Source organism: Pelophylax lessonae, assembly GCF_965119305.1.
Source record: "Pelophylax lessonae genome assembly, chromosome: 4".
NCBI classification, from domain to species: domain Eukaryota; kingdom Metazoa; phylum Chordata; class Amphibia; order Anura; family Ranidae; genus Pelophylax; species Pelophylax lessonae.
The window spans coordinates 477513404-477657582 of record NC_138771.1 but is presented as its reverse complement, the minus strand read 5'-3'; the positions used below and the strand labels follow the sequence as shown (position 1 = coordinate 477657582).

Here is a 144179-nt window from a genome sequence, read left to right as displayed (position 1 = left end):
TTACCTGCATTTTTTGAAGTTGGTTACAGTATCTCTTTAAAAAAAAAAAAACAGTTTCAGCAGTAATATTAAACAGACAAGAGATACTGCCCTGTTTCTTAAAAAAGACTATAGATGGTGTTGCACAACCCTGTGACTCACTGTGAATCCCATGTCCTCCAGCATGTGGTTTCACTTGTATTTTTCATTAAGTTCTCCAACTTCCCTTTTAGGAGCACCAGTGTTCTATTTGCAGTGAGCTCCATTCACTTTACTGAACAAAAACGTGGTTCTAGATAGCGATTGTGGGTGCTCTAGTTAAAGCTCATTGGAGTACAATACTTCAGCATATTTTCACACCAATTTTACCTTTATGTTGGCCAAAAAACGGTTAAGAGCCACCGGTTTAGGCCATAGGTCTTAGGTCACCCCAGAAAAATAGTTAAAGTAGATGTAAACCCAGTCACTAAATTCATATATCAGTATTAGCATGCTAGCTAAGTTTTCATTATCATACCTGGCCAAGAAAGTCCTTCTTCAAGTATTTCCTGCGCTAAAAGGGTGATGGAAGAAGAAGATAAAGTCATCCATCAAGTCAAGACTTTTTTTATTTTTTTCTGGTGTGGTTTAATTTTTCTTTCTTTAACCTTTTTGTCTGAGTAAAGATCCATGTTTATCCCAAGCATGTTTAACCACTTGCCTACTGGGCACTTAAACCCCCTTCCTGCCCAGGGCAATTCTCAGCTTTCAGCGCTGTTGCACTTTGAATGAGAATTGCACAGTTATGCAACACTGTACCCAAATGAAATTTTTATATTTTTTTTTGTCAAAAAAATAGAGCTTTCTTTTGGTGGTATTTAATCACTACTGGGTTTTTTATTTTTATCTGAACAAACAAAAAAAGACCGAAAATTCGGAAAAAAAAAAAAAAAGAACAGTTGATATAGTTTGTTATAAAATTTTGCAAGCAGGTAATTTTTCTCCTTCATTGATGTGCAATTATGAGGCAGCACTGATGGGCCCAGATAGGCACTGACAGGCTGCACTGATGGGCACTGATAAGGTGGCACTGGTAGGTGGCACTGACCTGCACTGGTAGGTCACGCTGGTGGCACCAATGGGCACTGATGGGCGTCACTGAAGGGCACTGGTAGGTGGTACTGATGGGCACTGATGGGTGGCACTGATGGGCCCTAATAGGTGGCACTGGTAGGTGGCACTGACCTGCACTGGTAGGTTGCGCTGGTGGGCACTGGTAGGTGCCAATGGTGGGCACAGTTGCTTTTCCTCTTCGGGACTGATGTCCCTTTGACAGCAGCTGGCGATCAGCTTTTTTTTCTCTTCACGCTGACAGTATGGGGAGAAAAAAAAAAGCTCATTGCCGACTACTGTTTACATCACGTGATCAGCTATCATTGGCTGACAGCTGATCACGTGGTAAGGGGCCGATCTGTGATAAGCCGTGTCTCATGGACTCACTGATCACGGAGCGAGTCGCACGCACCCCGCAGGGAGCGTGCAGGCAGCTCATGCATTGGAGGACATAAATGGACACCCTCACGGCAATTTAGGTCCGCGCTGCAGCCGTCTTTCGGCTATAGGGCCGGCATGAAGAAGTTAAATCCACTTATTGATGACTGACTCACTACCTTTGCTGGAAGTCTATTCCAAGCATCAATTACGCTTTTGCTAAAATATTGCTTTCTATGTAAATTTTCCTCCTGCTAGTTTGAGGTCATGCCCCCGTTTTCTTGATCTTAGCTTCATATTGAACACATTGTAAGGTGTACTTTGTCTCACAGCTGTGTTTCTGTGTTGTCACATGGCTTCTGCTGGGGACTACAAGTGATGGTTTCAACACACTTTACACAGGAATTGTCCACTGTTGTCACTAACTCACTATCCACATGCCCAAATGCAGAAACAATGCTTTGGTCACATACTACTGGAAAAGAAAAAAAATCTATAAAAATATACTGTAATGTTATTGCTGATTTTTCTGTCAATGGGAAAAGAAGATTGGATGGAAACGATAATTATCTGAGAAATCTTACTTTGTTACAAGAAAAACGATATATTTTCAAAGTCCTGCATGGGTTTCCTCTGAGTACTCCGGTTTCCCCAAACACTCAAAAGACATGCTGGTAGGTTAATTGGCCCCTGTCTAAATTGGCTCTAATATGTGTATGTATAAATGTGAATTAGGGACCTTAGATTGTAAGCCCATTGAGGGCAGGGACTGATGTACATTCCTATCTAATATAAATGCAAAGTGCTGCATAAATTAACAGCGCTGTATAAGTACTAGGGATGAGCCAAAACCCCCCCTGTTCGGTTCACAGCAGAACTCCCGAAGATGAGAAATGTTCTAACCCGAACGGCGAACCCTATTGAAGTCTATGAGAGCCAAACAGGAAAAAACCTTCAACAAGAATTAATTGTAATTTATCTAAATATTGTACAGAGAAAGTTAGCTTCCTCCCTGTTTCCCCCTCTTTCTTTGTTCCTACCATTGGATCTTACCTATTGACAGTATGATCCCATTGGGGTCAATAGGTATTACTGTTCCTATATACATGTTTAAATTGATACAACATCAACCTGTATTTGTTGGAATACTTATTAAGCCTATGTTTCCATATGCGATCTATGTATGTTTAACATTATTGAAGTCATTGGGAATGCAATGCATAATTTATTATACTTTTGATACTTTAATAAAAAAATTTAAAGTGAAAAAAATAAAAATAATCTCTTGGATAAATTGCTGTTACTTTGGCTAGTTCTTTAGTTCTGTAAATGGCTTTAGGGCTATTTTTTGTATGTGTCGTTTGTCTGATAACACACAGAAGACATTAGCAATGTGTAGGTGTGTACAGGGTGACACGATTATATATATTAGTCAGCAGAATGAGAAGCCACGGGGTTGTATGTGGTTTGTGCTATCCAGAGAGTTGAAAGAGATTAAACCATACAATGACTACGTTTTTTTTTTTTCTTTCTTACTTATTAAGTTCTGAATGATCTGAGCGTCTTAAAATGATGTCAGAATGATGCAATTGACACAAGCTCAAAGCCCACTGACACAGGACCTAAATGTAATGGATTTGGAATTTACGTCTATTTTAATGTACCTATAGAGATGAGATGACTGCCTTTTGGTTGTTTTTGGCTTGCTCAGTTAGAAAGACCTAAAACTGTGGGCAGCTGTAGGTGCTGGCAGACAATATTGATTGTTCATATTGTTTCCCCCTTATGGTTTGTGTACATGGGGCATTTGTGGCTTTCCTTATATAGATCAGCATGGATGTAAGGCAGCTTAAAGCATTTAAGAACAAATTCAAAGCAACTCAGAAGCAGCCTAAAGCTACTTATAAGTGTAGCACCCTAGAGGGTAGGTGTTAGGTAAAAGTATAGTGGGCCTTGGCTGCCTAACAGCAGGACCATAATTTAAGCTGGGCTGTCATGTCTCCCAGGTGTGTCTGCTGAGAGGGGAGTCTCCTCACTGGCTCCATGAGAGGATTCTCATTGGGCAGTGGAGGAAATACAATCAGAGACACATTCAGGCCTGTATCTACCCCAGAAGGCAGATTCTGCCGCAGAGGATTTCTGCCAGGTTCAAATTTTTATCTATTTCCTTAAGAGCAAATTAAAATACCATTTTCATGTCCTTGATTGTGTTGAGAGTTTGAGAAAATGTGGAATCAAAGGTTTAATTGTTCTAATAAAATTGCCAGGTGAACGGCCAGTTTTAGACGTGCAATGTGAAAAGGAGCAGTAACGCACAACCATCAAACAGCTTAAAGGAGTTGTAAAGTCAGAAGGTTTTTTATCTTAATGTATTCTATGCATTAAGATAAAAAGTCTTCAGTGTGCAGCAGCCATCCCAGCACCCCCTAATACCTACCTGAGCCCCATCTCTATCCAGTGATGTTCACGAGTCCCTTGGCCTTCCGGGACTCTCCCTCCTGATTGGCTGAGACACAGTAGAGACGCCATTGGCTCCTGCTGCTGTCAATCAAAGTCAGTTAGCCAATCAGAGCGGGGGTGAGGCTGAATGGCAGCTCCGTGTCTGAATGGACACACAGAGCTGCGGATACCCCCATAGCAAGATGCTTGAGGGGAGGGGCTAGGAGCAGCGAAGAGCGAACTGAGAAGAGGAGGATCCAGGCTGCCCTGTGCAAAACCACTGCACAGAGCAGGTAAGTATAATATGTTTGTTATATACAAAATTAAAAAACACAAGACTTTACAATCACTTTATGGATGAAGCAGACTTTTGTATGTACCAAATATGGTTTTCCCTTTTATGTACACAAAAATATATATATATATATATATATATATATATATATATATATATATATATACATACACACATGTGTAGTGAGGTTTCATAGTTTCATATGCATAAGATGACTGTTTGACATTTGGAAGGAACTCGGCTCCATCTAGTGGCCAAAATGACACATTGCAGCTGATCTGGGATTTCCAGTGATGTGATTTCCTGTCAGGAAGTATAAACAGACTACATCATCCATAATTCCATGGGATACCAGGGTGCACTGCCTCACCGCACAGCCTTCTGGGGGAAGCTTTATAAAGGAAGGGAGGAGCCAGGCTCACTCTCTTGGGAAAGACACAGTGAGACAAGCAGGAAGCCAGCGCTTTGGGCTGATGCTGCATGCTAGGCCAAAACTCCTGGGCCTGAAGTGACTAAGCTGCAGTGTTTCATCTCCAGTAGAGGATCCCTCCTGGAGGTCCCATCAATGTTTTGCAGAGACCAGACTCATCCGCCACCAATACCTAGCGTGGCTGGTGACAGAGGCCGGAGACTGAGACCGCAGCGGAGGGTTCCTGGGAGACAGTCCATTTGGTGAGAGGGCACCTGCCCAAAAACTGACTCTATCTACCAAAGAAGTAACTTTATTCAGGATTAGCCTTAGAGTAGTAGAAGGCACCATATCGGGTGCCCAGTACATCTCCCACATGAAGTTTTACTGCCAAACCTGCACAGACACCCCGCGGTGATTACTAACTGTTTGCTGCCATTTTCTCTATTGATCATCCATCCTCAATGTGGATTACAAATCGCGAGTGCACCAACGTTGCTAGCGAAGATATAGAGAAGAAACAGCGGAACCACATGTGGGACTCAGATAGGCCTACCTGTCTGGTACTGTCTGGCATTTATTATACATGAGTGTGGGAGTACTTTTATCTTTCTAAGTTGGTACATGTAATTCCTTAAAGAGCCATATTTCATTGTATCTCACTTGTTTCATTCTGATACATAGTAAATTAAGCTTTAATTTAACGCAATCCTGTGTGTTGTCCCATTGTGTCACCCAGAAGGACTACAGCTGGGGAGAGGTAACAGGTCATTATTATTTATTGAAGTGTTATATTCCAATCTGTGTAGCCATTTGGTATTCCAGTCCTGTTCTGGGTCAGTTGTGCCTAGGGAGGATTCGAGCCAATTCCGTGGGTTGTTAGGCAGGGCGTAGACCCAATAGTCTAATCAGCAGCTCCTACGGGGGTAGTGCTACACATATATATACAGAATGGAAGTTTTTGGCATGTAAACCGCATTTATAACATAATTTAAATCTAACTGATCTTTTATCATTTTACCAATTAATGAAAAGGCTACATTTGCAATTTTATTATCTAATTGTGGCTGAGTGAAAAACAGAATGACATTTTAGGCTTTACCTAGGTGACAAAAAAGACACATTCTCTGTAATATATGTGGAAAGGTTACAGTAATACTCATCACAAAACTCTCTAGGTTCTCTTAAGTTTCAAGTTCTCGCTTTGCTTTTGGGGTTCCTATTTCTTCACCACTGTGATATAGATGAATACATGTGATTCAGTCATGACCTCTTACTTCCTTCCAGAAATCTTAAGCAGCACCAGCTTGTCACAATATAGAGACAGTGAGAAGTTATGGGTTGCTATTTGCTATAGAAATGAAACAGACGTGTGTCGTACTCTACTTTTCTCTGCTGCTTGTCAAGGGTAAGTGAATGGGAAGGCTGGGCAATAACACAGTGGGGTTTCATCACCAAAGGAATAGAGATCATTTACTTACCAAAATGGTAGTTCATTTTGTAAAGTTATTTTGCACTGATCTTTGCAAGTAAGATGAAGCCGCAGAGCCGGGTCACCCACAAGGCAACCTAGGCAGGAACCCAGGGCTATATCCTACGTGCTCCTGATGTAAACCAAGGTAAGAGTAATTGACCTGTCACTTCATAAGGGAGATACACTTGTAGGTAGTTGGTGTCTGATGGGGCCATGCTATTATCTGTTACAGACAATGAAAGTGGGTAACATTTCTATTCTATGCCTATTGTAATTCATATTAATTCCAATCAAAGGAAATGGGGAAAAGGGGAGATAAATCTTCTACCTTACCTTCTGCCCCATTGTGCCTTACTCTATGGGACAGGTTTACTAATACTGGAAGACTTGAAATCTGGTGTAGCTGTGTGTGGTAGCCAATTAGCTTCTAACTTCAGCTTGTTCAATTAAAGTGATTCTAAAGCCTTAAGGTTTTTTTACCTTAATGCATTGTATATATTAAGGTAAAAAAACATCTGTATCACAGACTCCCCCCTTACCCCCTATTATACATACCTGATTGCCATCACGATCCAGTGCTGTGCATGAGAGTTGTGGTTTGTCTCTCCTCCCTGAGTAGATCGATAGTAGTGGGATCCTCCTGTCAATCGACAAGGTAGCTGGGGGAGGGGGGGGTAGTTAGGGCTGAGTTCTGCTGTCTGTGTCAAAAGCAGCGAGTCTCAGGAGTGAGCCCGGCACGAGTGCTCCCATGGGAATTAGTATCCTATTGGGGGCACCAAAAAGAGAGGAAAGGATGAGCCAGGAGTGGCGGTTGGGGACCCGAGAAGAGGAGGATTGGGGCCACTCTGTGCAATTTTATTGCACAGAGCAGGTAACTATAGACATGTGTGTTACTTATTTTTTTTTTAAAAGGAGTATCGGGGTTGGCGTGGAGTCAACCCGGGTGATTGTACGAGTGTGGATCCTTTCCTGGCCGCTTTTGTTACTACTTAGAAGCCTGATTTTTTCCTACAAATGTAAGTGCAATCTATCTTTCAATAAAGCTGAGTTTTACAATACTTCACTATTGGGGTTATTTTGCCTTGCATGTGATCACTATGCTGAGGGACATTTGTGGAAAGGAGGTCTGATTAAGTGTGTGCAGCGGTGACATATCCAGGTCGTTTGTCTACACCCATCATCTGTATCTTGGATATCTGCTCATTTTGCTCTTGTGTGAGAACACCTGAGCCACTTTATCTGGTGAGTTGCCATTTCTGCTGACCCCTTGGTGTGACACTTGGTGGTGGACAAAAAAGGTGATCCAGTAGTAACATCACTCATTCCTGGACGGTCTATGGACTTTAAAGGACTTTTATACCCTTATGAGAGTGTTTTCAGTAACACCCTTTTTATGTATGATTTTATTGTTTTACATTTTAAAAGCCACATCCAGTGACTTGTTGCGCTACTATTCTTTTTATTTTTATTTTTATTTTTATTTTTATTTTTTTTTTAGTTTTCCTTTACAACCACTTTAAGCTTTAAGAATAAAACCTGGAAGATGATTGGTTACTATGCAGAGCTGCACCAGATTTTGCACTCTCCAGTTTTAGTAAATGCCCCCCTATACGTTTAAAGCTGTGTTCACAATAAACCAAACAACAGTGTTGTAAATGAGTGAACAAAAGTTCACCATATTTAGGCTGGGTTCACACTGTGTGATGTGATTTCAGCCATACAAACTGTATGTCTGAAATGGCATCGCATTCGCACCAAAGTGGTGCGGGACCCATTTTTTTGGTCCGATCTGATTTCTGCATCTATTTACAGTGCGCACTGCGATCTACGAACCGATCTGGGGGTGTCATTGCTTTACATTGACACCCCAGCTGTTCACAGATCTCAGTGTGAACCAGTGTGCGATTCAGGTGCGATGCGGGAACCAGCACTGAATTGCAGGGTTTACTGCATCACACCAGTGTGAACCGGCACTTACTCTAATTTGCTATTAGTCTCCTTGCTAAGTGAAGAATGTCTACTCCTTTAGTAAATCAACCCCAATGTACAAAGTGCCATAGCCCAATCAGAATTTGTCTTTAACTGTGAGAGCGCCAAAATCATTTAGGAGTGGGCACTGGTGGGATAAATCCTCCACTGGCTTTTTTTTTACATTTCTGTGATCCCCATTTTGAGATCTACAAAAAGGTCATAATTTTTCTTTAAATGCAATTCAAAAATGTTTTTTAAACTTTTGATGGGAGAAGGGAGCTTGGATCTTAGTACCTGCATTACCAAAAAAAAAAAAAAAACAAACTTGAATACCTTAATACCTTAATACCCCTGCTGAGGGGGCGAGGACGGACTGTGCCGCTTTAAATGCAGAGATGAACGGAGAATATTTGGGAAGGAAAGAGTAAAGAGTGTCCAGTTTCCAGCTCAACAGCCGAGTGGTGGAGATTTTGAAGGATCTTTATTCACCGTTGTCTGGTGAGTTTCGAGTATAGGGGGGGAGCACAAAGTGGTGGTGGAAGTCTGGTGGTGCAGTCAGGACCTCTCACACCCTTACCCTGTCCAAAGGACTGTGTTTAACCGGCCTGCTCTAGGACTGGAATACTCACATTTATGATGAAGGACTTGTGTTAATTCACTGGAGTTCGATATTTAGCGCTGCTAGTGTTTGGATATATTTTATACCAATTGTTTAATATTCTCAGACACCTTTTTTATTGTTTTTTACTGATATAGCAGCTGCTTAGACTTTATGTCAATTGTTTTTATGCAAGTTTGCCATCTTAAGTTGTGCTGAGCGCAGGGTGAGTGTATTTATGAGATCGGTTTTTACCTAAACATATATCACACTCCTAGTTGTTTTATAAACTTGAATACCTGTTATGAAGGGGGGCAACGAATTAGAATTTTGTGAGCTGCAATTCTTGTATTGCATAAATAAATTCAGCCATTAATTATCTTAGTAAAATGGGTCAATTGTTTTTGACTCCCCAGGGTCAAGAGCAAATTAGTTGAGGTAATTTCATTTTATTCAAAATTTTGAAAAATAGGATCACCTGTGGTTTTGGCAAACTTCTAAGAACTCGTGAGACTAGCAACGTAGGAGTTGCTGAATCAGAAGCCACATAGAAGTCAATGGGAATCCAAATCAGGCTCCAAAAAGTGTGTCTTACAGAGCAGCCAATGTGAAATTGTGCAGAATGATTTTGGAAGAACCTGGTGACATTGTGAGACATATTGATGCGGCCACAAAATGTAAAAAGTGGATGCACGCAGGAGTAATTGGAAAAAAAAAAAAAAATCAACAGCTGCCACTTTGATCCACTTGATGTGGAGATGCCCAAAACCTCACAGATTAAGATTATTATTATTATTGCTGTATATAGTACACTGACCTATCTAACCACTACACTGACCTACCTAATCACTACACTACCCACTACAATGACCACTACGCTGACCTATCTAACCACTACACTGACCTATCTAACCATTACACTGACCTACCTAACCACTACACTGACCTACCTAACCATTACACTGACTACTACACTGACCGACCTAGCCACTACACTGACCACTGCACTGTCCTACCTAACCACTACACTGACCTACCTAACCATTACACTGACCACTACACTGACCACTACACTAACCACTACACTAACCTATCTAACCACTACACTCACTACTACACTGGTCACTACACTAAACTACCTAACCACTACACTGGCCATCCTAACCACTACACTGATCCCTACACTGACCACCCTAACCACTACCCTGACCACTTACTAACCACTGCACTGACCACTAACTAACCACTACACTGACCACTACACTGACCTCACATAACACCCCCCCCCCCCCCTCTCTTTCCCAGTAGAATGTACTTCAATGGATCCTCCTACCACTCCATGGCTTCCAGGCTCCATCGTCAGGCTCCTTTCAGCCACCCAGCTTCTACTCGGTATCCCCCACTGGTCCAGGCACAGCCGCTGTACCTGCTCTCCACCATGGCATCGGCACCATGCACAACCCCTACCCTTCCCTTCTGCCTTTCTCTGCACCAGAGGGTTCCCGGGGCAGGGGGAGGACCATTAGGCTGCTGCGGAGGAGCGCACCTCATAGGAGGGGGGGGCAATAGTGCGCCTCAGTACAGCACACTTGGGCCGGTGCGAAGAGGCCGAGTGAGTGGCGTCGCAGCACCGGCCCGAGGAGCAGCCTTGGGCTCCAAAAATACTTGCAGCCCTGGACCGGTCCACCCCTTCCAGCGCCGCCCCATGACTATAGTGCTCTCTAGGCCGGCGCCTACCTCATCTATAGGTAGCGCCGGCCCTGTTTACAGGTACGTCGTTTTGCAGGACAGAGCCAACCTGCCGCTGGTCAGCAAGTGGTTAAATGAGTTATAAAGGCAGAAGGTTGTTTACCTTAATGCATTCAATGCAAGAAGATAAAAAGCCCTCTGTGTGCAGCAGCCCCTCTCAGCCCCCCTGCGTGTACAGTAGGGGCTGCTGGCACTGTCTGGCTGATGCATGCGTAGTTGAGGCTCCTGCTTCTGAAACCTTGTGCTGTGCCTGGAGCAATCCAAGGACAGTGTTGCACATGTGCCACCGGGCACAATCCCAGCTCCCAGAGACAGGAGCCCTACTGCTTTATATCCCCCTAACACAAACATTCCGGCCAGGTACAGCACCAGAGCACTGAAAAGCAGATGTCCCTACCGCACATGCGCGAGCTGGGCACAGCGCCAGCAGCCTCTACTGTATATGTGTTCCACAGGAGTGCAAACACGGGGGTGTAACTAGGGAGAAACCTGAGACTAAGAAGACACACTTTAGGTGTAAACCAGGGATACACAAACTTTTAACCAGTTCCGGACTACCCGCCGCCTTTATACTGAGGCAGGGTGGCACGGATAGGCAAAACAACGTAGGTCTGTCGCTCTCCTGAAGGCCGCTAGGGGGCGCCATCAGCGGGGAAGGTGATGCAGGTGTCAGGCGGCTCCAATTGCAGCCTGACATTCTCGATCTCTCCCCGCTGACAGAGAGGGACGGTCGGCTGTTGTAAACACAGCCGACCGTCCTTCTCCCTGCAATGATCACAGAGCTCATGTGATCGCATGTCTCTGTGATCATTTCACAAGTCCAACCCCCATACAGTTAGAATCACTCCCCTAGGCTCACATTTAACCCCTTGATCACCTATACTGTTAACCCCTTCCCTGCCAGTGTCATTATTACAGTAGCAGTGCATATTTTTAGCACTGATTACTGTAGTAATGTCACTGGTACCCTCCAAAAGTGTCAAAAATGTCAGTTAGGGGTCCGATCTGTCTGCCGCAATGTCACAGTCCCGCAAAAAACGCAGATCCCCGCCATTACTAGTAAAAAAAAACATTAAAAATGACATAAATCTTTCCCGTAGTTAGTAGACGCAATAACTTTTGCGCAAACCAATCAAAATAAGCTTATTGCTATTTTTTTTTTTTACCAAAAATATGTAGCAGAAAACAAATTGGTCTAAAATGTTAACAAATTTTGATTTTTACATTTTTTTTTCTAGAATGTCATATAGCGGAATGTGAAAAATATTGTTTTTTCAAAATTGTTGCTATTTTTGTTTATAGCGCAAAAAATAAAAATCGCACAGGTGATCAAATACCACCAAATGAAAGCTCTATTTGTGGGAAAAAAGGACGTAAATTTCAATTGGGTACAGCATCAAACGACCGCGCAATTGTCCGCTAAAATAGCGTAGTGCCGAATCGCAAAATAGGTCCTGGTCATTAACCACTTACCGCAAAGTGACGTAGGGCTACGTCGGCAAACTTTGCGGTAGTATACCGGGATGATGCCTCTAGCTAGAGACACCATTCCGGTACCATGGTTTACAGCTGACGGTCGGCTTTCTGTCGGTAATGACCGATGCGGCTCGGGAGCCGCTCAAACGTTACCCGGGTGAGCGGGAGGGGATGTCCCCCCCCCCTCCCGCCGCCTTCCGGGACTTTGCTCGGGAATCCCGATCAAAGTCGGAAACGGCTTCGATTGGGTCTCTGATGATGTAACCCGGAGGGGGTGTCCATGACGTCGCTTCCGGGTTACTCTGCTGCAAAAGGTGGCAGATTTAAAAAACGGCTGTATGCAAAAATGTAGTTTTCGGCGTTTTGCATACATGAAAGTGTAGTGGAGGGGTCTAGGGTCTTTTAGACCCTCGATCCCTCCATAAAGAGTACCTGTCACTCAGGGGTGGACTGACAACTCATGGGGCCCCCGGGCAATCAGAGATCATGGGGCCCCCTGTGTCCACACTCAAGCCACACAAAGCCTCACCTACAAATTGCAGCTCAGCCACATAGAGTGGGCATTTAAATATCTACCACAGCATAGCCTGCATGGAAGTTCCTAGCTTCTTTCTGTAGTGTGTAGCCTCTCATGGGCCCCCTACTGACCCTGGGCCCTCGGGCAGTGCCCTAATCCCCGAATGGTCAGTCCGCCCCTGCTGTCACTACATATTGGTGTCACAAGGGATGTTTACATTGCTTGTGATAGCAATAAAAGTGATCAGATTTTTTTTTTTTTTAAAAAACATGTAATAAAGTTAATAAAAATAAATAAATATATAGGAAAAAAAAACAAAATTTTAGCCGCCCCCGTCACCGTTAGCTCGCGCACAAAAAAAAAACGTATACGGAAGTCAAACCGCGAATTAAATCACTGTTCAAACCACACATGTGAGGTATCGCCGCGATCGCTAGAGCGTGAGCAATAATTCAAAAAAAGAGCTACACTCTAACTCTAAAAAATTTAAAGCGTCGCCTATTGAGATCTCTATTGACCGTAGTTTGTCGCCATCCCACGGGGGAGAGGGGGGCGCAATTTTAAACTGTAACATGTTGGGTATCTATTTACTCAGCGTGACATCATCTTTCACAATATACAAAAAAAATGGGCTAACTTTACTGTTCAGTATTTTTTAAATGCAGTGAAATGTGATTTTTCAAAATTTTTCCAAAAAAATTGTGTTTTAAAGACCGCTGCGCAAATACCGCGTGACAAAAAATATTGCAATGACCGACATTTTATTCTCCAGAGTCTTTGCTAAAAAATATATATAATGTTTGGGGGTTCTAAGTAGTTTTCTAGGAAAAAATACTGATTTTAACTTGTAAACAAAAAGTGTCTGAAATAGGGGGCAAATCCTTCCAGTACAGAAGTGGTTAAAGAGCGAGGGCCACCTAAATGATTTATTAACCAGTTGTGGGACTCAATAAAATAAAATAGTTCGGAATTTAGAATTTTTTATTGTGAATAGTATAATGAACATTTACCTCCTGCAGACGCTGAATTCCGGCAGGAGGGGGAGGAGGAGAAGCCAGCTTTCAGCAGTTGCAGGAGGAAAATGGAGAGGATCGGTTCTTGTATATGCCACCCCCACCACCCCTCCTGTCCAAGTGCAAAACAGAATGTGACATTGAGGCCACACGAGCCCCCTGGTGCATGGGGCAGGGTCACCATTGTGACCCCTGGCGCTACACCAGTGGTTTGGGTTTGTGTAAAAAAACACATCTGAACTATGGGGTTTTACCTCCCCCAAACCATTAATGTAAATGAGCCCTTACAGTCCTTGGCCCCTTATAAGACTGCTTTCACACTGATGCGCTATGGTTTACCTGCCTTATCGGTACAGTGCAGTGCACCTGTATTTTTTCTGTGGGTTAGCTGTGCCATTGACTTCTAATTTATCTTGCGGGTGTGGTGCACTTTCTGAAAGCGCACTAAAATCCCTCTGTTCAAATGTTTTGGTGCGTTTTCAGAAAGCTCATCAAACCCACAGGATAAAATAGAATTTCGCTTCCTTGGTTTGAGGTCAAGAGCCACATGAAATGCCCCGAGGACCTCAAACCACCCCTGGTATAAACTCAACAAAGGAGACTTTAATAGACTGGTAATGCCATAAAGACTGCACAAAACTGGGAAAAGGAAGCAATGGTGACTTAAGGTATGCAGCTATTCATGTTCTTTTCAAGGAGGGATTAATATGACTTTAAATTTGTTGTTTGGGGGGACCTCCGGGGGAGGGGACTGGGGGCAAGATGGATGGGCCCAGTGTTGGGCTTTGACATAGGTAAAAAAGGATCCTGGAGTGCTACCTCCTTGCTTACAAAATATTTATCTGATCATAACTAATAAATTGTTTTTGTCTTTAACCGCTTACAGTAATATTCATATAAAAAATAGCAGAGTAGTAAATGAGATGTTAAAAACTTGATATCTGCAGCCGGGTTCACATACTGTAACTTGCTGATATCTATGTTTGCAGGTCTTTTCGTATCAGCTAAGGATGTGACTGGATTCATGGGTGGTACAGTAACCTTGCCCTGTACCTACTCCATAAAGTATTGGACAACCACCATGTGCTGGGGAAGAGGCAGATGTCCAAGCTCTAAATGTACTAATCCAACCATCTGGACGGATGGCAGCAAAGTGACCTGGAATAATCTTGGTACCAAATACCAGTTATTAGGTAACATAGCACAGGGGGATGTATCTCTGACTATTACTAATTTAAGTAAGACAGATGAAGACACATATTGCTGCAGAGTGGAGAACCCTGGATGGTTCAATGATGATAAACATGAAATAAGTGTGAAAGTACTTGAAGGTAAGATCCTATGTTTAATTTTTAAGGTTTAGTTGTCAAAAGCAGAAAATACCAACATGCACTCAATAAAACTCACCAAGTCCATAAGTTACTGTAGCCCACCTTGCTATCAGATAGAACCTACCCCATACCTGAATGAATAGAACTGCTTTGTTAAAGAAGGGCTTCATCTCCCCATAGCATTCTCTCTCTTGCCTGTTAGACTGTTTTTTTCATAATACATACTCCGCTGCTCCAATGCCACAGGCCAAGTCCCACTCCATCATCCCTTCCTATGCTTTCAGGAGCTGGCTGTCTCCTTTGGGTTCTTGCAGATGGCCCCCAGTGACACGCCACCAGGACAGCCCTGCAGCTGTTGTGTGTCCCTGCTCCTGCAGCCTCCTGGGAAATTAGGCGGGGATCCCAGAAAGCTGCAGGAGCAGGAACATATTATTATCCCTTTGGCAAAAATGGAAGTAAAAAACAAACTAACAAAAAATTGTTCCTGAATACAATGGAAATTGGTGGCAGAGATGGTGGGAAGGGTGAGTATTTAGGCTCCATGCACACAAGCTTAAAAATACACTCCTAGTACCAGCTTTTATCGTTTTTTTTTTTTCTTTCTGCCTCTAGAAGAAAAGAGTGTAAAGAGTGTTATCCCATGTGTCCATTTGCCAGCAGGGAAGCTGATTCATGGTGCGATTGCCGCTGGGCACCTGCGATCACTCCCCGTGAAGAGAGAACAGGGGTCTGCTGTTGTAAACACAGCAGACCGTTGTTCTCTCTGGAATGAACACAAAGAGAGCCTGTAATCCTCATATTTAGGAACACAGGTCTCTGTGTTGATGTCACGAGCCCACCCCTCACAATTAGAAAACACCACCTAGGCTCACATTTAACCCTTTGATCGCCCCTGGGTTAACCCCAACCCTGCCAGTGTTATTATTACAGTAACAGTGAATCATTTTCAGCACTGATTACTGTAGTAATGTCACTGGTCCCCCCAAAAGTGTCAAAAATGTCAGTTAGGGGTCCGATCTGTCCGCCACAACGTCGCAGTCCCGCTAAAAATCGCTGATCGCTGCCATTACTAGTAAAAAATAAATAAAAATGACATAAAGCTTTCCCCTAGTTTGTAGATGCGATAGCTTTTGCGCATAATAATCAAAATACGCTTATTGAGAATTTCTCTACCAAAAATATGTAGCAGAATACAAATTGGCCTAAAATGATGACAAAAAAATCAGATTTTTACATTTTTTTACGACTGCGCAATTGTCCGTTAAATGGCCTGGTTATTAAGGGGGAAAATCTTCCAGTCAGAAGTGGCTAGAGGTGTTTTTAAGCTTCAGCGTTTAGGAGCAGAAAAAAAAGCATAGTTTGCGTTTTTGGGAGCGATTTGCTGGCAGAAAAAAAAAAGTTGAAAGCTTCTAAGCACTCCTAAACTCTGCTAACAGCTGCTAAGCCCCAATGCTGAGTTATTTGTTTTTTCATAGAAGGAGGCTGCTGGCTTCCTTAACGACTGTAAATATCTGGCTTATTTAATCCAATGCAAAGTGCATGGTATGAAGCAACTACAGGTCTTTAATCAGTGCTAGAACATTGCACCTGCAGTATACTTTAAATGTGTCTCTCCCAGGGCAGACCATGCACTTACCATTGGATTAAACAGATTGACCTGACATTGTTTTAAATCCTTTGATGCTGTGGATTTGCTTGATCCCATACTACCCATCTTTGGACCTCACTTTTTTTGGTCTTGGGTCTATATATTCCGCTCTGCGGTTACCGATATCCTCTTGCTATATCGATGCAGATTTTGTAGCGGGAATTTTCTGTGTCAAGAATGAATGAACTGCCATGTAGTATTCTTTAAAGTCTCCTGAAGAAGCCATAGTTTGGCGAAACATGTAAAGATGAATACTTTGCAGCAGTACTGTATGATCATTTTTTGATGTTTTTATGTGAAAAAAGGACATTTTAATGTTTATAATAGAAATGTTATAATAATTATTTTGTGTGGCACCTTTAAAATCGTATCTTTCATCTCTTTACCAATGTTTACATTTGGGGTATGTGGTGCCTAGGGGGATTTCAGACACCAGATCTTTCTCTATTGTTATTTATAATATAGATTTATTACACACAGAGTGTTATATTTCAAGCATTTCTTTCTTTTAATTTTGATGATTATGGCTTATAGCTGGTGAAAATCCAAAATTCAGTATCTCAGAAAATTTGAATATTGTGAAAAAGTTCAATATTGTAGACTGTGACACTCTAATCAGCTAATTGACTCAAAACACCTGTAAAGGTTTCCTGAGCCTTTAAATGGTCTCTCAGTCTGGTTCAGTAGGTTACACATTCATGGGGAAGACTGCTGATTTAACATCTGTCCAGAAGACAGTCATTGACACCCTCCATAAGGAGGGTACGTCACAAAAGGTCATTGCTAAAGCAGCTGGCTGTTCACAGAGTGCTGTATCCAAGCATATTAATGGAAAGTTGAGTGGAAGGAAAAAGTGTGGTAGAAAAAGGTGCACAAGCAATAGGGATAACCGTAGCCTTGAGGGGATTGTGAAGCAAAGGCCATTTGAGAATTTGGGGGAGATTCACAAGGAGTGAACAATGGCTGGTGTCAGTGCTTCAAGAGCCAGCACACACAGATGTATCCAGGACATTTACTACAACTATTGCATTCCTTGTGTCAAGCCACTCCTGAACCAGAGACAACGTCACAAGCGTCTTACCTGGGCTAAGGAGAAAAAGGACTGGACTGTTGCTCAGTGGTCCAAAGTCCTGTTTTCGGATGAAAGTAAATTTTGCATTTCATTTGGAAATCAAGGTCCCAGAATCTAGAGGAAGAGTAGAGAGGCACATAATCAAGTTGCATGAGGTCCAGTGTGAAGTTTCCAGTTAGTTACAGTCAGTGATGATTTGGGGAGCCATGTCATCTGGTGTTGGTCCACTCTGTTTTATCAAGTCCAAAGTCAGAACAGCCATCTACCAGGAAATTCTAGAGCACTTCATGCTTCCCTGACCAGCTTTATGGAGATGCTGATTTCATTTTCCAGCAGGACTTGGCACCTGCCCACAGTGCCAAACCAGATACTGGTACATACCTGGTTTAATGATCATGGTATTACTGCGCTTGATTGACCAGCAAACACGTCTGACCTAAACCCCATTAAAATCTGTGGGGTATTGTCAAGAGAAAGATGAGAGACACCCGACCCAACAATGCAGACAAGCTGTAGGCTGCTATCAAAGCAACCTGGGGTTCCATAACACCTCAGCAGTGCCACAGGCTGATCGCCTCTATGCCACACAGCATTGATGCAGTAATTAATGCAAAAGGAGCCCCGACCAAGTACTGAGTGCATATTATACGGTACATGGTATACACTTTTGAGTAGGCCAACATTTCTATATTAAAAATCCTTTTCTTTTTTTTTCATTGGACTTAAGTAATATTCTAATTTTCTGAGATACTGAATTTTGGGTTTTTACTAGCTGTAAACCATAATCATCAAAATTAAATGAAATAAATGCTTGAAATATACCACTCTGTTTGTATTAAATCTATATAATATATGAGTTTCACTTTTTAATTGAATTACTGAAATTAACTTTATGATGATAGTCTAATTTTTTCAGATGCACTTGTATAAGTGCTGCATAAATTGTCAGAGGTATGTAAATACAATAAATAAATAAATAACTCCAGGCACAAAAACTTTTATTTAAATGTATTTAAATGTATTCCTCAAAAACCAAAAATCCACTTTTGTGTGTCAACTGCCTTTGCAAACCCAGATATTACCCTGTAAAAGAAGTGATAACATCATCGCTGCTTGTGCAGAGATCAGAGATCCTGCAGAGATCATGCACAAGGACAGAGAGCATTGATTGGTCTTTATTACAGGAAGCTTTTGCACAGAGGCAAAGCTTTACACTGGATTACTGCACAGTTCTAGAAGAAATACACAAAGCACACCAAGATTCAAGTAAGAATACACATCTAGTATTCAGATATTTACTTTAAATAAACTAGTGAGAGAGTCACTTTAAACTGAACGCTGGACAATCATGGCAATTCCCTGATAGGGCGGTATTTTCCTCAATCAGAAAAATACCTTATTATGGCCACTAGATGGAGCTTATATTCATGGGAAATCAATATATTAAGCAAAATACAGTCAGAATTTGTGATGGCTGGGCATTATTAGACAGGGAGGTCAACAATGGCAGCCTTTATACTTATTTGGCACAGTTGTTTTTAAACATGGTACAGTGCATCCGGAAAGTATTCACAGCGCTTCACTTTTTCCACATTTTGTTATGTTACAGCCTTATTCCAAAATGGATTAAATGTATTATTTTCCTCAGAATTCTACAAATAATACCCCCATAATGACAATGTGAAAGAAGTTTGTTTGATATCTTCGCACATTTATTAAAAATAAAAAAGGAACAAATCACATGTACATAAGTATTCACAGCCTTTGCCATGACACTCAAAATTGAGCTCAGGTGCATCCTGTTTCCACTGATCATCCTTGAGATGTTTCTACAACTTGATTGGAGTCCACCTGTGGTAAATTCAGTTGATCGGACATGATTTGGAAAGGCACACACCTGTCTATATCATGGTTAACAGTGCATATCAGAGCACAAACCAAGCCATGAAGTCCAAGGAATTGTCTGTAGACCTCAGAGACAGGATTGTATCGAGGCACAGATCAGGGGAAGGGTACAGAAACATTTCTGCAGCATTGAAGGTCCTAATGAGCACAGTGGACTCCATCATCCGTAAATGGAAGAAGTTTGGAATAACCATGACTCTTCCTAGAGCGGGCCACCTGGCAAAAATAAGAGATCAGGGGAGAAGGGCCTTAGTCAGATAGGTGACCAAGAACCCGATGGTCACTCTGACAGAGCTCCAGCGTTACTCTGTGGAGAACCTTCCAGAAGAACAACCATCTCTGCAGCACTCCACCAATCGGGCCTGTATGGTAGAGTGGCCAGACAGAAGCCACTCCTCAGTAAAAGGCACATGACAGCCCATCTGGAGTTTGCCAAAAGGCACCTGAAGGACTCTCAGACCATGAGAAACAAAATTCTCTGGTCTCATAAAACAGAGATTAAACTCTTTGGCCTGAATGGAAAGTGTCGTGTCAAGGAGGAAACCAGGCACCGCTCATCACCTGGCCAATACCATCCCTACAGTGAAGCATGGTGGTGGCAGCATCATGCTGTGGAGATGTTTTTTTAGCAGCAGGAACTGGGAGACTAGTCGGGATCAAGGGAAGGATAAATGCAGCAATGTACAGAGACATCTTTGAAGAAAACCTGCTCCAGAGCATTCTGGACCTCAGAGTGGGGTGAAGATTTATCTTCCAACAGGACAACGACCCTAAGCACACAGCCAAAATAACAAAGAAGTGGCTACGGGACAACTCTGTGAATAACCATGAGTGGCCCAGCCAGAGCCCACACTTGAACCTGATTGAACATCTCTGGAGAGATCTGAAAATGGCTGCACACCGACGCTCCCCATCCAACCTGATGGAGAGGTCCTGCAATAAAGAATGGGAGAAACTGGCCAAAAATAGGTGTGCCAAGCTTGTAGTATCATCCTCAAAAAGACTTGAGGCTGTAATTGGTGACAAAGGTGCTTCAACAAAGTATCGAGCAAAGGCTGTGTATTGAATACATTTATTGGATTGAAAATACTACACTATATTGGCCCCTTTTTTCGAGATCCGAGGGAGTACCTGAGGGCCCCCAACTTGATCCAGATAAGGCGAAGCACACCACCATCCCCCCCACCATATACAACTTAAAGAAGGAGAGGAGGAGAGATCAGATCTTATATACTGTAGATCTAGAGGCGCATTACCTGAGAGTTTGAGGCGAGCATTTAGCACACCCATAGGTGAGGAGCACCAAAGAGCACCCCATATAAAAATATCACATGGTGTAAAGGTGGAAGAAATTGTATTGAGACACCTGGAAGAGGAAGATCAGCATTATATGTTTCATCTGTCATTTTTGGGACACTTGAGCACCTTTTAATAGACTTGGGCACTTTATTTCATGTTGTGTTATACACATAAAGATATACCCGTTTATATTTGCACTGAACACTTTATTGGCACATTTATGTATTTTTGTGTATTTATAGGTAATTGATATGAACACTATATCACCATAAGCACTTTATTTATATTTGAAGAACATTTTATCTTTACACCTTATTCTATTTTATATTTATTGATTATTTTTGATATACTGTATATCACTATATTTATTTATTTGAGCACTTCAAGATTTATTGGTACATTGAATGTTTTTTCTTATATATTTATTTAGAAGATACTATATAAGTTATTATCTAATATATACCACTTTGCATATTTATTATTTATTGCTAAATAATTTTATTTATTACACAAGTATTTATCAAATATAATTTCATAATTACTACACACCATATAAATTTCCCTTGAAGCGCAGTACTTCCCCCCATTTCTTTCTGTCTTTTAACTGGGTGGCTTACAGTAATTAGTACATGCAGCATTAAGGGTATCTCCACTTACACCTCTTAGGACAGCGCAAGATTCACACCCATACACATACAAAGGCTGTGAATACTTATGTACATATGATTTTTTTCCTTTTTTATTTTTAATAGATTTGCAAAGATTTCAAACAAACATCTTTTACATTGTCTATATGGGGTATTGTTTGCAGAATTGTGAGGAAAATAATGAATTCAATCAATTTTGGAATAAGGCTGTAACATAACAAAATGTGGAAAAAGTGAAGCGCTGTGAATACTTTCCGGATGCACAGTAATCAGTAAATACAATGTAATGCTGGCCATGCACTAGCCAAAAAATCGTTCGAAAATCTGTCATTTGGACCGTTCATTTGTTTTTCGTCTAGACAATGGGCATAAATAGAAAATCGATTTAAGCTTTTCAGAGTCGAAAAATTGAAGGAACAAGTTGGAAAATTCTGCTGAATGAACGATAAATTAAAAGGTTAATGTGTTTCTTGCCAAAACTGTTTGCACTAGTCATATGTGACAAAATGAACAAAAAAATGATTAATTTATGTCCATTGAACAATTTATCAATCAAAATTCAGTCATTATATGATGGCATAATTATATGCTCTCACGTCGAAAACTAATTTTTCGTATAGTGTATGGCCAGCATAATACGTATTTTCAAAAATCCTTATGAAAATAAACCAGATTTTTATGATTATTTATGCTAGTTTCAATCTTTTCTTTAAAATCTATTTTAACTATCTATATTTAACAGCACCAGAGAGCACCAAACCTGCATTCACTACATGGTCCCTTGGACTCACACATGGTATGTCTTTGACCTAGTTTGCTACCAGATTTATCTTCTTACTACCGAACTCAAGGTAAACAGTGAAATTTACAGATAAAAAAATATATATGAGTGCTGTTTTCTGTCAAATTGTTTGTATATCTGTCCAGCTCATCCTCATATAGCTCTGTTGCACAGTGCAATCCTGTCTGGTGAGGCAACAGGCCTGATTTTTTCTCTGCTGCAGTTTGAAAATACTTACAGATCTTGCATTGCCTCCTAACTCCCCACCGGTCAGTGACTAGACAGTGAAAGGAGATGTCACTCTGTTCACTTTTTCCTTCCATATGTCAATTTTTAACACATTTGTGCTGCTTCTCCCTCTGTCAGTCAGCGCTCTGCTGTACAGGGACTGAAACCAAATTAAATTCAGGTGCTTACATTACGTGCATTTAAAAAAAAAAAAATTTAATGATATGCGTCAATTTGTTGTCAAATCAGCTACCCTGTCATGCAACACTGTGCCTAAATTAATTTTGTATCATGTTTTAGAGAGAGAGAGATTTATTTTTGTGTTATTTAACAACCTTATTTTTTTTTTTTTTTACTCTAAAAGGGAAAAAAGGAAAAAAAAAGGGCAGGATATTAGAAATTACACTTTTTGCAAAGTAGACAGCCCAAGGTGATCTCATTTTGTACCACAATTTTTTGGGACTGAAGAAACATGGTGGTATTGATGGGGTTAAACATGAACTTGGTTCACCATGTCTAGATGCCTAAATGCATAAAAAAAAACAAAAAAAACATGGACTTGGTATTGGCGTGCTAGGTACATTAATGTACAGGCCATACATAGAGGAGTGTAGCACTGTCCCCGTAGGACTTGCTGTATGATGACTTGTTGGGCCTCTGATTACCAGCACACAGTCACTTAGGGTACAGTTCACACATTCATCCTTACTCCCAATGGCTTGTTGCTCAATCAACGGTCCAGGAGTATTCGTTTTTAGTGTATGTTTGGGAACTTGGATTGGAGAAGGGAATAGCGGGATACTACAACTGGAACTATGTGCATTGAATAAGAACAACTCTCACTTGGCCTCACCAGGTTGTTTTTGGAAGCAGCTGCACTGCTTGAACCATACTGCCACATGTATGGAAAGGGTTAGGTCTCCTTGCTCTTTCTCCAGCAATAGACTTGGTGATCTACATTCTCTTCAGGACACTCACTAGCATCCCCATTACTGACACCCGTCCACTGACTCTTCTAGCCAGATCTGTACTCACTGTACTGCAGAATCAGATCCTTCCATTGTCTCCCCTTCCAGTCAGCTTCACAGAACCTCTGGGTTCAGTTCCTCTCTAGCTCTCTCCAGGCCCTGAGGTTGACTACCTGAGGCCGCATGGCACCTCTACAGAGGAGGAGGCAGCCGCCCCCTCCCTCCGGAACTCCGCTATCCAGATGTAAGACCCCAAGCACATGTGCTCCTGACATTTATACAGTATCCCAGCATGCACTGAGGCACTTTCCTATGCCAAATCATCAGTGCTGTATCAAACACCCGTGCACTCGTTTGTGAGGTTTCCTTCTACTGTCCAACCTGCCTCCCTATTGGACCAGTGTGAAACACTCTGCAGACAGACTGAGTTTCACCTGAGCACATTGAGCAGACCTCACTAACAGATCCTGCTCTCGGGTAGGCAGAGAACAATATAGATTTACCTGCAATCCCTCTGGTAAGCAGACAAGATTCAAAACTATACTCTCTCTAGCACCTACCTAGGAGGGTGCTACAGAAGGGAGAAAGTAAAGGGGTTAATGCAGAGCTATTGGAGCTGCAGCTCCAGGCCCCTACCTTACTATAGGCCAAGCTGGGGCGCACTGACTGTTCGGGCCCGGGTCCAGTAGGGGGCCCCATGAGAGGTTCCTGATACCTCCTGCAGCAGGAGGAATCTGACAAACGAGGGTGAGTGGTTTCCCTGTATAGCTCTCCATGAAGCAGCTGAAAGCAGTTTTTCCTCTTCTTCCTCTTCTTCCTTCCGCAGCTTACAGCTGCTTCATGGAGAACCATAGAGGGAGATTCATGCTTTTAATTGCCCCCCACCACTACCACACCAATCACCCCAACTGTCCATCAGGTTCCCCCTGCTTTGAGCCCTTCTGTGCACTTCCTCGCCCCCCCCCCCCCTAATTTCCCCGCAGCACTGCCAGCTCCCCTCCCACTAGCTGCTGCTGTGTCTACTATGCTTTAGTTTTTATGAACGAGCAGGAGCCTCTGGGGATGTGTATCAAGTAGACTGTACAGGGCCCTATTAATTCTAATGGCAGCCCTGCGTGCAAATAGTATGTGTAGGAGAGGAGGGGGGACATAAAAGGGTTAAAAAGGTGATCCCTGTGTAACTGAAACAGAATTAATAAATCTGCAGATGTTGATCCATTCAGTTTTTCACCATTAACAATTACATGATCCCTCTCCTTGCTCTATTGACACACTGTAAACAATACCATGTGATCACTGTGATGACCAGTATAGGCGATCACATGGTACACACACACACATGGAAAACCGCTCAGGTGTAAAACGTCCAAACATCCAAGTCGGGTGCACATCAGATCCGCAATCCGGCAGCTATGATTAATAAAAGTAGAGGACTGCACTCCGACTTGAAAAATTGTAGAAATTTATTGAAAAATCCATGATAGACAAAATGATCAGAGACAGGAGACAAGGCATAGTTGACGCGTTTCATGAAATTAAATTTGCTTAATCATAACTATGAGGTGATCACATGGTACCCAGCCCCTTTAACCAGGTCAGTACAGTGTCTCAGTCTACACAATGATTACTGGGTGGATCATATGCCCAGCAGATATTTATGTAGTGCCATTTCAAATCGTCACTGGGTAAATATAGGGTCACTAATCAACCGAATATAGATGTACCCTGGTAGGAAAGGGGTTGAATTAATGATTTGTTCGTTTATTTTGATCTGATTTTGACATTTTCACAATCATATTTCATATCCACGTATAAAGGGTCTTCCTTTAGAGTCTCACTGTATTTCAGATAAGGCGTCCTAACTGCATGAAAATCAGTTACAGTACAGGTCAACCGAAAATATGACACTGTTTTCAGTAAATGCATATTAACAAACCTCTGTCTATAGATTTGAGATAAAATAGAAAGGAGCAAAGACAAACGAAAAAGTAAACATGAGCCAACCTCTTAATATAATGTTAAATAATGACATTTAAATTGAATTATTCCCTTGTTTTATCTTTTAAATATTTTAATTTAGCCCTCGACTCTAAACATCCAGAATATAGGAACGTTACCAGCACATCCTTTACTGCGATGATTCCAGGCACCTCAAACGGACAACAGGTTGGTACATAAGCCAATCAGAAAGCTGCACTACCAGCAAAGGTTTTCATAGTGATTTTGAGGAATGCCCAGTTAAGATAAATGTACTTAAATAAATTATTTCTAACTGCTCCTCTCCTGCCCCCCTTTCTAGCTATACCCCCCTTTATTTTTTTTCAGCCGAGGCAGGAGCTCTTCTGAGCTGCACAAATGCAGCGTTGCACATAGACAGCTGTTTAGCAAAGGCCACAATGAAAAAGCCATCTTCTTTCAAGCCACCATGCTGATTGGTTTTCCATTGGTACCAATAGAAAATAGGCCATGCATGTGCAGTACTATTCAGCCCTTCCAAGTTAGAAGAATATGCATCCAGGACCTTGCATCCAGCTGCAAGTCAAGGGTTCTATGAGATTTAAGAGGAGTTAAACTAGATGTGGGTTGGATGGGTACTGGGACTTCCTCCCTCCATGATGTAGACGTTTCTTCTTTACACGTATTGCACTAGAATTATCTATCAAGGTATTGCAAAGTCTATCCTTTCCTTGCATCAATCTATCTATTGTCCTTGCACACTGTCCTTTGGAGGCTTTGTTCACAACTGGCCTCCATGTGATTCTAGGTAAATGTGGAGCCTAAGAGGTGTTTCTACTTCATACACCAACATGTCTCCTCTACTACAGTGTTAAAAAAAAAGTCTAACCATCTAATTTAGCCTTCGAAATATAACATAGTGGAAAGGCTCACGTATAGTGGTGTTTGAAACATCTTAGACATCAGAGGATTTTTTTTACATGTATACTGGGATCAGGGGTTTTTAAAAGAAAGTAATGGCATGTGCAGGCATATTTGGTATGGGTGGAACCATTTACCAGTGGTACTATTTGCCTCTTAGACACGTGCAATTCATTTAAATTCGCACAAGTTTTTGGTGATTCGGATGCATTTGAATTTCCGAATAACAATAGTAACAAATTTTGTTAAAATTCTTTGTTTATGGATTTTCTAACGAACTCCAAGTTTTTAGGCTGATTAGAAATTCTGTGTGAAAAATAGCTGGTTGTTAAAAGGAGAAGGAAGCTGGTTGCCACGTCCCTAACAGTCGATGACTCATGAGCTGTCAGTGGGCTTCCCCACTGATAGCTGAATCAAAAAAATGCAAGCAATGAATAATAAAAAAAAGAACAGCGTGGGGTCCTCCTTTCCATACCAAGCTCTTAAGGTCTTGCATGGATTTTAAGGGGAACCCCACTCCAAAATATTAACATTGAAAAAAGGTGCCCCCCCCCCCAAAAATCTATACCAGACCCTTATCTGAGCATGCAGCTTGGCGGGTCAGGAAAGGAGGGGGAGTGACTGCCCCCCCTCCTGAACCATTCCAGGCCACATGCCCTCAACATGGGGGGGTGCTTCTGGGGCAGGGGGGTTCTGCCCTCCCCAAAGCACCTTGTTCCCCACAACTCTGGCTGGTGGCTGGGGTCTGCGGGCAGGGGGGCTTAAGGGAATCTAGAAGCCCCGTTTAACAAGGGGGCTCCAAGATCCCGGTCTCCCCATGTGAATGAGTATGGGGTACATTTTACCCCTACTTATTTACCAAAAAAAGTGTTAAAAATAAATAAAAACACAGGGGCAGTTTTTGAAAATTCCTTTATAAAAAAACAAAATAGTAAATCCAGCATCAATCATGATGAACGCCACTGCCGCTGACCCAGAAAAAAAACCCAGCTCTGCACCAGGGAATGTTCCTGCCATCTGACACGTCTTAGTTAACTAAGGAGCGGGGCCACCTGATGGATTCACAAGGTGACCCCGCCCTATTGTGATGTCATCAGCCCAGCATGCCCGGGTCGATAATGTCACAAGGGGGCGGAGTCACCCATTGACATCATCAGGTGGCTCCACCCCTTATCTATTTAAGAATTGTCTGAAGGCGGAGCTGTTAGATGGTGGGAGCCTTGGTCGGGTGCACAGCTGTTTCGTAATTGATGCTGGATTTACTTCTACTTCGGGGGGGGGGGGGGATTTAATAAAGGAATTGTCAAAAACTATCTCTGTGTCTTTATTTATTCTTGACACTTTTTTTGGTGGACCCCATAGCTTTTCATATAGGGGGGCCTGGATCTTGTTAAAGGGTTCTTCCACATTCCGCTAAGCCCCCCCCCCTGCCTGCAGACCCCCACAACCACCAGCCAAGGTTATGGAGAAGATGCCCTTGTCCCCCTCAATATGTGGACAAGGTGCTTTAGAGGCCCCCCTCCCCATGTTGAGGACATGTGGCCTGGTATGGTTCAGGAGGGGGGGGCGCTTGCTTGTCCCCCCCCTTTCCTGACCTGCCAGGCTGCATGCTCGGATAAGGGTCTGGTATGGATTGGGGGGGGTGGCAGACCGTTTTTTCATTTTTGTGTGGGGTTCCCCTGAAAATCCATACCAGACCTGAAGGGCCTCAAATGGATAGGGGAGGACTCCACACTGTTTTTTCCTTAATTGCCAGCATTCTTTTGTTTACATTCAGCTGTAACTGGGAAAACCCACTGACAGCTGATGAGTCATTGGTTGTTAAGGATATGTCAGCTGGCTTCCTGGCCTGCTCCTAAACAATCAGCTATTCTTCACACAGAATTAGAATCGGTCGATATATTTTTGACCGATTTGAATTTGAATTGTTCTGAAAATTTGAAATTCGTTAGAAAATGAATAAACGAAAAGAAACTAAGCGAATTCCGAAACAAGTCTATAAAGCAAAATTAGTAACATAAATTTATCTGAAACTAAATGAAACAAATTTTTCCATTCTGCACATGTTAATGGTAAACCAATGCGCTAACCTGTATCTGCAGGTAAAACTAAGAAAGCACATGTAATAAAGGATTGTATAAAAATAATAATAAATATAAGGCGATAGCAGCCAATTTTCGTAGTGTCACAACATACAAAAATAATAATCAGAAAAAAACAAATTGGCGCTAAAACATTGAACAACATATACCGTGCACCAAATAAGAAATATCCAATCAGCACCAATATTCAAATAATTCTAAAGTTCATAACCAATATATATAAAAGTGAATAACATATAATTTAAAAGCAAAAGTGAATATTTTATCCAAGTGTAATTGTGCAATTAATACAAGTGGAAAAAATATTGCAAAGTCAATAGTCCACATAAATTGTAAGAAAATGTGTAGAAAAAGGAATAATAAAAAATATAAAATATATATAAGTCCACAAATATTGGGTAGTGATATCCAGTGATAAGGGAGTCACCAGTGCAGAGTCCCAAACAAGCACTCTCCACCAATGAGTGCAATGGCCGCTTACCTTAATTCCGAAACAAGTCTACAAAGCGAAATTAGTAATGTAACAAATTTATCTGAAACAAAATGAAACACATTTTTCCATTCTGCACATGTCTATTGTCTCAGTTCTCACCCACAAGCCGTAATGGCTTCCCCTCTAGCAAACAGACCAATTATTTGTTTAGTCTATTTTATGGAGACCCCCATCAGGAAAGGTTTACTGAAATATTTGGCTTTATTATGACCTATATATTATAATTATGAATTATAAGGTGCAACTAATGTAAATACACCTAATAACATAAGAATAAATAAAAAAGTGAAATTAATCCAAATTTTCAAAACATACACAAGTCCAAGCAAAAAAACAAAAAACAAAATGAAAACAAGTCCTCTGTGAGAAAAAAAAGAAACACGGTTTCAACTTTTCTACCTCTTTAAAAAGTGTGAATATCACACTTGTTAAATACCTTGTATGTTTTATTCTTCGAAAAACAAAACACCGCTGTGAAAGTGTAACCACACACCAAGTATATGCCAGAACCACTTACAAGAAATGCATGACCTTACACATAATACGTTCTCAAAAAGAATTTCCTCCTATAAACTAACTTTTATTTTAAGTTATATATCACTTTGCATGATGGAATGCTATCCAGACCAAAAACAGATAAATAAAAACTCCCAATAGCGTGCTACCATTTATTAAAAAATGAAAAACAAATGCAGTCACATTTTCAAACATTAAGTCAGCTTCTGTCAAATCTCCTCAATACCCACACCCCTCCTGGGTGATCCCCAGTACTCCTTCATTCCCCTTTCCCCGTCATGTATGCGCGCAGGCAAACCAATCCTGCTGACAGATGGCCGCTGCACATCTCTCTCCTGCTTTGCCTGTCCCAGGGAATCCAGCAAATCTTGGCAATAATGTGTGTAGACTGACAGTCAGTGTAGATAGGATCCTTGCAATACGTTTTGTCCACTGGACGTTGTCAAGGGGGTGGTAAAATGGGAGAGAGATATGCTGCGGCCACCTGTCAGCAGGATCAGTTTGTACACACAGATGCATGACAGGTAAGGGGAATGACCAGCCAGAAATGGTGTGGGTATTAGGGAGCTTTGGAAGATGCTGACTTAAAGTGGACATGAAATAAGAACAAAGCATATCCCTCTCTATATAGGAGCACCAAGTGTTATTTCTGTCTGCTGCTTCATTCCTCTGCTATCTGCATGAATCAGTTCTGACACGTTTTCCTGACACCAAGAAAAAAATGGTGACAGGGGAGGTACCTCCAGCTGACTAACAGCCTCAGCTCTGTTCCTGTGTGCTGTGTGAAGGGGGGGGGGGTGTCCCCTCCCTCCAATCAGCTCTCAGACCTCTCCTTACTGAGCTTTGCAGAGTGTAATTTCAGCTCTCTGCCCCCTTTTTTTCTGACAGCTCATACAAGCTTTGTAAATTCTGGACTTTGAATGGATGTAGAGAAGAGAATACTGCAGATCAACAGGTACAGTTTATGTAGAAGGATTTGGTTAATCTCTGTGTATCACCTAAGGCTAGTCACTTCACTGGATATATGTAAGGGTTTACAACCACTTTAAAGCTCTGGGCAAATAAAATGTTATCCCTTGAACGAGGCTGTGCTTGCAGTGCAAGGGTTAATTGTTATATATATATATATATATATATATATATATATATATATATATATATATATATATATATATATATATATATACACGTACCCAATCCTCCACTCCTCCCTCCACCTAGACCAGTCACTGCAGCTCCTGCACCCCTAAGCTCTAGCAATCTTAGGTCCTGACATCATCAAGACTAGATCAGCGCCCACATTCTTGAACTGGATGTAAGGATGCTGAGGGATTTTGGGGGAGCACCACCTGCTGGGGGAGCGGATACCAGGTAAATTTTTTTCTGCCCGGGGTTCGACTTTAAAGTTTTAAAATGTGAGTGCAGTTTTTTATGACATGGTTTTAAATGGTTTCACATAATTGGGAGTTTTTTTAATTTCTTTTTGGTCCATTTATGGGAGGACAAGCTTTTTGAGATCATATTATATGTAAGATCATGGATTTCTGGTGAGTGATTCTGGCATATACTTGGCATGTGGGGACATTTTCCCAGCTGCATTTAGTGTTTTTCTCTAAAAGATGATAGCAAATAATTATACATTTAAGTTCTTTGAAATTAAATTGTCATGTATTTCAGCAGATGGCGCAGATAGAAGAGGATCTGGACAGTGACAGTGACCATGTTAACCCAATTATTGCTGGAGTTGTGGTCCTTATTATTCTGTTGGTGTCTATAGTGGGACTTCTATTTACTTGTAAGTGATTCATATTTATTCATTTTTTGTGTTGTTGTGTTAGTTTGATCAACTGAGTGTCCCCAAAGTAATAATACAACATTTTAAATATTGGAATAAAAGCATATTACAATAAGGGAGCGAGGATTCTTTTTTTTAGTAAGGGATAGAGTGCAAAGGGAAAGATCTCTGTCTAGATTTGATTGCTATTTTTGTTCCCACTAGGAAATAGTGAGGGGAAATTTAAATTTTATAGATGCCACTAGAACAAGAGGTGAGGGGAAATCTTTAAATGAGGATACGTGTTCCTGACAACTAAGAGGGGATTCCTCTTATTTCCTTTTTCATCTCCATCTGAACTTCCTGATGACACAATACCTAGCGAAATGCATTGTGGTTAATCTCGAGCGGCATCACTTCCGGTTACGTCACTTCCGGTTAGGTGGAACGCAAGATGGAACGCACGCTACGAGCGGCGGTTCCTGATTAGATTTACAGAAACCCTCCATAGTAAGTGTTACTGGAAGCACTACTAAATGCGAGTTTTTTGCACTTTAATTGTACCATGGACTTTTTATCTAATAAACACGTCTGCACTATGAAACTCTTATCTGTTTAACCAGATGCCGCCCGCCCGCCGTCATATTACGGTGGAGCGGTGCGACCATTATCCTGGGCCGCTGCCATATGACGGCGGCACTTTAAGCAGGGCAGGCGCGCGATCGCGTGCGCACCGCCCTGCACTGCCGGTGTCGGGGTGTCCCCGGGACCCCCCCCCCCGTCACCGGCAGGGGGGAAACAGCCAATGGGCGTGGCTGTTTCCCACATGATCGGCTGTGTTTCAATGACACAGCCGATCACAATGGAGGCGCCCACAAGATGACCGCGCATGCTCGATCGGGAGCGCGCAGCGCGGTCATGTCGGTGGCACTGTGTTCAGTAGGAACACAGCTGTCACCTGCGGTAGTAAACAGTCACTGACAGTGACTGTTTACTATGTGATCGGCTGTGAATCCATTCACAGCCGATCACAAAATGTAAACAAAGAGCAGTAACTCACTGTTACTAGCTCTTCTCCCCTCACACAGTTTCCAGTGTGAGGAGAGCAGAGCCAGAAACAGTGAGTTACTGCTCTGTACACATGTCAAATGTAAAATCACAAAAATAAATGTCCCCACACAGTCCTCAGCCCCCCCCCCCCAATTGCACCTGTCACCCAACAGTCACCTCATCAGTGCCCAGAAATTGACACCCATAACGTTCACATGTGAGCGTAGCGATCGCGGGCAGAATCACCGCGATTCTGCCCACGATCTGGAAATCATTGCAAATCGCGGGACGCTTGTGCGTTGCCCGTGATTTGCAATAGCACCCCAAACGCTGTGCGATGTTGCCACCATTTCCGCCTGCCGAATCGCAGTAACATCGCGCAAACATCGCATGATGCCCAAAAAAGGTACAAGAGTTTCTTTGGGGCGTCATGCGTTGTTTGCGTGATGTTACCGCGATTCGGCAGGCGGAAATCGCAGCAACATCGCACAGCGTTTGGGGTGCTATTGCAAATCAGGGGCAACGCACAGGCGTCCCGCAATTTGCAATGATTTCTGGATCGCGGGCAGAATCGCAGTGATTCTGCCCGCGATCGCTACGCTCACATGTGAACATAGCCTAAAGTTCACCGGTCACCAGAGACTGCCATCAGTACCGCCGTGCACCATCGCCCATCACCTGTCACCCATCGGTGACCATCGCCCGTCACCTGTCACCCCATCAATCACCGTCACCTGTCACCCCATCAGTCATCGTCACCTGTCACCCCATCAGTCATCGTCATCTGTCACCCTATCAATCATCGTCACTTGTCACCCCATCAGTGATCGTCACTTGTCACCCCATCAGTGATCGTCACTTGTCACCCCATCAATCATCATCACTTGTCACCCCGTCAGTGATTGTCATCTGTCACCCCATCAATCATCGTCACTTGTCACCTCATCAATCATTGTCATCTGTCACCTCATCGATCATCGTCACCTGTCACCCCATCAGTCATTGTCACCTGTCACCCCATCAGTCATTGTCACCTGTCACCCCATCAGTCATCGTCACCTGTCACCCCATCAGTCACCTGTCACCCCCATCAGTCATCGTTACCTGTTTGCCATATACATGCAACCACTTACCGACCGCCTAACGACTATATGCGTCGGCCGTTAAAAGCTAAATACTGGGGTTATGGCAGCAGATAGCTGCCATAACCCCGGTATTTTTTTAAACGCCGGGCGGTCGGCTTTCAGATAAGGGTGGTCCCAGTGGCGGATTCGCCGCGGAATTACCCTTACGGTGCAGGGGAAGAGGTGCCCCCCCCTCCCGCCACGTCCCAGACGTTTTCCCAGCTTACCGGACCCGCCGGCAGCGGGGAAAACTATCTGGTCCCAGACCCTCAGAGACAGGAAGTCGAGTGAGGGCCATCTTGCTCTATGGTCTTGGAGGACCGGAGCTACATCAAAAGTCGTTGCCTAGCAACCGGTTTAAAGGGCTGTTTTTTTTTCTTTCTTTTTTCAACAATTTTTTTTTTTCTTTTTTAGTGTAGTTGTGAGGTGTGAGGTCTTTTTGACCCCAGGTCTCACAATAAAGAGGACCTGTCATGCCTATTTCTATTACAAGGGATGTTTACATTCCTTGTAATAGGAATAAAAATGATCAAAACATTTTTTTTTAAACTATGTAAAAATAAAAAAATAATAAATAAAATAAATAGGAAAAAAAAAAATGAAAGCGCCCTGTCCCCGTTAGCTCGCGCGCAGAAGCAAACGCATACGCAAGTCCCACCCACATATGTAAACGGTGTTCAAACCATACATGTGAGGTATCTCCGCGATCGTTAGAGCGAGAGCAATAATTTGAGCCCTGGACCTCCTCTGTAACTCTAAGCTGGAAACCTGCAGAAATTTTTAAAATATTGCCTATGGGGATTTTTAAGTACCAATGTTTGGCGCCATTCTGTGAGCATGCGCAATTTTGAAGCATGACATCTTGGTTATCTAATTACTCGGCGTAACATTATCTTTCACATTATGGAAAAAAATTGGGCTAAATTTACTGTTTTCTTATTTTTTAGTTCAAAAAAGTGATTTTTTTTCAAAAAAATTGCATTTGGAAGACTGCTGCGCAAATATGGTGTGATAAAAAATATTGCAACGATCTCCATTTTATTCTCTAGGGTCTCTGCTAAAAAAAAATATATAATGTTTGGGGGTTCTAAGTAGTTTTCTAGCAAAAAAAATGATTTTAGCTTGTAAACACCAAGTGTCAAAAATAGGCCCAGTCTTAAAGTGGATAAATGGACAACTTTGTGAAAAGGGCTACTTGGATGTTAGGCGTCTGTATGTGGCTAGGCTGTGTAAAAGTGTTACACATGTGGTATCGCCATACTCAGGAGGAATAGCAGAATGTATTTTGGGGTGCAATTTTTGCTATGTACATGCTATGTGTTAGAAATATTGCATAAATGGACAGCTTTGTGTAAAAAAAATGTGTTTTCATTTTCTTTCCACAGATTGCAAAAACTTGTGGAAAAAAATGACAAGTTCAAAAGACTCATTATGCCTCAAAAATTATACGTTGGGCTGTTTGCTTTCCAAAATGGGGTCATTTTATGGGGGTTTCCATTGTCCTGGTGCTCCAGGGCCTTCAAAAGTGCGATAGGTTGTCAGGAAATGATATGTGTAATTTGTGCTCCTAGAATGCCGGACGGTGCTACTTGGATGTTAGGCCTCTGTATGTGGCCAGGCTGTGAAAAAGTCTCACACATGTGGTATTGCCATACTCAGGAGGAGTAGTAGAATGTGTTTTGGGGTGTAGTTGCAAGTATACATATGCTGTGTGAGAGAAATAACCTGTTAATACGTCAATTTGTAAAAAAAAAAAAAAAATCTTCATTTTGCAAAGAGTTGTGGGAAAAAATTACAACTTCAGAAAACTCACCATGCCCCTTATTAAATACCTTGGAATGTCTACTTTCCAAAAAGGGGTCATTTGGGGGGTATTTGTACTTTCCTGACTTTTTAGTGTCTCAAGAAATGAGATAGGCCTTCAGTACATCAGGTGTGATCAAGTGTGATCAATTTTCAATGAATAGCACCATAGCTTGTGGACTCTATAACTTTCACAAAGACCAATTAATATACACTTATTTGGGTTATTTTTACCAAAGATAAGTAGCAGTATAAATTTTGGCCAAAATTTGTGAAGAAAAATTACTCATTTGCTAAATTTTATAACAGAAACAAAGAAAAATGCGTTTTTTCACAATATTTTCAGTCTTTTTTTATTTATAGCACAAAAAATAAAAAACCCAGTAGTGATTAAATACCATCAAAAGAAAGCTCTATTTCTGTGTAAAAAAGGACACAAATTTTTTATGAGTACAGTGTTGCATGACTGAGTAATTGTCATTCAAAATGTGAGAGCGCTGAAAGCTGAAAATCAGTCTGGGCAGGAAGGGGGTGAAAGTGCACTGTAGGCAAGTGGTTAAAATCCTTGAGCATTTTATCTACTGGGGTGTACTTATGTGATGGGGCTCATTATAACCCAATGGATCCAACTTCATTACCTGGTAACCTAGGAGGCATACTTACAGCTCTGTAGGTCCTGGGGGCCTGAATAACTCTGGTAAGTGGCCTATACTTACCAAGGTGGAAGAACACAATTATACCCACATACCTGCACCTTTTGAAGCACGGATCACTTTATGGGGGAATGAGGCGACCACAACCCCGTTTTGTTTAAAGATATATGAACTTTACATCTTGCACTTAATTAATGTATTTTTCTAATTTATTTTTCTATTTTTTGTTTGGTAAAAAATATTTTGAACACATCACACATCTATTTTGAGCACTTTGAAAAGTCATTGCACATTGCATTTTTTATTGTATTTTTTTTAAATAGGAATTTTATATATGTGATTGTATAACCAGGATACCTCATCTGGCACATTTACTTTATCTTCTGCACTTTGGAAACCATTGCATATGTGCACATATTCATTGCACGTTGGAAGCACTTGTTTGCCCTTTCTTTACACTGTAGCCACTTTATCCATTATTTATTATATGGTTCGAAATGTTTGTTTACTAAATGGTAATAGCGCCTCATCATATACAACATCTCCAGCACAGGAAGTAAAGGAAAATTATCCAGAAGGGCATGGACAGAAAACCTGATGTGGCTATACACTTTAGGAAACTATATTGCTTTGTGGCAATTTGTTTAGTGCCGGTTCACATTTGTGCGATGCGGGAACGCTGCGAATATGCAGCGTGATCCTGCATCGCATCCGCACCCCTGGCAGTTCACACTGCCATATGCGATACACAGGGGGTGTCAATTAAAAGTTAACGACACCTCCAGTTGCGATCGCATATCGCAGTGCGATCTGCAAGTTCACACAGAATCGGATCGCACTAGTGTGAACCACTATGCGATCCGATTCTGCTGCGGATAAAAAAAAGCCTCATGTGCGAGTTTAGTGCGGATGCGGTGTGAATTCAGTCATACAAAGTGTATGGCTGAAATTTTCACCGCACATGAGATCGCATGTAATTTAGGAGCAGTGCGCTCCGAATTACATGCGATGCCCGCGATCGCACTAATGTGAACCGGGGCTTAGGGAAGTTCACCAGTGTACAAATTGATGTTACATATGATTTTGAATTATTTAAATAAAAGTTTATTTAACAAAAAAATATCACAGGATGCATCCTTGATTGTAATGCATGTTGGATTTTCTTAAAAACAAATCCAGCACTACCTGCATGGTTGTTAGCAGCCTGTGTGTAACCGACTAAATAAGATAATACTATCTCGGAATTAATAAAGAGAGCCCCAAAGGATAAATATAACATATGTGTATGCTAAATGTTGTTTACCTGATTGAAAAAACACAAAACATTTATTTGTTTGTATTTCATTTTTAATTACTTAAAATAATTAGAAAGGTCTTAAGAATGTCTTATCTCGTAACACCAGCTGCGTTGGGACTGCGCTTGGCAACCCAGTCCTAGTACCCTCCGTAGTTTAGCACAAGTTAAGGTAAAAAGTCTTGTTCCTAATGGATACAGTATTTTTATTCAGCGTTGCAATGCAAACTGCAAAATTGCAATGTCACCATGTGTAAAAAAACTTGTAATATTTCAAAAAAGTCCTAGCAAATAAAAAAAAAAGGAAATCATGTAATGTGCCAGGATCACTGCAGTGGCACTGTTTACTCGCAGCATACACCAGTTGCTGTGCCCTCAGCGCGGCGTTCAGATGTGAACAAGGCTGTTCTCATATGGTGGAGGGATTTCGTAATTTACTGTACATCCCTCAGCTCTTTAAAGCGGAGATCCGGCCTCAAAAACAACTTTGGGCCATCCGCTTGCTTTAAATCCCCTAAAAAACAAATGGATACTCACGATTTTTTTTTTTTTTCCTTACCTTGTTTTTGAATACTTACCTTCCTTCTACTTCCTCCCTCTGCGGCCGCGGCCCGTGCTGTCTCTTCCTGCTTGCGTTGACTCCTGGGAGCTGAACGTCATCGCTCCCAGGAGTCAATGCGCCTGCACCGGCCCTGCTCATCAGTTCCGGTGCAGGCGCGTCATTCCCTGCTAAACAGCTTCTGGGCATGCCTAGAAGCTGTGAAGCGATGGCGCGTCTGCACCGGAACTGACGAGCGGGGCTGGTGAAGGGTGTTCTGGGACGAAGAGGACACAGAAGAGGACGCTCTGGCTTCAGCTGCCCACACCTGAGATGGCAGCGCTGGACAAGAAATTTTCAAGGTAAGTATTTCTTCTAAAAGGTAAGTGCAACCTAGGACAGTTCAGAGGCTATCCATTATGAAATGTACTAGCCCTGACTGTCCTGGGGAGTATTTTTATTGAAAAAACTTTTCCAAGGCCGGAACTCCGCTTTAACTTTCACAGATATGTCAAGGGCTTAAGGTTTACCTGTATTGTGAAAAAAACAGCTATCCTTAAAATGCAGGCCCCCCCTTACCTAGTGGGCTTATCTGCTTACCTGTCCATGATTCACAGTGATCTTCTCTAGGTGCTTTACAGCTTCTCCACAGAAAGTCTCCCCGCAGGTCCATGCATGCACTTTAGAATTCCCACTTATTTCTATGGGAAGAACATTACTTTTTGACAGCCTCCACCATAGGGGAAAATAGGAAATCTACTGCAAAAATACACAGACTGCCAGATGACTTTTTATGAAGAGGTTGCGTAGCATCCAGGGACCCCACAGCTAAGATCTCTATAGATCATGGACAGGTATGTGGAGCACTTTGGGGTTTGCTGAGCAAGGGGGAATATTTCTTTCTCCTTTATATAAGTATCCTGTTTGGCTTTTTTGCCATCATCTCCATTTTAAGAGCAGTTGATTCTAAAAGTTCAGAGAAATTTTATTCACCTGTAGATTTACCCGATTCCTTCATGAAAAGGGTAATAGTAAAGTAAAATCATAGTTTTGGCACTTTTGCATTCTTTGAAGACAATGTGATATAATGTCACTTCCCCTAATTTTCAGCCATTTTATTTCAGGGAGATATTACAGAATAAAGAATAAAGACAAATCTGGGTAAGTAATAAATTAATAAATATAAATCCAATATAACCATATACAGGTGCATCGCAAAAAAAATGAATATCATTAAAAAGGTAGTTTATTTCAGTAATTGAATTCAAAAAGTGAAACTCCTTTATTATATAGATTCATTACTGTTTTGCTTGCATCTATCTAGCAAGGTTACTTTGCGGTATAATCAAGGAAACTCAGTCCTCTGCAGTGTATAAATGTGCTTTTACTATACAAAAGCAATCTGTACATACAAAACTATTACAATATTAGGAACATAATACAAGACTGGCAGATACAGATAAAGATAAAGAAATATCAAGAATACGTAACTAAAGATGTTTCTCGCCATAGAGTCCCATTTGCTATTATGCACATGGCACAGGGAGTCAGGATCAATTGGCACAACTGCATTCACCTTGGCAATTTCGTCTGCCACTCTGTTATAGTTCTCAAAGTCTGGGACCAGGGGCACATGTGCATCAACATGCCCCACTTTTATGGCGCAGGAGTGAGCTTCCTTACATATGTAGTCCCAGACTTCCTTGCCTCCCCACAGCACCTTCCCATGAATCAACCATTCATTGGACTTCCACGTGGGCATCCAAGTTGTCAGTCCAGCTGTCAGTGTAGATAGTGACATGGGAAGAAAGATCCTCCTGAAGAGTCATCCCTAAAGCTTTCAGCTCTGCATACTGACTGGACCCTCCAATTCGGGTCTCCAGCAGAACTGTGTCTGTACTTGGGTTGTAGGCTGCTGCTGTCCATTTACGCCCAGACGAGGTGACTATGGCTGAACCATCAGTGAACCATGCTGACTCCTTCATCTTATCTGACAGAGACTCAAAGGGTGGAGCCTCTTGAATGGGGGATGACTGCAGCACAGGAATTTATTCTTCTGTATGGGTGCTGGTAAAAGTGACAAGCCCAGCCAACTGTTTTGATATGTCTCTGACATCCCCAGCTGCAATACCCCCTCTTTCTTGAAGGTACCACTTCCATTTCATTAGTGTTTGGTTCTGGGCTACAGCTGCTCTAGTAGTCAGTCCATTATCTCTCACCCATCCTGCTATTGGCAATGCAGTATGGATGGTGACTTTGTCCTTTCCTGTAATGGTCTCTACGTGTTGAAGTGCTGTGTAGGCCCCAAACAGGTACTTCTCTAGGGCGTGTATCTCTTCTGTGCCCCTGTCAGTTGTTTGGACCAAAATCCAATGGGTATTGCTCTCAGTCCCTGCTTTTCATTTGGCTGCCACAGACTCCAAGTTATTGTACCATCCTGCTCAACTACATCCAGCTGAAATGGTCCCAATCCTTGATGCTGCAAAATGGCTTATTTAGCAGCCAGGAATGCGGTCCGCTGCTCTGAACCCCATGTGAACTCAGTCTTTTTCCTTGTAACATTGTATATAGGCCTCAGAATCAGTCCAAGATGTGGGATGAATGATCTCCAGAATCCCACAACTCCAATGAACTTCTGCGCCTCCTTTTTGGTAGTAGGTGGCAACAATGCCTGGATAGTTTGCACAACTGTCTCTGGAATTTTGCTCTGTGGCCCAGTCCACATCATTCCCAGGAATTTCACCTCTGTGGCAGGTCCTTGGACCTTGTCTCTGTTGATAGCGCACCCTCTGTTCTGCATGTGCTGTATCAGCAGGTGCAGTGCTTCAGAGTGCGTACGTTCAACTGCTAGTCGGGCTGATGATTTGCAAGAGCGGTGTGCAGCCCTCATGACCAAATCAATTAATGCCTTAAGGAAAAGGAAGGGCCGTAAACCTGTTAGTAAAGCCAAGGTACATGCCATTGTCACATCCCAAAACTGGGATTGTGAGGATGTGCTCTCCTCCAATGATAGTGAGGATGAGGATATAGAGTTTGATGTTTCTGATGATGATCATCCAATGGGAAAGAAAAAGTGTGCCAGACCTCTCATTACTAAGCACAGGAAAAGGCAACATGATAGAGAGGATATGGCAGATGGGGAGCTGCATTATCACAACCCCGGAGATGTTGAATTTGAAGAAGTAAGGGAGTCTCACACAGAACATCCATGAAGCAAGTGCTTGATCCTGACTCCCTGTGCCATGTGCATAATAGCAAATGGGACTCCATGGCGAGAAACATCGTTAGTTAAGTATTCTTGATATTTCTTTATCTGTATCTGCCAGTCTTGTATTATGTTCCTAGTATTTTAATAGTTTTGTATGTACAGATTGCTTTTGTATAGTAAAAGCACATTTATACACTGCAGAGGTCTAAGCTTCCTTGATTATACCGCAAAGTAACCTTGCTAGATAGACGCAAGCAAAACAATTACACACAGAGTGATATATTTCAAGCATTTCTTTATTTTAATTTTGACGATTATGGCTAACAGCTAGTGAAAACCCAAATTCAGTATCTCAAAAAATTAGAATATTGTGAAAAAGTTCAATATTGTAGACTCATGGTGTCACAATCTAATCAGCTCAAATTTTTTGAGATGCCCCTGTATACTTAACCATATAGAACACCCAGGTTTTCTAGTAATTATTAAAATCTATGACTCGTACATTAGCAAGGACAGTAAGTTGATTTAAAGGAAAAAATGTCCATCAATCCAATCATCTTTTTTCTAATATTAACCACTTAAGCCCCGGAGGATTTGGCTGCTAAACGACCAGGGGGTATTTTGCGATTCGGCACTGCGTGACTTTAACGGACAATTGCGCGGTCGTGCGACGCTGTACCTAAACGAATTTGGTGTCCTTTTTTTCCCACAAACAGAGCTTTCTTTTGGTGGTATTTGATCACCTGTGCGATTTTTTGATCATGCGCTATAAACAAAAAAAGAGCGTCAATTTTGCAAAAATAGCAATATTTTTCACATTTTTTTAAATCAAATTCCCCCCCAAAAAAATGTAAAAATCTAAATTTTTTAACATTTTCGGCCAATTTGTTTTATGCTACCTATGTTTGGTAAAAAAAATCGCAAAAAGCGTATTTTGATTGGTTTGCGCAAAAGTTTTTGCGTTTACTAACAAAGGGAAAGATTTTTGTCATTTTTGTTGTTTTTTTTTAACGCATAATGGCGGCGATCTGCGATTTTTTTGCGGTACTGCGACATTGGGGCGGACAGATCGGACCCTTGACTGACATTTTTGACACTTTTGGGGTTACCAGTGACATTTCTACAGTAATCAGTGCTATACATATGCACTGTTACTGTAAAAATACACTGGTAGTGAAGGGGTTAACTTTATTTGGGAGGGAGGGGCTGTGTGTGTCCCTAGGGGCGTGCTTTCTACTGTGATTGGCTGTGGCTTGAGCTGTAAGGACACTGATCAACGGATCTACATAGTAGATCCGTGTGATCAGTGTCTTTACACCGAGGAGAATGACAGGCAGCTTGTTTACACAAGCTGCCTGACTTTCTCCCTCTCCCCCGCCGATCGCAGAGTGGCCGGCGGACATCGGGTCCTCCGGTCACACGCGCGGGGGGGTCCGTGACCGCGGGCTCAGTGTCAAAAATACTCCCTCAAGACCATGAAAATAGAATTCACAGAGATGTCGCTAAAACCCCTATTTCTGGTTAAAAGGTTTCAAAGTAACCAGATCCTCCTCTACTAGGTCTTGAAAGTTATCAATGGCCACACTACGTGAATAAATAGAGTAGAAATACTTCTCATCTGTACAAAGAGGTTTGACCAATGAGTTATAACAAATTTTATCTGAAACATTCTCATTGAATATGTCAAACTGCTTGTATTTCCAAAAAATTAAAAGAGAGCAGTATTCTCATGTCCCTGTTTAAAGGCGGTTCATCATTTCCTATCATTGCACAATTTTTTATAAATGTCCGGAATGCTACAAAACCAAAAAAATTATTATTAGGTGCAAATGACAACTCCTTTAAAAATAACAGTTCATTAGTTGTCAAAACAACTTCAGATATAGAAGGTTCAAAACACTATCCAGTGCTATCTCTTGTTGTTCTTGTTACATTGTACATAACTTTTTTTGCTTTCAGCACCTTTCCCCTGCCTGTCGTTTTTGTTACACCTTTTTTCTTTTTTGGAGCCTTTTTGGAGGTAGTCCTTTTGGTAAATTGTAATAATCCAATTTCTCCCTGTTTTACCACCCCCAACTGCACAAGCAGGAGGGCTCAACTACTTGTGAAAAAAAAAGTCCTCATATCTATCTATTCAATTGATTCTAAGAGTTCATTATAGTCTCCATATCCATATGCTGAACATTGGTGGGATTGATCCTGACCCTCTAAGGGGCTTTATGTGCTAATTCTGCAGAGGATTACACAGAAATCTGAATTAGGTAAAACAAGTGACCTTTGTGACTTTAGCAGAGTTGCTGTGTTTACTAGACAATACTGATGGCTCACAGCTGAATCCTATTTTTACATGATGCATGCAATTATTATCTAATTTCTAGGGTGTAAGGCTGGCCATACATTATTCAATTTTTTTGTACAATTTTCCCTTAGATTTGATAAAACCATTTAATATGAGGTCAAACCTAAACATTTCCAAGGCCCTTGCACTACATAGTTAAAGGTAAATCTAAAGGAAATTGAATAAGAAAACTGTATAATGTATGGCCAGCTTAAGGGGGAAATTATTTTAATAAAAGTTTCTTAAATTTTCTCTTGCAGGATTACAGGAACACTGACACTGGACGCTCTTGAAACCCAGGCAGAGCAGAATATTTATACATTATAGTATATCATTGGCAATTCTGTATATGTTTATTTCAGTCAGTTGTTTTATGCATTGTTGATTCTTCACTCCAATCTCTTAATATTTCAGGTACTCTTCGCACAAATCTGTATGAGTTCTCCCCCAGAAAAAGAAAACAAAAAGTATTGATGTTGTTAAAAGTTTGCTTTGCTATTTATTATCTCCTAGCATAATTGTGATGTACTTTGTACAACTGGATCTCAATTTGATGGGCAAGGACATACACCTATAGATCACAAAGTGGATTATTTATAACCATTGATCTATGAGACCTGGACAATTATGCTTGACTGAGTGAAATACACCGATCAGCCATGACATTATGACCACTCACCTTATATTGAGTATGGCCCCCTTATGCTAAAACAACCCTGACCCATTGAGACCATGGACACCAAAGTAACATCCACATGAATTGCAGGACCCTAGGTTTGCCAGCAGAAAATTGCCCAAAGCATCACACTGCCTCTTCCAACTTGCCTTCTTATACCGCATCCTGGTGCCATCTCTTCCCCAGGTAAGTGACGCACACACACCCAGCCATCCACATAATGTAAAAGAAAACGTGATTCATCAGACCAGGCCACCTTCTTCTTTTGCTCCGTAGTCCAGTTCTGATGTTCATGTAACCATTGTAGAAGCTTTTGGCTGTGGACATGGGTCACCATGGGCTTCACAGCCCCATACACAACAAACTGTAATGCCCATTTTGTTTTGCTTTCACCACATCAACTTCATGGACAACATGTTCACTTGCTGCCTAATATATCCCAGCAATTTTGAGATGCCATTATAAAGAGATATTCCCTTTACCTGTCAGTGGTCGTAATGTTATGGCCGATCAGTGTATTACTTCAGTTTCATGCAGGCAGCTAGGAAGGGGGTGGTAAAATCAGATGACTGAGCCATAGGGTTTATTAACACCCCCTTGTCGCCCACCTAAAGACTGAGCAACCTGGTGAAGAATGTTCACTTGCTGTGGCCATGATGCGTTGTCGAACTAGGCCACTCAATTCATTGGGCCACGCTGCTACTGCAACCCACATGCTTGAGGAGCAATAGCCTCATTATCAACTGGCCTTCAGGAGAAGGAGAACAAAATAAAAAAAAAAGGCATTTAGGAGGCAGCAGGTTTGCCTCCTGAACATCTGACAGCAGCTGCTTAGCCACACACAGAGCTAAAACTAGCCTTATATTGTTACTAAACCCAGGACCCTGCATTCACAATATCTGGTCTCCCACAGTACACAGAACATGGAAATGTAATTATTTTAGTAAATCTAAACTTCTAAATACCTTTTCTCATCAGCAGTTAGAGCAGTCTTTTCTCAGTGTCCAGCCGAGCACTGCTTAAAGCTTGTTTAAAAGAATGGGTAGTGTCGCGCTCAAACATAAAGTGCTTGTGCAGATATTTAAACCTTAATTCAAAAATTAAAAATACATGATAGGTGACAATCTAAAAAATCAATCAATCTGTGCTCAATATTGTAAAGTGCAAACAGTCCATATGCAGCATCAAACAGTCCACATCTCTTTGGTGTCACACAAATTAGCAGAGACTTGATGTTAGTGCAGATTAACCTTCACCTCCACACTTCACCCAGTGATCTAGTAAGGTACTCCTTACCGGAAATATATGACCCCTTAATTATAGGGGGTCACATAGGCAATATCTCCACTCAGTACACACGATCCTCAGCTCCTCTGTTACACAGTGGGTAATCCAGCATCAAGCCCTTATAGTGTAGCTCGGATCAGGTGGAAAACATGGGTGGGACAAAAAGGAGACTCTCATGGTGCAGTACATCTAAACATATCGCTTTATTTAAAAAGTATTGCACTTACTCGAATCACCATAAAACAATCGCCTTTCTCATAAAAACATCCAGCGAGGGTTGTGAGCACTGCCGATCGCACAGCGCTCCTCTAACCCGGAAATGGCTACGGTCTCACGTTTCCCTTCCCGACGTACGTTTCGTCAGTACGACCTGACGTCATCAGGGGATCATGTGACCGTATGTTTACTTCTCATATTTATTGAGAATACACCGCTTGGCATCCAATCAGAAACTCCTTAATTTGTAACCCCGCCCGCATGACTCGGATCAGAATCATTAAGGGAGCCTGCTTAGAACAAAAAGGATAATATCATAGTATTACAGCAATGACGCCGCAATTTATTTCTTTTTAATATATACCCAAAGCAAAATTGCTTAGTTTAAAACCTTGGACCGCAACTGTGCTTACTGGGTTTGTGGTGGAATGCCTCACGTTACATTATTGAAATTCCATCAATAGCGGTATTGATACAAATGCATAACCTAGTGAATTCATTAACCATTTCAGTACTAAATAAATTAAACAACATTTTGCAAATTAATTGAGTTTATATCATAAATTTTCCTATACTACCTCAATTTTGTTATTATTAGAGACAAGTTAAATTAATTTTAATTTTGGTTAAAAAGATTAAAATTTATTTTTTATAAAAATTAAAGATTAAAATTATTATTATTAAAAGTTGGATATAAAGCAATTCAAATCTATCTCAATGTTCATACCTAAAGGTTGCAATGTGTTCATTTTATATATCCATTGGGTTTCATTAATGGATATTTTTTGAGTCATGTTTCCTCCTCTCCAATGGTTTATTACTCTATCAATACCACAAAAAGTCATTTTTGAAGGATCCTTATTGTGGTACAAGCGGAAATGATTGGAGAGGCTATGTTTTGGAAATCCCTTCCTCACGTTTTTAACGTGTTCGTTAATACGCACCGATAATTGTCTTGTGGTCCTTCCAATATACTGGAGGCCACAAGGACAAGTTATCAGGTATGTAACGTGGGTGGACCTACATGAAATGAATTTTTTGATATTGAATTGCTGACCGGTAACATTAGATTGGAAGGTGGTGGTTTTCCTTGGATTTTTCTTTGTTTTCTTGCACGCATTGCACCTCCCACAACGAAAAAAACCATTTACATCTAAGAAAGTTGGTTTATTGGTGGGCGGGTCTGGTATATTTGGAGCAATGCTGTGCCTAAGATTAGGGGCTTTTCGATAAATGAAAATTGGTTTTTCCGGTAATATTTTGTTCAGGGTCTTATCTTTTTTCAAAATTGGCCAATGTTTTCTCATAATTGCTTCAACTTTTTTATAATCCCTATTAAAGTTGGTTAGGAACGCTGTTTCTCCATTGCTGTTCTTATTCTTCTTTTTCGTTTTCAGCAGATCTTTCCTCGGCATTTGTCGCACAAGTTCTCTTGTTTTCAAAACTTCTTCCAATTTGTACCCTTTTTCAACAAACCTAGATGTTAACAGATTTGATTGGGTCAAGTAGTCTTCTTCTTTCTTACAGTTGCGTCTTATGCGCATGTACTGTCCCTTCGGTATAGCTCCCAGCCACTTGGGATGATGGCAACTTCTTGTGGGAATATAACTATTCCTATCCGTGTCCTTGAAGAAACTCTTGGTACAGATCTGATTACCCTCTTTTACCAGGGTCAAATCAAGAAAATTCACGGATTCAGTCTCCCAAGTGGCTGTGAATACCAGCCCATACTGATTATCATTGATTTCTGCCAGGAATTTCTTTAGGTCCTCCTCCGAACCACTCCATAGGACTAGCAGATCATCAATGAACCTTTTGTATAAGGTTAACGATGGGTTGGGGTTCTTGAAAATTACCTCCTTTTCCCATTGGCCCAGAAGGATGTTAGCGACACTTGGTGCATATTTAGCACCCATTGCCACGCCCTTAATTTGGTTATAGTGACTACCATCGTGCCAAAAGTAGTTGTTGCCCATTGCCAGGCCAAGGGCATCGCATATAAACTTTTTTTGTATTGGTTGGAGATTGGTTTTAGAGTTTAAGGCAGCAATGGTGGTGTCTATCACGTCTGATTGTTTTAAACTCGTGTACAACGATTCCACATCTATGGTCACTAGGATAGTGTTCGATTGTACTTCTAATTCTTCTAAGATGTTAATTAGATGTTTACTGTCTTGTAGATGGGACGGATAGGTAGGTATTATAGGCTGCAAAAAATGATCAATGTATTCTCCAATCCTGGAGAAAATAGATCCAATTCCACTTATAATTGGCCTGCCGGGCGGCTTAGTTTTATGTTTGTGGATTTTCGGCAGCTGGTATATGGTTGGTAGTCTGGGTGCTTTTGGTACAAGGTACTGTGCTTCTTTCTTTGTAAGGATCCCGTTTTCTTTGGCTTTTTTTACCAATTTGTTTAATTTATCTTTCAAGGCTTTGGTGGGGTTGTTTTTCAGCTTCTTGTAGGTGACGGTGTCACCTACTAGTCTATCGAGTTCTTCTTTATAATCATTTTTGTTTAGAACTACGATTCCACCTCCTTTATCAGCTCCTCTGATTACTATATTCTTCCTTTTTTCTAATTCTTCCAGTCCTTTTTGTATGTCATTTCGATTGCTTGAATTGGTTTTGATCTTTTTAACATCATCTTCCACCATATTTTTGAAGACCTCCAAACAGTGATTGGAGGCTTTGGGTGGATTGAAAGTGGATTTATTTCTAAGTCCACTATTTTGAAATTCAGAACTCATAGGATTCTGGCTCAAAGGTTTCTCTAAAAAATGTTTTTTAATTTTGAGTTTTCTTATGTATTTTTCAATATCAATGTATGTGTTGAACTTGTCAACACCTCTATCAGGGGCGAATTTGAGGCCCAATTCCAATAATTTTAATTCATCAGTGGAAAATTGGGCGTCACTAAGGTTGAAGATTCCTGCCCCTAGGATTCTCTTTTTCTTTTGTTTCTTTCTTCCGCCCCTGCATCCTCTCCTCTGTTTTCTTGTCTTCCAGGTGGGGGGCCATTTCTTATGGGGGTCTGTTCCTGTTGATATTGGGGATAGGTATCCCTTACCCAATTCTGTCCTGGGTTCTCTTGTTCCCAGTAATTCTCCTGAGGCCATGGTTGTTGGGGTCTCCACCATTGTGGGGGTCCTCCTCCCCTCTGCCAAGGACGGCCTCTTCTCCCACCCCTCTGGCCGCGCGGGGCTCCATTTTGGTGGTTGGGGCCTTTTCCTCTCCCCCTTTGTCCTGGGGCGCCACCTCGCCCCCTTCTCGGAAAAACCTCATTCTGTTGGTAGTTTGGGGCATAAGCTAATGGAGAATAGCTATTATATGTAGGTACATTGAATCTCGGAGAGTTATAGTTTGGATGTTGGTATCTCGTTTTCCTGTTTGAGCTTCCTTGGGTTCTTTCATTGTCAAAATTAGGTGCTCCCCCAATGGGTGTAAAATTAGGGTTAATGAATCTTTCAATCCCTGTTTCACCTACTGCCGGTGATTGGACCTGGCCAGAATTGCTACTGCCATTCTGGCCTTCAGGTTGATCCTGCCATTTGTATACCTTAGACTCTTTGTAGTCTATTTGATCTCTTTGGTATTTGGTAATTTTCTTATTTCTGGTGTCCTTATCTACCTTATCTAGAAATTTCTGTGTCTGGGTGATCTTATCCTTAAATTCAGCATTATCTTTAAATGGTTCCAAGGTGGTTTTTAGTTCGCTTATCTTTTCTTCTAATTTATTCATTTTAGTTTTTCTACGTAGTAGAATAAGGCTAATAAGTCTGGCCTCACACTGATTGAAGAAATCGAACCAATCTTTGTTGAGGTCTGGGTCAACCAATCCATCGTTTGGACCCAGATCCCAACGTAACCTTCTTGGTGTCATTTTCATTTTGGAGTACTGCTCCAAGGTTGCTATATCCCACCATACTCGAATCTTTTTCTCGAGCACATTTTTTAGGGATTTAACATTTTGTTCCATATCCTTAGAGACAGCACTTTTGGCTGTGAATATATCTGCTGTATTGCGGTTGTTCATAAACTCAAATATTTCCATTGCTGCAGTTTTAAACACAAGTGGGTGTGTAAGAAATCAGAAAAAGAGGGGGGTTTGGTGCAAACCAAAAACCGCGCAAGTGGTTCAACCGTGTATATATGTATAAATGTAAATATATTATCAATAAATACAAATTATATGTGAATATAAATAAATATTAATTATTTACAGGAATTGCTTCCTTGTAGTGAGCGGCAACAAAAAAAGCAAGGTGCTGAACAATTGTTTAAAAGAATGGGTAGTGTCGCGCTCAAACATAAAGTGCTTGTGCAGATATTTAAACCTTAATTCAAAAATTAAAAATACATGATAGGTGACAATCTAAAAAATCAATCAATCTGTGCTCAATATTGTAAAGTGCAAACAGTCCATATGCAGCATCAAACAGTCCACATCTCTTTGGTGTCACACAAATTAGCAGAGACTTGATGTTAGTGCAGATTAACCTTCACCTCCACACTTCACCCAGTGATCTAGTAAGGTACTCCTTACCGGAAATATATGACCCCTTAATTATAGGGGGTCACATAGGCAATATCTCCACTCAGTACACACGATCCTCAGCTCCTCTGTTACACAGTGGGTAATCCAGCATCAAGCCCTTATAGTGTAGCTCGGATCAGGTGGAAAACATGGGTGGGACAAAAAGGAGACTCTCATGGTGCAGTACATCTAAACATATCGCTTTATTTAAAAAGTATTGCACTTACTCGAATCACCATAAAACAATCGCCTTTCTCATAAAAACATCCAGCGAGGGTTGTGAGCACTGCCGATCGCACAGCGCTCCTCTAACCCGGAAATGGCTACGGTCTCACGTTTCCCTTCCCGACGTACGTTTCGTCAGTACGACCTGACGTCATCAGGGGATCATGTGACCGTATGTTTACTTCTCATATTTATTGAGAATACACCGCTTGGCATCCAATCAGAAACTCCTTAATTTGTAACCCCGCCCGCATGACTCGGATCAGAATCATTAAGGGAGCCTGCTTAGAACAAAAAGGATAATATCATAGTATTACAGCAATGACGCCGCAATTTATTTCTTTTTAATATATACCCAAAGCAAAATTGCTTAGTTTAAAACCTTGGACCGCAACTGTGCTTACTGGGTTTGTGGTGGAATGCCTCACGTTACATTATTGAAATTCCATCAATAGCGGTATTGATACAAATGCATAACCTAGTGAATTCATTAACCATTTCAGTACTAAATAAATTAAACAACATTTTGCAAATTAATTGAGTTTATATCATAAATTTTCCTATACTACCTCAATTTTGTTATTATTAGAGACAAGTTAAATTAATTTTAATTTTGGTTAAAAAGATTAAAATTTATTTTTTATAAAAATTAAAGATTAAAATTATTATTATTAAAAGTTGGATATAAAGCAATTCAAATCTATCTCAATGTTCATACCTAAAGGTTGCAATGTGTTCATTTTATATATCCATTGGGTTTCATTAATGGATATTTTTTGAGTCATGTTTCCTCCTCTCCAATGGTTTATTACTCTATCAATACCACAAAAAGTCATTTTTGAAGGATCCTTATTGTGGTACAAGCGGAAATGATTGGAGAGGCTATGTTTTGGAAATCCCTTCCTCACGTTTTTAACGTGTTCGTTAATACGCACCGATAATTGTCTTGTGGTCCTTCCAATATACTGGAGGCCACAAGGACAAGTTATCAGGTATGTAACGTGGGTGGACCTACATGAAATGAATTTTTTGATATTGAATTGCTGACCGGTAACATTAGATTGGAAGGTGGTGGTTTTCCTTGGATTTTTCTTTGTTTTCTTGCACGCATTGCACCTCCCACAACGAAAAAAACCATTTACATCTAAGAAAGTTGGTTTATTGGTGGGCGGGTCTGGTATATTTGGAGCAATGCTGTGCCTAAGATTAGGGGCTTTTCGATAAATGAAAATTGGTTTTTCCGGTAATATTTTGTTCAGGGTCTTATCTTTTTTCAAAATTGGCCAATGTTTTCTCATAATTGCTTCAACTTTTTTATAATCCCTATTAAAGTTGGTTAGGAACGCTGTTTCTCCATTGCTGTTCTTATTCTTCTTTTTCGTTTTCAGCAGATCTTTCCTCGGCATTTGTCGCACAAGTTCTCTTGTTTTCAAAACTTCTTCCAATTTGTACCCTTTTTCAACAAACCTAGATGTTAACAGATTTGATTGGGTCAAGTAGTCTTCTTCTTTCTTACAGTTGCGTCTTATGCGCATGTACTGTCCCTTCGGTATAGCTCCCAGCCACTTGGGATGATGGCAACTTCTTGTGGGAATATAACTATTCCTATCCGTGTCCTTGAAGAAACTCTTGGTACAGATCTGATTACCCTCTTTTACCAGGGTCAAATCAAGAAAATTCACGGATTCAGTCTCCCAAGTGGCTGTGAATACCAGCCCATACTGATTATCATTGATTTCTGCCAGGAATTTCTTTAGGTCCTCCTCCGAACCACTCCATAGGACTAGCAGATCATCAATGAACCTTTTGTATAAGGTTAACGATGGGTTGGGGTTCTTGAAAATTACCTCCTTTTCCCATTGGCCCAGAAGGATGTTAGCGACACTTGGTGCATATTTAGCACCCATTGCCATTGCCACTGCTTAAAGCTTGTAGGAGAATTTTTCTTTCTCCTCTGACTGTCCTATGAGGCTGTATGACCCCAGACTTTCTGTCTGGGCAGTGCTAATTGGCCCTGTGCTGATCACATGCACCTTCCCAAAAGATTGATTTTACTGTTGTGGGTTTAGGAGGACAATTTGGAGTACTGCATCCACAGGATAAAATTATACATTGATGTACAGTATGTACATCACATCTCATAGGTGCTTTGATATTCGCACATACTGTATATTTGTCCATGGATGGGTCTGTTAACCACTTGTGGACCGGAAGGTTTTGCCCCCTTAATGACCATTCCATTTTTTGTGATTCGGCACTGCGTTATTTTAACTGACAATTACGCGGTCATTCGACGCTGTACCCTAATAAAATGTATGTGCTTTTTTTCCCACAAATAGAGCTTTCTTTTGGTGGTATTTGATCTCCTGTGCGATTTTTATTTATTGCGCTATAAAAGAGCGACAATGCTGAAAAAAAAAAAAAAACAATATTTTTCATTTTCTGTTATATAACATTTTCAAAAAAAATTTAAAATCAAATGTTTTCATCCTTCTAGGCTAATTTGCATTCTGCTACATATTTTTGGTAAAAAAAATCCCAATAAGCGTATTTTGATTGGTTTGCGCAAAAGTTATCGCGTCTACAGACTAGGGGAAAGATTTATGTAATTTTTATTTATTTATTTGTACTAGTAATGGGGGCGATCTGTGATTTTTAGCGGGACTGCGACATTGCGGCGGACAGATCGGACCCTAACTGACATTTTTTACACTTTTGGGGGGACCAGTGACAATACTACAGTGCCAAAAATATGCACTGTTACTGTAATAATGGCACTGGCAGGGAAGGGGTTAACCCAGCGGCGAACAAAGGGTTACGTTTGAGCCTAGGGGAGTGTTTTCTAACTGTTGGGGGGAGGGACTTGTGGAATCAACACAGAGACCTGTGATCCTAAATAGGAGGATCGCAGGTGCTCTGTGTTTGTTCCAGAGAGAACAGCGGTCTGCTGTGTTTACAATAGCAGACCGTTGTTCTCTCTCTACGTGGAGCAATCACGGCCGCCTGGGGCAATCGCAGCCACCAGCCCCATGGATCGGCTTTCCTGCTGGCTAATGGGGGCGGACACGCGCGTGCCACCAGGAACGCTCCCACGAACTGCCGTAGAGGTAGGGCGGTTCACGCAGCATAGCCAGCCTGCCGTAGTATATCTGCGGCGGGCAGTTGGCAAGTGGTTAATTTGAATATGGGTTTTTATATAACAAGTTACCGTTTTTTTACTAATTTGTACAATAACAATACAAGTGGTCTACAAAAAGTTTCCACACTTTTATATTTTTGTTGGAAACAGTGAGGATGGGAGGAGTAGTAATTGGTTGTGTCTGAGAGTGGCATGTGACTAGTCTATCTGGCAAGCCAGCTGACCTTGCAGTTTAGTATAAGAGCTGTCACGCTGTGGTGAAGATGGCTGGGAAGCGTAGAAATTACACCAAAGAGTAACAGCATTCTGTCATACGCTTTCTGTGAGTAGAAGGTGGGCCGGGAGCACAAATCCCATCTCCACATGTGTGCTCACTATGGGGATAAGGTTCTCTCTCGTAGAGTCGTATGAGTGGGAGGTTATGGAACAGCCAGTTTATAGTCCGGATTTAGCACCATCTCATTTCCACCTTTTTGGATCTCTCAAAGAAGCTTTAGGCGTGGTTCACACTGATGCGGCTGTGGGTTCGTGCCTGGGGTCTGGTGCGTCCCTGTTCCCTGTTTCAGGTGCAATTTTGGTCCCCAAATTTTTGCCTATATTTGGACCTGAAAGGGAGCCAAAGACACTCAGGTCCCTTAGCAGTGCGCTCCGTGGAGGGGTCCATTGAGAGCCAGTCACACTCTCCTGTCAAGCGAATTGGATGCGTTGTAAAACCCTACACCCCCGACTATCAGGGATTGCATACACAAGGTTGAGGAGGTAACCAGCATGGAAAATCTTATTCTCACAGCACAACATGACAGGGTATGACAAAGTATGACAAAACTTGGACGATTTGGAATCGGTTTGTCCTACCAGAAAAGGGGAAAAATCTCATAAGCTCCACTCCAGACAGGGGTTAAGACTGGACTATGCATGGCATACTCTATCCCCCCTCCCTGCTCCTTATTCACCCCCTATTTCCCTCTTCATGCCCCCCCCTTTTTTTTTATTTCCACTTTCTTGCTATCTCACTTCTTCTCTTGTATCTCCTTTCTACTCTTTCTATTTCTCCATTACCTTTCCTTTCTATTTCTCAATTACCTTTCCTTTCACCGAAATAATCGGAGAGAGAAGCGGGGGATGCACGGGTTCGCGATGGAGTACATATCCTAGCTGACACTATGATATACCAGCCGCGATTTCTGCGGATATCCTTCTCTGTTGGTCATACTATGACTGGTAATACTTAACACTTTGGGGTGTTGATGTTAACTTTTTTTGCTACCATAATAATTACTACAAGCAGGTTGCACCCTTTTGTTACAATATCTGTATTGTTCTGTACACCTGACATTTGTTTATTTATGCCCCGTACACACGTGCAGATTGTCGGCTGAAGTTGTTCGGCCGCCGAACGATCGGCCGATTTTCGGCTTGTTAGTATGATGCTTCCGACAGCCGACAGCGCACTTTCGGCCGAAAAAGAATCTGTCATGCAAGCATTAATATTTTTGTATGCCGACACCAGAGCGGCCGATTGTTCGCCAGTCAATACAGAATTCGGCCGACAGACAGCAGATTTGCAAGACTGGGCATGCTCAGAAAAGAAAAAACACAGGGAAAGTTAACCATCACATGACATCACTTCTGCAGTCGGCTGTAGTCGGCGGACAAAATTCTTGTGCAGCCTTTTGCACTTTTCAACAGACACGACAGCCCGGGGACAAAAGACGGCCGATCGTTCGGCCGACGATCTGCACGTGTGTACGAGGCATAACTGTGTTTTTATACCTATGCGTCTGTTCTGTTCTCTCTCTGAACTGAAACCTAACAAATAAAATATTTGCAAAAAAAAAAAAGTTGGTACGGCACTGGCAAAAATGCATGGCAAAGGAAGGTGAATATGTAGAAAAGTAATGTCATTTGTTTTAGAAATTCTTAAAAATAGAGTTATAAAAAGTGCGGAAACTTTTTGAAGACCCCTCATATATGTATATTGACATATATTGATGTATATTTATACTGGTTTGTAGAGTCTATAGAATAGTGTTTGTATGTTTGGGGGATTGTTCTGTAAAAAATGGAAATTGTAGGCTTTTATTTGAGGAAGATTGATGAAATAAGTTTGGGATCTGGAGTCAGACAATGTATAATATTACCTAGCCAGAAAACCCTTTTATGTGCTGCTACCTAAAGTTGATTTTACTTTGATGTTTAGGGCTGGATATCCCTGACTTTGGGAATAAGCCAACCTGCTCCTCAGTAGGGATTCAGTGATGAGTGTTTTGCAAGCTCCCTTGCTAGTGTCATTTTTTAGGGTTTACTCAGATGAATTATGAGCTGTCAGGTAGACACTCATCGCCCATCTGAACAGGCCCTTTCCGGAGTACAGCCTTCTGAAGCATTTTTACCAGTACATTGGGAACGTGTTCCAGTGGAACTGGGTCCTTGGGATAATTCCCACCAAGACAGCTAACTCCGTGTGTGTCCTCTGTATGCTTGGGTTGTCTTTTTGGGTGCACCGTTTTACCTACCTAAAAAAAATAAAAAATACTTGCAGGTTAATTGGACTGCTCAGAACTGGCAAGAGCATGTGTATGACTGTAGCACGGACATTAGACTGCAAGCTCCTGAGATAAAAGTATTAGCACTAACAAATGGGAAAACTAGTATATTGGTATGTTTATGCAAGACAAAGAGATTTGTAATATATTATTTTGCTAATGAATAAACCATTGTCTTTTTTTCTTCAAGTGTGTTGTTTTACTGTAAGTTTTACCTGCTTGGCACAACAGACCACATCTATGTATATGTCATAATGTGGAAATGGTCATCTTTTTATACCCCAGGTGGGCAAATGTACATTTTATAACTTAAATACAAATTAAAGAGCAGTATAGAACCATTTATGCCATGAAAAAACACCCCCTAAGGGAGTGTCATCAAGCTTCTCTAGGCACATACACTATATTACCAAAAGTATTGGGACACCTGCCACACATGAACTTTATTGGCCTCCCAGTCTTAAGCCTAATTTGTTTTGCCGCTGATCAACTCCAAACTCTTTGCCCACACGCAAGCTCTGCAGATTTCTCAGGAGGATTTCCTGATATTGACAACAGACGTTAACAGGAGGTCATCATTTATAGAATTCCCTTTATCGAGTGAGTTGCACACAAACAACAAAGTATTGTGGTATTCAACACATGTAGGTGAATTCTTTGGCTGTGTGTACAGGGTTTTATGCTAGCGATATTGCATTACTAATATTGTCTTTGATTGAATGATTGAAGTGCCCATGATTAATTACCAGTAATGGCTATACATGCAATTGCATGTAGTAGCAACTAATCCCACAAAATAGGAAGCACCATGTCCATTATTCTTTTCTACATGCCACAACCTATGTTCCTTATGCGTGGCGATCACTATTGATTACTCACTAAGCAGTCATGGATAAGGATGGCACCTTAAGGCACCAAAAAGTGCACTTTTTGGATATTTTTGACTTGGGTTCTTTTAATGTATAAAATAAATTAAGATCAATATATGTGAACATATTTACTTAATGAAAATGCATGATGCACTTTTGCCTTAATCCAGAGACCAATTTATTCTTAGTGGAGAGAAATTGGGGTTATAATTTTTTTACACAATTATACACTAAAGCTAGCCATACACCAATAGATTTCTTTTGTCACAAAAAAAAAAAAAAAAAAAAAGAAACACAGATATATTCTATCCACACTGACAGCATGGAAGGATGAATCCCCCCTGCTAGGTTATTGTATTCTGACAGCTGCGAGTGCCAGATGTCAGAATACCTGAACATTGCCTACAACTGATTGGCTGCAGGCGGTGTTCAGCCAGAATTTTTTAGCACAGCTGCTTCAACAAAAGTCCACGGAGTATTCAATTTTTGTTGATCTGGCATTGTCACCCAATGTTAACTTTTGAGGAATCAGCCAAAATTCTAACAGTGCATAGCCAGCTTTACAATTAGCATATTAACTTCCAACAGAAGGGCAGAGGGCCTAGTGAAGTCTGCCATACAGACAACGAACAGAATGGGTGTCTACAGCAGCACCACCTCGAACAACAAGTCAGGTTCAGCTTTAGCTTTCAGATTAGGGTTCTGACTTTCCACAGTACAAAATTATCACAACATAAAGAAATTTTAAGAAATGTTTTTTTATTATAACATGTCCTATATACAAAAAGATAAATAAAATTGTGTTAATGTAGAACTTCTGTACACCTGTGAGGTTTCAGTTACTGCTGAATAAACAGCATTTTAACATTAAATCTTTTAAGCCTGACATCTCATAGAGACTATAATATTATATAACCCCACATTTTAACAATCTTTTTTTTTTTTACCACAGTAATTTGAAAATTTTTAAACAGTCCTCACAGTCTAGTCACCTGCTGACATTACAGTGGAGGTGGCTATAAGTTGTCAAATTACCACAATGCATGTGCATTAAAGCAGATCTTCACTGCATTTGAGCACCACAATCCAAAAATGCTATTTAATTCATTTTTAATATTCAAAGCAAACTTCCCCATCCATGTCTCCATGCTTTATTTTGTTTAGTAATTACTTTGAAAAGCGCACCCCTAGCGTTTCTGGCCGTGCCCATCTTGAGTAAGGGCAGATGACTCATGTAGCATTTACTTCCTGAAATCCACCTGCCCTTCGCTCAAGCATGCATGCAGGAGGGTGTGCTTAGCTAAGAAAACCCCTCCTCCTCTCCTCCCCTTTTGAAGGCTCTCAGGAAGTATGGCATCATTTGCCTAGGCAAGAAACCAGGAAGTAACTGAGGAAATGTAAAAAAAAAAAAAAAGTTTAAAACAAGTAAATAAAACAGAATTCCCTATCTATTTACTAATGCTAGCAGCATGACGATTAATAATAATCAATGTTGATTGGGAGAGTGAAGTTCCACTTTAACCCAAAACATACACATTCACACAGCTTTCCCCTAACATTCACAACATTTAGAATTTTTGGGGAAAAAATAATTGTTTTGGATTATTTGGAAAAATGTGTAAATTCCAGGTAAAAGTTGAGTAAATACCTTTATAAACAGACCCCAGTGTGAATGATATAATTAAAGAGCTACAAAACTATGTACTGTGTAAACAATGGATGCCCTTTATACTCTCCCAGTCCAGTATTGCTTTAAATTTGGACTGAAGTAAACATATTGGCACAGGCTGGAATTTTTTTTGCTGGCTTTCATTGTGGTTGTAGTGTGTTTTTTTTTAAACCGATATCTTTACATCATGAATAATCTGATATCTTTACACCAAGCTTCATCATTTCTAAAGACAATGCTCATAATACTGATGATAATTTGGTTTGAGTAAACCAAAAACAGCAGCTATATGTGCTGCTACAGAAGTAAATATTCAATAAATATTCAATGAAAGCATTTATTTCAATAAAAAAAAAAAAAAATGTATGCTATGTGCAGTACCTATAGCAACCAAACCGTCTTGTTCCAATATGCCAGGCTTGTCAGTTCCATAACACAATCCAAAAAGAATTTCCCTGCAAGAGCTCTTATATTTATATATATATATATATATATATATATATATATATATATATATCTTAGCCAGAACGTGTCTCCTATCTTCCCTCCATTTCAGTACTGCAGGCTGGTACACACTATGAGAAAATCGACCGAACAATTGTCCAATTTCTCCTTGTTTCATAGCAAGTTCGAACCGAGGAAGGAAATATTGTACGAAATTCTTGTATGACAAAGGCTTTTTCTTTGTTTGTTTCTGATCATACAGTCTTTCATTTCTGATTTTTGTTTTGGTTACGAAAACACTACACATTAAAACAAAAATCGTGTGTTCGGTTCATGTACAAGAAACATTTTGGAGTTTTTCCCCTAGGAAATTTTCATTTGCAAAGTCTGAATCGAATGTTGAAAGTTGTGTACATATTATAGAAAAAATTGAACGATTGTGCCTTATGCAGAATTTTTCTTCTGATGTTTTCATAATGTGTAACCCCCTTGAATTAATCTTCTCACCATTCAACAGTTCAGAGAGTGTCAGATGCCTGTGACCCCTGTTGCACGCTGTGGAACAGTCCTCCAACCCCTATGTCACTACAGGACAAAATACTTATGTAAAAGGTCAGAGAATGAAACAGCACTGCACAATGGAGGACCCAGGCTCCTAAGAGTGTCAGATGCCTGTGACCCCTGTTGCACACCATGGAACCTTCCTCCAACCCCTATGTCACTACAGGACAAAATACGCATGTAAAGGTCAGGGAATATAACAGCACTGCACAATGGAGGACCCAGGCTCCTAAGAGTGTCAGATGCCTGTGACCCCTGTTGCACACCATGGAACCTTCCTCCAACCCCTATGTCACTACAGGACAAAATACGCATTTAAAGGTCAGGGAATATAACAGCACTGCACAATGGAGGACCCAGGCTCCTAAGAGTGTCAGATGCCTGCGACCCCTGTTGCACACCATGGAACCTTCCTGCAACCCCTATGTCACTACAGGACAAAATTACTTATGTAAAGGTCAGAGAATGGAACAGCACTGCACAATGGAGGACCCAGGCTTCTAAGAGTGTCAGATGCCTATGTTCCTCACTGTACAATGTGGATCTGATACAATACTTATGGAGGGGGTCGGAGGGGGGAGCTACAAGGGAGGACACAGGCTCTCACAAATGTTGAATACTTAAAAGTGGAATTATTGTTGCTTTTTACCCTTACCTAGAGGTAAGCCTTTAATAAGGCTTACCTCTAGGTATAATTAATATCCTTGCAGGTTTAGGAGATATTCATCCTGCATGCAGCCGTTGAAACCAGCGGCGCATGCGCTCTGAAGGTCCGGCGGACCTTCAGAGCTCTGTGCCGGCTCCTTGCTGGAAAGTAACTCCCACGGGCAAGCTCATTATGCCTTTGTCCTGCAGGGTTTGTTTTTTGTTTTTTCAGTGAGGATACAACCGCTTTAGGAGACGAATGGAGACTGCAGCGTTGAAACTGAAGGGTGAAGTAGGTGACACAGGTGTACAATTAAAGAGGTAAATACCAGATCTGTTCTAATGCAGGGGACCTCCTTCTGGAATTTGTTATGGAACTGACAGGGAACTTTACTTGCTATAGGTTACGGTATATTTTTACCCAAAGGGTATTTCCACTTTCGTGGGAAAAAAACGTAAAAAAAATTTTTAAAAAATTATATAGCGTATCGAATTGCGACTCAAGTCATATTGTAATTGAATGTTTATTAAACATGACCTTTCCTTTTCAATCTGCAGCACTGTCATTTTCTGTAAAATGCAATGCAATATGGCCAACTGAAGGCGTTGTGTACACAGATGGTGTACAGAATGCCCCCCAGAAATGTCATTTCCTGCTTAAGTGATTGGCTTACTAATTTTCCCTGAAGTTTACACTAAGATACAAGTAAGATTTTTGGCATCCTCTGCAACAAAAAAGGCATTTTTGTTGAGATGCTGTCAAATGGACTTCTAAAGGTATGATTAAAGTATTTCTTCATTAAAGAGGATAAATAAATAAAAAGCAAAACTGACACTCAAACTCAATATGTAAATGAGTACTGTGTCCCTAAATGGATGGAAATATATAAGAGACCCAGCAAAATAGCCTGACACGTAACAATTAACGAAAAATAACTTTAATTATCACCTATAACCTAGAACACACTATCTAGCTAATAAAATCATAATTGTCCAAATACTAAAACCCAACCATAGCAGCTGCAGGGAGATTATGTGAGCACCCCCCCCCCCAAGAAAAAAGGGGGAGCAAAATTGTGCCCCGATAGAAGTCACAATCTGCATGAACTAAATCACAAGGTTAAAGCCTCTCCTCCATATTGATACTCAAGATTAGATAACTATATGTATCTGAATAATATTCAGAATTCATGGAAAGATCCCCTGATGAAATGTGTTCTGGGACCAACATATGGCTGGTTGTCGTTCAGAGGTCATTAAGAGATCCTCTAATGGAATGTAGAGTGAGACCAACCCACATATAAACGGTGTAAATGGGCCACTACATGTGGCTAAATATCATTCCACGTCCGTGAAGGTGTCCTTTTATGGAATATGTTGTGAGACCAACCCATTTATAAGCAACGTGGAACCAGAGTGAATTATGACACATATCAAACATGTGCAATTCATTTTGGTCTGAATACAAATTCGGACAAATTTTTGGGTATTCCATAGTAACGAATAATAATGGATTTCGTTAAAATCTGTTAAAATTTGTTTCGGTGCCACAAGGTGACCCCACCCCTTACCTAAATGAGAAATGTCAAACAGGGGGAGACTGCAGTAGGCAGAGGGCTTTTGTGCTGGCGAAAGTATCTTTTTTCTTTGGGTGCGGCGGGAGGCGTGGATGACAATGGATTGACATCTGGGGACATTGTTTTTTTTTTGTTTTTGATAGAGGATTTTTCAAAAACTGTCTCTGTGTTATTACTTTTTGACACTTGAATGGGTAGGGGTACTATGTACCCCATACTCATTCATATGGGGGGGCGGCATCTGGGGGCCCCCTTGTTAAAGGGGGCTTCCAGATACCGATAAGCCCCCTGCCCACAGACCCCCACAACCATCGGCCATGGTGTCAGGCTATTTTGCTGGGTCTCTTATACACACACATCCATTTAGGGACACATTAGACATTTACATATTGAGGTTGAGCGTCAGTCTGGTTTTTATGTGTTTTTCTTCTTTCATAGATCTACAACAGTTCCCTAATAACATACACATATATTGTGCCTTTTTTTTTCTTCTCTGTCTTGAGGACACATTTTATTTTTTTCTTCTTGATCAACTTTCCTGCAGGTGCAGCAGCTGATTGATAGACTTGCTCAGCCATGGACACATACAAACAAACAGCTGTTTCTTCAGAATTACAAAAGATAAGAATCGGCAAGTCTGAAATCCCTGCAATGTACACAGATCAACCAGAGGGGAATGTTTTTTTCCCAACAAAAGTGGAGTTACCCTTTAAAGCTTTGATTCTTGTGCTTATGAAATATTTGTTCTTTAGCATCATAGGTCTGCACACTGCTAAATGATTGTACCATTGACGGCTTACAAATTGAGGGCTTCTGAATGTTCTAATGGTTCTTTGCAACATGCTGGGAAAAAGTGAGCAAAGCACCTTTTACTGACCATCATTCTTTGTGACAGTCTTTGTGCAGTGTTGATAGACACTAAAAATGCTCTAACACCACACTGGGAACAGGTTCTCTTGATAACTGCTACATGGCTGGAAGACCAAATTTCAAAAAGGCTAAAATGATCGTTACTATTTGCTCCCAATGTTGAACTTAGAGCTTTTGAATCTGCTAATGAATATGCTTTGGTTGTGCAATGGAGCAGCTGGAGACAAAGGCACTTTCTGAAAAGCCACAACAGAAACCTACACTTCCTCTCTACAGTTCTTTAAAAAAAAAAAAAAAGGAACTAAACTTAGAAATTAAATTTTTTTTCCAGCAGGCAGTTCTTTATTGCAGAAGAAACGTGATGTCTCGTCTGTAATAAGACCCACTTACTTGCCTGTCTGCAGTCTTCTATTGAATGTACAGCTCAGTGTGCAGACCCTGCGGCTGTGTCACAATGACTGACTCCTGTGCACATGCATGGAATCACATCATCCCCCTGCTGACAAATTAAAAGGCCGAAAACCCGGCACCCGGATGTAGCCAGGGAAAAGATGACAGCAGCCAGTGCTGGAAGGTAGAGGCGAGTATCTTGCAGAGTTAGTCTTTAAGGCATATACAGAAGTAGTACCAAAGTCAAGCCATAATTTCACTGCAAAGTACAGAAATGGCCACCTACAGTGCATGTGGGTCACCTGCCACTGGACACTGTATTATAGCTAGAAAGGTGCCCAAATGGCGTAGCATTTCTTACGAACGTTAAAAGGGAACCCCACACAAGCAAGCAAAGTGGAGAGGGGGTAATGGTGTTTAACTAAAGGTGCCCACAGACATTAGGTTATACCAATCTGGCCAAAAATGCCCAGAATAAGCAATGATCTATGTATATGGGCTCATACTGCAAAAATAATGTATGAGAACCTTTTCCGATCAGGGTATCACTGAGGAACTCTGCTGCCAGGGCTAATCAGAATGTGGAGCTGCCCTGCTAATCATCCATGGTATTGCTCAAAGTCTATGTAAACACCCTCGTTCTCTATTGGGAAGCCAGTCTGAGAAATGACTGCGGCTGGAGCACAAGCAGGTAGACAAGAAGTCGATGCAAAAGGCTGTAGAGGATAGTAGGGCTGAGATATAAACAGTATCTTCTAAAAGAAAGAAAATGGCAGTTGGTTCTGATACACCGTGCCATAAGAAATCAAATGTCATTTAGGCAGGGTTTACATCTGCTTTAAAGCATCATGCACACGGATGTATAAAAAAAATGCTCCAAATATGCTGCCAGAAATTTTTTTTTTAATGATGCGTTATTATGCACGTATATGCGCATATTGCATTTAGATGCGTAGGAGTGTAAACTGATTCTATTGGTTAGAACAGTGGTCTCAAAAATGTGGCCCTTTGCTTGCCTATATATGGCCCTTGGGGCACTGTTACTCTCACTGATAAGAGATACTAATCCTCCCACTGACACCAAATACGGGTCACTATTCTTCGTACTGACACCAATGATGGGGTACTGTTCTTCTTACTGACACCAATGAAGGGGCACTATTCCTTCCACTGACATATGATGGAGGACTATTCCTTCCACTGACATATGATGGAGTACTATTTCTTCCACTGACACCAACGATTGGGTACTTTTCATTCAACTGACACCAACGATTGGGTACTATCCCTTCCACTGACACCAATGATGGTGTACTATTCCTTCCACTGACAGCAACGATGGGGTACTATTGTTACCATTGACACCAACGTTGGGGCACTATTCTCCCTACTGACACCTATGATGGGGTACTATTCCTCCCACTGACACGAACATCTGGCCCTCCTAAAGTCTGAAGGACAGTGTAATAATATATTCTAACAACTAGAATAAATTTACACACATAAGCACATGTTTAGGCACGTACAGGGGTAAATGACGGTGGAAGACTTGTCTCTGAAGGCGGGGTTGTGGCTTTTTTTTTTTTTTACGCCCCTGAACGCTGCTCCTGAATACGCCTGTAAAGCACACAATGTGCATATGCACATTAGATAACCTAGAACTGCTTTCAGAGGCATTAAAAAAAAAAAGAAGATTCCCTTAGCAGCGGCATTTTTTCTGCCCGTGTGCATTAGGCCCCTGTGGTTACACAAGCAGAAAGCAAATGACAACATAAACTATCAACATAAATCTCTTGTTTTAAAATCAGTGCAATCCAGCCCTTCCCGGTCCCCTGTTTTTTCCCCCAGTTCATTGTAGTGAAATTAGGCCCACTCTCTGCCCTATCCCACAATGCAATGGGGTGGATGTGTGCACCCACACCATCATAGAGGGGAATCTGCCTAGGCTCACTGGCTGTGTTCGGCCTCATGCAGGTTTGCCTGAAGCCGTCCTCATGGCATGTTAAATGCTACTATATCACTTTGCTTTTTCTGTGTGGTGCAAATGTACAAAAGCAGCGAGAGTGCCTTTGTGTCCCTGCTCGTTGAACAAAACACAACTCCATTTTCACCATGGAAAAAAAAAAAAAAAAAAAAAAAAGGGTTAACCCCTTCCTGCTCAGGCACTACAGCCAAGCATCACCAAGAAGAAGAAAGCAATGGTTTTACTGCATTTCTTTTAACATCCTCTTCTGTTTTTTATTGACCAAGCCATAGTGTTCTGTACTTCACTTTTTTAAAGAAAAAAAAAAAATGTAGTCTTCTAAAAAAAGAATAAATAAATAAGTGTAGTCAGTCAAACTGTATGATGTACTCTGGGTAGATTTGATTGCTGTCAAAAATGACATAAAGGAGCGGAGAAAAAGGATTGTCCACGCAGCTGTCATATAAATTGACGAGACTCCCATCCTTTGAGGGTGGTCGGATGTATGTCTTGTTTCCTGTGGTGTAATCTCCAACTATGACCCTGGCCAGGAACATGGATTTGTTTGTAAACGAGCTGCAAAAGAAAGGGTTCACGCCGTGCAGTCCCAATGTCATACTGTGCTTGCTGCTGTTTTTACAGTATTGGCTTGATAACGAGGCTTGCTTTGCAAAGTATGTACCTGCAGAACAAGAAAGCAAAACAAGATAAACCATTTCAATCACATTCAGCATCAAATTGCACCAATAAAGGAGATATAAGCCCAATCGCATGTGAGCTTTAGCATGTTAAAGTGAAACTTTACCCCCCCCCCGATTTATTTATTTTAAGCCTTACCTACCTGGTGCTGAGTTTGGCTAACTTTTAATATTAACCCACCCATTGGATCCAGCGCTTCTCTTCTGGCAGCACTCAGGCTCGTGCTGCCATGTTTCCCTGTGACATCATTGCTAGGCTGCGGCCTGACCTGGGGTATACCTCCTGATGACACGCTGACATGCCCGCTCCCTCCTTTTTTCCTCAATGAAAGGCTATGTCTGGTTGCAACATCTTGGCACATGTAGGTGACCTTTTTCTATGTGTTCTCTGGCCCCAGAGCCATGTCACATACAGTATTCTCACAAAAGTGAGTACACCCCTCACATTTATGTAACTATTTTATTATATTTTTTCATGTGACAACACTAAAGAAATTACACTTTGCTACAATGTAAAGTAGTGAATGTACAGCTTGTATAACAGTGTAATTCTGCTGTCCCCTCAAAATAACTCAACACACAGCCATTAAGGTCTAAACCACTGGCAACAAAAGTTAGTAGACCTCTAAGTGAACATACCCAAATTGGGCCCAATTAGCCATTTTCCCTCCCTGGTGACATGTGACTCGTTAGTGTTAGATGGTCTCAGGTGTGAAAGGGGAGCAGGTGTGTTAAATTTGGTGTTATCGCTCTCACTCTAACACTGGTCACTGTTAGTTCAACATGGCACCTCATGGCAAAGAACTCTCTGAGGATCTGAAAAAAAGAATTGTTGCTCTACATAAAGATGACCTAGGCTATAAGAAGATTACCAAGACCCTGAAACTGAGCTGCGGCACGATGTTCAAGACCATACAGCGGTTTAACAGGACAGGCTCCACTCAGAACAGGCCTAGCCATGGTCGACCAAAGAAGTTAAGTGCACATGCTCAGCGTCCTATCCAGAGCTTGTCTTTGGGAAATAGACGTACGAGTGTTGCCAGCATTGCTAAAGAGGTTGAAGGGGTGGGGGGGGGGGGGGGTCAGCCTGTCAGTTCTCAGACCATATGCTGCACACTGCATCAAATTAGTCTGCATGGCTGTCATCCCAGAAGGAAACCTCTTCTAAAAGGTGATGCACAAACAGTTTGCTGAAGACAAGCAGACTAAGGAACCATGCCCTGTGGTCTGATTAGACCCAGATAAACTTATTTGGTTTAGATGGTGTCAAGCACGTGTGGCGGCAACCGGGACAGGAGTACAAAAACAAGTGTGTCTTGCTTACAGTCAAGCATGGTGATGGGAGTGTCATCGTCTGCATGAGTGCTGCCGGCACTGGGGAGCTACAGTTCATTGAGGGAATCATGAATGCCAACATGTACTGTGACATACTGAAGGAGAGTATGATCCCCTCCCTACGGAGACTGAGCCACAGGGCAGTATTCCAACATGATAATGACCCCAAACACACCTCCAAGATGACCACTGCCTTTTTAAAGAAGCGGAGGGTAAAGGTGATGGACTGGCCAAGCATGTCTCCAGACCTAAACCCTATTCAGCATCTGTGGGGCATCCTCAAAACGGAAGGTGGAGGAGCGCAAGGTCTCTAACATCCACCAGCTCAGTGATGTCGTCATGGAGGAGTGGAAGAGGACTCCAGTGGCAACCTGTGAAGCCCTGGTGAACTCCATGCCCAAGAGGGTTAAGGTAGTGCTGGAAAATGATGGTGGCCACACAAAATATTGACACTTTGGGCCCAATTTGGACATTTCCACTTAGGGGTGTACTCACTTTTTTTGCCAGCAGTTTAGACATTAATAGCTGTGTGTTGCGTTATTTTGAGGGGACAGCAAATTTACACTGTTATACAAGATGTACACTCACTACTTTACATTGTAGAAAACTAATTTCTTCAGTGTTGTCACATGAAAAGATAAAATAAAATATTTACAAAAATGTGTGGGGTGTACTCACTTTTGTGAGATACTGTACCTCCTTAACCCACTTGTTTAAGAAAAGCGAATTCTGTATATATTGTTGCCTTGTTACCCTAGTACTGTTATTTTGTTCTCCTCTAAGCACCTGATGTGATGTAACACTGTCATTCAAAACCAAATGTTATGTACACTTACATTTAATTGTGATGAAGGCTATTGATATGACCTCTGTACATGCTGATGTGCCAGTGATGAGTCTTGGTAAATTACAAGTAACAAATTGTTTTTTTTTTAAATTGTATTTCAATAAAGGATTCACTCTTTTTTTACATAAACGTTATGAGTGTAGGGCTCCCAGGGGATTTTTCAGTCTCCTTGGCATACCACTGAAATGTATTGGGAAGAGTGTAATATCGTACAGGTCTCTGAAGCTGACCATGTGACTTTAAAAAAAGGGACTCCATCTGCGAAAGAAGCATTTGGTAGATGCGAAATGTTGCAGAATTGTGTCCAACTGTTGTGTGCACATTAAGGTTTTAAGCTTATTCTAATAATAGTTGGAACCTGATGGAGTAAGCCAGGTCTTAAATAATAGTTTGCAGGCAGTTAGCAAGCTGAGATGTGTCCATTTCAGGAACTTTCTTTTGGAAGAGGGTTGATAGGCACAAAAAACATCTTTGTCATAGCTAATGAGAAGAAGATCCTTCCAGAGAGTTTGATTGGTTACTCCAAAAATGTAGATCATTATTAAACTCAAAATTTCTGAATCTGGGGGAACTCCCAGAAGCGATGTAACAACGAGGGTTCAATTCACCACACTTTGGGCATGACATCGCTTGAGGGTTTGTTTTTATCATGGACAAAGGGTAATAATGGTTTATGTATGAGATTTAACTGACTTTCCCACCATCCCTTTTTAATGACAAGATTAAAAATCTTGTTGTGTTCCTCTAGAATTTTTATCCACCTTTTGTGGACCAGTGTCCCAGGCAATCAGATTTTCATTAAAACCTCCCACAACAACCTGCATAACATTTGGAGCCTACATGAACCAAGTAGAGAGATGCGTAACGAAACTTTGACCTAAGAAGTTTGGGAGCATATATACTAGTTATGGTTGGTTCATTCTGAGCACGAACTACGCACTTCCTGATCAGCATTTACAGAATTTAGTGTATATGGCAGTTTTTTTTTTTTTTTTAAAACAGGACAGTTATTCTTGCCTTGCATCCCACAGCCAGAGATTCAAATCCTTTTACAACCCATAGCTTTTGTAAACGAGGAAGATCTTTTGGGGAGAAGTGGGTTTCTTGCAAGAAAGAAACGTCTATCTTTAGGCGCTTTAAATGACTGAAGATTTGCATCCTCTTAGAGGGAAAATACAGCCCTTTAACATTCAACATTACTATTCTCATTCTATGACACACATGATGTACATTAATCTATGCAAGAAAAGCAACATAGATATAAAAGGGAGCGAAAGGACTATACAATCTAGGACCCCTGAATCCCACTCCTGAACCCATCCACTAAGAGATGCAAGCTCCAAACTAGAACAGAACCAATAATGCAATAAAAGAATAAAGCATAACACAACAAAAACAATTGTTAGAGTAAAATAAGTGGCTTTACTTTTTTCTGTATTCAGATGGATCATCTAAAGAGCCTACACACTAAGCCCTTGCAGTTCGTTTAGGCTATACCCCCATGCAAGAGCACAAATGATCTCCCCAGATACAGTATATAAGCTCGAGGGAGGAGGCATATCTGTATATCACACACTGTAGGTGTCAGGCACATTAAGGAAACAGTGTTATTAGCAACATAGTAGACATAATATTAAGAGTTACGACAAACAGAAAGCAATGGATGATTTGGCAGAATACTTCTAGCCTCTGATGTATGATGCCCAGATGGGAGAAACCTCTTGATTTCAGCAGATTTGGAGTGGCCCGTTTGAGTATTTGGGGGGTTTGGAAGGTTCTTTACGAGGACTCTGTTCTTTTGGAGAGAGGGTGGGGCATTCAGAGGATGAGTCGCTAGTAACAAGGGTTGAGCTTAATGATTGTAGAAATTGTTCCGCCTCCAAGGGTGACCTAAAAATCTACATTGCTCGTCTGGGGCTTGATAATATAAAAATAGCAGGATAGACCAAGGTAAACTAAAGCTGCTGCTGATATAAAACAGAACATGGTTGAGCAAATGCTTTGTGTTGCTGGGTGACAACACACCCAAAGTGTCAATATTTTGTGTGGTCACCTTTATTTTCCAGCACTGCCTTAACCCTCTTGGGCATGGAGTTCATCAGAGCTTCACAGGTTACCACTGGAGTCCTCTTCCACTCCTCCATGAAGACATCACGGAGCTGGTGGATGTTAGAGACTGTGACAGTATTCACCGTCACTGGAAATGAAAAACAGATACTTAATGGTTTGAATTGCTTCAGATGGGACAGTAATATTTGTCAGCAATATCTTCATATAGAAATATGAAGATTTATTCCCACTTTACATTGGGAGACTTAGACTGTTATAGACCATCGCCATGAAGTCTGACTCCTAGATAATGTGTATTCCCTGTGCTTCTCTGTGAGAAAGACACACAGACTGTCATTGACAGGCTTCCCTATTGTTTGTGTATTGAAATGGAATGTGGATTTTGTCTGTCCCATTGTTAAATGTTAATGACCTCACATTGTTCTGTCCAGATGGCTAGATAATTAGTTTAGGGTTCTTGTGTTCCTGTATACACTTTCATCTGCAGTTGATACTGTAATCAGTCAGAGGGGAGGGATTGCGTACAATGTATGGGAGTGTAAAACTCTGTTTTCATTGGATTGTGAATGTCCTGTCCCCAACAAGGTCCACCTGGGCGGAAATCTTGTGGGGGAAAACTGTATAAAAGAGCAGCTGTACCATTAAAGTTAGAGGTATACTCCACCCTCAATCTAGAGTTCTGTCTCTTATTGGGGGAATATGCTACAAGGGATTGCTATGCTCTTCATGCTCCCTAGGATAATAACTAAGCTCTTGTAAGAGCTTGTGTAAGAGCTTGTTCCTGTTCCTGCTGCACTCTCTGGAGAAAGAGAGGTTCACCCACTGGAACCTGGAGCCTTGTCGTAGGTCCAGGGTGGGTAGGAGACGGGGAGACCCCAACCAAGCTGCGGCGGTTTGTGGGGTCTGACGTGGTTATGGTGTCTGGTGGAGTGCATGGAGCCCTCGGGAAGCACTAGGAGCATCCGTCAATGGAGGTACCAGGTCGGGGTGCCGGTTGATCTCTTACAGAGACCTTGAGCTCCTCCACCTTCCCGTTTGAGGATGCCCCACAGATGCTCAATAGGGTTTAGGTCTGGAGACATGCTTGTCCAGTCCATCACCTTTACCCTCAGCTTCTTTAGCAAGGCAATGGTCATTTTGGAGGTGTGTTTGTGGTCATTATGTTGGAATACCCTGGGGCCCAGTCTCCGAAGGGAGGGGATCATGCTCTGCTTCAGTATGTCACAGAACATGTTGGGATTCATGGTTCCCTCAATGAACTGTAGCCCCCCCCCCAGTGCCGAAAGCACTCATGCAGCCCCAGACCATGACACTCCCACCACCATGCTGGAATGCAGGCATGACACACTTGTCTCTGTACTCCTCACACGGTTGCCACCACACACGCTTGACACCATCTGAACAAAATACGTTTATCTTGGTCTCATCAGACCACAGGACATGGTTCCAGTAATCCACGTGTCCTTAGACTGCTTGTCTTCAGCAAACTGTTTGCGAGCTTTCTTATGCATCATCTTTAAGAGAGGCTTCCTTCTGGGACGACAGCCATGCAGACCAATTTGATTCAGTGTGCGACATATGGTCTGAGCACTGACAGGCTGACCCCCCATGCCTTCAACCTCTGCAGCAATGCTGGCAGCACTCATACATATATTTCCCAAAGACAACCTCTGGATATGACGCTGAGCACATGCACGCAACTTCTTTGGTCAACCATGGCGAGGCCTGTTCTGAGTGGAACCTGTCCTGTTAAACTGCTGTATGATCTAGGCCACCATGCTGCAGCTCAGTTTCAGGGTCTTCGTAATCTTCTCATTGCCTAGGCCATCTTTATGTAGAGCAACAATTATTTTTTTCAGATCCTCAGAGAGTTCTTTGCCATGAGGTGCCATGTTGAACTTCTAGTGACCAGTATGAGAGAGTAAGAGCGATAACACCAAATTTAACACACCTGCTCCCCATTTACACCTGAGGTCTTGTAACACTAACGAGTCACATGACACAGGGGAGGGAATATGGCTTATGGGGTCAATTTGGACATTTTCTCTTAGGGGTGCACTCACTTTTGTTGTCAGTGGTTTAGACATTATTGGCTGTGTGTTGAGTTATTTTGAGGGGACAGCAAATTTACACTTTAGCAAAGTGTCATTTCTTCAGTGTTGTCAAATGAAAAGATATAATAAAATACTTACAAAAATGTGAGGGATGTACTCAATTTTGTGAGATACTGTATGTTTGTCATATTACCACTCCCACATTTGTGATGCAACACAGAGAGGGTGATAAGGCATGCACAGGACACGGTTTGCGTGATCGATCACTCAGTAAACTACAAACTCCAGCCACAACATATGACACCATAATTACAAGGTAAGGCAAGCAAACATTACAGAAAATAAAAACGACATTACTACCCAGTTCAAATAATCAAACTGTACATCAATATAAAACAAACCTGTTCTTTGCCCAAACAACTTAAAAAAAAAAAAACAGAGGGAGCAGTATGGAAGGGCAGAGAGGTGGCAGCATCTAAGAGGACAAAACTGGACTTAACTGCATAACTTTCAAGAAGCCACTTAAAAAAAAGCTAAGGCTGGAAAAGCAGAAGGCTGGCACACATGAACAGGTCTTACCTTTTCCATAAACGGTGCCATGTATACCATTCAATCGCCAGTCAAAATTATGAATGCATATTGCACTGACAAACTCGTTGCTTGTACCATGAAAGAGCATCTCCTCCGCAATTACAGACACTCCTTTCTTCTTTTTCATTTGAGCTTTCTTCCTACAGAGAACACCACAGTCACTGATACGGTTTATTAACCCTTTCACTGGTAGAGCTTTTTTTGTTTCAATTTTTTTTGCACACATTATAATGCACATTTCTGTTAGTTCAGTAATTTCCTATTTCACGCAATAATTGAGCTACTGTTTCATATTTTCAGTAAAAAGTACATTCAAAATAATTTTGTTGTACACAAACACAATACCCATGTTTTCTGTAACTCGTAAAAGGTTGTGTTGAGTTGTGAAAAGCCCCTATATGATAGCATAATGTAGGTGACAGGTTCTCTTTACGGAGACATCAGGGACCCTTAGGGGTAGATTTACTAAAACTGGTGCACTCAGAATCTGGTGCAGCTGTGCATATTAGTCGATCAGCTAATAACTTCAGCTTGTTCAATTTAGCTTTGACAGTAAAACCTGGAAATAAAAACACAATATTGCTGCGCTAAAGATAAAAAATATATGACTAACAATCGATAATAACATAAAAAAAGGGAAGCAGCCACACTAATCTGGAACATAACAGATCAAAACAGAAATAAAACAATAGCTGTGGCGCTAAACCCTACAAAATAGTCCCAAATAAATGAGTGAGAAGCAGTCCTTAGGAATGTATCTCCACACTGAAGACAGATGAAGTAATCTCAGAGTCGAAGAACCACCACCAGAAAGCACTCCAATATCACCACTGCTTACCAACTGAAGTTGACCCCCATGACAGAGATCACATAAGCCCAGAAAACAGGTGATGGAACAGGAAGCTCCCACTCTCTGATCCTGGACTGGCAAACTTTCTCCATGAAGAAGTTATGGTTTGTTTCACCTGGAAGCTGATTGGTTTCTATGCAGAGTTGCACACTCCAGTTTTAGTAAATAACCCCCTAATGTCACTCCTCCACTCTGCTGAAGCCAGTTGAGAACATATTCTCACAGATCAGCTTCTTCCCTGGCCAGAGAAGTCAGAGATTGACAGCTCTGAACCTGATAGTACTCATAGCGAAGCACTTTTGGGTTCATTTTTCACTGGGGAAATTAGAAAATGGATTCATTCTAACACCTACCATGGAGATCCCAGGCACCCAGGAGGGGCAGGTAAGCCCAGGGCACATACAGTGCCTTGAAAAAGTATTCATACCCCTTTTAATTTTCCACAATTTGTTATGTTACAAACAAAAATGTATACGTATTTTATTGGGATTTTATGTGATAGACCAATACAAAGTGGCACATAATTGTGAAGTGGAAGAAAAATGATAAATAGTTTTCAAATTGCTATACAAATAAATATCTAAAAATCGTGGCATGTGTTAGAGATTTAGAGTTCAATATTATTTTAAATTATCTCTAAAATACATATGAATGTTATAATGTAATATGTTAGTTTTGAAGGTTACTTCAATGTGTCTTTGTGAAGGACAGAGAAGCAATTTTGCTATGTATGTATATTTATTTTTGGACCTTATGTCAGTATGTTGGATGGAGTTATGTGTCTTACTATAGACTCAAACCATATATGCTAGAGTGGGTGTTACTTTTAAATTTAGAATTACTACCTTCTAGGGACACACTTTTTGCTGACATTTTCTTTACATATAGTATAAAAGACAACTATATCTACAGATCAAGCAGAGATGAGAAAAGAACATCCTACACATTGAAGACACGTAACACACCTCTCTCTCTCCTTTTGACGTGTGAAACATTTGTTTTGTTTTGTTTCGTATGTATTGCTTTACTTCAGGAAAATAAACAACTTTCTTGAAGTATCAAGACAGCTGAGAAGTCTATTTTGGACATTTTGGTTAAGAATGCGGACCTGGATGAAGTATATTATTCTTTGACTCCAGTTAACGATCCTGCTACCAGGGGTGAGTTGTTTTGTCTGTGTTTCTCACCCCTTGACAGCTTGCGGTTCAGCAAGGAGAAGAAAAAACAAAAAATAAAAAGACCCAACTTGTATGAGGTTGATTGACATTTACCATCTGGACAGTGTTCATTTTTTGGATCCAGGAGGATTTCCGGTTAAGTAAAAGCGTGACGTTACATACGTGAGTATTTCTGGTCAAAGTCCCTGCCAGAGGAAGCTGGTAGCCAGGACACGCAAGATGTTCTCACAGGATAAAATGGACTAAGACTTCACGTTATTTTTAAAAGCCCACTATTGCAGGTAACCAGGCAGATGTTCCCCTTTGGATGAGGCAAGTTTAGAAATCAGATTCTGAATATTGAAGAGGGAAGTCTAAGGACCAAAGAAAGAACAAAAGGCAAAAGAAAAAAGACACTACTCTCTTGTTTTTCTTTAAGTGCGCACAGGACTGTCATTCTTGACATGGGTGAGTGAGTTTGTTCATATAAGCAAAAAAAAATGGAATGGTTAACATCTCAAGCTCAGAAGTATAAACATGTCCCTGTACTATCAGGAATTGTTACATTCCATATATGGAATACAGGCATGCAGTGGTTTATGGAACAAAGTCAGAGTGTAGATAAGTTCTTTAATGAACAAACAACTAAGTTTAATGCTGCATGTAAATGATTGTTATATTTTTATGAATATTTGAGCCCTGAAAGTAAAAGGAAAATGTGTGTTATTACACGTGGTTCTTCCAAATACAAACAAGGGGCAGAACAAAGCTTACAGGAGAATCCATTAATTGTGATTGTGAAAAGAACCGTATGCAAATTAGATAAATGGAAAAGAACTTAATGTTTAGTGTTTAACAACAATCCTACAGATAAGTTTGCAGGAAACAATAAGTTAATGATTGAGCAATTTTTACAAAAGATTACAAACTTTTGTTTGGTTATTAAATTAAAGGTAGTAGATTGTTCTAATTTACTTGAGGCTACCCAGCAAATATTGAAACGTAAATGTTTCGCGCATCCTGAAGTTTCTAAATGTTAACTGTTAAAACGTTTTTGCAATTAGCATTTCTGGTAAGAGTAAGAACTCTGGTTGTGAGAGGAGTCCAATCGCAGTTTATGGGTGGGTTTCACGGGAAAATCAGTCTCCAAACCATTTCTTTGCTTTTGCCATAATCAGGAAAGTCATATTAAAAAAGCATTGTACATGTTTGTTTGCAGATATACAATCAAAATCTGTCAAAAACTAAACTCGATAAACGAGATGGTTACCAACAGTATAGAGGGATACAAAGTGTGACAGCTACGACTGACAGTAACAGATTATTTTCTGCACTCTCTGAAAAGAATGTGACGTTTAAGGCATGCACTATCAGTCTTTACAGAGCAGCAAAGATCCAGTTACACAAACTAGCTAGCTATCCCATGACAGTTTTCATTTCTTCTGTGGCTCAGAGAACAACAGATTTTTGGGTCAATCCTTTCAAATACAGTATCTCACAAAAGTGGGTAGACCCCTCTTATTTTAGTAAATATTTTGATATCTTTTCATGTGACAACACTGAAGAAATTACACTTTGCTACAATGTAAAGTAGTGAGTGTACAGCTTGTATAACAGTGTAAATTGTCTGTCCCCCCAAAATAACTCAACACACAGCCATTAATGTCTAAACCACTGGCAACAAAAGTAACATAAGTGACAATGTCCAAATTGGACCCAATTATCCATTTTCCCTCCCCGATGTCATGGCTATAAGAAGATTGACAAGAACCTGAAACTGAGCTGCAGCACGGTGGCCAAGACCATACAGCGGTTTAACAGGACAGGTTCCACTGAGAACAGGACTCACCATGGTCGACCAAAGAAGTTGAGTACACATGCTCAGCGTCATATCCAGAGGTTGCCTCCGGAAAATAGACGTATAAGTGCTGCCAGCATTGCTGCAGAGGTTAAAGGGGCGGGAGGTCAGCCTCTCAGTTCTCAGACCATATGCCGCACACTGCATCAAATTAGTCTGCATGGCTGTCATCCCAGAAGGAAGCCTCTTCTAAAGATGATGCACAAGAAAGCCTTCAAGCAGATTGAGGACGAAAAGCAGACTAAGGATATAAATTACTGGAACCATGTCCTGTGGTCTGATGAGACTAAGATAAACTTATTTGGTTCAGATGGTGTCAAGCGCATGTGGCGGCAACCAGGTGAGGAGTACAAAGACAAGAGTGTCTTGCCTACAGTCAAGCATGGTGGTGGAAGTGTCATCGTCTGGGGCTGCATGAGTGCTGCTGGCACTGAAGCAGAGAATGATCCCCTCCCTTCGTAGACTGGGCCGCAGTCATGATATTGACCCCAAACAAACCTCCAATTTGACCACTGCCTTGCTAAAGAAGGTCAGGGTATAGGTGATGGATTGGCCAAGCATGTTTGCAGACCTAAGCCTTATGGAGTATCTGTGGGGCATCCTCAAATGGAAGGTGGAGGAACGCAAGGTCTCTAACATCCACCAGATGTCATCATGGAGGAGTGGAAGAGGACTCCAGGGGCAAACTGTGAAGCTCTGGTGAACTTCATGCTCAAGAGGGTTAAGGCAGTGCTGTAAAATAATGGTGGCCACATGAAATATTGACCCTTTGGACTCAATTTGGACATTTGTACTTAGGAGTGTACTCACTTTTGTTGCCAGTAGTTTAGACATTAATGGCTGTTTTTTTAGTTATTTGAAAGGGACAGCAAATTTACACTGTTATACAAGCTGTACACTCACTACTCTACATTGTGGCAAAGTGTCATTTCTTCAGTGTTGTTACATGAAAAGATATAATAAAATATTTACAAAAATTTGAGGGGTATACTCACTTTTGTGAGATACTGTACATGGAACGAAATGAAAAGAAAAAAAATGGGATTTTTGACTTACCGTGAAATCCATTTCTCTGATGTTCATTGACGAACACAGCTCCTGATAGTCTTAGCCATTGGGTTATACTGCCCCCTACAGGAGTAGGACCCTAGGCAGAAAAACATTCTGGCTACGCCTATGGGCAGTGCCAGAGGGTATACTCCCTCTCTCTCTCTGCTATAGGTACTCAATTTTTTTACAAGCAGTGTCAGAAGAATTACAACTCCACAGAGGTGTGGGTGCTGTGTCCTTCAATGAACATCAGAGAAATGGGTTTTACAGTAAGTCAGAAATCCAATTTACTCTTTCGTTCATTGACGGACACAGCTCCTGATCTGAGTGCGCCTTGACAGGGAAAGGAGGAACATGACCCTTGATGGAATAGGCTTGAATTATCATCTGTCTGATCCATCTGGAAATGGTCGCAGAGGAAACGGACAATCTTTTCTGAGGCCCATTCATAAGCACAAATAGTGAGTTTGACTTCCTAAAAGACTCCGTAGCTGCCAGGTACACCTTAATCGCCCGGACCACATCCAAGGCATGCAAAGCAATTTCCCTCAGATGTTTTGGCCTGGGGCACAGGGAAGGCCTCACAATGTCTTCATTCAAATGAAAATCAAAGACAACATTTGGAAGGAACGACGGACAGGGATGAAGAACCACCTTATCTCTGTGAACCACCAAGTAAGGTGGACAGGATAACGCCGTCAATTCCAACACACTGCGCGCAGAAGTAATAGTCACTAAGAAGGCCACCTTCTGGGACAGTGTAAGCAGGGCATTCTCCCAAAAATTCTCAAAGGGAGGCTTCTGAAGGACTAAGAGCACCAAATTGAGGACCCAAGGCGGCAACAGAGACCACACTGGAGGGGCTAAGTGCCTAACTCCCTGAAGAAAAGTACGCACCAGGGGGTGTGTGGCCAAGGGCCATTTAACCACTTGCCGACCGCTTACAGTAATGTTACTGCGGCAGGTCGGCTCCCCTGGGTCCACGACATAGACCTATTTAGACACAGCTGGAGTCGGGCCGGAGGAAGAGAGGCGGCGATCGCCGCCTCTCTTCCCCGATTGTTGGGGAAAATGTGAGAAGATCCGCCCGCTCGTGTAAACAAAGCAGGTGGATCTTCTCTGTGACAGACAGGGAGAGATCACAGGATTCAGCATAGCTGAACCTGCGATTTCTGTCTGTCACAGAACCCCCCCCCCCCCCCCACACACACACGTCAGTAAGCATGAGGCATACATTTAGCCCCTTGATCACCAACAGTGTTAACCCCTTCCCTGCCAGTGTCATTATTACAGTAACAGTGCATATTTATAGCAGAGAGAGGAAGTATACCCCCTGGGACTGCCCGTAGACGTAGCCAGACTTTTTTTCTGCCTAGTGTCCTACCCCTAGGAGGCAGTATAACCCAATAGTTAAGAAGATCAGGAGCTGTGTCCATCAATGATAAAAAAAAACTATTTAAAAAGGGTACTATTACCTAATAATGTAACTGTCATAAGAAGATTTTTTGGGTCTAAACTTTCTTCGAGAATTCATTCAGATTTTTGCAGACAAAGCATCTGTCTGGGCAAATCCTAATTAATTATGGAGGCTTACTAAGGATATAGGGCAAATATTTTTTAAAAACAGGAGAGGCCTTCTACACAATCATTTGAAGATCTAAAGAAAGCCCTTAAAAATGTTTGTATTTCTGATTAATGTAGATCTCGCTCAACCATTTTACATTTTAGTGTATGTGGGTGATGAGGTTATTTTAGCAGTACTTTTACAAAAATGTGTTAAGTGTGCATTGTACAATGCTATAAGTTAGAAACATTGTGGGATTTGCAACACTTGTTTTGTTAACATCTCAGGTTACACTAAAACGTGTTATCACAAAGAAAGGCAAGGGGTGTTAATTCACAAAGATTTGACTAGTGACAATTGGATCTTGAAGAGAAAGGCTTGTTAGTTGCAGTGAGAGATAAATATTTCTTGGCTGAATTGATGCAACGTGAGAGACAGAGCCACAGTTGTGTAATTGAACATGAACGTCACTCCTTCACCTTTTAGTGGACATTTGTCAGGAGGAAATTGACTGTGCCTATATAGATGGATCCATATTGGCACAGTGGAGCATATGTGATTTGACGTTTGGATTCCAGATCAGCAACTTTTGTTACAATATAAGCTTTCTAGATATATGTCTGCACAAAGAGCTGAACCGGAGGCTGCTTTGTGTTTGTTTTGCACCCAGAGTGACAGTGCAAATGTGGTTCATTTACTCACATTGTATCGTTCTATATGGTCCATGAGAGGCATGGTTGGTTCTCAAAAATAATCCACTTCAACATGATCAAGTTTCTTTTAGAAATAGAACATATAGGAAATATCAAAATAAATCAGTGGTCCTTTTGCAAAATTAAAGCAGTTGTGAGTGTAGGAGTCAGAACACAAGAATCTGATAAGGCTACTCCTTTGCAAGATTTAATTCAGTCACAGGATTAAGAGGGCAACCCTGAAATTTTATCGAATGCCCCGTACACACGTGCAGATTATCTGAAGACTTTTGTCTGCAGACTTACCAAAACCATATAATATGAGGTCAAACCTAAACACTTTCAATTTGTATGCAATCCGGCAGGCCCTTGCACTACATAGAAAAGGTAAATCTGAAGACAAAAGTCTTCAGATAATCTGCACGTATGTACAGGGCATTAGTTAGAATCAGTGCAGACTGATATTGGAGATAACGTTTATTGTAAAAATATCAAAGGTCAATTGAATCCTTATATGTCAACGATATTGGCTAGAACTCTTTTAAAATTTAATTATTCTCTCTTTGCATATCCAGTACCTGATTTTTTTTTTTTTTTGTGTGAACTAATGGAAGTACATTTTTGAAATACTCATTTTTAGAGCCCTTTGTCATCAAACTTAAAAAGTCTTAGTATATTTGTTTATAGAACAATCCAAAAGGTAAACCTAAACTAAAGATTGGGTGACTTATTTAGATGCTATACTTTTTAGCTTAAGAGCTTTAGTATTTTCTAGTATAGGTTTTTCACTTTTTGAGTTGATGACAGGACAAAGAATGTCTATTCTTCTATCTTTAGAAATTAGCATACTTAGTTATTTACAATCTGTTGTATAGGAAAAAAGTGTGGTTGCAAATACTGCAACAACAGGTACAGGAACTTCAGATGTTTGCTGCACAAAATATGGCTAGACTCTTGCTAGATTTAAATAGAAATTATGTTTTGAATAAGATTATTCCTTCCGAGTATGTCAAGAAATGTATTCCAGGAACTCAAGTTATGGTTAAGAATTACAGATCTGATGGTACCTGGGATGCCAACTGGGAAGGCGCCTTTGTTATTCTTAAGTTTATTGGGACTATAGTTAATTTTTTGTTCAAAGAATGGGTAAACAACGCAGAAAGGTCCATATTGATCAATGAAAATTACTTAAGAAAAACTATTTTTTTGATAAGAATTTGATACTTGTTTTCATTTTCTCTCCTAGATATGTCTTTCGTTTCTAAGTTTAAAGAAAATTCATTTATTTTTTTTCTGGATTTGTGAATTCTAGTTTGACCACGAGACAAACACAACCAAACTTCTATTTGTCACCACTTTTTTGTTTTTGCTTTCCTCATTATTTCCCTTCTCATTGTGTTATGAAGAACTATCATTTTTTGGATGGACTTCAACGTTTTCCTCATATGGACTTGTTTCAAAAGAGCCAGTCTGATCGTTTGATCGTTATGAGAGGGGAAGTTGGGATGCGATTCTCATATATGAATTTTTTTATGAATTGTCTGATATAGGAGAATATGAGTGTTTAGAGTTTGAAAATATTTTAAAAACACATTGTGTTGCTTATTCAAATAGAATGGATAAACCAGTTATGGGAATATTATATTTAAAATCTGCTGTATTAATCTTGATGGTAGTGACAAGATAGAAGGAAACATGAGTGACATTGAAATTTGATACTTTCTCCTACACAACCTTTGTTAGTTTAGTAGATCCTTAGAAGATTGATATCACAGCAACAGCTAATAATAATGATACTAGTTTCGTTTACATTATACTGCAAGTTTTTCCTAATTATTTTACAGGAACACATATTAATATAAACTTGTCAACATAAAATTTACTTTATTTTACTAATTTTGTTAGAACACACACAACTTGGGAAAGTTCGATGGATGGGTTTGTTATAACAAGAATGTACAAAAATTGTACATTTGAAGCATTAATACGAGTTGAATTATAAATGTATCCTAATTAAAAAAGAATATACTTAGGAATTTTACATAACTTATGGATATATACTTCTATTGAAGAAGATGCTAATTATATCTAGATGAAAAAAAATATAGTTAAAGTACATACAGACTTGTGTGGAAGAGAACGATCTGATTTAATGTGTTCAAACAGAGTTACTGTTGAACTAAATAATACGAAATGTTGAAAAAAGGGCATAGAAAAGAGTTGCTTGCTGGTGATAGATAGATAGATAGATAGATAGATAGATAGATAGATAGATAGATAGATAGATAGATAGATAGATAGATAGATAGATAGATAGATAGATAGATAGATAGATAGATAGATAGATAGATAGATAGATAGATAGATAGATAGATAGATATAGATTATATAAAAATAGATATGGCAATTAAATAATGGAGTGTTATGATTACTTATCATACTTCTAATTGTTTGGTGTGAAAGATAATGTATAAAGGCTTATATTGTAGGAATCCTTTAGTTATAGAAATTTCTCACACTTCCTCACATTGAAATAGGAAAATAGTTCTATAATATGGTCAAAGATGTAAGAGTTTTAGAAAAAGTTAAACAAATTTATGAAATTGAAGGAAGAAAATCGTTGAAGATATTACATCATTTGGATGAATATGATGTAATAATGATAATAAATAATATAATGATTTATAGTCCTTTGATGGAATTAAATAGTTACATTTTTCACAGGAAAATCAAAGGGGGTTTTGGAGAAGTATTTATGTACATTATCCGGCATATCCAATTTTATTATTGTTTATTGTATTGTTTGTTATATTTGTTTGTTATGTAAAAAAAATATTAGAGACATTTCTTATTTAAGATGAATGTACTTTTATTAGTGGATTATAGTGCATTGAGAGGGAATTGTTAGAGATTTAGAGTTTAATATTATTTTAAATGATAAAAGTCTCTGAAATACATATGAATGTTATAATGTAATATGCTAGTTTTGAAGGCTACTTCAATATGTCTTTGTGAATAACAGGGAAGCTATTTTGCTATATATGTATATTTATTTTTGAACCTTATGTCAGTATGTTGGGTGGAGTTATGCGTCTTACTATAGACTCAAACCATATATGCATTAGTGGGTGTTACTTTTATACCTTTTATATTTAGAATAACTACCTTCTTGGAACACACTTTTTATACAGTATAACAGACAACTATATATACAGATCAAGTAGAGATGAGAAAATAACATCCTACACTCTGAAGACACGTAACACCTCTCTCCTTTTGACACGTGAAACCTTTCTGTTTAGTTCTGTTTCGTATGTTTTGCTTTTCTTTAAGAAAATAAAAAAATTTTCAGAAGTATAGTGACAGTTGAGAAGTCTGTTTGAACAGCGTGCATTTGTATTGAGCCCCCCTGACTCAATACTTTTTTGTAGAACTACCTTTCACTGCAATTTCAGCTGCAAGTATTTTTTGGTATGTCTCTACCAGCTTTGCACATCTAGGGAGTGACATTTTTGCCCATTCTGCATTGCAAAATAGCTCAAGCTCTGTCAGATTGGATGGAGAGCGTCTGTGAACAGCAATTTTTAAGTCTTGCCACAGATTCTCAATTGGTTTTAGGTCTGCACTATTCTAACACATGAATATACTTTGATCTAAACCATTTCCATTGTAGCTTTGGCTGTATGTTTAGGGTCATTGTCCTGCTGGAAGGTGATCCTCTGCCCCAGTATCAATTCTTTTGCAGACTCTAACAGGTTTTCTTCAAACTGTCTGCAGTTTGCAAAAAGCCATATGGGGGACACAGCAATTGAGGAAGAAGGTGCTCTGGTCAGATGAGGCCAAAATGTAACTTTTTGGCCTAAAAACAAAATGCTATGTGTGGCGGAAAACTAACACTGCACATCACCCTGAACAAATAATCCCCCACCGTGAAACATGGTGGTGGCAGCATTATGTTGCAGGGATGCTTTTCTTCAGCAGGTACAGGAAAGCTGGTCAGAGTTGATGGGAAGATGGATGGAGCCAAATACAGGCAATCTCAGAAGAAATTCGCTTAGAGTCTGCAAGAGATTTGAGACTGGGGCGGAGCTTCACCTTTCAGCATAACAACGATCCTATACATACAGCCAAAACTACAATGAAATGATTTAGATCAAAGCATATTCATGTGTTAGAATGGCGCAATCAAAGTCCAGACCTAAATACAATTGAAAATCTCTGTCAAGACTTGAAAATTGCTGTACAGATGCTCTCAATCCAATCTGACAGAGCTTGAGCTATTTTGCAAAGAAGAATGGGCACTCTCTAGATGTGCAAAGCTCATAGAGACATACCCAAAAAAACTGGCAGCTGTAATTGTGGTTCTACAAAGTATTGACTCAGGGGGGCTCAATACACATGCATGCCACACTTTTCACATATTTGTAAAAAATGTTGAAAACCATTTATCATTTTCCTTCCACTTCACAATTATGTGCCACTTTGTGTTGGTCTATCACATAAAATACATTTACATTTTTGGTTGTAACATGACAAACTGTGGAAAATTTCAAGGGGGTATGAATACTTCTTCAAGGCACTATACATAGAAACCAAATTGTGGACAGCCCATGGTGCCTGCCACTCGTTTGTACAGGATTTCTTGCTGCGACCAATTGCACCTCCCTGTGATCCTAGATTCATGCTGAATTTTGCTGCATTACAGCCCCAATCTTAAGTGTATTTAAGCTCAGAACAAAAATGTAATATGCTGCAGCTTACTGGTACATTAGATGAAGTTGCTGCGTTTGTTTTAATTTTTCAAGATTTTTTATCACCTGGTGATCCTGTCAGTAACACATTTTCTTTCCTAGAGTGACACACTAACTCACCATAAAGTATCTATGGAAGAGCAGCATTGTCACCCTAGGATAGGAAGTGAGTTAGAACTAAAGAACTCCTCCCCCTCTACAACAAAGAGGAGCTGTTCTATAGTCCACAGGAATAGCTGTAAACAATCTGATTGCCATGGTGTTGGAGCAAGATCTCACAAAAACGTACCCTCCGTGGGACTACTGCCTCCTGGGATATGTGACAAGGGTATCCCAGGAAGCTGCAGGAGTAAGCTGAAATGTCACGCTCGTATAGGTGAGAATTAAGGAAGGATTAGTGTTCAAGCAAACACATTTTTTAAAAAGATACTTATAAGCCCTGCAATATGAAGAATGGCAAATCTTTAATATCATGGAAGGAGGAGGAAATAAATAAGGCAGTTTAGCTGAAAGGGCACATGGGTAATATAAGTCACACTTTTTGCAGAATTGGAATGCACCTTACCTGCAGTAAAATTCCCACAGATCCAGATTCTGCAATCGTAGAATCTTTGTAATGCGATTCTGGTCCATAGACTGCCCAAAAAGGTTGGCTACTTCCTTATATTCATTACATACCTTGAGCAGGGGGATGAGCTGAAGAAATAAAAAATAAACCATATGCATTGTAATTAGCTAGAAACTTAAAGCGGTGTTCCAGCTGTGAAAAAAAATTAAAAGTCAGCAGCTACAAATACTGTACTGCTGTCCCCCGGAAGTAGGGAAGGGTACCTGTCAAGAACAGGTACCCGTTCCCCCCTCCCTCCTGAAAGGTGCCAAATATGGCACAGGAGGGGGGGGGGGGGGAGAAAGCAGATGAGCGGAAGTTCCACTTTTGGGTAGAACTCCGCTTAAGCACAGGAGTGTAGATTCAAAATAGTTAAACAGAAAAGGCAGAGTGGTTTCAGTAGCATCAAATAAATTGTTATCACAAAACATATACTGTATATCCACTTGAATATAAAGCTGGTTATACATGGATTGAAATTTGGCTGGTTCAGAAGGGACCAGATGAATTTCGATCCACGTATGGGCCCCCTGGTTGTACAGATGTCGATCTACCGTTTGACTTCTGTACAACCAGCCTGTTGGATAAATGCCAGTCGTTCAATGCTGCCAGCTGTAGCTAGCTATAGCTGGCAGTGCTGATCAGTGTATTCTGACTGCGGGGAAATCTTCCTGCTGTCAAAATACAATAGATCAATGGGAGCGATTCCCCCATCTACCTCAAATGTGTGGATGGGGGAATCCGTTCATATTTTTTTTCATTCAACCTGCTGCTTGAACTACAAAAAAAAAAAATGAATCATGTATGGTCTGCTTAAGAAAGCAAAATCCAGCCTTATCATTCACTGAGCAGGAACATCACATCTCAGAGTGCAATAGAGTGACAGACATGCCTGGGGATCTCCAGTTCACACTCAGTTCCTTGTGTGGGGGAAAGCTCCCAGTCCCTCCCCAGAGTGTGGTTTCACTGCTACTGCTGGCCACTTCTAATTACCAGCTTCTAGCTGAGGCTGTGCCGCTATGCGAGTTCCCTGGATCTCTCCCAGCCTTGTCATTATACTGCATGCTTACATGTGATGATCCCGCTCTGTGAAAACTGAGGCTGAATTTTGCTTTTTTAGGCAGGCCATACATGGTTTTTTTTTTACCAGCAGCAGGTTGAATGAAAAAAATGAACCGATTCCTGATACATTCGGGGTGGATGGGAGAATCACTTCAATTGAGCTATTGTATTCGAACAGTGGAAGACTTCCCCGCCGTCAAAATTAACTGATCATCAAATTAGCATTTATCCAACAGGCTGATTGTAAAGAACTAAAGTCAACTTCTGTGCAACCCGGGGTGCCCATACATAAGTCTAATTCGGCCGGTCCCTGCTGAACCAGCTGAATTTCGATTTTGATGACTTATGTGGACTTCAGTGGATATACAGTGTGTTTCAAAAAGAGTGGCCTGATTTTAAAACCTTCTATCTGTGCAACCATGCACCGCAAATGAATGAAACTACTTGAATAGGTATAGTCTATCTAGACTTTCAAATGATGGCCGTTAGATACCACTACTAGCGCCCAAATAGATGCTCACCTCATTTGTTTACAAGATGGCGCCTATGCGACAGAAGGCGTTTTGTGCTCTCTGAGTCCGTAATAATGGTGCAGCATGCATTTCTACAGCGTTTCAGGATTAATCCACCACTGCCAAAAACATTTTTGTCGTTGGTATAAACAATTTGAAGAATCGGGGTGACCAAGCACTTCAGAGGAAAATGTGTAATGAATTCAAGAGGCTTTTCAGGGAAGCCTGCAAAAGTCTGCTTGACGTGCTAGCCGAGAACTTGTGATCCCGCATGCGACTGTTTGGTGTGTGTTTTGCTTCTGATGCCATGCCAATTGCAACTGGTGCAAGCTCTTCGTGTAAGTGACAGAAGAAAACATTTAGATTTGAAGGTGAAACTTGAGAACTTCCTTAAAAGTTTGTAATTTTGTTATGTAACTATAACACATTTTCATTACAGCCGGTCCCCGGGTTACAAACATCCGACTTACAAACAACTCCTACTAACAAACGAGGGAAGATAACAGGAAGTGAGAGGAAATCTACCTCTAGGAAGGGAAATTCACTCCTGTAAGAGTTCTCATGGGAAAAAGGTGTCTCCACTGAAGCTTTATCACCAATCCTTGTTTCCACAACAACCCAACATTTATAAAATACAATTGTCAAAGAGACAGAAAGGGAGGTGAAATCTTCAGAACAGGGGCACAGACAGCAAAATAAATGTTACAGAATGTTACAGGGGTGGTAACCTTTCCCTATGCTATCCAATAAACTTAAAAAATCATTTTTTTGGCTTGAGCTACACTTAAATTCAACTTAAGAACAAACCTACAGGCCCTATCTGGTTTGTAACCTGGAGACTGCCTGTATTAAATATAACTATTTGAAATGGGGTCATTCTTTTTGAAACACACTATAAATATACATACACACACACATATACAGTGCCTTGCGAAAGTATTCGGCCCCCTTGAACTTTGCGACCTTTTTCCACATTTCAGGCTTCAAACAAAGATATAAAACTTTATTTTTTTTGTGAAGAATTAACAACAAGTGGGACAAAATCATGAAGTGGAACACAATTTATTGGATATTTCAAACTTTGTTAACAAATAAAAAACTGAAAAATTGGGGCGTGCAAAATTATTCAGCCCCTTTAATTTCAGTGCAGCAAACTCTCTCCAGAAGTTCAGTGAGGATCTCTGAATGATCCAATGTTGACCTAAATGACTAATGATGATAAATAGAATCCACCTGTGTGTAACCAAGTCTCCGTACTCTGCACTGTGATAGACTCAGAGGTCTGTTTAAAGCGCAGAGAGCATCATGAAGAACAAGGAACACACCAGGCAGGTCCGAGATACTGTTGTGGAGAAGTTTAAAGCCGGATTTGGATACAAAAAGATTTCCCAAGCTTTAAACATCCCAAGGAGCACTGTGCAAGCGATAATATTGAAATGGAAGGAGTATCAGACCACTGCAAATCTACGAAGACCTGGCCGTCCCTCTAAACTTTCAGCTCATACAAGGAGAAGACTGATCAGAGATGCAGCCAAGAGGCCCATGATCACTCTGGATGAACTGCAGAGATCTACAGCTGAGGTGGGAGACTCTGTCCATAGGACAACAATCTGCACAAATCTGGCCTTTATGGAAGAGTGGCAAGAAGAATGCCATTTCTTAAAGATATCCATAAAAAGTGTAGTTTAAAGTTTGCCATAAGCCACCTGGGAGACACACCAAACATGTGGAAGAAGGTGCTCTGGTCAGATGAAACCAAAATCAAACTTTTTGGCAACAATGCAAAACGTTATGTTTGGCGTAAAAGCAACACAGCTCATCACCCTGAACACACTATCCCCACAGTCAAACATGGTGGTGGCAGCATCATGGTTTGGGCCTGCTTTTCTTCAGCAGGGACAGGGAAGATGGTTAAAATTGATGGGAAGATGGATGGAGCCAAATACAGGACCATTCTGGAAAAAAACCTGATGGGAGTCTGCAAAAGACCTGAGACTGGGACGGAGATTTGTCTTCCAACAAGGCAATGATCCAAAACATAAAGCAAAATCTACAATGGAATGGTTCACAAATAAACATATCCAGGTGTTAGAATGGCCAAGTCAAAGTCCAGACCTGAATCCACTCGAGAATCTGTGGAAAGAACTGAAAACTGCTGTTCACAAACGCTCTCCATCCAACCTCACTGAGCTCGAGCTGTTTTGCAAGGAGGAATGTGCAAAAATTTCAGTCTCTCGATGTGCAAAACTAATAGAGACATACCCCAAGCGACTTACAGCTGTAATCGCAGCAAAAGGTGGCGCTACAAAGTATTAACTTAAGGGGGCTGAATAATTTTGCACGCCCAATTTTTCAGTTTTTTATTTGTTAAAAAAAGTTTGAAATATCTAATAATTTCGTTCCACTTCATGATTGTGTCCCTCTTGTTGTTGATTCTTCACAAAAAATTACAGTTTTATATCTTTATGTTTGAAGCCTGAACTGTGGCAAAAGGTCGAAAAGTTCAAGGGGGCCCCACCTACAAAGAAACTAGGGATCTATAATTTATATCATACGTGTATTTTAAACAATAGAAACAGTGTACACGTATAAAATACGTGTATTTTAAACAATAGAAACAGAATATTAACCAAAAATCCAGAAAAAAAAACACAAATGTTATAAATTGAGTTGGAGTTCAATGGACTAAAAGAGGTATTTGATCCCCAAGCAAAACATGACTTAGTACTTGGTGGAGAAACCCTTGTTGGCAAGCACAGAGGTAAGGCGTTTCTTGTAGTTGGTTACCAGGTTTGCACACATCTCAGGAGGGATTTTGGTCCACTTTTTTTTTCTTTTTTTTTTTTTACAGATCCTCTCTAAATCCTTAAGGTTTCTTGGCTGTTGCTTGGCAACTCGAAGTTTCAGCTCCCTCCATACATTTTCTGTAGTATTAAGGTCTAGAGACTGGCTAGGCCACTCCTTGACATGTGCTTCCTCTTGAGCCACTTTTTTGTTGCCTTGGCAGTATGTTTTGGGTGTTCAGGATGTTTTAGTCATGCTGGAAGACCCATCCATGAGCCATCTTCAGTGTTCTGGCTGAGGGAAGAAGGTTCTCATCCAAGATTTTACAATACATGGCCCCATCCATTGGTCCCTCAATGCGGCAAAGTCGGTCTGTACCTTTAGCAGAGAAACAGCCCCAAAGTATAATGCTTCCACCTCCTAGCTTGACTGTAGGGATGGTGTTCTTAGGGTCATAGTCAGCATTTTTCTTCCTCTCCTCCTTCCCCCTCCTCAAGAAGGCACATTTACAGTCATGCCAATAAACATCTAAATGATTCAGAGAAGGATTTGGAGAAAGTGCTGTGCTCAGTTGAGTCCAAAATTTAACTCTTTGGAATTAACTTGACTCGCCGTGCTTGGAAGAAGAAAAATGCTGACTATGACCATCCCTACAGTTAAGCACGGAGGTAGAAACATGATGCTTTGGGGCTGTTTCTCTGCTAAAGGTACAGGCCAACTTTGCCACATTGAGAGGCCAATGGACGGGGCCACGTATTGTAAAATCTTGGATGAGGACCTTTTTGGATACTGCCATGCAACAAAGGAGTGCCCAAGAAGACACACATTAAGGTCATGGAGTGGCCTAGTCAGTCTCCAGACCTTAATCCTAAAGAAACTTCCAGTTGCCAAGAGACAGCAAATAAACCTTAAAGCGGAGTTCCGGGCAGAGAAACGTTTTTTTTTTGAACATACCCCCGGGACAGTCAGGGCTAGCACATTCCACAATGGCTAGCCTCTGATCTGTCCCGGTTCGCACTTACCTTTTAGAAGAAATACTTACTTAGAAGTTTTCTTCCACAGCGTTTCCATCTCGGTTGTGGGCAGCTGAAGCCGGCGCGGTCCTCTTCTCTGTCTTCTTCCGCGTCTTCGTGTCCCAGAATGCGCCGCACCGGCCCCTCTCGTCACTTCCGGTGCGGCGCCGCATTCCTAAACAGCTTCTGGGCATGCCCAGAAGCTGTTTAGCAGGGGAATGCGGCGTCGCCCGGAAATGACGAGCGGGGCCGGTGCGGCGCATTGATTCCTGGGAGCTATGACGTTTAGCTCCCAGGAATCATTGCGAGGCAGGAAGTGACGGGGAGAGCCTCGGCGCTGGAGGAGGAAGCTGTCATAGGTGAGTATTTACGATCGTCAATTACAAGGTGAGTTTTAAAAAAAAAAAAATCTAACTATCCAATTCCTTTTCAGGTTAGGCTGAACTAGCGGACGGGCACAAAAAAAAAATATCGTTTTTGTGCCCGGAACTCCGCTTTAAGGATTTAGAGAAGATCTGTAAAGAGAAGTGGACCAAATCCCTCCTGAAATGTGTGCAAACCTAATCAACAATGACGTTTTGCAAGAGGATCAAATACAAATTTTACTTGCTTAATTGCAACTTAATTTATGGCATTTGTTTTATGTTTTATTTTCTGGATTTTTGGTTGATATTCTGTCTTTATCATTTAAAATACACCTTTGATAAAAATTATAGACCCTTTATTTTTTGTAAGTGGGCAAACTTACAAAATCTGCAGGGCATCAAATAATTATTTTACTCATTGTATCTTTTGTGAATAAAATGCTACTGACACCGCTCTGTGTGTTCAGCCTTTTCTGTTTAGAGGCTGGACCTTGTCCTAAGATTGCTGTTGTGGCTGCTGCAGTTGGTGTACAGCTTACCCTCATACAAGAAACTCACTTCAAGTAATCCATTATCCTTCAGATCAATGTTTTTGGACCTTTGCATATGGCTGAATTTTGCTATTTATTTATTTTTTTTATTTTATTTTACCTTGCACTTCTAGCTATCCTTTTATTTAGAAACCAGTCCGCTATTAACGTTACGTGCTTGTTTACAAAAGGGTAGCTGTAAATGGAGAGAACTGTAATATCTACCTGATAAGGCTGGGCACTGTTCACATGCTCCCAGTGGGATGGCAACGGGATCGATCCATTGTCACAGATATAACTGTTGTGACAGAAAAACACATAGAAGTTCCAAATGTATGTTAGTTAAAGAGGATTTGTCACCTATAGTCAACAGTATGTTCACCCGTAACCCTTTAATATGTGTGGGGAGATTTATTAAAACTGGTGCACACAGAATCTGGTGCAGCTGTGTATAGTAACCAATCAGCTTCTAACTTCAGCTCATTCAATAAAGCCTTGACAAAATCTAGAAGCCGATTGGTTACTAAACACAGCTACACCAGATTCTGGGTGCAACACTTTCAGTAAATCTTCCCCAGTGACTCTGGTCCAAATGCCTTTTTCTTGGTTATTATTTATCTACCATGACTGAATGAAGCACTGTGTTCTTTCTTTTTCTGCCCCTTAACAGCAAGTTCCTTATTAACACTACTATAGGCACAACGTCAGGCATCGCGCACAGGCACTTTTTCAATGGGCTACCCTACATGCAACACAGAAGTTCTAGCACCTTCTTGAGCCTTGAACTTCACTGTGCATTTTACTTTGTTTGTTGCGCCTTCTTTTGCACACAAAACACACACTTCTTGCTCTGTGGTTTTGGTACCATTAACAATTAATGGCACTACAAGTACGGCACACGTTTTTCACATGTTTCAGGAACAGCCCAGTGTGTATATGGGCTAAAGGGACAGAGAAAGACATTATTTAAGACCTAGGGGTGAACTGGCAAACCTGTTTTGGCATCTGATCACAATGAAGCAATTATAATCATCTCGGGCCCATTTGGTGTAAGACTGAGGACATCTTGTGGCAAATAATAGGTACTGCAGGGGACCAGAGAAAAAATGCAGTATGAAGTATGCAGCAAAAATTGCTTTTATTTTATTGTTAGAAATTTTAGCCCAGAATGGAGCTTTTTATTCAATTTAGGATCTCTGGTAGTCAGTGACAGCCATCCTTGGTCTCTCTCTGTCCTCACCAATGCGCCATCAGAAATGGCAATGAAGCACAGCATATAAATTTGATTTGAGCGTTTCCTTTCTTAGTTTAGTCCTACTTGGTGTCAGCATGCTGAGAAAGATTAAAAATGATCATACAGGTATACAAGGGCTAAAAATGTATATCCTTTATATTATCAGGCAGTGGTATGAGGGACTATAAACATAGAAAGTAATTTTGTGCAGCAATTAAATTAAATCAGTAAGATGCTATTCGATCATCATAAAAGTTCACTCAATTTGAATTAAAGTGGACATCCACCCTTAAAAGGGGAATTTAAGTCCCTGCTTGGGCCACCCCCTCCACTATTTAAACAAATGTGTTTTTTTTTTGGTTCTGGCTCATTTTATTATTTTACTTACTTTCTGTGGCCCTGCCTCCACTCCACCTTTCTTGACTATGCGAGAACGATGTGTCCTACAGAACTGCAGCCTGGGATATCCCCTCACATATTTCAGATGGCTGTGGAAGCCCATTAACTGAGTAGCTGGTAGGCAAAGCTGGCATGTGTAATTGAGGGTCCAGCTGCCTGAACCCAGAAATGTCAACCAGGCTCCCAATGACTGAGTGCACCAAGATGGCAGCTCGGGACACACACTGTGACACCGTATCAGGGGATAATAGCAGGGCAATGCTGGATCCACTGGGCAGGCGAGTATGCCCAGCTTTACAGGTAAGAGAATATGGATGGAGGAAAAAGCAGGGTCAGAGTGAAGTTTCTCTTTAAACAAAGTTCTCACACAGCTCCATAAAGAGTCACTAGTAATGTAATTCTGGAAACTAGTACTGTATGACTTCCTATATTTTTGCTCCCTGCATCTCCACTTATTTAATGCTTACAAAACAGGTCTGACCCTGTTTGGTGGCATGAGAAACTTACAGTATATCAGCCTTTCTGTATGTGAAAGTCAGAAATAAATGTGCAGTTGGTGTTCCAACACCACAAACAGATGTGTTCCAGTATCGCCAGATTACCAACAAAAGGGAGTGGGGTGGACTAGCACAGCATTGCTTGAATGAAACAATGAAGTATTCAGCATTAGGCTGTGCTCCTGCCATAGGTCAAGGTTTACTTTTCAGTTTTGAATAGAGTGTACTTTTACTTACCTCACCCCACCTACAGCAAGGATTGAGATAAGGAAAATCTCACCAGTAAAGTCCCCTATACTGGAAGACAAATAGGACTCACATTTAAGGGAGTTTATTTCCCTACATTTGACAAGTATTTATAACACCTATCAAATGCAGGTCAGCAGAATTCTAATTACATCAATAGTGAAATGTGGATGAAAGGTCCAAGATTGGTTTGTTTGAGCTGCTTTGCATTTCATTGCTCGAGAAATATCATGACTTATTGATATGAGTTTTTTTTTACAGGCAAAGCAGGTTAAATAAAAACTTTTGCTGCATTTTACATTCAAAAGCAAGTGTTTGAGTGGTGCAGTGTTTAAAAGGAAAATGCAGCGTTTGATAGCAACGCCCCTGTACATGCACCAAAACAATTAAATTCACCAGCATCCACCACTGACAAAAACTCTATTTTGGGTGATCAGACCCACTGGAAACATACAAAAGTACATACATATAAGTTTTAAACTATAATAAAGACCAAAATGAAATAATATAAATATGTATAAGGTCTTGTATATATGTATAATGTCTTGTACTCACCTGAATGCGGAGATTGAAAACGGGGCTCTCTTTACTGGCCGTTTTGTGCCACTGCATAAATTGGTTTGACACATTTCTGCAGTGGGAAAAAAAAAATATTTAATGATCAAGGAGTTTATTTTAAAATGACTTTTAAATCAAATCTTGTGTTTATATCAAGACCTCAATATAAATCCTGTTTGGCTCCACAGAGACTACTAGCCCTTTATTCTACTGGACTCTTTTGTGAACCAGATCCTAAAACCACAGTTTCCTCTACTTTGCCATCTTTCAAAGCACAAAAGTAAAAACTGCAGGCAAAACCTTTGCTATTTTGGACAGGGAAGGGCTTTTACTGGCATCTGTGCCCCTTTGGGGAGATTCACCCCTCATGGTATATCCAGGACAAGAAGTGATTAAAGTGATATTTCTCTTAAAGGAACTCAAATAGTTTTAAAGGGACATTACATGATATCCTTGTTCTCCAAAAAATAATCCATGCACATCCTCTACTTAATGGTCCTCTAATCAATTATTTTAAGTGTTTTTCTGCCTCCTAGTAACATCCTCCATGAGCTCCCAAACCTCTCCCTTTTCCCCATCACTTCTGTTTTTCCCGGAATGAGCAGTGAATGTTTGTTACAGTTGCATGCACTGCTCTATGCTTACTACAATGCCCACAGTGTGAGCATGGAGAAAAATTGTAGGCACCTTCTAACAAGAAGTCAGATCACAGCAGTAAAAAATAAAAAGGAATTTGGAGAATTGGAGGAGGCAGGGAGTAATATAAAGGTACTTTAAGAATACCATAGGTTGCAGGACAGAAATTTGCTCGATGCCCCCATCAAACAGATAGTGTTGATGCAGGAATTCCTCCTGCCATGCCATTGTCTTCTCCCAGTGGGGGGGGGGGCGGGGAGAGCCATCCCCACTGGGAGAAGACAGTGATTATTGCTAGCAGCTATACAAGCCGCTCGCGATAACCGTACGTAAAATCCGTTAGGCGGATTGTACCTAAATTGATCGATCGATCAACTTAGTACATTCAGCCTGCCCATACACGATTCAAATCAGATTTGAACCGTCTATGGCCAGCATTAGCTAGACAATCAGCAATCTGCTAAGCTTTACCAACAATGGTGTGCCTGTGCAGCCAAATGTGTCTATTCACAGGCACTTCCTTAGGCTGTTTTCGGTGCCTGTGCAATAATTTCAGCACAGCTCTGAGTAGCGCCATCCAGCCCAGCCCCACCCCCTTCCCTGCCCTGCCCACCCCAGCACAGCCCAGCCATTGGCACCATTAACAGCAATGTGCTGCAGCTTTTTCTATCCTCCTAGCTTCACCTTTTTGCTAGGTGAGTAAAAAAAAAAAAAATAGTATTCAAACCATAAGGATTTAATATTACTGTAGTATCTGATTGTAGGGAGGTGAAAAAAGAAAGCCTTTCATTCCACTTAATGTGACTTTTAGTTAAGGAGGTTGCGGAGGTGCCTTGACATGACATGCTGTCATGCCCTGCAAATATATGCCACAAACACCTCTGATGCTGAAACAGTTCAGTTAGATTTTCTTGTGCTGATTAGCTGGAATCTGCAGTGGGATATTTATAACCTGACCTCCTGGTTATCTAGAAACTTAGAAAAAATTCTGGAGTTCCAGATTTAAAGTATTATACAACAAATAAAGTATTATTTATTTTATTACAAAATTAGTGGACTTCCTTCTGAAAGCTTGCATTATAAAGAATATTTCTGTTTAGCCACTAAAATATAGGACAGCATATGAGACCTCCTATTATATAAAAATTGCAAAATACATATAAAAGCCTCAAATGCTGCTGATTTTGCAATGCTGACATGCTGATGTGTGAAGAAAGCAAATAAAAGATGCTTACTCTTGTCTGCCCGTTCATTTGTCCTACTATTGACAAGTATGTGTTCATTTTAATCATCTCTAAATCATATTTTTTTCCAGTTTCCAGAACACTTCATACAACGGCTTACCTGTGAAATCTATACGATAGTTGAACTTCACAGTTGAAAATTCTACTGAGCTATGAGGATTTTCGCGGTAACGCTGTTCAAGCTCTTGACTTGTTATCGAGCAAAACTCAGATGGACTTGACTAAAATATATAAAAAAAATAAAGACATAATAAAGCTAACCATAGAAGGACAGTTGTCTCCCTAAAAAACAAGCAGGTCCATAGTATAAAAATAAAAAAGAATGGCTCCAACATGTGGCCAACTTGTGAACTACATAAAGCAAGCCTAGATTAAAGGACAAAATAACTTGCCACAAAAAACAACCAATTAAAGCGGAACTAAACCCTCCTGTCCTTTACAGCCAATGAAGCTTCCCTCAAGTCTCTGTTTGATCTCCAGATGCCATGATGCATATATAAATAAAATATAAATATAAATAGCAGTTATGACTCCCGCCAGCCATTTGATTGCTTGACAGTTTGGTTTAAGGCACAAGCAACCGTTACAGATAGCATTCACCGTTTTGTGAATCACTTAAATCAATGTGTTTAGTTCCGCATACTTCTACAGAAAAATACCATATGGGTAGCCTCAGTACATAAAGAAGAGGGACCTCAACCTAGCGCAAGCCTGCTGGGAAATCACAATAGTGACTTGCAGAGATGGAGACAGAAAAACAGCCTCAGATGTGGACCAATACCTCCATAGAAAATCTCCAGACACAGCAGAATCCTATGTGAACTGGAACACAGATGTGTAGTCACTGCTGCCCGAGGGACTGTCATAGAGAGAACACCAGCATAGATAATCAACCGGGAATTTGCAATGTTTAGCTAACTGGAGGAATTTCTATATTAGGCCTGAATCTACAACTAGCTCTAGATGAATGGAGAAACTTCACACACCCCTACCCCAATATGAATATTATTATTATTATTATTCTTTCCCCTTCTTCCTTTGCATACCCAATGTAAGGGAACAGTTTTGCTACATTTATTCTCTATATCTCTTTTGGATGTTACATTATGCAGTACACATCCAGCCAGCTGAGGTGACCCCATCTATGCTAGTGTACTTTACCACCACCCTTGACTGCATAGACAACTTTCTCCTTTACATCCCAGCAGTTGAGCCTTTCTGAATTTCTTCCATTTACTCTTTCCTTATTTTGTCTCCATTCTCTTTTCTGTCCCAACAGAGCACCCAACAGAGGTGGGGGACTCAAGTCACTGACTTGACTTAAGTCAGACTTAAGTCACCAGTTTGAGGACTTGAGACTTGCTTGACTAAGATGAATAAAAGACTCGACTTGACTTTGACTTGGTATTCATGACTTGAGACTTGACTTTGACTTGAGACATATGACTTGAAATGACCTTACTTTTTTAAGTTATTAAACATTTGCATTTTCTCAAGATGTGTTAAAGCAAAATGAATGTGCCTGTTATGTTTCTGACACCACAGTCACTTAAAACCCCTCGGTGTGTTCTGATTTTTAGGATACTGGCTGTTTAACAGTGGAAATACTTTTTTTAGTGCCTGTGGTGTTGAAACATGACCGGATGAAGGATTTCGAGCTGTTTGGGCATTCAAAGTGTTTCTTTAATATGCCAAGAAAAAAAGCACTAAGCAGTTTTGTTAATGTTGAAAATAAAACAAAACATTTCCTGACCACTGACTTTTAACTGATTTAAAGGTGAAAATTGGGGTAGCTCAGTATTTGGATTTGATTTGTGACTTGACCAAAATAAATGACTTGACTTGACTTGCTTGACTTCTAGCAGGGACTCGACTTGACTTGCTTGCTTTTCGCCACAGTAAATTGGGACTTGCTTGAGACTTGAAGGTTAAGACTTGAGACTTGCTTGTGACTTGCACATGTGTGACTTACTCCCATGTCTGGCGCCCAAGCTTGACATTTTTTTGACATGTTGGACCTGTGCCACATTTTCTAGCTGCTTTGTCTTTCATCACTAAGGATAGGGAAAACTGGTCACAAATTTGGATTACACAGGCTTTCTGTTCCAGTATTATCCTCACGACTGAATCGGTCTTTAAAACTGTTATGAGGTGGTACCTGGTCTCGTACCATTTGGCACATTTTCACCCATCCGCTCCCTTGGAACCTGCTTCAAGGGCTGCTCTACTCCGGGAGATACATACTATGGACGTACCCTACGCTCTCCCGGTTCTGGACAAAAGTCCTAAAACTTTTACAATCATTACTAACTAATCATTATAACCTTCCCAAGAGATCTGTGGCACGTCCTACTACACCTGAAACCTCCAAACCTCACCAAATCTCAGTTCAAACTGGCTACCTATGTACTACTGGTGGCAAAACAAACAACAGTGAGATATTGGAAATAACAGTTTTTACCCTTTACAGAAGTTCGCCATCGCTTAGATTTATTTTTTTTTTAATTAAAGAGAAGCTCTCCAGTATTATTTTATATACGCATAAGAAATTCCCTAAAATTTTGACCCCGTGGATCCAATATGCTCACCTTCCATACCAACAAACAGATATACATCACTATAAGCATTGAGACCCTGGGTTTCTGGTTCAGTGCTCTTGATGTCTGTTTCCACTTCCTCTCTTCTCCCCCCTATCCTTCTTCCTTCTACTATTTACCTAGGGTCTTCTGTAGGGATGATTTTTTTTTCTTATGCACTCTTTTGTTTTTTGCATAAGTGAAGTCTATACACGAACATCTTCTCACCCACTAGCACCTGGGTCTCTGGTAGAGGCGCTTGGATTTAATTTCCCGTTATCCACATTTAAATCTGTTATTGTATGATTAACACGCTTTGACATACTAAACCTTTTGTTATTTGCTAAAATTTCTCTATTTGATGTAAGCCTGCCATTGATCTGAAGGTCACCAATATTATGCTGCTGTCTGTATATCTTGGTGCGTCGCACGCTGTACTCTTTAAAGCTCTTTAATAAAAATGTATTTGTAGCACCCTTTGTCATAAGCAGGGTTGCTGGTAAATTTAGTTTACTGGGCGGTAACTAGCCTGGCTGATTATAGTACTGTGGTATATTGGATTTCCTCCTAATCCTGGTTGGCTGTGGTTCTCTCTTCTGTTGGTAGAGACTATTTATTCGGAAGAAGTCCAATGATCTCTCTTCTTGCCACCCGGACCCCCGTCTGGGGTGGGTGGGTGCCACTGTGTCTGCTGCTGGGTAGGCCTGAAGCCTGCTGAGGAGAGCCTGGGTACTGCCTGGATGGGAGTATCCACAGAGCTCCTACATCCTGTGTGAGTTACCTGCCTTTTGATATACAAGACAGCTGTCCAGCCAGTACAGATTTCTGAAAGAGATTGGATCCAGGGGAGAGGAGCTGCCTCCCAGATCAATTGGAGTTTCACAGATTACTGAAAGGGATTGGACCTAGGGCAGAGGAGTTGCCTCCCAGGTCAGTCTGAGCCTTAAGGTCAGTTTCCTGTACCGCTGTCTGATTACATGTCATTTTGTGTATGGAGTCTGCCAATTTGATTGTAAGGGTGTCCTGTGCCCTACCCCTCTCTCCCATTTTTGTTGCTGTTGAGAAGAAATAAAACCCTTCTTGTTTAAGCATAAAAGTGACTGGCGCCCATCGTTTTTACTTGTCTCATCACCCACCATGCCTAGCAATCTACACCCTGAGGAGGAATGTCGGCCCTCCCGGTCTCTGGGGGTCACCGTCAGGCCCTAGAAGGTTGGGGGGTGCACTGCATATTAAAAGAGAAGTTGAAAAAAGGATAGCAGTAAAAACTTGGAAAACATGTGCTCCGTAGCTAGCTGGAGAGACTTCCAAGATATAAAGCAGAAATAAGGTTCCACTTTAAAAACTGCAAGCAAGCCTGTGATGTCTCTTCTGCAATAAAATAAACCTACCTGCCTGCTTGCAGTCTTCTTTGGAATTTACACTGAGACGCACAAGCGCAGCTTAGTTTGCATTCCAGAACAGGAATGATGTCATCTTACACCAGCCAATGAGAACTGCCACAGCCCGGCACCCGGAAAAAGCTGGGTCGAAGATGCTGGCACCAGCGAGGGACGCTGGACCATTGGAAAGAGGTAAGTATTGCAGAATTAGCGCTACTTTAACATATCTGCTATGAATCTACCAGTGTTCATTGCACAAGACTTCCAGGATTTAACATGTTTGGCATGAAACTACCAGCAGCTGTTGAAAAAATCTTCTAAACAAAAAGAAAACAGCAGAGCTGAAGAAGACATCATATTCACTCTCCTGAGCACAATAGAAAGAAAACTGAGGCATGGCGATTGTGGGCAGGGTTATCCTAGGCTGCCCATTTTTAGTGAAGCCAGTATCCTGTTGACAATTTTTCCTGTGGGTGGCAGTATAACCTGACAGTCTAAGAATTCCTGTGTCTCTTAATGGGTCACCACAAAAAAAAAAAGGCTACAGATATTTTTTTTCTAATTATAGATGTTAAATGTCAGCTAAATGTTAATCCTGTAAAAATGAGTTAAAGTTTCTAAAAAACTCACTTCAATCATTTGTATTTATATTGTATATAAAACACCACATTTGCTTCCTGCTAAGTCTCTTACCTATCTGATCTGTGATGGAAGGCAAAAGACTCTGTAGTCTCTTATAATGTCAAACATCAGCAATACACCTGCTAACTCAAGGCCATGTCATCTTTGCATTGTCTGCCTAGGTTTTTATTAATAAAGTTATAACTAGTAAATTTATTCCCATTTCCAGATTGGGACTGGATGGATTGCGTACTATCCCTTATCGCATTCGCCCCAGTCAGGTTCAGCCTCTCCTGAGTGGAAGTCCCCATCCTGTAAAGCCTCTAAACGAATTCTAAGGAATGGAACCCCAGTGAGGTGGTCTTGGGGGTGTGCTAGCCAGCATTGCAAAGCACTTTAAACAAGCCTGGTTCTCTGCAGCGGTTTCCCTTTACTTCCTTCCTTTTTTTAATGAGGGGGCAAATGGCATCCTCGCACACCATATCCCTCTTGGTTAATCAAGATCATAAAGAAGCCCTAGTCGGTCCTACAGCTTCCCAACTTCGGATGGCAGTGGCAACCTCCTTGGCAGCGTATTGCAGAGTCTCTCCGGAAACAATCTGTAAGACGGCAACATGGTCATCTAGGAATGCGTTCATTTTGCAGCTTACGGCGGTAGAATTTGGCAGGTCCGTTATCCAAGCCGGCCAGGCCAGTCCCGGTTAAATAATTTTAGTTTTTTTCTTGCACCCACCTGACTGGCGAGTTATTTCCTAATGTATGCGGCCATGATGCGCCAGGAAAACAGAAAATTGTATACTCTTTCCATTATGTTCCTTTCCAAGTGCATCTTTATGGCACCATACAGATTCCCATCCTTGAGGTGATAGTTACAGAGAATGTTGGGCTTGGGCCTAACTGAAAACCGATAAGTAACCAGTCCTAATTTATAGCTGAAAACTTATAGTGAACCAGAGCCACGAGCCAGAGCCACAACCCAGTGTATGCTGCCATGAAGATACACCAGGAAAGAAAAATTACGTAAAGGCGAGTATACAATTTTCCATTTTCTATAATTCTATTTCACCCCTGAGCTACCAAATCAGTTTACTTCTCTGCTGCACATGCAGCCCTGTAGCATCTCACCCATGGAATCTGTCACCTCACTGCTGTACCCGCAGCCTCCTCTGGACCCCAGCAGTGTCCACAGACTCTGTTGCACCTTTGCTGTACATGCAGCCCCGCTACATCTCTGTTACTCCTCCACTGTGTTATCTCTGCACTCCCATTCTCCAGCCACTCTCCTACCTCCAGATGCCATGCCTCTCTGACACTCCATTTTCTTGTTACCTGATACTATCCTTCCTTCGTGTATGCGAAAACCTAAAGAGTGACCTAGTAGATAGCCTGCATGAAAGTTCAAAAACCCATGAGTGGGTCCTGGGCAGAATGCTCTTTAAAAAAACTTCAGGACATTTCTGCAATGCATGCATATTTCCTCATGTGCTGTCACTTTACAGAGAGGTGAGTATAGGAAAATACCTGCTAATCTGTCAAACAATCCTTTAAGCTTATAATATATCTTGTAATGAGCTGACAGCTCTGCTGCACTGAAATTCCAAGCAATGTTGTCAGATCTGACCAGTTACCCCCACTGCACTACAAGTACACCTCTCCCTTATGCTTTTAAATTGAGGGGAGGGTTGTTCTATAGTCCAGCAGATAGGAGCTGGGCAGAGCTGATAACAACACCTGGGGTTTCAGTGAAGAAGAGGCAGAGTAAACAGGATGAAAGGGGTCTGCTTTAAATACCAGTGCATGGAAACAGTAATACATACCTCAAACATATGCCACTTTCCACATTCTGCAAGATAAAACCACCCCCATTGTGTATCTGAAACATCCATTTCCTCCGGTACATCACTTTTACTGGTACTAGGCTTCCCCACTGTTTGCGTAGGTAGGCCATGTTGCACCTGAAATAACAATTAGAATTGTGCAATTATGAACACACACTACACTGCAATTACATTCTGTTTACCGTTCTACCATTCCAGTAACTCACGGAACAATTTCACTTCCACTGATATATACTGTAGATTATATACTGGTAATGAACACAAAGTATGTGATCTTCATCCTTATTCTGTTCTTTCCAATGCTCATGATGGGGCAGCACAGTGGCTAAGTGGTTATTACTTCTACCTAACAGCACTAGGGTTGTTGGTTTGAATCCCAACCACAGCACTACCTGCCTGGAGTTTGCAGGTTCTCCCTGTGCCTACGTGGGTTTCCTCCCACACTCCAAATACATGCTGGAAGGTTAACTGGCTCCTGTCTAAATTAGCTCTAGTATCTGTACGTATGAGTGTGAGTTAGGGACCTTCGATTGTAAGCACCTTGATTGCAGGGACTGATGTGAATGTACAATACATATGTGAAGCTCTGCATAAAATTGACGGCACTAAATAAGTACCTGTAATAAAAAAATAAATTATAGCGATATACAAATATATCAATGGTGATTCTAGCATAGGGAAACACTGTTCCATTTCAGGGAGCTTTAGAAGACATGTGGCCACTCAATGAAACTGGAGGAGAAGCAGTTCAATCTTAAACTATGTAGTGGGTTCTTTACTGGCAGAGTGGTAAGGATGTGGGACTCCTTTCCACAATCAGTGATGTCATTGGAAAGTGTCAATTTTAAAAATACTCCTAGATGGGCATCTTAGCAAATGCAATATGCAGGTATATGGGAAATGATAGTAACATAAACACACACACACACACAAACACACACACTGAAGTGGTGTCTTTATTCAACCTTACCAACTATGTAAGTGTAGCACTGCCCCCTAGAGGACTGCTGAGAATTACACGTTCTGAATTCCCCTGGGTTACCCTTAGCAACTGATAACAGATAAACAGCAATGAAAGTCCTTGGCTCAGTCAATAATCAATCCAGGGGATGTTGTTTTTGTGTTTTTATTTGGAACTTGGGATAGGATGAGTGGGATACTCCAACTATTAACTATTCACAGTCTTGAGGACAGCTAACCGTAGAATGCGACAAGGGCGCAGCTTCACCTTGCCACTGAAGTGAAGATACTTTAAAGGTTCCTGCTTGGTTATTATCTTCAGGGTTCTAACTTGGCACCCCCTTTACTCTCACTGCCTGTGTGCTGACACCCGTCCTCTGAATCTAGCCTCTGGAGTGGTCCCCTTCCTGACAGACCCCTGGGCAAGTTGTTCTGTACTTATGGACATTGTTTTTGCAGAACCACCGTTGCCTCCAACTCCACTAGTCAGCTTCCACTGGACCTCTGGGTTCAGCCACACCTTCTGGTTCACCAGGCTGACTGCCTGGGACCACCTTCCACAGCTTAAGAAGAGACAGCCGTCACCCTCCTTCTGGGACTTGGCTTCCCACCCGAAGACCCCCTGAAACATGTGTCCTCGGCTTTTATAGCATATCCCAGGATGCACCACTTGTTTGTGCCAACCCACTGAGACAGCCACAAAAGCCTGTGTGTCACTGGCTGGGTTTCCTCCACTGTCCAACAGGCCTCCCTATTGGACACGGTGGGGACACTCCCTCAGCCCAGATGAATCACACATCAGACATACTGAACAGGCCTAAGTATTGATCATGCTCCCCTGATAAGCAGAGTGCAGCTATATTTTGTCTGCTGTTCTTCTGATAGGAAGACAGAGCCAAAACTACTCTCCCTACCTAGCACCTATCTAGGAAGGTGCTACATAACTATCCATTGAGCTACTAGTGCACTAACACACAGTGCACTAGCACGATAAACCTACACCAGTTAGCACTATGAGTGCAAGGTAAAAATTTATATTATGTATGAAAGGCACCCCAATGCATTGTACAATAGATCCTAATGCACAGCAGTGCAGCATAGTGCACATACAGTACCATGCATTGTGGTGTATTGAGTTTTTATAAAAGGGATTTTTTTTCATCAGGTGTGGTAGCCCAATTTCTCCCATATCTCAATGAACAGCATGTTAAAATGACTATATAATTTTTTTTTTAAATAATAAACGTGTCGCACTTACCTCCTCTGTGCAATGGTTTTGAACAGAGCAGCTCTGAACCTCCTCTGCAGGGGGTCCCCCACGGGTGCTCCTGGCTCCTCCTCTTCGGCGAGTGTCCCCATAAAAAGCTGCTTTCTATGGAGGCACTTTTGCGGGTTCAATCCCAAGCCGTGCTGCCTACGTCGATAGACACAAAAAGCACAGCTTGGCTCTGCCCCTGCTCCCTCGTCACAGGATTTGCTTGACAGCACCAGGAGCCAATGGCTCCCACTGCTGCCTCATTGTCCTGTGAGGAGAGAGCGTGGAGCATAGCACTGGATTGAGATTAGGCTCAGGTAAGTATTTAGGGGGGAGGCTGGGGGGAAGCAACATTTGATAGTTTTTTTTACCTTAAAGTGGTTGTTAACCCACTTTGACAACTTTATATAATCCTCTCTGTACCCTGATGACAAGTGCTCCTGTCTTTGTGTTTTATAAAAAAAATGCCATCTTTACCGTATGTTAGAGCGGCTCCGGGCGATCACGTGACCGGCGGGCTCTCTCCTCTCCGTGTCTTACAGATGCAGCAGGCAGGCTGAGATTTCCTTGCGGACGTCAGGTGGGGGGAGAGAGGGAGAGGAGAGAGGGAGAGGAGAGAGAGCCGGCTGGTCACATGATCACTGGGAGCTGCTCTGAAATACGGTAAAGGCGGCAATTATTTTTTTATAAAACACAGACAGGAGCATTTGTAATCAGTGTACAGAGAGGATTATTAGAGGATAATAAAAACTATTTTAGCAGCAGGAGGGGAGGGGGCAGGCACTGACACAGGAGAAGAAAGGCAGGGAGGGGAAGGGGAGAGGAGTACAGGAGGAGGACAGAGAGCTGCGGATGATGAACGCACGTAAACTAACCACAGTGTCAGGACTTAGAAGCCATTATACACCGTGGTCAGTTTACAGAGGGGAGGGCAGAAACTGGCAGGATCAGCCAGTTTTTTAGGTGATACAGGGGACCAAATGACACAGAACAAGCACTGTGCTGTATAACATGCTTTAACCACTTGCCGCCCGCCTGCCGTCATATTACGGCGGAGCGGTGCGACCATTGTTCTGGGCCGCCGTCACATGACGGCGGCACATTCAGGCAGGGCAGGCGCGTGATCGTGTGCGCGGCGCCCTGCACTGTCGGTGGCGGCGTGTCCCCGGGACACAGCCTGTCACCGGCAGGGGGGAAACAGCCAATGGGCATGGCTGTTTCCCACGTGATCGGCTGTGATCTAATCACACAGCTGATCACAATAGCGGAGCCCAGAAGATGACCGCGCATGCGCGATCGGGAGCGCGCAGCGCGGTCATGTCGGTGGCTCTGTGTTCCCTAGGAACACAGCTAGTCACCGGCAGTAGTAAACAGTCACTGACAGTGACTGTTTACTATGTGATCGGCTGTGAATCCATTCACAGCCGATCACAAAATGTAAACACAGAGCAGTAACTCACTGTTACTAGCTCTTCTCCCCTCACACAGTTTCCAGTGTGAGGAGAGCAGAGCCAGAAACAGTGAGTTACTGCTCTGTAAACCTGTCAATGTACAAGCACACTAATAAAGGTCCCCACACAGTCCCCAGCCCCCCCCCAATTTCACCTGTCACCCAACAGTCACCTCATCAGTGCCCAGAAATTGACACCCATAAGGCTACGTTCACATGTGAGCGTAGCGATCGCGGGCAGAATCACAACGATTCTGCCCGCGACCTGGAAATCATTGCAAATCGCGGGATGCCTGTGCGTTGCCCGTGATTTGCAATAGCACCCCAAACGCTGTGCGATGTTGCCGCGATTTCCGCCTGCCGATTCGCGGTAACATCGTGCAAACAACACATGATGCCCAAAAAAGGTACAAGAGTTTCTTTGGGGCTACATGCAGCAGGCGGAAATCGCGGCAACATCGCACAGCGTTTGGGGTGCTATTGCAAATCACAGGCAACACACAGGCGCCCCGCAATTTGCAATGATTTCCGGATCGCGGGCAGAATCGCGGTGATTCTGCCCGCGATCGCTACGCTCAGATGTGAACGTAGCCTAAAGTTCACCTGTCACCAGAGACTGCCATCAGTACCGCCGTGCACCATCGCCCGTCACCTGTCACCCATCGGTGACCATCGCCCGTCACCTGTCACCCCATCAATCACCGTCACCTGTCACCCCATCAGTCATCATCACCTTTCACCCCGTCATCGTCACCTGTCACCCCATCAATCATAGTCACTTGTCACCCCATCAGTGATCGTCATCTGTCACCCCATCAGTGATAGTCATCTGTCACCCCATCAGTGATCGTCATCTCTCACCCCATCAATCATCGTCACCTGTCACCCCATCAGTGATCGTCATCTGTCAACCCATCAATCAGCGTCGCCTGTCACCCAATCAGTCATCGTCATCTGTCACCCCATCAGTCATCGTCATCTGTCACCCCATCAGTCATCGTCATCTGTCACCCCATCAGTCATCGTCACCTGTCAACCCATCAGTCATCGTCACCTGTCAACCCATCAGTCATCGTCATCTGTCAACCCATCAGTGACCGTCACCTGCCACCTATCAGTCATCTGCCACCCATCAGTGATCCTCCGCAGTCAACCGTCACCCGTCACACAGCCCATCACAGCCAGCATGTCAAAAAGGATGTACAGCAGCGAGGAGGCCCTTCAGGTCCTCTCCATGACTGATGAGAGCACCGGGGAGCTCTCATCGGTATCCGAATCCATATCCAAATCCGATTCGGAATTTGAAATCGCTAATAGTAGCGGATCGGAGATGGACTAGGACTATTCCTGTACACTTTCCTTTATAGAATGTATTTTGGGGTGCAATTTTTGCTATATACATGCAACCACTTACCGACCGCCTAACGACTATATACGTCGGTCATTAAAAGCTAAATACTGGGGTTATGGCAGCAGATAGCTGCCAAAACCCCAGTATTTTTTTTAAACGGCGGGAGGTTGGCTTTCAGATAAGGGTGGTCCCAGTGGCGGATTCGCTACGGAATTACCCTTACGATGCAGGGGAAGAGGTGCCCCCTCCCGCCGCGTCCCAGACGTTTTCCCAGCTTACCGGACCCGCCGGCAGCGGGGAAAACTATCCGGTCCCGGATCCTCAGAGACAGGAAGACGAGTGAGGGCAAGATAGCCCTCACTCGACTCTATGGTCTTGGAGGACCGGAGCTACGTCAAAAGTCGTTGCCTAGCAACCGGTTTAAAGGGCCACTTTTTTTTTTTTTTTTCTTTTTCAACAATTTTTTTTTTTCTTTTTTAGTGTAGTTGTGAGGTGTGAGGTCTTTTTGACCCCAGATCTCACAATAAAGAGGACCTGTTATGCCTATTTCTATTACAAGGGACGTTTACATTCCTTGTAATAGAAATAAAAATGATCAAAACATTTTTTTTTTTTTAAAACTGTGTAAAAATAAAAAAATTAAAATAAAATAAATAGGAAAAAAAAAATGAAAGCGCCCTGTCCCCGTTAGCTCGCACGCAGAAGCGAACGCATATGCAAGTTCCGTCCACATATGTAAATGGTGTTCAAACCACACATGTGAGGTATCGCCGAAATCGGTAGAGCGAGAGCAATAATTTGAGCCCTAGACCTCCTCTGTAACTCTAAGCTAGTAGCCTGTAAACATTTTTAAAATGTTGCCTATGGGGATTTTTAAGTACCAATGTTTGGCGCCATTCCATGAGCGTGCGCAATTTTGAACCATGACATGTTGGGTATCTAATTACTCGGCGTAACATTATCTTTCACATTATGGAAAAAAATTGGGCTAAATTTACTGTTTTCTTATATTTTAATTAAAAAAAGTGAATATTTTTTTAAAAAATTGCATTTGGAAGACTGCTGTGCAAATATGGTGTGATAAAAAATATTGCAACGATCTCCATTTTATTCTCTAGGGTCTCTGCTAAAAAAAATATATAATGTTTGGGGGTTCTAAGTTGTTTTCTAGCAAAAAAAAAAATGATTTTAGCTTGTAAACACCAAGTGTCAAAAATAGGCCCAGTCTTAAAAGTGGATAAATTGACAACTTTGTGTAAAGTGCTACTTGGATGTTGGGCCTCTGTATGTGGTTAGGCTGTGTAAAAGTGTTACATGTGGTATCGCCATACTCAGGAGGAATAGCAGAATGTATTTTGGGGTGCAATCTTTGCTATGTACATGCTATGTGTTAAAAATATTGCATAAATGGACAGCTTTGTGTAAAAAAAAATGCGTTTTCATTTTCTTTCCACATTTTCCAAAAACTTGTGAAAAAAAAATGACATATTCAAAAGACTCATTATGCCTCAAATTATACGTTGGGCTGTTTGCTTTCCAAAATGGGGTCATTTTATGGGGGTTTCCATTGTCCTGGTGCTCCAGGGCCTTCAAAATTGCGATAGGTTGTCAGGAAATTATATGTGAAATTTGTGCTCCTAGAATGCCAGACGGTGCTACTTGGATGTTAGGCCTCTGTATGTGGCCAGGCTGTGAAAAAGTCTCACACATGTGGTATTGACATAATCAGGAGGAGTAGCAGAATGTATTTTGGGGTGCAATTTTTGCTATGTACATGCTATGTGTTGGAAATATTTCATAAATGGACAACTTTGTGTAAAAAAAAAAATGCATTTTCATTTTCTTTCCACAGTTTCCAAAAACTTGTGGAAAAAAATGACACGTTCAAAAGACTCATTATGCCTCAAAAATTATATGTTGGGGTGTTTGCTTTCCAAAATGGGGTCATTTTACGGGGGTTTCCATTGTCCTGGTGCTCCAGGGCCTTCAAAAGTGCGATAGGTTGTCAGGAAATTATGTGTAATTTATGCTCCTAGAATGCCGGACGGTGCTACTTGGATGTTGGGCCTCTGTATGTGGCCAGGCTGTGAAAAAGTCTCACACATGTGGTATCGCCATACTCAGGAGGAGTAGTAGAATGTGTTTTGGGGTGTAGTTGCAAGTATACATATGCTGTGTGAGAGAAATAACCTGTTAATACGTCAATTTGTAAAAAAAAAAAAAAAAAAGAATCTTCATTTTGCAAAGAATTGTGGGAAAAAATTTCAACTTCAAAAAACTCACCATGCCCCTTATTAAATACCTTGGAATGTCTACTTTCCAAAAAGGGGTCATTTGGGGGGTATTTGTACTTTCCTGACTTTTTAGTGTCTCAAGAAATGAGATAGGCCTTCAGTACATCAGGTGTGATCAAGTGTGATCAATTTTCAATGAATAGCACCATAGCTTGTGGACTCTATAACTTTCACAAAGACCAAATAATATACACTTATTTGGGTTATTTTTACCAAAGATAAGTAGCAGTATAAATTTTGGCCAAAATATGTGAAGAAAAATTACTAATTTGCAAAATTTTATGACAGAAACAAAGAAAAATGTGTTTTTTCACAATATTTTCGGTCTTTTTTAATTTATAGCACAAAAAAAAAAAAACCCAGTAGTGATTAAATACCATCAAAAGAAAGCTCTATTTGTGTGAAGAAAAGGACACAAATTTTTTATGGGTACAGTGTTGCATGACTGAGTAATTGTCATTCAAAGTGTGAGAGCGCTGAAAGCTGAAGATCGGTCTGGGCAGGAAGGGGGTGAAAGTGCACTGTTGGCAAGTGGTTAAGGAAACAGGATCTTTTTTTTTTTGTGTTAACAAACGCTTTAATGCAGAGAATGCATTAGGGTAAAAAAAACTTCCCACCCTATTGAACATAAAAGAATACAGTATCTCACAAAGGTGAGTACACCCCTCACATTTTTGTAAATATTTTATTAATTTTTTTCATGTGAAACACTGAAGAAATTACACTTTGCTACAATGTAAAGTAGTGAGTGTACAGCTTGTATAACAGTATACATTTGCTGTCCCCTGAAAATAACTCACCACACAGCCATCAATGTCTAAACTGCTAACAACAAAAGTGAGTACACCCCTAAGTGAAAATGTCCAAACTGGGCCAAAAGTGTCAATATTTTGTGTGACCATCATTATTTTCCAGCACTGCCTTAACCCTCTTGTGCATGGAGTTCACCAGAGCTTCACAGGTTGCCACTGGAGTCCTCTTCCACTCCTCCATGACGACATCACGGAGCTGGTGGATGTTAGAGACCTTGCCCTCCTCCACCTTCTGTTTGAGGATGCCCCACAGATGCTCAATAGGGTTTAGGTCTGGAGCAGGGACGATCCGAGGCGGGTGCGGGGGGTGCACTGCGCCCAGGCGCCGCGTGAGGGGGGGCGCATGCCGCACATAACTTCAATCTCCCGCAAGTCGCGGGAGTCTCACTGCAGCCGCTACAATTTTTTTTTTTTTTGTAATTTCGGCACACAGCCAGAGTCAGGGCTCGAGTCCTGCAGGAGAAGCCAGAGAAGTTATGTTACCTCGTAGCTTTTGTGGGTGGTTTGATGTCCCACATGCTACAATCTCTGGCTGCTCTGTACGGCACCCAGCATCTGCCTCCCCCAGCCAAGCAGAGTGAGTCTGAACCCGCCCCCTCCTCCCTCGGCTCTGTCTGATCTGTATACAGAGGAGCTTGGGGGGAGGAGGAGATCGTTGTGCAGTGTGCATCTTCCGGACCGCGCGGATCTCAGGTCTGTGATCATTACATAGCAGAGACACAGTCACACAGTATCTCTTGCAGGGGGGAGGGGGGTCAGAGGGACTTGGAGAAGATAAAACTCAAGGAAGGAGAGTGAGGGAGACAAGCTAAAAGTTAATACTTGCAGGGAATGAGGGGTGTGTGTGAGGGGGGGGGGGGGGGGGGTTCTAAGTTCTAACAGAATACTGTATGTCCTAGAGGGGCTTTGGAAGAAGTGATGACTTATGCTGGGGGAGGGGGGTTGGATATGAAATAAGTCCACCCCCATCCCCCCCACTCCCAGCACAAGTCATCTCTCCTTCCAAAGCCCCCCTAGGACATACAGTATCCTGTTGTTAACCCCCCCCCCCCACCACCCAAAATCAATGAGATGCTGGCTGCTAAACAACGGATAGAGATGTAGGGCAATCGCCCAGGTGCCCACATTAGTGCCCCCCTCCCAGGCAAGTCAGTGGAGCCAGGTAGGGTGCACTGATATAAAGGTTCCCCCATATATCAGGACCCACCCCTTCCTTAGTGCATTCACTCTGCTGAAGGGGGTCTCTGGTGATCAGAGTCCCCCCTATATCAGAGTTATCGGCATTCCCCTTTACATTAGTCTGCAGGATTCCCCTTATAGTGCAAGGGGGAACTCTGTGGACGCTGACGTGAAGAGGAACTCTGATGTAAAGGGCAACGCTGCGGACCTTAAATAAGTGAGAACTCTGATGCAAAGGTGAACGCTGCGGACTCTGATATAAGGTGGTCTCTGGTCACTAGAGCTCCCCCTCCCTTATATTAGAGTTCTCCTTTAGAGCATGATCTGCAGAATTCCCCGTCAGAGTTCAGTTGCACTGTAAGGGGAAATTCTGCAGACTCTGATCTAAGGAGGGACTCCGTGCTGGCGGGTTACATTAAATCGGACCTTCGTGCACTGCCACCACAGAGCCCACACCACAGAGCCAGCACTGCCACCACAGAGCCCACACCACAGAGCCAGCACTGAACCCACAGAGCCCAGCGCCACAGAGCCAGCACTGCCACCACAGAGCCCACACCACAGAGCCAGCACTGCCACTACAGAGCCCACACCACGGAGCCAGCACTGCCACCACAGAGCCCAGCGCCACAGAGCCAGCACTGCCACCACAGAGCCCAGCGCCACAGAGCCAGCACTGCCACCACAGAGCCCAGCCCCACAGAGCCAGCACTGCCACCACAGAGCCAGCACTGCCACCACAGAGCCAGCACTGCCACCACAGAGCCAGCACTGCCACCACAGAGCCAGCACTGCCACCACAGAGCCAGCACTGCCACCACAGAGCCCACACCACGGAGCCAGCACTGCCACCACAGAGCCCACACCACAGAGCCAGCACTGCCACCACAGAGCCCACACCATAGAGCCAGCACTGCCACCACAGAGCCCACACCACGGAGCCAGCACTGCCACCACAGAGCCCACACCACAGAGCCAGCACTCCACCACAGAGCCCACACCATAGAGCCAGCACTGCCACCACAGAGCCCACACCACAGAGCCAGCACTGCCACCACAGAGCCAGCACTGCCACCACAGAGCCCAGCGCCACAGAGCCCACACCACAGAGCCAGGACTGCCACTACAGAGCCCCAGCGCCACAGAGCCCACAGAACACAGCACTGCCACCACAGAGCCCACACCACAGAGCCAGCACTGCCACCACAGAGTCCACACCATAGAGCCAGCACTGCCACTACAGAGCCCACACCACAGAGCCCACACCACAGAGCCAGCACTGCCACCACAGAGCCCATACCACAGAGCCAGCACTGCCACCACAGAGCCCACACCATAGAGCCAGCACTGCCACCACAGAGCCCACACCACAGAGCCAGCACTGCCACCACAGAGCCAGCACTGCAACCACAGAGCCCACACCACAGAGCCTGCACTGCCACCACAGAGCCAGCACTGCCACCACAGAGCCCAGTGCCACAGAGCCAGCACTGCCACTACAGAGCAGAGCGCCACAGAGCCCACAGAACACAGGACTGCCACTACAGAGCCCAGCGCCACAGAGCCCACAGAACACAGCACTGCCACTACAGAGCCCAGCGCCACAGAGCCCACAGAGCACAGCACTGCCACTACAGAGCCCAGGACCACAGAGCCAGCACCATAGAGGCCAGCACCACAGAGGCCGGCACCACAGAGGCCGGCACCACAGAGGCCGGCACCACAGAGGCCACAGAGCCCGGGAACCACAGAGCCAAGCACCACAGAGGCCACAGAGCCCAGCACCACAGAGGCCGGCACCACAGAGACCAGCATACCACAGAGACCAACATACCACAGAGACCAGCATACCACAGAGACCAGCATACCACAGAGACCAGCATACCACAGAGACCAGCATACCACAGAGACCAGCATACCACAGAGACCAGCATACCACAGAGACTGGTACCACAGCCCAGCACACCACAGAGATCGGCACACCACAGAGGAGCCAGGAATCAGGACCAGCAGCCAAGAATCAACGACCAGCAGCCAGCCCACAGGCCCCAGGACCAGCAGCCAAGAACCAGGACCAGAAGCCAGCCCCAAGGCCCCAGCAGCCAGACCCCAGGAGGACCAGCAGCCAGACCCCAGGACCAGCAATCGGAAAACAGGACCAGCAGCTCAGCCCCAAAAACCAGGACCAGCAGCCGGGAATCAGGACCAGCAGCCAGACCTCAGGACCAGCAGCAAAGCCCCAGAAGCCAGGACCCAGTCCCAGAAGCCAGGCCCCAGGACCAGCAGCCAGCCTTAGTACCCATTATTTAAGGTAAATGAAGTCTTCTAGTCTTGGGCCTGGGCATCAAAGTGCTATTAATTAATATAATATTGTTTATTTTTCTATTGTTCAGTGACACTCTAATGTAGTTTCTCATGGGGGCTGGAGGGGACTCTTTCTATCAGACACTCTCCAATAGGCACACAGAGGGCCTCGTTGTAGTCTCTAATGGGGCCTGGTGGGGGGGTCTTTCTAACAGACTTTAAAATGCACACAGAGATGACCTCTGCTTGAGAGACCCCCCCTCCAGGTCCTATGATACAACCCCATTGTAGTCTTTAATGGGTCCTGGTAGGGGGGGGGTCTTTCTAACAGACAGTCTAACAGAGGCCCTCTCTGTGTTCCTTGGAGAGACCCCCCTCCAAGTCCCATTAGGAAAAGGGGAGGAGTTAGTAAAGATGACCACGCCCACGTGGGGGGCGCCATAAATATTTCTGCACCCAGGCGTCTGTTACCCTAGGATCGGTCCTGGTCTGGAGACATGCTTGGCCAGTTCATCACCTTTACCCTCAGCTTCTTTAGCAAGGCAGTGGTCGTCTTGGAGGTATGTTTGGGGTTGTTATGTTGGAATACTGCCCTGCGGCCCAGTCTCCAAAGGGAGGGGAGACACACTTGTCTTTGTACTCCTCACCTGGTTGCCCCCACACACACTTGACACCATCTGAACCGAATAAGTTCATCTTGGTCTCATTAGACCACAGGACATGGTTCCAGTAATCCATGTCCTTAGTCTGCTTGTCTTCAGCAAACTGTTTGCAGGCTTTCTTGTGCATCATCTTTAGAAGAGGCTTCCTTCTGGGACGACAGCTATGCAGACCAATTTGATGCTGCGTGCGGTGTATGGTCTGAGCACTGACAGGCTGACCCCCCACCTCTTCAACCTCTGCAGCAATGCTGGCAGCGCTCATACGTCTATTTCCCAAAGACAACCTTTGGATATGATGCTGAGCACGTGCACTCAAATTCTTTGGTGGACCATGGCGGGGCCTGTTCTGAGCGGAACCTGTCCTGTTAAACCACTGTATGGTCCTGGCTACAGTGCTGCAGCTCAGTTTCAGGGTCTTGGCAATTGTCTTACAGCCTAAGGCATCTTTATGTAGAGCAACAATTCTTTTTTTCAGATCCTCAGTGAGTTCTTGGCCATGAGGTGCCATGTTGAACTTCCAGTGATCAGTATGAGAGAGAGAGAGAGAGAGTGATAACACTAAATTTAACACACCTGCTCCCCATTCACACCTGAGACCTTGTAACACTAACGAGTCACATGACACCGGGGAGGTAAAATGGCTAATTGGCCCAATTTGGACATTTTCACCTAGGGGTGTACTCGCTTTTGCTGCCAGCAATTTAGACATTAATGGCTGTGTGTTGAGTTATTTTGAGGGGACAACAAATGTACACTGTGTCATTTCTACAGTGTTGTCACATTAAAAAGGTTTATAAAAAAAATTTACAAAAATGTGAGGTGTGTACTTACTTTTGTGAAATACTGTACATGTCTTTGCATACAATACATGACAAAGGATTCCCAGAGCAGCAGAAGAAAACTATTTCCCTTTCATGCATGAGCTATCTCACCGAGAGCTTGGATAGAGTTTTCCAATAAGGAAGAACATCACTTCTTTGATTCCTTCTCCTCTGCAAGTACATTTTAGCTTTTAAAGGAGAAATATAGCCAAAGCTCATTTGGCTGTACTTCTCCTGTGGCTCAAGAAAAATGCATCCCAGTAGGTCTTCATATTGGTCTGTTGCACTTCAGTTTTTAATGCAGTTTTTGAGTCACAGGACTCATGAAAAACACACCATAAGCACAGAAAGATCGTGGTAAAATAGCGACAAAATCGTAGTAAAATCACAACATTAATCGGCACCTTTTTCTCTATCGGCAAAATGCAGAAAACACCATTTGCTCGTTTGTCTGTACCTCACCTGTGGATCACAGGAGTGTAGTTCGTCCAGTGACCCATTTTCAGCCGACAGCGGGCTGAAGTCTGTGTTCTGCTGACAACACAGAGCCGGTCCAGTTTTGGGAAAGATTGTGAACATATGGTGCCGCTGGAGGGATTAGTGTTAAGGCAAGTCTAGTATGTAATACATACTAGCAAATTATGACATTGCCTTACAGGGGAATTTTATGTTTTCTTCAACTGCGGTTTACGGGTCAGTTGATACCCATGCTGCAATCCTGTGCAATTCCTGTGCGTTCTGTGTGATGCAATTATAGGCTATACTTTCTAGGTGAATCGTGATTCCTTGACCTCCTAAATGTGAGCATAGTATGTAGAGAATGGAGAATCAACTCTATGATTTCTGCTTCCAAAATACCTGATTATTCCAAGTTTAGATAATGTCCATCTTAAAATTTTAATTCTACTTACCACCTGTGCCATAGTCTATGACTTTCCCAAAAAAGAAAGAGTCTTCCTTTAAACTTCCATCTCACACTGACAGTGCGCTATCATCAGGCAGAATAAATTAGAACAAATGTGGCTGTAAAAAAATAAAGAAAACATTGATAAAAATCTAACTTTTCAGAAGAATGAAATAATTTCTATGTGCATTATATCTATATAGTTCAGTGTCTAAAGCAATGATACTCTGTTTTCTTTGCAACTACTGAGCCGCTCATATCCATGTGATACTTTGTATCTGGGGTTTCAAGCAGTGTGAATGGGTGCGCTCCTGACATTGGATCTGCTTTACTTTTGCAATCCATGTCCTGAATAAAGTGCTGCTTTGCTACCTGTCACCATTATAGCATGCTGAAAAGGACAGTAAGAAAGTACATTACTGCAACTCATAGTAAAGATTACCCAGAGGAAACCCACACAAGCACCAAGAGAGCATGCAAACCTATTTAAACTATCAAATCAGCTAGACCCTTGCACTACTACTGTACATAGTCATAAAGTTGTAGAGCTAAGAGAGCACTTCTTTACAAGTTTTCAGAGCGCCAATCGCCGCTCACGTGACCCACCACCTCTCCCCTCCTCCTCCCCTCCCGACTGACTATAGCAAGGAATCCTGGGCCCCACCCGCTGTAGGCAGCTGTCAGACGGGCAGAGGAGAGAGTCGACGGGTCACGTGAGTGGTACTCGGCGCTCTGAAAACTGGTAAAGAACGCCTTATTTTTTTAAAACACACAGACCAGACAGAATGGTATGAAGTGGCTTAACAACCACTTTAAATGAGAAGATGAGATTGGTTATCAGTGTTAGAGTCAGCTGGGGACAGATGCAGCATCGGAGCAATGCTGCCTCCAGCTAGGCAAGTAATATTCTACAAAAAAAAAACTAAACACATATTTCTCTTTTAAGCTATGTAAATGATAGGCTTCCAACAACATAAGTTAAAATATAACTAAAGGCATTTTTTTTTGTTTTGGAAAGAGTGGAGGTGAATTATAATATCTGTCAGGTTTTTTTTGTGCGGTCTGTAACCCCTTTAGGAAGATTCATCCTCTCCATTTGTCCTGTTTATCATTATCATTGAAAGTAAAAGAAAACCCCACATTTTGGGTTGTCCCCAGAAAATTAATAGAGGGGAAATCTTCCAATGGAGACGCTAGTTCTGATGGCCTGTGGGTCCCCAAGGGATTCTCTGATTTCCCCTCACTTCCTGTTTTGAATATGTGACAGGAAGTGAAGGTAAATTTCCCTAATGGAGCACACATGGCAAAATAAATAACCAACAAATGAGGAGAAAAAAAAAAAAGTTTGCCTATAGTTCTACTTTAGGATACTAAACGGAAAATGTTATACTTACCTGATGGTATTTTCCTTTCCTGATGCATAAGCATGACAGCATACACGTATGGGTAGGCTCCGCCCTTTTCCCAGGACTGGTTATACTAGATAAATGAGTCGCTTCCCCTAAGCGGCATTCTCGTAATTAGACTCAAATGCGAAACCCCCAAGAGAGGGACCTGTATGCTGTCATGCTTATTCACGTCAGGTAATTAAGTATAAAATTATCAGTTTTCCTGACACAAGCATGACACCATACACGTATGGGATGTAGCACGCCAACAAAACCCATAAGGGAGGGCCATGCTGAAGTGTTTTAATCAACATATCCTTAGACTCGTTTAGAACTGAAGTTAACCCCCCTGTTTCCAGTGTTGCTTGATTAACTTTGTAATAGGCTAAAAATGTTTTTTAGTATATGAACCTAGTTGGTATCCTGTAAAAATAATTCTGGACCTATGAATTCTGCCCATGAGCATGCCACTTGTCTGATAATGTGGGCTCTGCACTAGATTGATGGATTCATCTGATGGAGTCATCTTTGCCCTATGCCATTGTCCTAGTGGACAGTGAAAAAGTCTTCTTCTGATACCGCCAGGTCTGAAGAAGGCACTGTCTGACCTTCTAGAGTATTTCTTCTACATCGAGTTCACTACCCAAGCTTGTGGTGACAGACATTTCAGTTTGGACATGCTGAAAGGGCGATGTCCTGTTCTAGATACAAGGATGCAGACCTTTGTATAGTGCCAAAGAAGCTAAAGCTATTTTGTTGGATAATGGTAGCAATATGGTAGTTTGGATATCTGAAATCCTTCTCACAGATGTGATAGCCTTAGGAAATACTGCTTTAGTGTCACGGAAAATATGGAGGAAGTCTTGCTCAGAAGAATGGAGTGGGACAACCTTCCCAACACTAGTTGCACTACAAGTTCTAAGGGGAAAGAACGATCTGTACAGGCCTTTCAGAATTGGTTTACCAAGATGTGCGCCAGTCCTTGGATCTCAGGAAGTGAGGACCTGACCAAGACTTGACTACCACCTAATCCCTTATCTCGGCTTACTTGCAGACATCTTAATCTTTACAGTCGGGAGAAGAGGATTCCATCCTTAAATTCTGCAAGGTTTCCCATGTTATAGTATACCTGAAGTTTGTAGCAGGTGCCCTAGCTTCCACAGGGTTTCAAATACTGAAAGGTGAGACCCCTAGATGAGCCTTCCATACTTGGTCTTCCAGCTGCTAGATCTAACTTGGATGAATTTGGATACACTTGGCCCCACCGTGTATCCTGAAATCTCAGGAAGGAGAATAGGAGGTTCTTGGGCCAAAGACTGTACTTGAGAACACCACGGCCTGCAAGGCCACCAGGACATTATTGCCCTCATCATGGATCCTGGTGAGCAGCTTGGAGACCACTGGGTCTTAGTGCCTATATAGGCTAACCTGCCGACCTAACTGGATGTTCGTAGTTCCACTGCTTCAACTTCTGGGAAGCCCCTTCTTGCAGGAATAACTTCCATTCACCACCATAGAGGTTGAGATTCATTGAACTGCTTGTTGGTCTACGGACACTCTTGACATTATCTGACAGGAAGTTCTGGGAAGCCAGAACACAAAGAACGATGATATCTACTGTTGGCAAACCTGAATGGGAGATACCTTTGACAAAGATTTAATAATATTGTATTCCTTCTTGCCATGAAGATGGGAGACTACCATTGCCGTCTGTTTGGAGCATAACTGAGGCCTCCTAGACTGTGTTGCCCAAACGACTTAAACGCTTGGGAATTACTGCACCCCCGATGTTAGCCACTTCATCCTCCATTGGCATATGTCACTGACCTTGAGCTAGTAGGTCACTGAGCTGAATACCAAGAAAGTAAATGGATTGTGAGGATTGGTATGACAGGAAGCTGATGAAAGCTGAAAAGTTATCTTTAGCCACCACCAACGAGACTTGTCTCATATGTGGGGTCATCTTCTCTGGAGTAGGAAGTGAATCTTCCATTACCTTAGACGGTCAAATTATAATGTTCTCAATCTTTCAGTGAGTCCAGCTGACTGCATGGATTACTGTAGACTACTTCTCGATCATTTGAGACCAAGGGATGTGAACAGATGGGATAGAGCTAGGACTTGCCCCAAGTGAGAACCTACAATTTGCTCAATGGGGTCATGAAAGAAAAAATACTCTTAGGAGAGAGGTTTGAAAGGGTTAAAGCTCAACTCTAGCCAAAACATTTTATTACTTTTGTAGAGAGTGGGAAAGGGTTAGAGGCTCTGTCAGGTTAATTTGCAAAGTCAATCAGCCCCTTCCTTTGAGCCTAGGGTGTCAAAGACTCATTACCTGGGATGTGTCATGAGCGGTACTCACATCCCCACCAAAGGAGGAGAGGATGGATCCATGATGTCATTGGCCCAGTGCTGTCACTTGGCACACATATATGGTGATTTTCTTTACTCGTAGCAAGTGATTGAAGCTATGGGGACCTAAGAAAAGAATTGTATGTGTTGCTGGGAATGGCAAAATTAAAGCAAACTTGTTGCTGGGCAAATACATGTTTTGTGGTCAGAAGTAGATGCTTGCATGTGCTGAGCAAGGATGGGTACAGTGGCAAATTTCTAGCTGTGCACATTTTATGTTCAAAAAACATTTCTTTCTTTTTTTTTTTAATCCAATTCAGCATGAAGACACATCTGGCCAATCTGATGAAAGCTCCTTGGCCCACTGCTTTTGAGGCAGAGGTATCCTTTAATAAAACTTAGCTGTCTAATTAGCTTAGTACTTGAGCGTTAGCGACTAGAGATCCACCAGTTTGAACAATGCCAAAACATCTGCCTTTTTGTTTACGGCCGCCTGATATGAAATTTGGCATAGCATCTTGGCAGGAGCGTCAGCTAACCACACTCCCCATACCACCCAGGATGGTCCTTATTGTGATTTCCTTTAGTCTGCCCCTCCTGGCAGCACCTTGAATGTATAGCGGTTTTCCTCAGAGCCAGAGAGGACCTGCCACTGTTGAAGGAACAAGTTGCCTCTTTTCCTTTGGGGAGTGGTGAAGGTATTAAGGGCTGGAAAGTTTTACCATCCATACTGCCTGTGCATTTTTTTTTTGAGGATATTATACCTACCTGACCCTCACCTTAATGATCATGGTTGGTCTCTGGGTAAGCGCATACCTCAAGGATATGAGCTGCAGGTTTGTGGTCATAATAAATGCCTGGAAGTACTGGCTAAGACTTTAGCATTAATACACTCTGTGGCCGTCCACACATCCATCTGCAGACACTGAAGCAGCAATGGACCTATATGCTATTGTTAGCTAGGATTAATCCCTCAGAAAAGTAATTACCAATAAATGTGTAATAGACAAATTACTTGCACTGTAAACTTAAGAAGAGCACTGAACTTCACTCCAGCATTTAGAGATAACAGTTTAGTGCATAATAATTATTAAACACATAGCAGCCCCCAATGTATAGAAGCCCCTAATGTATAGCAGCCAAAAGCAGGCATTAAACACATAGCAGCCATACAACGCATAGCAGTCATTAATACTGAAGCAATACTATATCAAAAGCAGCACAAGAAAGGGTTAATATACCTCAGACCAATAGCTCTGGCAGGATAATCTACACTAGGCCACTGGTCTGCAAAGGTTAAAAACAGCAAAGCCAGGTATTAGAGCATTAAACAGTAATCCAACCTACAGAGCCAGGCATCGCTGAGTTAATAGGAAAGACAAAACTTTGCACAGCAGACACCTGTGTATCAGGCCATGCATTAGAAATACTGCAGACAAAACAAAACCTGTGAGGCATTAATGAAACAAACCGAGCTATAACAGCAAGTTATCCTACTTTGGCAGCCTGACATATTAACCGCATAATAATCATAACAAACCATAACAGCCTATGGTTAAGCTTACCTGCCTGTGCAACACACATCCCTGACTGGCTCTAAAGTGATGGAAGAGGCTCGATTCCTGAACAGGTGGCCAACAATACACCCCCAGGCAGCCGCCCGGGGGCTCCTGGTCACTACCAACACCATTTTGCTGCTCCCTGTTGACCGAAATTCTGCCAGATGCCATCCCAATCCACACATCCATCTGGAAAGAGCAGCCTGCAGTACAGCCACATGAAGTAGATGAGGAGCCATTTTGGAAGGGGGCAGCCACCCTAACAACAATGCAGCATTTTGCAAGGGAAACAAAATATACACAGAGCACCAGACTAACCAACAGTGTGTGGGGCCACAACTCACCAGGAAGGAGAGACTGGATCAGTCCCAACAAAAAACAAGGCAGAACTGTTTTACCTTAACCACTTACCGCCCGCCCGCCGTCATATGACGGCGGGACGGTGCGGCTATTATCCTGGGCGGACGTCATATGACGTCCGCAGGAAATGCAGGGCAGGCGCGCGATCGCGGGCGCGCCGCCGTGCACTGCCGGTGTCGGCGTGTCCCCGGGACACAGCCGGTCACCGGCAGGGGGGAAACAGCCAATAGGCATGGCTGTTTCCCACGTGATCGGCTGTGTTCCAATGACACAGCCGATCACAATAGTGGAGCCCGGAAGATGACCGCGCATGCGCGATCGGGAGCGCGCATGCGCGATCGGGAGCGCGCAGCGCGGTCATGTCGGTGGCACTGTGTTCCGTAGGAACACAGCTGTCACCGGCGGTAGTAAACAGTCACTGACAGTGACTGTTTACTAAGTGATCGGCTGTGAATCCATTCACAGCCGATCACAAAATGTAAACACAGAGCAGTAACTGACTGTTACTAGCTCTTCTTCCCTCATACAGTTTCCAGTATGAGGGGAGCAGAGCTAGAAATAGTGAGTTACTGCTCTGTACACATGTAAAAAAGTAAAATCACACAAATAAAAGGTCCCCCCACACAGTCCTCAGCCCCCCCCCAATGTCACCTGTCACCCAACAGTCACCTCATCAGTGCCCAGAAATTGACACCCATAAGGCTACGTTCACATGTGAGCGCAGCGATCGCAGACAGAATCACCGCGATTCTGCCCGCGATCCGGAAATCATTGCAAATTGCGGGACGCCTGTGCGTTGCCCGTTTTTTGCAATAGCACCCCAAACGCTGTGCGATGTTGCTGCGATTTCCGCCTGCCGAATCGCGGTAACATCACGCAAACATCGCATGACGCCCAAAAAAGGTACAAGAGCTTCTTTGGGGCACCATGCGTTGTTTGCGTGATGTTACCTCGATTCGGCAGGCGGAAATCGCAGCAACATCGCACAGCGTTTGGGGTGCTATTGCAAATCACAGGCAACGCACAGGCGTCCCGCAATTTGCAATGATTTCTGGATCGCGGGCAGAATCGCAGTGATTCTGCCCATGATCGCTACGCTCACATGTGAACGTAGCCTAAAGTTCACCGGTCACCAGAGACTGCCATCAGTACCGCCGTGCACCATCGCCCGTCACCTGTCACCCATCAGTGACCATCGCCCATCACCTGTCACCCCATCAATCACCGTCACCTGTCACCCCATCAGTCATCGTCATCTGTCACCCCATCAGTCATCGTCACTTGTCACCCCATCAGTCATCGTCACTTGTCACCCCATCAATCATCGTCACATGTCACCCCGTCAGTGATTGTCATCTGTCACCCCATCAATCATCGTCACTTGTCACCTTATCAATCATCATCACCTGTCACCTCATCAATCATCGTCACCCCATCAGTCATCGTCACCTGTCACCCCATCAGTCATCGTCACCTGTCACCCCATCAGTCATTGTCACCTGTCACCCCATCAGTCATCGTCACCTGTCACCCCATCAGTCATCGTCACCTGTTTGCCATATACATGCAATCACTTACTGACCGCCTAACGACTATATGCGTCGGCCATTAAAAGCTAAATACTGGGGTTATGGCAGCAGATAGCCCCCATAACCCCGGTATTTTTTGAAACGGCGGGCGGTCGGCTTTCAGATAAGGGTGGTCCCAGTGGCGGATTCGCCGCGGAATTACCCTTACGGTGCAGGGGAAGAGGTGCCCCCCCTCCCCTCCTGCCGCGTCCCAGACGTTTTCCCAGCTTACCGGACCCGCCGACAGCGGGGAAAACTATCCGGTCCCGGATCCTCAGAGACAGGAAGTCGAGTGAGGGCAAGATGGCCCTCACTCGACTCTATGGTCTTGGAGGACCGGAGCTACGTCAAAAGACGTTGCCTAGCAACCGGTTTAAAGGGCCGCTTTTTTTTTTCTTCTTTCAACAATTTATTTTTTTTTTTTTTCTTTTTTAGTGTAGTTGTGAGGTCTTTTTGACCCCAGATCTCACAATAAAGAGGACCTGTCATGCCTATTTCTATTACAAGGGATGTTTACATTCCTTGTAATAGGAATAAAAATGATCAAAACATTTTTTTTTTTTAAACTGTGTAAAAATAAAAAAATAATAAATAAAATAAATAGGAACGAAAAAAAAAAAATTAAAGCGCCCTGTCCCCGTTAGCTCGCGCGCAGAAGCAAATGCATACGCAAGTCCCGCCCACGTATATAAACGGTGTTCAAACCATACATGTGAGGTATCGCCGCGATCGTTAGAGCGAGAGCAATAATTTGAGCCCTAGACCTCCTCTGTAACTCTAAGCTAGTAACCTGCAGAAATTTTTTAAATGTTGCCTATGGGGATTTTTAAGTACCAATGTTTGGCGCCATTCTGTGAGCATGCGCAATTTTGAAGCATGACATGTTGGGTATCTAATTACTCAGCGTAACATTATCTTTCACATTATGGAAAAAAAATGGGCTAAATTTACTGTTTTCTTATTTTTTAGTTCAAAAAAGTGAATTTTTTTAAAAAAAAAAAAATCGCATTTGGAAGACTGCTGCGCAAATATGGTGTGATAAAAAATATTGCAACGATCTCCATTTTATTCTCTAGGGTCTCTGCTAAAAAAAAATATATAATGTTTGGGGGTTCCAAGTAGTTTTCTAGCAAAAAAAATGATTTTAGCTTGTAAACACCAAGTGTCAAAAATAGGCCCAGTCTTAAAGTGGATAAATGGACAACTTTGTGTAAAGCGCTACTTGGATTATAGGCCTATGTATGTGGCCAGGCTGTGAAAAAGTGTTACACATGTGGTATCGCCATACTCAGGAGGAATAGCAGAATGTATTTTGGGGTGCAATTTTTGCTATGTACATGCTATGTGTTAGAAATATTGCATAAATGGACAGCTTTGTGTAAAAAAAATGTGTTTTCATTTTCTTTCCACATTTTCCAAAAACTTGTGGAAAAAAATGACATATTCAAAAGACTCATTATGCCTCAAAAATTATACGTTGGGCTGTTTGCTTTCCAAAATGGGGTCATTTTATGGGGGTTTCCATTGCCCTGGTGCTCCAGGGCCTTCAAAAGTACGATAGGTTGTCAGGAAATTATATGTGTAATTTGTGCTCCTAGAATGCCGGACGGTACTACTTGGATGTTAGGCCTCTGTAGGTGGCCAGGCTGTGAAAAAGTCTCACACATGTGGTATCGCCATACTCAGGAGGAGTAGTAGAATGTGTTTTGGGGTGTAGTTGCAAGTATACATATGCTGTGTGAGAGAAATAACCTGTTAATACATCAATTTGAAAAAAAAAAAAAAAAAATCTTCATTTTGCAAAGAATTGTGGGAAAAAATGACAACTTCAAAAAACTCACCATGCCCCTTATTAAATACCTTGGAATGTCTACTTTCCAAAAAGGGGTCATTTGGGGGGTATTTGTACTTTCCTGACTTTTTAGTGTCTCAAGAAATGAGATAGGCCTTCAGTACATCAGGTGTGGTCAAGTGTGATCAATTTTCAATGAATAGCACCATAACTTGTGGACTCTATAACTTTCACAAAGACCAAATAATATACACTTATTTGGGTTATTTTTACCAAAGATAAGTAGCAGTATAAATTTTGGCCAAAATTTGTGAAGAAAAATTACTCATTTGCTAAATTTTATGACAGAAACAAAGAAAAATGTGTTTTTTCACAATATTTTCAGTCTTTTTTTATTTAAAGCACAAAAAATAAAAAACCCAGTAGTGATTAAATACCATCAAAAGAAAGCTCTATTTGTGTGAAAAAAAAGGACGCAAATTTTTTATGGGTACAGTGTTGCATGAGTAATTGTCATTCAAAGTGTGAGAGCGCTGAAAGCTGAAAATCAGTCTGGGCAGGAAGGGGGTGAAAGTGCACTGTAGGCAAGTGGTTAATCCAGAGACCAGTATCCTGCACCCCAGTACCTGGAGCTGGGGGAGGCCTCCCTCGTATAGGTGGTTTACACCCGAATGGAGGGCGCTTCATCACAGGAGAGAGGGGGAACAAAAAATCTTCTTTCCATAGTTATAACCTGTTGAGCAGTTGAGAAACAAAAAGAGAATGGCGCCTTAGGGGACGCAGGTCATTTATCTAGTATAACCAGTCCTGATTGGGCGAGGGGCGGAGCCTACCCATACATGTATGCTGTCATGCTTGTGCTAGCCATACTTCCGACACCGGCGGCTGCCTGAAAGGGTGCAGTCACTTTCATCCAACAATTATTTTCCTGGCCCCATTGATGTTTACACTGAAGGATGTCAAGCTGGTTTGTGGTGGTGACAGGGCCACCTATGGCTCAAATTTCAGCTAATCCAGCAGAATCAGGCCGAAATTCCAGCCATACCAGCTGCCTTAATTAAACAAATAAAATAAGATTTTTGTAAGATCTTACCATAAACAATCTTTTTCTCTGAAGTCCATTGACAGACGCAGCCTCATTTTCATTAGCTGAATGGGGTTGTGCTCCTGCCTGCAGGAGTAGTCTAGGCAGGAATAATGTAAATGTACACACCCACGGGGTTGTCCCCACAGGCATAACCCACACACACTCAGCTCAGCAAACCAGTTTAGTTGCAAGCAGTGAAGAAAAAAAACATCCCCATATCGGAGAGGTGGGTGCTGCGTCTGTCAATGGACTTCAGAGAAAAAGATTTTACAGTAGGATCTTACAAAAATCTTATTTTCTCTATCGTCCATTGACAGACGCAGCCTCTTCATTCATTAGCTGAATGGGACGTCCCAAAGCAGTGTAGGTATGAGGGGTGGGAAGAACGCAACCAGAAAGTAACGTAAACTCCAAAGGCTAAACATAGCCAACTGGGTAACATGAAGCTCAACCAAACAACAGGAGCTCACCCATGTAAAAGACCACTAAGAGAAACAAAAACATTCTCTTACAAAACTGGTTTGATGAACTGAGTGTGTGTGGGTTATACCTATGGGGACAGCCCCGTGGGCATGTACATTTAAATTTTTCCTGCCTAGACTACTCCTGCAGGGAGGAGCATAACCCCATTCAGCTAATGAAGATGAGGCTGCATCTGTTAATGGACGATAGAGAAAACACTATACTTTAGAGTGGTAGTAAACTCTGTTTTACCACCTATATCTACCGGTAAGCCTATAATAAGGCTTACCTGTAGGTACTGTGAGAATCTACTAAACTTGCACTGTTTAGGAGATATTCAGAGTGCAGGCAGCCAGTGATCTTACTGCATGCACTCTGAAGGTCCAGAATACCATGCCGGACCTTCAGAGTCCGTGCTGTAAACGGCGGCTCCCATGCGCATGTGCCGGAGTGACATCATTGTGCCCCCGGCCACTCATGTAGCATGACATTTCCTTTCAGGGGAAATTATTTTTCTTCGACTGCAGGTCAGTTGACACCATGCTGCATTCTTGTGCAATTCCTGTGCGTTCCCATGTGTTTGGTAATGGAGCCGTTCAAATTGCTTAAACTCAACTCGCAGGGTCTTTAAAAAAAGGTTTCCTGCACTACTTTTCTGCAATTTCATTGCGACTTTTGCAGCCCATTTGAACAGGCTGAAATTGCACTGTAGCGCAAAGAAATTAGTACATGCGCTGTTTTTTAAAAGGTGTCACACAAAACTGCATGACACTGCGGTACCATGTGATTTGGTGCCTGCAAACGCACAAGTTCATGATCTGTGTTTGTGGAGCCAATAACGTTACATTGGCTCCCGCAGCAAATTGCAATGGCAATGAGTTTTTAGCATGGTGAAGGAAATGCACGTGTAACATGCCGTTCCCACACTATGTTCTGGTCTGAACCGGCCATCAAGGATGCTTTTAGTATTTTCCTTTTAATAAATGTTTTCTGGATTCTGCTATTGACCCTGAACATGAAATATTTGGGGAGGAAACGGATATTCATTCTTGGAGATGCAGTTGTCACTCATCACAGATCTAATCTTTCATTACTGGGCTATACATTCTAGGTGACTCGTGATTCCTTGACCTCCTGAATGTGAGCATAGTATGTAGAGAATGGAGAATCAACTCTATGATTTCTGCTTTCAAAATACCTGATTATTCCAAGAGTAGATAATGTCCATCATAAAATTTTATTATACTTACCACCTGTGCCATAGTCTATGACTTTCCCAAAAAAGAAAGTCTTCCTTTAAACTTCCATCTCACACTGACAGTGCGCTATCCCCAGGCAGATTAAATTAGAACAAATGTGGATATAAAAAAATGAAAGAAAACATTGATAAAAAAAATCTAACTTTTCAGAAAAATGAAATCATTTCTATGTGCATGATATCTATATAATTCAGTGTCTAAAGCAATGATACTCCATTTTCTTTTCAATTACTGAGCCGCTCATATCCATGTGATACCTTGTATCTGGGGTTTCAAGCAGTGTGCGCTCCTGACTCTGGATCTGCTACACTTTTGCAATCCATGTCCTGAATAAAGTACTGTTTTGCTACCTGTCATCATTATAGCATGCTGCAAGGACAGTAAGGAAGTACATTACTGCAACTCATAGTAAAGATTACCCAGAGGAAACCCACACAAGCAAGAGGAGGGCATGCACTGTACCATAGCTGCGGAGCCCCGACTCCATGGTCAGTTTACGTGTCTCCATCATCCGCAGCTCACCTGTCTTCCTCTGTCCTCTCTCCCCTCCCTCCCTGCCTATCTGCTCCTGTGTCAGTGTGCGCCCCTCCCCTCCTGCTGCTGTAATCTAATTTAAAGTTTCATATCCTATCCTGTCTACAGTCTGTTTAATAATCCTGTGTGCCCCTGTGTCTGTGTTGTATAAAAATAAGCCATTCTTTACAAGTTTTCAGAGCGCCAATCGCCACTCACGTGACCCACCGCCTCTCCCCTCCTCTTACCCCTCCTGACTGACTACAGCAAGGAATCCTCGGCCCCACCCACTGCAGTCAGCTGTCAGACAGGGAGAGGAGAGAGCCGATGAGTCACGTGAGCAGTACTTGGCGCTCTGAAAACTGGTAAAGAACGCCTTATTTTTTTAAAACACATACAGGGGCACACAGGATTATTAAACAGACCAGACAGGATAGTATAAAGTGGCTTAACAGCCACTTTAAATGGGAAGTTGAGATTCCAGGGGGGGCATTTGTTTCCCCACTTTCCCCTACTTGTGGATGCCCATACGCCCTTGCCTTACTACTGTACAAAGTTATAGAGTTGTAGAGCTAAGAGAGATGGTACATCCCGATTGTAACATGTGTAGTGAGCTTTACACCAATATGAGTTGTCAGGACTGCTCAAAATCGCATTACAAGTTGCACCCTATTTTCGGTAATGGAGCCGTTCAAATTGCTTAAACTCAAGTCGCAGGGTCTTTAAAAAAAAAAAAAAAAGGTTTCCTGCACGACTTTTCTGAAATTTCATTGCGACTTGCATTGACTTCTGTTAAATTAAGTCGCAATAAAGTTGGAGATCACAACTCACACTGATCAGCGACTTTAAAATCAGGCTGAAGTAGCTTGAACCAGGGCTTATAGGAGAAGTAAAGCTCATTTGGTTGTACTTCTCCTGTGGATCACAGGAGTGCAGTTTATCCTGCGCTCCTGTGACCTGCTTTCAGCAGACAGCGGGCTGAAGACTGCTGCCAGCTGATGTCACAGAGCCGGTCCAGGCTGGGGTAAGATCGCGACAATATGGTTGGGATCCACCAACAACTTTGGACCAGCACCTGACTCAGTCTCTCAGCGAGCCGCTGAGAGCCTGAGCCAGCCACTCCCAACCCCTCCACAGCCCAGGGCTCCTCTAGTGAGTATGGAGTGGAGTGGGGGGGGTGGGGGACAGAGCAGACAGCGGTGACTGACAGCAGCTCTCTGCTCACAGAGCACTGAGAACCAAGCAATCAGAGGGGTTTGATTGCTCTGTTCTTAATGTTAGAGCTGGTGGGGACAGATGTAGGTAGGTATGATTCCTAGGTAAGTATAAATTTAAAAAAAAAAAATGCACTCCTCTTTTAACCACTTGCCGACCGCCGCAAGTAGATATACTGCGGCGGTCAGCCCCTCACAGGCAGAGTGACGTATATATACGTCACTAGCCTGTGAGGCTCTGGGGAGCGAGCGCGCACCACCGGCGGCGCGCTCCCGCTCGGTCACGGGCTCTCCCGCACGTGTGATCGGCGGACCCGATGTCCGCCGGTCACCCAACGATCGTCGGGGAGAGGGAGAAAGGCAGGCGGCTGATGTAAACAAGCCGCCTTTCATTCTCCCCTGTGTAGGAACAATGATCATACGGTTCTACTATGTAGGACCTTTGATCATTGTTCCTACAGCTCAAGCCACAGCCAATCACAGTTAGAAGCACTCCCCTAGGGACACACACAGCCCCTCCCTCTCAAATAAAGTTAACCCCTTCACTGCCAGTGTAATTTTACAGTAACAGTGCATATGTATAGCACTGATTACTGTAGAAATGTCACTGGTAACCCCAAAAGTGTCAAAAATGTCAGTCAAGGGTCCGATCTGTCCGCCGCAATGTCGCAGTACCGCAAAAAAAACGCAAATCGCTGCCATTACGCGTTAAAAAAAAAAAAACAACAAAAATGACAAAAATCTTTCCCTTTGTTAGTAAACGCGATAACTTTTGTGCAAACCAATCAAAATATGCTTTTTGCGATTTTTTTACCAAACATATGTAGCATAAAACAAATTGGCTGAAAATGTTAAAAAAATTTGATTTTTACATTTTTTGGGGGGGGGGATTTCACATAAAAAAAATGTGAAAATATTGTTATTTTTGCAAAATTGACGCTCTTTTTTGTTTATAGCGCATGATAAAAAAAAAAAAAAAAAAAAAAAAAAATCGCACAGGTGATCAAATACCACCAAAAGAAAGCTCTATTTGTGGGAAAAAAAGGACGTCAAATTCGTTTAGGTACAGCGTCGCACGACCGCGCAATTGTCCGTTAAAGTCACGCAGTGCCGAATTGCAAAATACCCCCTGGTCTTTCAGCAGCCAAATCCTCCGGGGCTTAAGTGGTTAAGCTTCTCTATGGTAACAAAGTTTACTTTTTGGTCCCAGCAATTATCTGCATACGAATTCAACGCGCTTGCTGTGTCCCTATGGCTTGATCTGGGTCCAAGCTGTATGGATTCAATAGTCAAACCCTCAAATGTCCACTGAGGCCGTAGTAACTAACAGCTGAATGGTGGGGGGATGATAACTTTTTGACGATAAGGGTCGAGAGGCAGAGCTCCGGGCTCCATGTACAGCCTAAGCCTAGTTGTAACTGCTGCAGCGACCTAAAGTTAAACTTCAGCCAAAGTACGCAACTCCATAAGGCTAGGTTCACATAAGACCATGCTCTGAAAAGTGAGCTGCGGTGGATCGTTTTTCAGTGTGCAGCTAAGCAACCAATGTCAGGCAGTCAGATGGCCTTCCTAATGCCTTTTTTTCTGACAAATTATTATACAAGATTTATATAGCGCCGACAGTTTGCGCAGCGCTTTACAATATGAGGGAAGACAATACAGTTACAATACAATTCAATACAGGAGGAATTAGAGGGCTCTGCTCGTTAGAGCTTACAATCTAGAAGACAAATAGCATTTTAATGTGACATTGAGGTGCTGAGAGAGAAGCGTTTGGCTTGAGGTTATGAACCAATGACTTTAGCTTAGGTTCACACTAGTGAGTGCAAAACACATGTCATTCCCACAGGAATCATACCGCATTCCTGTGCACATTACATGTGATGTCTGCGTGGTGCGATCGATTCAAGCCATACATTTTCTGTGGCCAAAATTGCATCGGATCTACACCACAATGGTGCAGGACCCTTCCCCCCCCCCCCCACGCACCTGAATCGCATCGCATTTTTACACTTATTCTGGCAATCGCATTGCGTTTTGCGATCTGTTTTGGGGTGCCCTTAATCTGACACCCGTAGCACATCACATGGACGCCGTGCGATTGCTTTAGAGTGCAATGCGATGCAGAGAAACGCAGCAAATCATGTGCGTTTCCTGCATTGAATCAGTGTAAACCAGGCCTGAATGGCTGAGATTGACAGACAGTGCCCCCTGGTAACTCAATGTCCCACCTTTGCTGCGGCCGTGACGCAAAGCATCACAGGTGTGACATGTGATTGGCCTCCTTTAGCCGTATGCTGCACGTATAGCAAAAAAAAAGCCTGGTCATTAACCACTTCAGCCCTTGAAGGTTTAACCCCTTCATGACCAGACCATTTTTTGCGATATGTTAATTTAAGTGTCAATTGCGCAAACGTGTGACGATGTACCCAAATAAAATAAATGTCTTTTTTTTCCCACAAATAGAGCTTTCTTTTGATGGTATTTGATTACTTCTGCGGTTTTTATTTTTTGCACTATAAACAAAAAAGTGCGACAATTTTGAAAGAAAAATATTTTTTCACTTTCTGCTATCAAACATATCTAATAAAAAAAATGGAAAAAAATCTAATTTTTAATATTCCTCAATGTAGGCCAATATGTATTCTGCTGCATGTTTTTTGTCTTTGTTAAAAAAAAAAAAATCCCAATAAGCATATACTGATTTTTTTTTTTTTTTTGCGCAAAAATTATAGCATCTACAAATTATGGGATAGATTTATGGAATTTTTTTTAGTAATGGTGGCGATCAGCGATTTTTAGCGGGACTGCGACATTGCAGCGGACAAATCTGACACTTAAGGCCCGTACACACGTACCGATTGTTGGCCGTAAATATTCGGCCGACGACCGATCGGCCGATTGTAGGCTTGTTAGTATGATGCTTCCGACAGCCGACAGCTCATTTTCGGCCCAACAGAATCTGTCGTGCGGGCATTAAAATTTTTGTTGGCCAACACCAGAATGGCCGATTGTGCGTCAGTCAGTACAGAATTCGGCCGACAGACAGCAGATTTGCAAGACTGGGCATGCTCAGAAAAGAAAAAACACAGGGAAAGTTAACCATCACATGACATCACTCCTGCAGTCGGCTGTTGTTGGCCGACAAAATTCGTGTGCAGTGTTTTGCAGTTTTCAACAGACACCGACAGCCCTGGACAAAAGACAGCCGATCGGTCGGCCGACGATCGGTACGTGTGTACGGGGCTTAAGTGACACTTTTTTGGGACCAGTGACACCAATACTGTGATCGGTGCTAAAAGAAATGCACTGTCTCTGTACTGACACTGGCAGGGAAGGGGTTAACATCAGGGTCAAAGGGTTAAATGTGTTCCAAGGGACTACTTTATAACTGTGTGGGAGGGGGGGGGGTTTGCTTTGACTGGGAGAAGACAGAGATCCTTGTTCCTGCTTAGCAGAAACACAGGATCTCCATCTTCCCCTCTGACACAGAACCTTGTTTACATAGGCAGACCGCCGTTTTGCCTCTCTCGGGAACGATCGCTGGGTGCCAACGAACATCAAGTCTGCTGGACCCGCTCAGTGGCTGCCGCTGTGTCCAATTACAGCTGGAGAGGGTCGCATGCGCGCCCCAGACCCGGTACAAAAAATTACGCACAGGTGACACGCTGAGCAGTATATGTACGTGGGGAATACCCGAAGCGGTTAAGGGGGGCGGTCGTGGGGTGGCAAACTGTGGCTCAGCTGCCTGTTTTTACTGCCTTTGTGTCCAATCTCAGCTGGAGAGGGTCGCATGCGCGCCCCAGACCCGGTACAAAAAATGACGCACAGGTGACAAGCTGAGCAGTATATGTACGTGGGGAATACCCGAAGCGGTTAAGGGGGGCGGTTGTGGGGTGGCAAACTGTGGCTCAGCTGCCTGTTTTTACTGCCTTTGTGTCCAATCTCAGCTGGAGAGGGTCGCATGCGCGCCCCAGACCCGGTACAAAAAATGACGCACAGGTGACACGCTGAGCAGTATATGTACGTGGGGAATACCCGGAAGCGGTTAAGGGGGGGGGGGGGCAGTCGTGGGGTGGCAAACTGTGGCTCAGCTGCCTGTTTTAACTGCCTAAGGGGGAAGTTACCTCTTGTCAGGTGTACCATATCCTCAGCCTGGTTCTGCTTTCACCGGATACTACGGCCAGCGCTGGCCATTAAAGCGGCGACTCTCGTACAGGGGAGCCATCGTGTCGTTTACCTGCCCCCCCTCTCCGCTTGTATTCTGTAGAGATAGAAGTGTCCCCTGACCATAAAGTTGTCATACCTCCGAATGTCCCTGGCAGAGGTCAGCTGATGTATTGCTGGCTACTCAGGAGCCGAGGACTTGCCATAGAGGAGCACAGATAAAAGCCATCATAAGGCACATCTGTCACAGAGCTGTGTCAGCTCTCCCGGAAATGCTGGGGATTCCCTCCAATGTCTCTCTTTACCCCGCATACACTCTACCGGAATCTCAGTGACTTGCTCTGCTGAAACTCCACCCACCTACATCAGCTGATCTCTGTATGCGTTCCACAGCTGGCTGGCAGGCTCCCACCGGGTTGCCTAGTAACGCCTAGTCCTGGCACAGCCGCTAGACGATGAACCTAGGTACAGACAGATAAAAAAGTCTGTCTGGTTATACTCATTTATTTCAGATTTTAGAGGATCCAACAAGACTTCTAGGCCTTTATCGTAAAAATAAAAAGGAATGACTATCGTTGTTTTGCTTGTCTTCAGTACCGGGGAGCGGCGGCCATTTTCTTGTAGCCCATGTTATGCTTCCTGCAGGCTAAGGTCCGCCAGCTTTTTACTACATGTCCCAACATGCCCACCGTGGCTGTGCAGGGTCATGCAATGCCTCATGGGACTTTCAGTTTCTTAACAGCTGAGAGACTATACTGGTATGGAGACACGTGTAGAGAAAGGATTTGTCACATTGCGGACCCAATAGCATTCTTGTACACAGGTGTCTTCACTTCAGTCACCTTGCTTGCTGAGAGCAAAAATACATTTTTTTATTTTTTATTTAGCTCTTGCAGAAACATTTTAGTTGATGAAAAAAAGTATAACAAAAAAAAAATAGAGGTGCACCGAATGGAAATTTTTGTGCCAAAACCGAAAATGCATTTGACAGAAAACCGAACCTGAAAATTACAGTTTTTTAAAAAAAATATTTATATTTTTCTGTATAATTATATTATATTCAACTTTTTTATTAATATAATGAATTTAAATGATTATGAATTTATTGTCGGCCGATAGTGGCACCTTTAGCGTAAGAAAAGCTCAGGAAAAATGCATCAATTTAAATTCTATGTATGTCTTCACACCGGTCTGTTGCGCTTCCGTTGTGGTGTTAAAAATCTTGCTTGCTGCCTTTTTGGCCAGTTAACCACTTAAGCCCCGGAAGATTTTACCCCCTTCCTGACCAGGGCCTATTTTGCGATTCGGCACTGCGTGACTTTAACGGACAATTGCGCAGTCGTGCGACGATGTACCCAAATGAAATTTACGTCCTTTTTTCCCCACAAACAGAGCTTTCTTTTGGTGGTATTTGATCACCTGTGCAATTTTGTGATCATGCGCTATAAACAAAAAAAAGCGACAATTTTGCAAAAAATAACAATATTTTTCACATTTTTTTATATGAAATTCCCCCCCAAAAAATGTAAAAATCAAAATGTTTTAACATTTTAGGTCAATTTGTTTTCTGCTACCTATGTTTGGTAAAAAAAATCGCAAAAAGCATATTTTGATTGGTTTGCGCAAAAGTTATTGTGTTTACTAACTAAGGGAAAGATTTTTGTAATTTTTATTGTTTTTTTTTTAACAAGTAATGGCGGCAATCTGCGATTTTTTTTGCGGGACTGCGACATTGGGGCGGACAGATCTGACCCTTGCCTGACATTTTTGACACTTTTGGGGTTACCAGTGACATTACTGCAGTAATCAGTGCTATACATATGCACTGTTACTGTAAAAATTACACTGGCAGGGGAGGGGTTAACTTTATTTGAGAAGGAGGGGTTAAGTGTGTCCCTAGGGGCGTGATTCTAACTGTGATTGGCTGTTTCTGTGTGTGTAACAGCAGAGATCAACGGTCCTACATAGCAGGACCGTATGATCTGTGCTGTTACACAGGGGAGAATGACAGGCGGCTGTGTTTACATTGGCCACCTGCCTTTCTCCCTGTGTAACCGACGATCGCGAGTGACCGGCAGACATCGGGTCCGCCGGTCACTCGCGCGGGGGGGGGGGGGGGTTTGTGAGCGAGCGGGAGCGCGCTCGCTCCCTAGTGCCTCACAGGCTAGCGACGTAGACCTACGTCACTTTGCCTGTGAGGGGCTGACTGCCGACGTAAATCGTCATTAGGCAGTCGGCAAGTGGTTAAAAAAAAACGCAGTTCCCTGTTGTATTACTTAAAAACGCAGCAAGAACGCATCAATAACACACCTGTGTTACGTTTTTTATGCAGTTTTTGAGTCACATGACCTATGAAAAAAACACCATAAGCACAGTAAAATCACGGCAAAATGGGCTGGAATTCGCTCCAAAATCGCATGTGTTTTTGGCACTATTATTGGCACCCTTTTCTCTTATCGGCTAAATGCCAATAACACCATTTTCGGCCAATGTGTTTCGCAGCTAAAATTGTGGTGCATCTCTGAAACAAAATGTTTCTTGCCCAAAGCCCTTTTCACACGGGCTTTCCGGTCAGGTATGAGTGTCAGTTTTTCAGGCAGATCTGATCGGATGCTCCATGTACCTCTATGGTGCAGCGGATGTCAGCGGTGACATGTCCGCTGACACCTGCTGCTATCCGATCCAATCTTGTCGGTGAAATCCAGACGAATGGTAACCCTATTTTCCATCCCTCTGGAGGAGTGGATCGGATGAAAACATACAGGTGGTCCGTTTTCATCCAACCTCCCCATAGAGGAGAGCGGGGCTCTAAAAGGTCCACCTCTGCACCAGTGAGCGGAGACGGACCTGTCATCTGCCTGTTCAGCGGGGATCAGCGGATCGACTCACGCTGAGCAAAGCGTAGTCTGATGGGTGGAACGCCTGTGTGAAAGGCCCCTAAGGCAGGGTTCCACTGTTGCTAACCATCAGTATTTTTACTGGCAGAAAGTAAAAAACGAGCACTTTTCTCCTGCCACTAAATCCCAGTGACAGGAAAGGGCTGCCAGTAAAAAACATGCCTATGATGCTCAGCTCCAGAGCCAACTGAGACCATCCGAGTGCCTGCTACAGTGTGTTAGGACGGCACCGGCGGGGGGAGTGTCTGGCGGAGGCGGTGGCTGAGCATGTCGTGTGATGTCATGCACAAGGGAGCTGAGAGGAATGGTCGGAGCCTTGTCTGTGGTTGGGAGCAAGGCAAGTCGGGAGTGGGACCGTCAGTGCTGTTTGGACTGGAGTGGACTGAAGGAACCACCCGGTGTGGAGAGAGACTGTCACTGTGACTCAGGAGGGAATGTGTCGTGTCAGTGAGGTGTCACTACCATCTGTGCTGCTGTAAGTGTCACTGTGACTCAGGAGGGGGCGTGCCGTGTCAGTGAGGTGTCATCATCATCTATGATGCTGTCAGTGTCACTGTGACTCAGGAGGGGACGTGTCAGGTCAGTGAGGTGTCATCATCATCTATGATGCTGTCAGTGTCACTGTGACTCAGGAGGGGACGTGTCAGGTCAGTGAGGTGTCATCATCATCTATGATGCTGCCAGTGTCACTATGACTCAGGGGGGCACTTGTCATACCGGCAGTGGCGGCTGGTGCTCAGTAATTTGGTTCGGTCATTCGATCGCCCGGTCCGTTCGTCTGTCAGTCTCAGTCAGTCAGTTGGCAGGCGGCACGTTCCCCCCCCCCCCACCCTCCCCTCCCAACGGTCTGCCTCCTTACCTCCTCCTTCCTCCTGTCCGAGCCGGGGAGTGCTGTATGGCTGAGCCGCTGTCCTCCTCCAGCTGTGTCTCTTCTGCCCCTTCCTGGCCACTGGCCAGTAAGATCGCTTCCCTATTTGGCCAATCAGGAAAGGGGTCTCACAACTGGGAGGAGAGTCAGTGTGACAATAGCGAATATTTAATCGCTATTATCACACAACTGGGTGGGCTCAGGGCGCAGTGCTCTGCGCCCCGAGCCCACCCTTTCTTGAAGCCTATTTGAGCCTCTCCATTGGAATCCATGAGTCCAGCGCCCCGCATGTAGATTAGAGGTGGCGCATGGATAGGGGGGGCGGCGCCCCTGCGTCCCCAATGGACAGGCCGCACCTGCAGACCCGGGTGAGGTGTCACCATCACCTGTGCTGCTGTCAGTGTCACTATAACTCATGAGGGGACGTGTCTTGTTAGCGAGGTGTCACTATCATCTGTGCTGCTGTCAGTGTCACTGTGACTCAGGGGGGACGTGTCATACCGGTGAGGTGTCACTATCACCTGTGCTGCTGTCAGTGTCACTATGACTCAGGAGGGGACATGTCAAATCGGTGAGGTGTCACTATCATTTGTGCTGCTGTCAGTGTCACTATGACTCAGGAGGGGACGTGTCATATCAGTGAGGTGTCACTATCATCTGTGATGCTGTCAGTGTCACTATGACTCAGGAGGGGATGTATCATATCGGTGAGGTGTCACTATCATCTGTGCTTCTGTCAGTGTCACTGTGACTCAGGAGGGGACGTGTCATATCGGTGAGGTGTGATCATCATCTGTGATGCTGTCAGTGTCATTATGACTCCGGAGGGGACGTGTCATACCGGTGAGGTGTCATCATCATCTGTGATGCTGTCAGTGTCACTATGACTCAGGAGGGGACGTTTCATATTGGTGAGGTGTCACTATCATCTGTGCTGCTGTCAGTGTCACTATGACTCAGGAGGGGACATGTCATATCGGGGAGGTGTCACTATCATCTGTGCTGCTGTCAGTGTCACTGTGACTCAGGAGGGGACGTGTCATATCGGTGAGGTGTCACTATCATCTGTCTACAGCGCCCCGCATGTAGATTAGAGGTGGCGCATGGATAGGGGGGGCGGCGCCCCTGCGTCCCCAATGGACAGGCCGCACCTGCAGACCCGGGTGAGGTGTCACCATCACCTGTGCTGCTGTCAGTGTCACTATAACTCATGAGGGGACGTGTCTTGTTAGCGAGGTGTCACTATCATCTGTGCTGCTGTCAGTGTCACTGTGACTCAGGGGGGACGTGTCATACCGGTGAGGTGTCACTATCACCTGTGCTGCTGTCAGTGTCTCTATGACTCAGGAGGGGACATGTCAAATCGGTGAGGTGTCACTATAATTTATGCTGCTGTCAGTGTCACTATGACTCAGGAGGGGACGTGTCATATCAGTGAGGTGTCACTATCATCTGTGATGCTGTCAGTGTCACTATGATTCAGGAGGGGATGTGTCATATCGGTGAGGTGTCACTATCATCTGTGCTGCTGTCAGTGTCACTGTGACTCAGGAGGGGACGTGTCATATCGGTGAGGTGTGATCATCATCTGTGATGCTGTCAGTGTCATTATCACTCCGGAGGGGACGTGTCATACCGGTGAGGTGTCATCATCATCTGTGATGCTGTCAGTGTCACTATGACTCAGGAGGGGACGTTTCATATTGGTGAGGTGTCACTATCATCTGTGCTGCTGTCAGTGTCACTATGACTCAGGAGGGGACGTGTCATATCGGGGAGGTGTCACTATCATCTGTGTTGCTGTCAGTGTCACTGTGACTCAGGAGGGGACGTGTCATATCGGTGAGGTGTCACTATCATCTGCGCTGCTGCACACTGCTGTCAGTGTCACTATGAGAGTCAATGTTATATGTGTGTGCCCACCGGTTCTAATTTCTTACCCTTTTGAGTCCCTGCCTCTGAGCTACTTACTTACTATCTCTAAAATAAAATAAGAAATATCTTTTTGCCTTAATATCTACCTTACATCACATTGTTATTGAAAATTGTACTTGTCTTTTAGCCTAAATACTGAAATTTGTACTTAAAACTGTAATTTTGTAACTTTTGGAAATGCCAGTAAAAACTTGGCTGTGCCAGTAAATTCTGGGTGTCGTGTCAGTAAATTTCAATCTAATAGGTTGGTAACAATGCAGAGTTCACACTGGTGCACTGCAGTTTTACCGCAGCACAGGTATATGCGCAGTTTACGTGTGTTTTTCATGTGTTTTTATCCATGATCCTATTGTCTTCTATAGAGGTTGTGCATTTTTGCAGCATTTTCTGAAAGCGCATCAAAAGTCCTGCATGCCATATCTTTAGTATGCTTTAAAAAAACCGGGACCTAATAGAAGTCAATAGGATCGTGGCTAAAAACACATCTACAATGCATGTAAACCACATGTATACCCCCTCTGCGGCCAAACCACAGCACACCAGTGTGAACCGGCCTAAGGGCATTTTTAAACTGCATCCAGAACGCATGCCCAGTGTTTGCCATGTATTCCAAGTTCAAACCAGTGCAGTCAGTTCCAGTGTTTTCAACAAAAGTATAACCTGCGGCATTTGTTTTTTCTGGAATGCATGTAAACACAATGAAATGCATCGGAATGCTAAATTACCCTAACAAATAAAGATTTCCCAAGTGTCAAAAGGAAAAAAAAAAAAGGCTTACTGGAACACATTGTAAACGCATCAAAAACTAGAGTAATCGCGCATGCAAAAATGCACCCAGAACACTGAAATTGTGGTGTGAACAAGCCCTAAAAACTGATATAAACAGAATGGATTTAAACGGACAGTATCTGTTTACACCTGTTCAGATCCATCTAAATCAGGGGTCTCCATTCTTTCTATGCAAAGGGCCACTTTGCTGTCCTTTGGATTTAAAGCGGTAGTAAACCGCATACATTTTTTAAAATAAATAGACACCGGGCAATTTAAGTCATAATGTGCTAGTATGCATCGCATATTAGCATATTATGGCAGACTAGCCTGAAAATGAAGCCCTCCAGCGGCACACTGTCACCTGGTCTTCCTTCCAGGTTCATGGGCTTCAGCTATATAAATGGCCGAGCCGCCAATGATGTCACTGGTTACAGCACTTTTCTGGAGAAACAGCACGTGTATGCTGTTCTTTTAGACGTGACATTACCGGCTGCATCTAAAGTAAATTTCTCTTAAACGGTGCACATTTAGGAGATATTTACTGTGCCTATAGGCAGTGTCGGCTGGTGCTCCATGGGCCGGGGGGGGGCGGCAGAGGGACCACACCCTACACCCCCCGTACCACACCAGCTCCAGCTCGCACACCATACCCCCCCCCCCCCCGGTCGCCAGCTCGCTCATCCTGGGCTGACATGTGGAGGGCAGGCGGTGGCGGTGGCAGCTTCCCCATCAGTCTCCTCCGTGGGTCAGGCTTCCCCTGCGTCTCCTCCCTCCTCCTTGGCCAATAGCATGGCTTCTCCTTTCGGCCAATCGGGAAACAGGTCTCAGGACCCGCTTCCTGATTGGTCAGAAGGAGAATCTGTGTGACAATAGCGAATATTCATTCACTATTGTCACACAACTGGATGGGCTCAGGGTGCAGTGCTTTGTGCCCTGAGGCCACCCTTTTTTGAAGCCTATAGCCTTTCAGAGCCTCTGGCTCTAATCTCATGCTTCAAAAAAAAAAGAAAAAATAAACCCCATTGGAATCCCTGCATGTAGATTAGGGGACCGGATGCATGGATAGGGGGGCGGCGCCCCTGTGTCCCCAATGGACGGGCCGCCACTGCCTATAGGTAAGTCTTAATATAGGCTTACCTATAGGTAAAAATCAAACATGGGAGTTTACTCTCACTTTAAGGGGCTGTACTGTGGCCAGTGGGAGATTACAATGCCCCATTAATGGTTTAAATGGAAAGAATAGTGCCCTATCACTGGTGTCAGTGGGAGAAATAGTGCCCTATCATTGGTGTCAGTGGAAGGAATAGTGCCCCATCAATGGTGTCAGTGGGAGAAATAGCATCTCATCAGTGTTGTCAGTGGAATGAATGGCATCCCATTATTAGTGTCAGTTGGAGAAGTAGTGCCCCAAGGACCGGATAAAGGCAAGCAAAGCTGCATAATTGCTGCCGCCACTGGGGAGCTACAGTTCATTGAGGGAACCATGAATGCCAACATGTACTGTGACATACTGAAGCAGAGCATGATCCCCTCCCTTTGGAGACTGGGCTGTAGGGCAGTATTCCAACATGATAACGACCCCAAACACATCTCCAAGACGACCACTGCCTTGCTAAAGAAGCTGAGGGTAAAAGGTGATGGACTGGCCAAGCATGTCTCCAGACCTAAACCCTATTGAGCATCTGTGGGGAATCCTCAAACGGAAGGTGGAGGAGCGCAAGGTCTCTAACATCCACCATCTCCGTGATGTTGTGATGGAGGAGTGGAAGAGGACTCCAGTGGCAACCTGTGAAGCTCAGGTGAACTTCATGCCCAAGAGGGTTAAGACAGTGCTGGAAAATAATGGTGGCCACACAAAATATTGACACTTTGGGCCCAATTTGGACATTTTTACTTAGGGGTGTACTCACTTTTGTTGCCAGTGGTTTAGACATTAACGGCTTTGTTTTGAGTTATTATGAGGTGACAGCAAGTTTACACTGTTATACAAGCTGTACAATCACTACTTTACATTGTAGTAAAGTGTAATTTCTTCAGTGTTGTCACATGAAAAGATATAATAAAATATTTACAAAATGTGGGGGCTGTACTCACTTTTATGAGATACTGTACATTTTGGTTCAGTCTGGATCTGTCTAAAAAACTGACAGACAGATCTAGTCTGAATGCCCACATGAAAGGGCCCTAAGGGCTCTTTCACATGGAGTGGGGTCCAATCCGACCAGCAGGAATTCAGTGAGCAGGTCCCCTGCTGAGTTGGAGCTGAATGGGACAAATGTGAGTTTTTTTTACATCCGTGCCCATTCACTTCGCGTCTGGCGAACAGGGACAGACCCATGATAGCTCTATGGGTGGCCAGTGTAATGGGTGTCAGTTTACATCAGGCTATTTACGATCCATCCGTTTTCCGTCCATCTGTCTATAGAGCTGCATTAAGCTTCCAATCAGATCCCCCTGAAAAACTAACAGGTGGAGCTGATTGGCAAGCCTGCGTGAAAGGGCCCCAAGGGAGAAATTTATTAAAACTGGAGTAGTTGGCATTTTTTTAGAAAAATAATAAACATGTTATACTTACCTGCACAGATTGGCCCAGAACTTCATCTTCTGGGGTTCCCAGCTGGCGCTCTTGGATCCTCTTACCTTCTGAGTGCACCCATAGCAAGGACTTTGCTATGGAGGCACTCATGCATGCACAATCCTGAGCCGGGTTGTGTGTATACTTAAAACCCCCAAACCTTTTATATTTTCTGAAAGCAGACGCCCTGGAACATAAAATGGTGGCTGTTGCATTTTTTATGTCGCACAATATTTGCACACCGTTTATTATCAAATGCAAATTTTCTGGAAAAAAATACACTTAAATTCATTTTTGTGCACACAAACACAATCTAATACCCATTGTTTGGTATAGTATTCAAGATGATTTGCTCCAAGTAAATAGATACCAAACATATGAAGATTTAAAATGTTTCACATTTGAAATGGTGACAAACTATGGTACCTAAAATTCTCCAAAGGTAACTCTTTAAAAGCATTTACAGGTTACCAGTTTAGCATTAAAAGTGAGCTTTCTTGCTAGAATTATTGCTGTCAGTCTGACGTTTGTGGGAATACCTCACATGTGTGGTGCAATCACCATTTACATACACGTGTGGGTTCGCGGGTGAGTGTTTTTGTATTTGCACGTGAGCATGGGGGGACAGGGGGTGCTTTAATTTTAATTTTTTTAATTATTTAATTTAATTAATTTTTTTTTTCCTGCAACTTGATTGCCATAACAAGGGAGGAATAACACCCTTTGTGATAGCTTGGGCACTCTTTTTTGAGAGAACAGGGGTCTTTAAGACCCCTAACTCTTCCCCTGCCTTCCCAAGACAGCCGATCAATCCCCTCTCCATCCTTTTATTTTATGTTCAATCATTTGTAACTAAAGTAAAAAACAAAATGACAGACAGTATATGCATCAAGTTTCAATTCTCAATTATTTGATCCTGTTTCACATTGAGTTCGCCTAAATACCTTAGAATAGCTCCAGAGATCCCCATCTGCATTCATTTCCTTTAGGCCCCTTTCACACAGGATCGATTCTGTTCCGATCAGCAAAGGATTAGCTCACAGATCCCCTACTGATTGGAGCAGAGCGGGCGGATGACACATCTGTGTCCGATCAGTTTCTGCAGAGTGGGCAATGACAAAGCCTGCTCTGCTGTATGAGCAGCTGGGAGTA

At 42.5% G+C, this 144179-nt stretch overlaps 2 protein-coding genes across 2 annotated transcripts; one reads left to right on the top strand and one right to left on the bottom strand.

Moving 5' to 3' along the window:
* Positions 1-5891: 5891 nt before the first annotated feature.
* LOC309554632 (hepatitis A virus cellular receptor 1 homolog) lies at positions 5892-43366 on the top strand (the record flags this gene model as incomplete). The annotated part of the gene is made up of 7 exons (XM_082256350.1): positions 5892-6000; positions 14380-14721; positions 22035-22088; positions 25350-25435; positions 30938-31052; positions 38618-38654; positions 43300-43366. The coding sequence occupies exons 1-7, from the start codon at positions 5952-5954 to the stop codon at positions 43364-43366; spliced, it is 750 nt and encodes a 249-aa protein (XP_082112476.1). The 5' UTR covers positions 5892-5951.
* Positions 43367-64925: 21559 nt separating this feature from the next.
* On the bottom strand, positions 64926-134220 carry PARP11 (poly(ADP-ribose) polymerase family member 11). Its single transcript, XM_082256228.1, has 9 exons — positions 134121-134220; positions 116271-116382; positions 102251-102388; positions 95955-96075; positions 93972-94047; positions 91266-91338; positions 84733-84863; positions 72234-72385; positions 64926-65332 (listed from the first exon to the last, which is right to left on the bottom strand). The coding sequence occupies exons 2-9, from the start codon at positions 116280-116282 to the stop codon at positions 65019-65021; spliced, it is 1017 nt and encodes a 338-aa protein (XP_082112354.1). The 5' UTR covers positions 116283-116382; positions 134121-134220; the 3' UTR covers positions 64926-65018.
* Between the last annotated feature and the right edge of the window lie 9959 nt (positions 134221-144179).

Excerpts from the sequence above, each read along its gene's own strand:
- PARP11 (XM_082256228.1), bottom strand. Across the intron at positions 94,048-95,954 it reads CTATCGTATAGATTTCACAG|AAATGTGTCAAACCAATTTA; the intron begins GTAAGCCGTTGT and ends TTCCCACTGCAG. Across the intron at positions 91,339-93,971 it reads TTTTCAATCTCCGCATTCAG|TTATATCTGTGACAATGGAT; the intron begins GTGAGTACAAGA and ends CTGTCACAACAG.